The sequence below is a fragment of the Staurois parvus genome, unplaced genomic scaffold, assembly GCF_062004578.1.
Source record: "Staurois parvus isolate SC_StPar_1 unplaced genomic scaffold, SC_StPar_1.0 ptg000334l, whole genome shotgun sequence".
In the NCBI taxonomy this organism is placed as follows: Eukaryota; Metazoa; Chordata; class Amphibia; order Anura; family Ranidae; genus Staurois; species Staurois parvus.
Window position 1 is genome coordinate 778,157 of NW_028318130.1, and position 144,179 is coordinate 922,335.

General features: G+C 41.8%; 1 protein-coding gene across 3 annotated transcripts; it reads right to left on the reverse strand.

Annotated features, from left to right (window-relative positions):
* Positions 1 to 15,773: 15,773 nt before the first annotated feature.
* On the reverse strand, positions 15,774 to 99,753 carry AADAT (aminoadipate aminotransferase). Of its 3 annotated transcripts, none has more exons than XM_089684032.1 (14): positions 99,526 to 99,753; positions 85,508 to 85,576; positions 61,383 to 61,551; positions 55,816 to 55,948; positions 54,761 to 54,835; positions 49,736 to 49,945; positions 48,278 to 48,343; positions 44,760 to 44,842; positions 41,860 to 41,956; positions 29,937 to 29,998; positions 25,179 to 25,243; positions 24,494 to 24,600; positions 21,020 to 21,121; positions 15,774 to 18,160 (listed from the first exon to the last, which is right to left on the reverse strand). In XM_089684032.1, exons 1-14 carry the CDS (start codon positions 99,560 to 99,562, stop codon positions 18,116 to 18,118), a joined length of 1,320 nt encoding a protein of 439 aa, XP_089540158.1. In that variant the 5' UTR covers positions 99,563 to 99,753; the 3' UTR covers positions 15,774 to 18,115. The 3 variants fall into 3 exon arrangements, with proteins under 3 accessions (XP_089540158.1, XP_089540159.1, XP_089540160.1); XM_089684033.1 differs by lacking the exon at positions 99,526 to 99,753 and adding an exon at positions 99,209 to 99,331; XM_089684034.1 differs by lacking the exon at positions 99,526 to 99,753 and adding an exon at positions 98,891 to 99,196.
* Positions 99,754 to 144,179: the final 44,426 nt, after the last annotated feature.

Consider the following 144,179-nt stretch of genomic DNA (forward strand, 5'->3'; position numbering starts at 1 on the left):
TTTTATCAGTTAGTAGATCATTAGTGAGTTTTAGTAGGGCAGTTTCAATGGAGTGTAGTGAGCGAAAGCCAGACTGTAAAGGGTCAGGAAGGTTGTTAGTGAGGTAGGAGCTCAGGAGATTGTAGACTAAGCGTTCTAAGAGTTTGGAGGTGAACGGGAGCAGGGAGATGGGTCTTAAGTTGTTCAGGTTGGTGGGGTCCAGGAAGGGCTTTTTAAGTATGGGAGTGATGTGTGCATGCTTTAGAGGGGTGGGGAAGGCACCATTAGAGAGGGAGAGATTGAAGATGCATCCGGAGTGCATTATTGTAGTGTGAACTGGCCCTCAGGGCTAGGATGAGGGGGAGGTAGGAGCAGTAACTGTGAGTGAGTTCTGTTTTGACTTTATTAAATCTTTTTTTACTTTGAAATGTTTTACTTTCTTGTCTAGAAAAGACACATACTTAGTAAACTAGAAAGGGAATGGGGGGATGACTCAGTTCTGGTTCTGTTATAATGTATCACTTTCTAGCTGGTAACATTTATTATTTCAAGTGCCACAAAGTCATGTATGCAAGTGTTTCATCATATAATAACATTTATTATCTCAAGCTCCTATGTATCTTTCCACAAAACAGTAGGTAGAGCACTTGTCTGGTAATTGTAATCTCAAATATATATCCGTTCTTCTCTGGTAATTAGAGATGAGCGAATCGAACCAGGCGAAGTGGAATTCGTTTCGAATTTCAGGAAAAATTCGATTCGCGGCGAATCCGAATATTAGCATACTTCGGGTGCGCGAATCGGATTTTTCCAGATCAGCCGGCAAAAGTGTCGCTGCAGAGAGCTCCGCTATTTCTGACAGTTCTCTGACAGTTCCTTCACATGTACAGCGGTTGAAACATTGTATCTATTTGTTTCCATTTAGGATACAGATGTTTTTATTCGGAAATAGATACAATGTTTCAACCGCTGTAAATGTGAAGGAACTGTCAGAGAACTGTCAGAAATAGCGGAGCTCTCTGCAGATACACTTTTTGCTGTACTGGAATACTTCTTCTTTTCATTCTTCTTTTCATTCTTCTCATTCTTCTTTTCATTCTTCTTTTCATTCTTCTTCTCATTCTTCTTTTCATTCTTCTTTTCATTCTTCTTTTCATTCTTCTCATTCTTCTTTTCTTCTTCATGAAAAGAAGAATGAGAAGAAGAATGAAAAGAAGAATGAAAAGAAGAATGAGAAGAATGAAAAGAAGAAGAAGAATGAAAAGAAGAATGAGAAGAAGAATGAGAAGAATGAATACAGCCTGGCTCGGACGTGCATCTGCATGCACACAACTTGCTATATGCTATAGAGGCACTTGCAGGAAAGGAGGAGTGTACAGCATTGGGAAGAGTCTAGAAGAGGAGGTAAGAGACCACTGTGCAATATCATAACTAAAAATGATGTTACCTTTAAGGGTTAGGTTTAGGAATTAGGATGAATTAAAAGTAAATTTTTTTGTTAAAATAAAAGAGAGGGTATACTTTCCTGCTCAGCACAATGGTATTGCACAGTGGCCTCTTAACTCTAAAGCTTGGTACACACATTCAGTTTTTTACCTTTAACCCAGTGTGCTGAATGAAAAGAAACTGAGAGCTCGCTGTACTAAGCAATGTTAGTGCAGAGATCTCTCCCGCTGTTCTTTTGTGTCCTGACCAAGGACCTCCCCCTCGCCAGAACACCAGTCATTGGTTGCGAGCACTGATCAGATGCTGATTTTTCAGCATGTCCCTTCAACAAAAGCCAGTCCTTACACCAGCTTCTCTTGGAAGGACAGCTGTACACATGGTCTGAATGTCGGCCGGTTTCTGCTGAACCAGCCTGATACTCGGACTGTGTGTACCCAGCTTAACACCATTTGAATCCAAGTGCAAATATGATCCACAGTCTATGGGACTGATCTTTCATTTTATAGCACCTAAACCTCCTAAGCAAACACCAAACCCTTTAAACTACATTAGGAAGTGGGAACAAGACTTACAGCTGTCCATAGATCACAAACATTGGGATCAAATTTAGGGTACTACTAAGTCCTGTTCTTGCAGTGCAACTGCTATTGAAGCTAACTATAAAGTTCTACTTTGGTGGAAATATGGTACCAACTAGAATAAATTATTATGTACTGATGCTTCCCCGTTCTGTTTTCGCAGTTGATGGGGCATGGGCTCATTTATTCATATTTGGTGGACTTGCCTGGTGGCACAGCATCTATGAAGGCAGGTGTACAGCATCTTGAATATCCTTTTTTCAACATTTCCAATAAACCCACTTGAAGTCCTTGTTATTCAGAAACCTGTGGGGCTACCTACACATGCCTAAATTTCACCATGTTTGTGAACATGGATTTCTTATTACCTTCCATTTGATCATCACCTCTTTGAAATTGTAATGATCTCTACTGTCGCATAATATGAGATACAGATGGACACAGTAGCCCTCCCTGGCTGATTGCTCTTCCCCCCAATCCCCTTTTCTCACGCATTCTTCTTTACTTGTTCTCTCATATTTCTGCTCCCTAATAATTTATTGTCTGACTCATTCAGGTCAGATGCTACTCTTGTTGCCAATCATAATGTGATCCATAACAGTTGTTCTTTCTTATTGAAATGTAATTCCAACGCAATAATACCTTTTTGAATGTGTTAAATCCCATGAAAACAGCTGCTCACTATGTGTGAACAAATCCTAAAATGCAGCTCTAGTTTAGTTAAAAAATAAAAATAATTTTCCTTTTGTCGATCTATAAACAGTGCAAGGATTTTATCATATTTTCCTTTCTTTATTGTACATCATGGGACACAGAGCAGGCTATTCATGACTATGTGGGTTATATGCCACCTATAGGTGAATAGACACTGGCTGACCAATCAAAGAGGAGGTCCTCAACTATATAACCCCTCCTACATAGGAAGTACTTCATTTTTTCACCAGTGTCTGTAAGGTAGATGGTCACTGAAAGTGTTGCTTGTGCTCCTGGAGCATACCCAAGGTCTAGTACGGTTCCTTCGAGAATCATGGACTTTACTCAGATCCATTTGTAAAGCTGTGAGCCAAAATGGATGGTACCCGAGTCTCACTGGATAAGGAGAAGAATCCTCAGGGTTTTGTCTTTAATGCAGCCTTATGACGCTGGACCCCATTTGGATGGAACCCTGTGCAGTTTTAAATCTGAACAAGGTGCTTTCTAGCGGGGTGGCCCCACATTATGGGGACCGGTCCTTGAAGGTCTGTATGACAATGCCCGGCGTGATGAGTGAAGGTTGGTGCCTGTCGGAGGTCAGGGAGCTGCAGTGGGACTGGTAAGATGTCTCCTTTTTTCTCTCTATAAAAAAACAAAAAAAGGACAACAAAGCTTTAAATTAAATAGGGAGAACAACAGTGAGCGCTAGTCCTGAAAGCGGCTAAGCACTCTAAGCAACCAATATGTACTTAAAATGGAATAACATAAAAATAGTGCAGCGCTAAAGGTAGTGATAATAAGACAGATATAAGTCCACTAAAAGTCTTGGTCATAAGAACGTGTCCAGTGACAAATGAGGATTCAAAATTGGTGATCCGTGTGGAAACGGCTGAAAAACGCACTCACCAGAAGCAAGACACATAAACGCAGTGTGCATCTAGAGCTCATGGATCCTCAATCCAGAAGAGAATAAAGCTGGTCCAGTTACAGGAATGGTGGATCCCTCCTCTGTGGATGCAACAACAGATCCTCCTCTTCCCAATTAGGTGTAGGATTCCAAGATCAGGATTCGGCAAGCAAAAGCTCCTCAGGGGAGTTTTAGGGAAGGACACCCATAGTGTAGTAGGTTATAAAAACGCGTTACGTGCGCACGCACATCTTCAGAGGTATGGTTCCATACCTCTGAAGATGTGCGTGCGTGCGCACGTAACGCGTAAGGAGGAGCCTGGACGTCGAGACGCTACGCCGCCGGAGCCACGTGGAGGCCCGGCGGCCATTATTCAGAGTGTCAGGGTTAGTTTGTCTTGCTGACACATCTTTATGATACCTGCCTACTTTGAATTGGATACTATAATTTTTAATAAAGCTGCTTTTTATAACCTACTACACTATGGGTGTCCTTCCCTAAAACTCCCCTGAGGAGCTTTTGCTTGCAGAATCCTGATCTTGGAATCCTACACCTAATTGGGAAGAGGTGGATCTGTTGCTGCATCCACAGAGGAGGGATCCACCATTCCTGTAACTGGACCAGCTTTATTCTCTTCTGGATTGAGGATCCATGAGCTCTAGATGCACACTGCGTTTATGTGTCTTGCTTCTGGTGAGTGCGTTTTTCAGCCGTTTTCACACGGATCACCAATTTTGAATCCTCATTTGTCACTGGACACGTTCGTATGACCAAGACTTTTAGTGGACTTATATCTGTCTTATTATCACTACCTTTAGCGCTGCACTATTTTTATGTTAAAGCTTTAAATTAGGAGGAAAAAGGATAGGTGTTGTTTGGCTGGGTTTCCACCAGGGGGAATGCTCGTGGAATTTTTTCCCCAATGTTTGCCTGTGGTTCTGTTTAGAGCCACTAGAGGGAGCATCCTGGTCCCTAGGAGTACGGTCGCCCATATTTGTCAGGAGGCCTGGGCACACGTGGGCTGCTGCCGCTGAGGATTCTTGTGGCTGGGACACAGATCAGGCTATTTAGGGGGGCACGTGAGAATTCCCCTGAGGGGGAAGGATTGGCCAGTCAGTCAGGAGCTGCCCTTGGTGGCTCATAAGGTAAGCAATTTGCATTGAGTGTTTTTTTAAGCACACTGCTGCATCTTGCGATCTGTGTTTATTAGAGGGGGTGCGCAGGTTTTTACGCTATCTGAAGTAATGTCTTCCAGAAAGCGGAGTGGGGGAGGTACAGCAGGAGAGGGCATTAATGTGCCGCCACCAGGTCCTGAGGTACCTACCAAATGTTCGCTGTAATATTATCTCCTGAGAGGTCAGAAGTGATTGGGCAGTCTGAGCTATTGCGTTTATCTGGCAGGGCATGTCAAGGCATCTGCCTCAGCAAATATAACCAAGGATGATCTTGCTTCAGTCTTAGCTGGGTCAGAGGATAAGATCACTGGGATGATTGCATCAGTTTCTCTGGGGACTAAGGAGTGGGAAAGATCACTGTCACTAGAACCACTGATCCTGGAGCAGGAATGAGTGGAACATAAAGATGAGGAAGAACTGGAGGAAGGTCAGGCAGTAGAGTCTCTGTATGAGGAGTCACAGCCTCAGGAGAAGCTGGTGGTCTCTGCATCCCAGTCTCAGAGGTTATTAGTCCAGGACCTCAGATACGGTAGGATCTGGATTCAGGCTACCTCCGCTAGAAACCTCTGAGGTTGCTTATTCTTCTCTGGGCTCTTTGAAGCCTCCAGAGTACTCAGGCCTTTCCAGTGCATACTCTTCTGGAAAAAATTATGTATACTGACTGGAATCACCCAGACACGTTTTTTTTTCCACCTATGGAGGAAAAGTTTGATAAGAAATGGGGTATGCCTGTAGTGGATGCAGCATCTTTAACATGTCCTGTGGATAATATCCAGGTTTTCATGGATCCAGTGGATAAGAAGCCGGGATGGAGTCTCTCCTTAAGGCCTCCTTCTTCCTTCAGCCAGCAGTGGCAACTATTGGCGTGGATCAAATTAATTTTTTTCCCTCAACATTCTACAAACAATACCCCATAATGACAACATGAAAGAAGTTTGTTTTTGAAATCTTTGCAAGTTATTAAAAATAAGAAACGAAAAAAAAACCATGTATATAAGTATTCACAGCCTTTGCTGAATACTTTGTTGAAGCACCTTTAGCACCAATTACAGCCTCCAGTCGTTTTGAGTATGATGCTACAAGCTTGGCACACCTATTTTTGGGCAATTTCTCCCATTCTTCTTTGCAGTACCTCTCAAGCTCCATCAGGGTGGATGGGGAGCGTATGTGCAAAGCCATTTTCAGATCTCTCCAGAGATGTTCAATCAGGTTCAAGTCTACGCTCTTGCTGGGCCACTCCAGGACATTCACAGAGTTGGCCCGTAGCCACTCCTTTGTTATGTGGGCTGTGTGCTTAGGGTTGTTGTCCTATTGAAAGATGAACCATCGCCCCAGTCTAAGGTCCAGCACACTCTGAAATAGGTTTTCATCAATGATGTCTCTGTACATTGCTGCATTCATCTTTCCTTCAATCCTAACTAGTCTCCAAGTTCCTGCCACTGAAAAACATCCCCACAGCATGATGCTGCCACCACCATGCTTCACTGTAGGGATGGTATTGGCCAGGTGATGAGCAGTGCCTGGTTTCCTCCAGACATGATGCTTGGCATTCAGGCCAAAGAGTTCAATCTTTGTTTAATCAGACCAGAGAGTTTTGTTTCTCATGCTCTGAGAGTCCCTTAGGTGCCTTTTGGCAAACCCCAGGCGGGCTGCCATTTGCCTTTTATTAAAGAGTGGCTTCTGTCTGGCCACTTTACCATACAGGCCTGATTGATGGAGTGCTGCAGAGATGGTTGTTCTTCTGGAAGGTTCTCCTCTCTTCACAGACAAATGCTGTAGCTCTTTCAGAGTGACCATTGGGTGCTTGGTGACTTCCCTGGCTAAGGCCCTTCTCCCTCGATTGCTTATTTTGGCCAGGCGGCCCACTCAAGGAAGATTCCTGGTGGTTCCAAGCTTCTTCCATTTACGGATGATGGAGGCCACCGTGCTCATTGGGACCTTCAATGCTGATGGAGGCCACTGTGCTCATTGGGACCTTCAATGCTGCAGAAATTTTTTCTGTACCCTTCCCCAGATCTGTGCCTTGATACAATCCTGTCTTGGAGGACTACGGACAATTCCTTTGACGTCATGGCTTGGTTTGTGCTCTGACATGCACTGTTAACTGTGGGACCTTATACAGTGAGGAACAGAAGTATTTGAACACCCTGCGATTTTGCAAGTTCTCCCACTTAGAAATCATGGAGGGGTCTGAAATTCACATTGTAGGTGCATTCCCACTCAGAGACAGAATTAAAAAAAAAATTCAGGAAATCACATTGTATGATTTTTAAAGAATTTATTTGTCTTGCACTGCTGAACATAAGTATTTGAACACCTAAGAAACAGCAAGAATTCTGGCTCTCAAAGACCTGTTACTGTGCCTTTTAAAAAGTCCACCTCTACTCCACTCATTAATCTAACTTAATAGCACCTGTCTGAGCTCTTTAAAGACACCTGTCCACCCCACAGTCAGTCAGACACCAACTACTACCATGGGCAAGACCAAAGAGCTGTCAAAAGACACCAGAGACAAAATTGTGGACCTCCACAAGGCTGGAAAGGGCTACGGGGCAATTGCCAAGCAGCTTGGTGAAAATAGATTAACTGTTGGAGCAATTGTTAGAAAATTGAAGAGGCTAAAGATGACTGTCAGTCTCCCTCAGGCTGGGGCTCCATGCAAGATCTCACCTCGTGGGGTATCACTGATGATAATAAAGGTGAGGAATCAGCCCAGAACTACAAGAGAGGAGCTGGTCAATGACATGAAGAGAGCTGGGACCACAGTTTCAAAGGTCACTGTCGGTAGAACACTACGCCGTCATGGTTTCAAATCATGCATTGCACGGAAGGTTCCCCTGCTCAAGTCATCACATGTCCAGCCCCGTCTGAAGTTTGCCAATGACCATCTGGATGATCCAGAGGAGGCATGGGAGAAAGTCATGTGGTCATTTGGGGGGGGTTTGGTGTTATCCTGGCATGTCAGGGCCTTCGAAACTGTGATAGGTAGTGAGGAAGTGTAATGGGGAAGTTACGTACCTTCAGGCTTTCAAAGTGGTCATTGGATTTCAGGCTCCTGTATGTGGCTAGGCTCCCAAAAAGTCTCACACACGTGGTATCCGCATACTCAGTAGGAGTAGCAGAATGTATTTTGGGGTGTAATTCCACATATACCCATGGCTTGTGTGAGAAATAAATCATTTAAATGACAATTTTGTGGAAAAAAAAATAAATCTTCCATGGACTCAATATGCCTCTCAGCAGATAGCTTAGGGTGTCTACTTTCCGAAAAGGGGTCATTTGAGGGTGTTTGTGCTATCCTGGTATTTTAGTACCTCAAGAAATGTGATGGGCAGTCAGAAAGTAAAGGCTGTGTAAATTCCATTATCTATACCATGGTTTGTAGATGCTATAACTTTCACACAAAGCAATAAATATACACTTACTGGGATTTTTTTAACCAAAAACATGTAGCAGAATACATTTTGGCCTAAATTTATGACAAACTTTTAGTATTTTTGGATATTTTTTATGACCGAAATGAGAAAATATTTTTTTTTCTTAAAGTTTTCTGGTTATAGCGCCAAAAATAAAAAGCGCACACGTGATCACATACCATCAAAAGAAAGCTCTATTTGTGTGGAAAAAAGGACAAATTTAATTTATGTACCATATTGCATGACCATGCAATTGTCCGTTAAACTAGTGCAGCGCTGTATAGCAAAACAAATGGTGTAAATTGCAGTATCTATAACATAGTTTGTAGACGCTATAACTTTCACATAAAGCAATCAATATACACTTACTGGGATTTTTTTTTACCAAAAACATGTAGCAGAATACATTTTGGCCTAAATTTATAACTAACTTTGAGTTTACTATATATTTATTATAGCTGAAAGTAAAAAATATCGTTTTTCTTCAAAATTTTTGGTCTTTTTTTGTTTATAGCATGAAAAATAAAAAGCGCACAGGTGATCAAATACTACTGAAAGAAAGCTCTATTTGTGTGAAAAAAAGTACGTAAATTTTGTTTGGGTGCAGCATTGCATGACCATGCAATTATCAGTTGAATTAGTGCAGCGCCAAGTAGCAAAAAGAGGCCTGGTCAGGAAGGGGGGGGTAAATCCTCAGGAGGGCAAGTAGTTAATCCATTTTGGAATAAGGATGTAACATAACAAAATGTGGCAAAAATTAAGCGCTGTGAATACTTTCTGGATGCACTGTATATCCAAAAGATTTCAGTGGGAAAGAGTTCTCTTCTACCCGTTTAAAAGGAGATCCAAGCGCCCTTCTTTTAAAGTGTCAGGGACTTTGGCTGCTGGCCCCCCATTTACCAGGCAGTCGTTTCACCGCGCACAGGTCCCAGCCTCCAGAGGTAGAACTCAGAATCAAAACCCAAGGAGGCCCTGGGTGCAAAAGTCATCCAAGGCAGAGCCAAAGTCCGCCTCCTTATGAAGGGGTGCCTCCACTTGTTTGGATGGGGAGAAGGCTTTTAAATTTTGTTGCTGCTTGGAGGGCTCTAATCCAAGACAAGTGGGTCGTTTCCACGATTTCTCTGGGGTATAGACTAGAATTTTGGGTCTTTCCCCCTCCCCGGTTTCTAAAATCAAATGTGCCGAGGAATCCAGAGAAGAAAACTTTATTTACATGTCGTACATGCTGTAAGGGTCTTCTTGAAGGTGACAGCACAGGTCAGGAAGTCAGGTGCTCTATTCATGCTGCCAGAGGGGCCTAGTAAGGGGCAGGCAGCATCCAAGACGACTATTTCACGTTGGATGCGCCCATTGATCATTCAGTGGTTTGAAGGGTCAGGTCCCACTCTTTCAGGTGAAGGCACACTCTGCCAGGAGTGTGGGGGCATCTTGGCTAATCCGCCGTCAGGTGTCAGTAGCTCAGGTTTGCAAGGCCACTACATGGTCTTCAGTTCACACATTCACAAGGTTCTACCAGGTGGATGTCGGAGCAGCAGAGGATTCTGCCTTTGGCCGCAGTGTTTTATGGACGGCTGAGTAAATCCTGAGGGATTATGGACGATGGCTATCATGGTGTCACCCTCCCCTCAAATTTCTTTATTGCTTTGGGACATCCCACATCGATATGAATAGCCTGCTCTATGTCCCATGATGTACGATAAACAAAACTGGATTTTTTTTCATACTTACCTGTAAAATCCATTTCTTGGAGTACATCATGGGACACATAGGTCCCACCCCTCTTTCTGGAATTTCATTACTTGCTACAAAAACTGAAGTACTTCCTGTGTAGGAGGGATTATATAGGGGAGGACCTCCTCTCTGATTGGTAAACCAGTGTCCATTCACCTATAGGTGGCATATAACCCACATAGTCATGAATAGCCTGCTCTGTGTCCTGTGATGTACTCCAACAAATGGATTTTACAGGTAAGTGTGTAGAAAAAAAATCAATTTTTTTCTGTTCGGAAGAAATAGCTGTTTGTTTCACCATGTCTTTTCTGGGCTGATTCCCTAGTGAGAGGGTCTGTCCTTACTATAACAACCTGAGCAAATCTGTATGCGTTAATAAAAAAAAACAAACAAACTGCAAAGTCTGCAACCCTTTTGAGAAAGGCAAGCATTAGGGAGTAACTCCCAAAAATGAAAGTCCTATTGGATGAGATGCCTAAAATATGCCTTGTATCTCAATGCAGATTTTTGAGAAAACAAGTGACCCAATCACACAAGCAGGAAATTCCATTTCTGGGGACATTCATATACCAATGATGTAAAGAATGCCTCCATATTGCCTTACTGAAAATACGTGATATTTGCCAGTTTCAGAAAATACAGCTATTGCACAATGGATTGAAAAGGTAATTTGAAATAAAATTAAACAAAATGGCTTTTGTTGGAATTGTTATTCTATTTTTTTTTTTTTTTTTAACAAAGTCTTCCTTTAACCCTACCCCTGACTGTGGACCTGTGCCTAACTGTTAAATTTCAAATGAAGTCACAATCATAATACTGAAAATTTTGTAATGAAAACGCTGCCAATATTGGAAAGGACAACATATTGTGGCAAATTTCATGTGGTGCATCAAATCTAACCCAAATAATCTTTTCTCCATCTTTGGCTTCGTCGATGACCTGTAATGGGACGATACTTCCAATGACCACCACTGTAACAAGAAGTTCTTTCTACAGACCAAAAATGTATGGGTGACCTTCTACCAAGGAGTACCAAGGTAGATGGTCCATCTCCTACTGACAATCAATCTAAGGGGCACTTTTCACTGACCACCAATGGAAGGGTACTGTACTGCACTGAACAAATGTACAATGTATGAGGGCATTTTTTCCACTGAGCAGTAATGCAAGGAAGTCCTTTTACCTCTGACCACCTGTTTAAGGAGTCCATCTATAAATAACCTTTATTTGAAGGATGCAATTTTTTACTGACTACCAATGTAAGGGGGGGGGGGGGGGGGGGGGACGACAAGAGTGATTCTGTTTGTCCCATGCCACGTGAAGCTGGGTAGCAGTGGTCTTTAATAACAATGAGCATGAGGCATGTCCTTGAGGGACACTAGCATGAACCCCAGCACTCTCATGCAAAAGCAAAATGAGATGCTTGGACCCAAGGGTCTTCGTCTGAGAACAAGGGACAGGATCTTTTCTACAGGGAGAAATACTTGAGCCCAAGTCATGTCCAAGCTCAGATCCAAGTAGTCCAGATGTGGAATCAGACCCAACACAAACTTCTAGAATGATGATTCAGTCAAATCTCTGCAGGGTCTGTACTGTCTGTTTCATGATTGCTGTGAAAATCTGTAAGATCATCCAGATAGCCCACCACAATATGAACACTGTGGGAACAAAGAAGGGCCAAGACAGGGGCTAAAACCTTAGCTTAATGTCAAGCTGGAAGTGATGCTCACCATAAAATGCAGAAAACACTGGTGCGCAGGAATGATGGGAACATGTAGGTAGGTGTCCTGATGTCCAAGTAGGCCAAAAAGTCTTCTTACTGAAGGAAGGCTACAACCAATATGGCCAATTCCATGCAAAACTTCTGCACCCGATGAAAAATGTTCAGGCACTTCAGGTCAAAAAAGGACAGATACAACCCTTGGTCTTTGGTACAGTACAGAAGTTGGAGTAGAAACCCTGAAACATCTCCTGCATGGGTAAGGGACAAAAGCTGAAATATGAAACTTTTTTCTGTGGGGGGGGGGGGGGGGGGTAAACTTTATGGGTATGGTCAGTTACCATAAAGGGCTTCCTCTACAATAAAGTACATTGGAGAAGCCTTTGGAGGTTTCTAAAATCCCATACTATTGATAAGACAAGGAGGATGCTAGAAGCTCTTGCACCAAGCAGGAATGTACCTTGTCCACAAGGTCAGTAATACTTTCTGAGGTTGGGGGAGATAGTGGAGTCCTTCAACACTGAGGTGTTACTTTCCCTCATTCTTAATCCCAGATCCTTCCCCTTGTTCCTGAAGAAGGGTGCCAGCCAGAACTGGAGGCAGGGACTGACCTAGGAGAAGAGGCAGATTGGGGGGGGGGGGGTTGAGACGCATTTTGCTTCCCCTGTGACTTGATGCTTGCCCATAAAGTCCACCATAGGTGCAGAAAACTTCACATGCCTGATAAAGGGGTCCTGCAAGACTCCAAAACGTTACCTTGCTGCAACTATGTGATCATTCATTAAATCTTTTGGACCCAAATTGGTGATCCTTGGTGTGCTGGTGACATTCTTGCTTGCTGATTCTGTCTGTTTCCAGCCGAAGGTCACTGCAGCACCCACTTATACACAGCCATTTTTAACACATGAACGTGTGCGTTTGGATTGTACACTTGCAATCTTCCAGTAGGGACACTTGTTCTGGTGACCCTGGTTGACAATCTGGGATTGACTCACTTTGGAGGGATTTCCTCTCGCTTTCTATTCTGGCTATGGGACAGGAAGTGAAGGGAAATCTCTTCTATGTGACACAGCTGGCAAAAAATTAAAAATTTTAAATCCAAGCAAAGTGTTCAATCCCTATATCTATTCCAGAACTTTCCATGACGTAGACTATCTATTACAAACATCTGAAAAAAGTTTTGCCTTCAGTTACACTTCAGCACAGGGTGGATAAAAATCAATGATAAAAAAAAAAAAAAAAAAAAAAAAATCAGATTTTTTTTATTTAAATTGGATTTTTGTAAATAAAATGCTTTTTGAGGAAAATATATTACCATCCAAAGGTAATTCCATCATGAAATAAAGATTAGTTTTTTAATTATGTAGAATAAGGCTGTATATGTTTAATTTTTTTGGTAAATAAATTCCATTAATCCATTCACAATGTCATGCTCTTCCAGAGGTTTTTGTAAGATTATTGGGCAGTTTCTCTGCCTACAAGATAGTATCACAGATGCTTGGTTTACTTTTGCAGTTCTCAAAACTGAATTTGACTCAGCGGAGATCACATGCCTCTTCTTCACAGCAAAAATGTTATAACATGAACAGAGTTAAGAAAAAGACCTTAATCCTAACTTCTACAAACCTATGAATACAGAATCAACCCCTTCAGTGCTAAGTTTCAAGAAGTTCAGTGAATAGAAACAATATTTTTCTGATTGTTTGGAGTGGAATAGATCTGCACAAGAAGAAAGTGAAACTAAGTGTGAGGAGGAAGGGGCTGACAGTCTAAGTTTCTTAAAATATATACAGTCAGGTCCATAAATATTGGGACATCAACACAATTCTAACAATTTTGGCTCTATACACCACCTCAATGGATTTGAAATGAAACGAACAAGATGTGCTTTAACTGCAGACTGTCAGCTTTAATTTGAGGGTATTTACATCCAAATCAGGTGAACGATGTAGGAATTACAACAGTTTGCATATGTGCATCCTACTTGTTAAGGGACCAAAAGTAATGGGACAGAATAATAATCATAAATCAAAATTTCACTTTTTAATACTTGGTTGCAAATCCTTTGCAGTCAATTACAGCCTGAAGTCTGGAACGCATAGACATCACCAGACGCTGGGTTTCATCCCTGGTGATGCTCTGATAGGCCTCTACTGCAACTGTCTTCAGTTCCTGCTTGTTCTTGGGGCATTTTCCCTTCAGCTTTGTCTTCAGCAACTGAAATGCATGCTCAATCGGATTCAGGTCAAGTGATTGGCTTGGCCATTGCATAACATTCCACTTCTTTCCCTTAAAAAACTCTTTGGTTGCTTTTGTAGTATGCTTTGGGTCATTGTCCATCTGCACTGTGAAGCGGCGTCCAATGAGTTCTGAAGCATTTGGCTGATTATGAGCAGATAATATTCCCCGAAACACTTCAGAATTCATTCTGCTGCTTTTGTCAGCAGTCACATCACCAATAAATACAAGAGAACCAGTTCCATTGGCAGCCATACATGCCCACGCCATGACACTACCACCACCATGCTTCACTGATGAGGTGGTATGCTTAGGATCATGAGCAGTTCCGTTCCTTTTCCATACTCTTCTCTTCCCATCACTCTGGTACAAGTTGATCTTGGTCTCATCTGTCCATAGGATGTTGTTCCAGAACTGTGAAGGCTTATTTAGATGTCGTTTGGCAAACTCTAATCTGGCCTTCCTGTTTTTAGGCTCACCAATGATTTACATCTTGTGGTGAACCCTCTGTATTCATTCTGGTGAAGTCTTCTCTTGATTGTTGACTTTGACACACATACATCTACCTCCTGGAGAGTGTTCTTGATCTGGCCAACTGTTGTGAAGGGTGTTTTCTTCACCAGGGAAAGAATTCTTCGGTCATCCACCACAGTTGTTTTCCGTGGTCTTCCAGGTCTTTTGGTGTTGCTGAACTTACAGGTGCGTTCCTTCTTTTTACGAATGTTCCAAACAGTTGTTTTGTCCATGCCTAATGTTTTTGCTATCTCTCTGATGGGTTTGTTTTGTTTTTTCAGCCTAATGATGGCTTGCTTCACTGATAGTGACAGCTCTTTGGATCTTATCTTGAGAGTTGACAGCAACAGATTCCAAATGCAAATAGCACACTTGAAATGAACTCTGGACCTTTTATCTGCTCATTGTGATTGGGATAATGAGGGAATAACACACACCTGGCCATGGAACAGCTGAGAAGCCAATTGTCCCATTACTTTCGGTCCCTTAACAAGTGGGAGGCACATATGCAAACTGTTGTAATTCCTTCACCGTTCACCTGATTTGGATGTATATACCCTCAAATTAAAGCCGACAGTCTGCAGTTAAAGCACATCTTGTTCGTTTCATTTCAAATCCATTGTGGTGGTGTATAGAGCCAAAAATATTAGAATTGTGTTGACGTCCCAATATTTATGGACCTGACTGTATATTTTGTTTAGTCAAATTAGTTAACAAACATGGATGTTTGTTTAAGCAAATAACATATGCTGTAAAGTTATTGTTTCAGTTGAATAAATCTATTTAAATTGTTATTATTAAGGTAATGATTATTTTTCTCCTTCCTAAGTAGAACAGAAAAGTTGTCCAAATATGAATGATTAACCTATTAAACTGGGGATAAAAAAGCTAATATGAAAAGTTGTTATTCTAAAAATCTTCATCTACTTGCATATTAAAGTTATACCAGCAAGAATTAGTCTTTATGTAGAAAACTAGGATTTAAATCAAGCCTTACTGACTAGTTTTTTAAATCGTGATTTAAATCAGTTTGATTTAAATCAAATCCACCCTGCTTCAACATATGTCTATTTTTTCAGTAAATTAAATTCACATAGCAGTTGTGCAATAAAATTGCAGTTCTTGTAGACCTTTTTGTAAAACTTATTTTTCCTAAAAAAATGTAATTTGCCAGGGGTGCTAAACTTTTGCATAAAATTGCACTGTGTGGATTCACTTCAGTATGGGGTGCACATGCTATGGTTTTTATTAAGGTAAATGTAGTATGTCTAATCACTTCTTGTACTTTTCCAAAGCAACTGATGCCTCATTGTAAAGTCACTAGCTCTGAGAAAAGACACGTCAAAGAATTTATGCAAATACGGTCTACCAGGCCAATTAGGTTTGCCATTATAAGCTTTATTCCACTTTTCATAAATACAATTCATATTAATCAGTATTTAAACAATTGGGATATTTCAAAATCTGCTTTTTAATGTTTCATGTTTAGAAAAGAAGGAGCGAGCAGCCACTTTTGCCCTCTCCACCTGAAGTTGCTAGATACCTGATCTGTCATGTTGACCTTTAGCTTGAAAACTAGGGGTAGATTTACTAAAATTGGAGCACTCAGAATCTGGTACAGCTGTGCATGGTAGCCAGTCAGCTTCTACCTTCAGCTTGTTCAGTTAAGCTTTGACAATAAAACCTGGAAGCTGATTGGTTTCTATGCTGAGTTGCACCATATTTTGTTCTTTCCAGTTTTAGTAAATAATCCCCTATGAGTCAGTAAACTGGAACAGGTATGCAGAAAAGAACTTCTGCCTCTTCTTTGCCTCACTGACACAAAACAAGTGTGTTTATAAGGCAAAGTAATGAAACCTGAGGATCAGCATAACAGCTTAGCAACTAGCATTTTTTGAAGAAAATCGGCATGGAAGCCCCCCATATATCTCCTAAGGCAGGGTTATTTTAAAAAATTCTAACTATATAAAGAGGTAGGACAAACATTTTTTAAATGTGAAGGTACTGGTATCAAACCTCATTCACAGTGACGTGCATTAGCAGGCAAATCCAGGTGCTTATGGGCAGGTTTAGCTTTGCCTTAGGGGCATACATAGAACCCTGAAATCCAGATAATACATTTGCAAGACCTAGTAATACAAGCTGCAAGGCAGATCATGTATTTCATATAGGCTTATTACAGTCTCATGGGATGTTTTAAGACAACGCTTATAATGCCTGAAAACATTTAGGGGTGCATTAAAAAAAAAAAAAAAAAAAAAAAAAGGGGACAGCAAATGGCAAAAAACAAATGTTATTAGGCTACTTCTGATACTTCGTGTCATCTGGTACAGTATTTTCCATGGCCCCTAGTACTGGTGCCCCCTGCATAATCCATCCCGCCATGTATCTGGGCACTGCTTGCCCATCTGTGGGCCTGGGGAGCACCATGGCAGATGCCGGCGGGTGGAGGGTCCCATTTTCTCTGTGACCAGGAAGGCGACGTGTGATGTCACTTATGGGTCACCGCTGTCACTTTCTCGGTTCACACAGCCGAGAAGCAATGTATTACAATGTGGCCAGAGATGACATGCAGGGTGTTTTAGACCCTGCATGTCTCAAAAGAGAACCGGTCACCTAAAATTCATCACATAGGGGACACAAATTCCCCTATGGAAAAAAAAAGTTTTTTTTTTCTATTACAAAAAAATAAAAGTTACACCCAAGCACATGACATCTCCTCCCCAAAAAATGTTGAGCACCACATATATGCACGTTCAAACATAAATGCAGGCATTAGGGCGCCTAGGCATGAAAAAGGCGACTACGATACACATTACATATCGCTGAGCACACCGGTCTGAGAGCACTCATTCTAGTACAAGACCTCCTCCGTAACACTAAACTGATGACCTATAGGGGCTTTTGAAGCGTCTATAGAAAATATTTGGTACTGAAGTTTGTCGCCATTTCATAGCCACACACAAATTTAAGGTTCGGCACGCTGGGTATCTATTTACTTGGAGCAACATCGTCTTTTATATTTTAGTGTGTTTTTTTACTGAAATTTTGTGTTTCCTGCTTTCAGAAAATGTTTTGGGGACTTTGTGTAATCTTCAGGCCTACAATGATTTTTTTAAATATGTGTGCAAAAAATGCAAAAACAGCTCTGGCAGCAAAAGGGTTAAATCTATAAAATACATTCAACCAGCACAAGAGATGGCCTAATATACCCTCTGGTGTTGCCAGATTCTGCAAATGGCTGTTGAAGGTTCAGTTTACACCTTGGTGTCCAACTTGTAGCCCTTTGATACTTATTGTAAGCAGCATGAGAACTGCTCCCTAAATTCTGGTTCTGTATCATAGGACCTATTCCATAGGGAGAACCTTGGAACCTGTTGCCCCACTTTGAGTTTTGTCCTGCGATAATTACAAACTGCACGGAACCAAAATAACTGAAGAGAGGACCTGAACTTAGGCCTGTGGAGGAAAATGTTCACTAGAATGGCTTTTGCCATTTAACTGGTTTAGATTCTTTCTTCAACACATTTTTTATGGGCTATCCATTTCCTTCACTCTTTTTATGTATTGTTTTTATGTTCCATAGCAGATTTTGCTCTGTGAATTATCAAATGTAATGACAGTGATTTTAAGGGGGTGTAGACAGCACAAATAGTGGAACACTAATTTGTAAAAGGGCTATAGTGTAACATGTTCCTAGTTTCTGTTTCCAGCAGCATTCATTTTCTTTCTGCAATGATAAGCGATGCCAGTCTTTGCAGTCCCTGGACAAAAAAAGAAAAAAAAAAAAAAAAAGAAGAATGTCTATAATACAATGTCAAAAACAATTTTTAACAATATCCAACTCAGTGTTCCCTACATTTTGTGTATCAGCAGGTTACCCCTACCTAGTGCACAGTCAGTATCAGTTCCATTCTGCAAGTCCAAATCTTGTTACTGTGAAGAAATTAGTCTGGTTTTTGGTAAGCATGCGGTCATACATTAAACAATATGTAAACCCTCACCTTGTAAAACAACCCATTCGGATTAAAATAGAAATGAAAGGCAAACCATTTCTGTATACATATATAAAAATATTTGAAATACCTTTCCCCCCCTTTTTTTATAAGTGATCACATAATCTCTGTCGGCTGCATAAAAAGTTTAGGGAGGAGAAATAGCATTACACCGCACTTGGTGAATGGCTGTGCAGGGAGGGCGTGTCATCAGAAGTCTGATCTGATTATTTGATTAGCTCCCAACAGTCAGAAAACTGACCACGCTGTGCTCTCATGCCTAATGAGGTCAGTTTATAATAGGAAAACAGATGGACTGGCAGGGACACCAGGGATGTCACACAAAGGAAGCAACACAAAGAGAACAAGATACTTTTTCAAACAAGTACATGGTACTGCAGGCACATATCAGGAATATGAAATATTGGGTTTACATATTCTTTAAGCCCTATGTGAAGCATTTTTATTCTTACCGAAATGAGGCAATACTGCTTACCGCATTCTGTAGAGAGCACTAAATATTACCAAAGGACATTTGTCGTAAAAATGTATTTTGATGACTGTAGGGTGTTACTACATGTATCTATTGTATTCAATATATTAAAATTTAACTATTTTAGTTTTATATTGAGTGAGGAAGGGTAGACATTCCTGTAATTTTTTACGGCTATCCAGGGTTCCATTACAGAGATTTGCTCTGACTTCCTTACTGGTAAAAGGTTTTCCCCAGAACAGAAAGTTAGGAAAAGACTGCAACAGAGAAACAGACAGCAATAACAAGCGTACAGTAAATCAATTTGGATGCTGCGCTGCCACTCCTAAAACTGTGAAAAAATAGAGTGATAAGTGTATGAATCCCACTTTAAAAGATGCGTGGTTAAATAAGTGTATGGTGCTACAATACACCCCCCTCCTCCATGAATAAATGTGTAGTCACAACTCTAAAAATGAACCTAAACAACAATATTGTGTATCGTGCTACAATGCACCGCTCTCCTCAATGGGGATACCTATACAATACTCCGTGATGTATCGTGCTATAATGCACCTCCCTCCTCAATGAGGATGCCCGTACAGCACTCTTTGATAAATATAATACTTTGTGATAAACACCATAAATCATATAGTGAAAACACCTATAAAATGTGTAAATATTGAACAGACTGCAAAACACCTTCCCCTAATGCAGTGTTTCTCAACTCCAGTCCTCATGGACCCCCAACAGGTCATGTATTCAGGATTTCCATTATTTTGCACAGGTGATTTGATCAGTTTCACGGCCTTCGTAATTACCACAGCTGTTTCATTTGAGGGAAATCCTGAAAACATGACCTGTTGGGGGTCCATGAGGACTGGAGTTGAGAAACACTGCCCTAATGCAACACACTGAAGTTTTGTGATGAAAAATGTCCTTAGAAAAGGTCAATATACAACAATCCAATAAAGGTGTCAGTTCATTTTTATAAAGTCCCAGTACTACAAAATACCTTCCACATCTTAAATACAACGGTGACTTGGTGATATAGCTAGAGATCAGTGCAGGTAATTTGTGATTCATGCTCTTCACTATATGATTTATGGTTTTTATCACAAAGTATTATAGTCATCAAAGAGTGCTGTACAGGCATCCTGAGGAGAGAGGTGCATTATAGCATGATACATCACGGAGTATTACAGTATACAGGTATCCTCATTGAGGAGAAAGGTGCATTGTAGCACAATACAGAATACGGTTATTTAAGTTCATTTTTAGAGTTGTGAGTACAGTATCTCTGGGGGGGAATCTCTGTTGCTTACACTTCAGACTGTCATTGCTGTCCCTCTGAAAAGCAATCCATGGTTTACCACTTTTCAGAGGAATTTGACAAGCGGCTCAGAGGAGATACATTACCTCCTTGGAGCCTATTTTAACCTACAGACACCTACAGGAGGGGGCAGAGACAAAACCAGTCATCCTGCACAAGTACAGAGCAGAAATGAGCGGTCTTTATTACAGGAAGCTCCTGCAGTTTCTCACGGGATCACTACATAGATCTGGAAGAAATACACAAAGCACATCAAGATTCAAGAAAGAATACACATGCCTCATGTATTTAGACAACATTTGCTTATCCCAAAGTTCAGCTTTAATCATAAAAATTAAAGTAATTTTTTACAAGGCTGCTTGTTTTTTTTTCAAACAGTCATGAGCAGGGACGGACTAACCATTTGGAAACTTGGGCACTGCCCGAGGGCCCGGGGTCAGTAGGGGGCCTCATGAGATGCCCCTGGTACCTTTTTCATAGGCTTTTTTCAGTTTAGGCAAGGACACAGGGGCCCCATGATCCCCTATTGTCCAGGGGCCCCATGAGTTGTCAGTCTGCCTCTGGTCATGAGGTTATGTTGCCACTAGGTAAGCAGTATAAGATGATAAAGTTTTACCTCAGCAGCAGGATTTTGGAGGGTGCAGTATGATTTTGGGGGTGCATGAAACAAAGCTTTACAAAAACACAAAATAAACTATGCCCAATAAACTAGCTTGAGTTGAGCTCAGTACCTCCAGTCCTGCCCAGCTGCACCACAAACCGTCAAATCTGGGTACTACACTTTCTAATTGGGTATAAACATATACTGCAAAACTTTTCTTACCAGGTCCATTTGTTCTGGAGAAGACAAAGAGAAAGCAGCTCTGACATAAGAGCTGGGCTCTGAACTGTCAGCATTGAACGCGGAACCAGGAACTAGAAGAACCTGTGTATGACAAGACATTCAGCATTTCTGCACAGGTATGCTAAGCAATATATTACAAAGAAAGTTGAAGAGGAACGAGCAATTATAAAATACACATTATTCCGCTTATGAAGTATGATAGCAAATTCTTAGCAGACACTATATGGTTGGTCTAGCTAGATAGCTTTCTGTATTTGCAATTTAAATTTTATTATGGTTAAACATTCTCCTGAGCTTTCAATGCATAAGATTTCCTGTTTATTAATCCCAGCATTTCTAAGAGTATCTACAAAAAGAAATTCCACAGTTAATTTACTCAATAATCCCAGCAAACATGCCCATTCCAAAATTAGTACCGGTAATTCAAAACGTGCCTTGCCTGCTAGGCTCCCAGAGTGCCAAGAAGATCACATTGTATCCTCTTTCCTCATTCTTAACTCCACGCTCAGACCATGCTGAGTAGAGAAGTATATATTAACAAAAAGTCCTAAAGGAGACTCCTTTTCCACTAGTGCTGCCTTGCATACATGACACACAACAAACTAAATACTTTTCCTTAACCACTTGCCCTCCAGAGGATTTACCCCCCTTCCTGACCAGGCCATTTTTTTCGATATGGCCTTTAATGGAATTGCGCGGTCATGCAACGCTGCACCCAAATGAAATTTACGTCCTTTATCCCCCACAAATAGAGCTTTGTTTTGGTAGTATTTGATCCCCTCTGTGTTTAATTGTTTGCGCTATAAACAAAAAAGACTGACAATTTTTTAAAAAAAACTTTGCTATTAATCATGTCCAGTAAGAAAATATTAAAAATCTAAATGTATTCTGCTACATGTCTTTGCTAAAAAAAAAAAAATCCCAATACGTGTAAATTAATTGGTTTACGTGAAAGTTATAGCATTTACAAACGGTGGTATATATACACTGGAATTTTTTTTTTTTAAAAGTAATGTCGGCGATTAGCGACTTATAGAGGGACTGCGGCGGGCATTCTGACACTGGGGGGAACTGACTTGGTGTCACTGACATCCCCAGTGACACCAATACAATGATCAGTGCTAATAAAAAGCACTGACACTGTACTAATGGCACTGGGCAGGAAGGGGTTAACATGTGGGGCGATCAAAGGGTTAACTATGTGCGGTTTTACTGTGTGCGCTTTACACTGTAAGCACACTACTTTGTATGGCTCTGCTATGCAGAGCCATACAAAAGCAGTGTGCAGGAGCAGACAGGGGAGAGATCTGTATTGTTTACATACAGACCTCTCCCTCCTTATCACTGCCATACCTCATGCTAGCGTTCTGATCACTGTCATACTCCATACCAGCATCCTGATCACCTCCATACCCCATACCAGCGTCCTGATCACCCCCACACCCCATACCAGCGTCCTGATCACCCCCACACCCCATACCAGCATCCTGATCACTGCACATCCCATAGGAGCATTTTGATCACCGCCATACCCCATACCAGCGTTTTGACCACCCCCATACCCCGTACCAGCGTCCTGATCACCCCTATACCAGTGTCCTTATCACCGCCATACCTCATGCTAGCGTCCTGATCACTGTCATACTCCATACCAATGTCCTGATCATTGCCATACGTCATACCAGTGCCCAGCATTTTAGGGTATCAACTGATCAAGTTTCAGATATATATCTCATAGTTTGTAGACTCCAACATTAACACAGACTAAATAGTATACACTGTTTTGGGTTATTTTTACTCCAAAATGTAGCAGAATACATTCTGGCCTAAATTTATGAAGACAAATTATTTCTTTTCAAAATTTTAAAACAAAAACTAAGGAAAAAATTTTTTTTTCAAAATGTTTAGTATTTTTTCATTTATGTAGCAAAAATAAAAAACCTAGTGGTGATCAAATACCACCAAAAGAAATCTATATCTGTCTAAAAAAAAGATAAAAATTTCATATGTGCACAGTGTTGCATGAGTAATTGTCATTTAAAGTGTGATAATGCTGAAAGCTGAAATTGGCCTGGACTGAAAGTGTTTGGGCGTGAAGTGGTTAAATGATACCCAGCAATTTTTAATTCTCTTTAAAGTTATGCTGTGTTAAAGGGAACATGTAAGAAATACACTGCTCAAAAAAATTAAAGGAACACTTTTTAATCAGAATATAGCATCAAGCCAATTAAACTCCTGGGATTACTGATCTGGTCAGTTAAGTAGCAGAGAGGGTTGTTAATTTCATTAACACCAAAGCAGCTGAAACTGATTAACAACAGCTGCACTAGATGGGCAACAAAACATGAATGGTTTTACAGGTGGAGGCCTCTGACATTTTTTCCCTACTCATCTTCTCGGACTGTTTTTCACTAGTTTTGCATTTGGCTAGTGGCAGTGTCAATACTGGTAGCATGAGGCGATTTTGCGGGATTTTCTATCAATTTGAGAGATTTTTATATTCAGTTTAATGCACTTTTATTTTTGAGATATGATGTACACAGGTTTTTACAATTTTTTGACATTGCAAATGAGAGGAAAGTGCAGCACTATTTTCTGATTTAAAATATAAAGTAGATGTTGTGGCAATTTGGCTGCAAAAGCAGAAATATGCTTTAAAAATGTCAACATAGGCTGTATCATGGCTGTATCATGCTGCCATAATCAACATGGCATAAAGAGCTGAACAGCGGTGATTCGCATTGATGTGTTTTACATATGTCAGTAAGCTTTGTCACCATGCTTCCTGCGTACGAATGGAATCTCCCTATTTACTTTCATACCTTGGCATTATCGGCCAGTAAAAATGCATATCTCCTCATCATCTGTTTTGCAGGGCATATCCCATTGATGACACTGATACTGAAGAGTGCTGGTTGCTGGTAGTATTTAAAATGGGGGCGTTGGTGGGTGGATACTGGTAAGCTATTTGTGCTGGAATATGGATATTACTGTTGATATAGATACAAGGAAGTGAGCTGGGTGTATTGGAGTGCAGTTATCACTGGTAATACAGATTCTGGGGGTGCACTAATGTGGGCGTGACGGGTGTGCTCAACTGCAGTGGGGAAGGCTCCCTGCCAGCAGAATACAATAGCATAGCGGGAGTGATTTCCCCATCCACACATCGAATGTGTGGATTGGGGAAACAGAATTAGTCGAAGAAAAAATATTAAATGTATGGCCAGCCTAAGAGTGTCCTGTAGCTTCCAGGGAACAAAGCTACTAGCAAGAAAGCTTTGCATGTTGCTGTTCAGATCCCACTGGTCATTGAAAAGGGGAGGGAAAATGCAGGAAAGTAATGACTTAACGTGTGATATGTAAGCACTGTGCTGCAGGGACATATAGGATGAAAAGTGGTATTCCTAATGTGTTTTAAAGAATATGTAAAATATTCATGCGTTTAATATTTACCTGGTTACTTATTGCTTTTTGCATGATCATTTGATGAGTATCAGGCACTCCCTTGATCTTCATCCACAGGAACATGCCACCAGAAGGACTGTGCCACTCAGCTAAACCTATTAAAAAAGACAGAAAATAAATGGTCAGTGGGATATGGGTGCTACTTTAACTGTATCCCTACACAATCCCACATCCCCTAATGCTAGTTAAAACCAACATTTTGTATGAACAGAGATATTTCCCCTACTAAATACTAATCCTATTTGGAACACTGGCTATTGTATTGATCAGGTGGAAAGGTGTCTTTAAAGAGCTTAGACAGATGCTACTAAGTTAGATTAATGAGTGGAGTAGAGGTGGACTTTTTAAAAGGCACAGTAACAGGTCTTTGAGAGCCATAATTCTTGCTGTTTTTTAGGTGTTCAAAAACATATGTTCAGCAGTGCAAGACAAATTCTTTAAAAATCATACAATGTGATTTCCTGAACTTTTTTAAAAACATTCTGTCTCTCAGAGTGGGAATGCACCTACAATATGAATTTCAGACCCCTCCATGATTTCTAAGTGGGAGAACTTGCAAAATCGCAGGATGTTCAAATACTTCTGTTCCTCACTGTATTCATATATTTGAAACATACATTTTAAATTAAAATAATTTTAATGGACATCACATTAAATTTAGCAGTCCACCAACCTGTTAGCCACTTATCTGCAGAAATGAGCATGGCATCCCTCTGTGATTTGTAGAAATGTATTACCCTGAAAAACCCAGAAACAATAACACATGTAAATGATCCTTAATATTAAAATAAAGTTAGAGTTGTTTTCTCAGCACAGGTTCACTTCACAATTAAGGATAATGCATTAGTCACAATTTTGATTTTGCCACTGGAGGATTCTGCCTCCACCTACAAGTTTTCAAACTCCCTCCTCTTCCACTCCCCGCCACTAACAAACTATTGGCGATTTAGATGGTAAAAATATTACAGTGCCACCCCCTGATCAGTCACCCCCTAATGTGTTTGCCTTTCAGATTCCACCAGTCCCCTTCAGCCTGTTACACAGTATTGTCAGGGATCAGAGAGCAGGCAGACTAAGGAGATGCTTTTAGGCAGTCTGTCATTCTTTCTGGCAGGATATGTGGTAGGGTGTGAGCAGGCTGCCCAGCAGTATTTCTGTAGCTACTGCTTATTGCACCCTACCAACCTGCACTATCACTCAACCTTCCCTCCTACAAGGTCAGCCAACCCATCACTCAACCCCTGCTCCTATGTTGTCAATCAGCCCCTACTATCACACAACCCCAAATTCTGCAGTGTCAGCAAGCCACTCACTGCACTCTAAACCATACTCCATTGCCCCCCTCGCACACAGCGCCTGCAACCCTCTTCTCTCACCAACCAACACACTGTACCCACCTTGCCTCAGCACCCACTGAACTTGAAGCTATATTTCTCTCACAGCCTACTGGGCCTACAGTTCCCATTCTCTCACCATCCACTGTTCCTGTAGTCTACTTCTCACTGAACCTGCAGCCCCCTTCTCTTGGCATGCATTGTTTCTGCACCCCCTTTCTCTCAGCTCTCAATGCACTGCACCTGCAACTCTCTTCTCTCACCAACCACCACACTGTACCTACCTTGCCACAGCACTTAATGCACCTGCAGCAATATTTCTCTTACAACTCACTTTGCCTGCACTTCCCCATCTTTCAGCATCCACTGTGCCTGCAGTCCCCCTTCTCTCACTACCAGGGGCGGACTGACAACTCATGGGGCCCCAGGCAATAGGGGATCATGGGGTCCCTGTGTCCTTGCCCAAACTCAAAAAAACCTATGAAAAAGGTACCAGGGGCATCTCATGGGGCGCCCTACTGACCCCGGGCCTTCGGGCAGCGCCCGAGTTTCCAAATGGTCAGTCCGCCCCTGCTCACTACTCAATGATCCTGCTGCCTCCTCCTCTTGGCATGCATTGCTCCTGCACCCCCTTTTCTCAGCATTCATTGCAACTGCAGTCTCCCTTCTGTCAGCATTCACTGTCCCTGCAGCCCCCTTTTTCTCACCACCCACTGTCCCTGCAGCCCCCTTTGCTCCTGCACCTCCTTTCTATGCCCGTTGCATCCCCCCGTCTCTCAACACCCTCTGTTCTCTCACCACCATCCATGCCTGCATCCCTCCTTCTCTGACCACCATCCAAGCCTGCACCCCCCACTCATCACTCACCACTTTTGCATTCCCTCTTCCACCACTGCACCTTGAAACTGCATCCCATCCCTCTCTTACCAACCAGCTTTCACCAATGCATCTGTACAACCCCCCACCCAACTCTCAGCCGATGCTTGCACATACATACCCCCCCTCCAGTATCATGCCTGCACACTGCCCCCTACATGTGGCTACATGTAGACAGACCTGTCAATTAGGAGCATATGGTAGAGAGTATCTCTTGTGGATGGTAGGAAAAGAGAACAATTACAAAGATTTTCCAACCTGATGAAAAATCTCTGTACATTAGGGAATTGTTTACATGTGTGACTGTCATTGCCGCCCGTCTGAAAAGCTCATCCGCATTGAATTGCCTTTCAGCGGCATTAGAAAGGCAGCTTGAAGGCAATATGACACCTCCTTAACGCCCGAGTTCACCACTGTAAGGCAGCTGCATTGCAACCATGTGTACTACACATGGTTACAAAAAGGGTTGCAATATGGGCGCTTTCACTTGAATGGATTACTTTTTGCAGTGGTACTACCTGCCAAGCACAACTTGTTGTATACATTTTCCTGCATCATAACAGTGTGCACCAACGTGACTGCTGGCCATATTATCTTGTGACTTGGTGGTCAGGAGCGATAAAATTGTGGCTCAACTGCTTGTTTTTACTGCCTTCACCCAAGTGCCTAAACAAGGCATTAATCTTTTGTTCTCCAGACTCTTAACCTGACCACCCTTAAATAACAAAATTGGCTGTGGTTAATTCAATTTCTTCTTAAAGGATAAGTTCACCTTTCGTAACAGGTTATGTTACACCCATATTTAGGGTGTAACATGTTACGAAAGGACTGGCCCCTGATCCCCTGTTTTGACAGCTAGAGGGGGATCTTCTCCCCCCCTGCTAGCTGTCACAATTAAACAAAAAAACATCGCCGTGCGGGGCTTCACCCGCCCAGCCACGTCACTCATTCACCGTATTCTATGAATGGGAAAACTACAAGTTCCAACAGACTTTGCGGCTGTCAGCTTGTAGTTCTCAATGAAGTATCACGGCGCTGTTGAGCGCTGTGGTAGTTCAATTATTTTTTTCTGTCAGTGTGTATCTGCTTGTCCACATGAAGTATAAGCACACATATACACTGACAGATCTGCATGAGTCTTGCATGGAACCAGTGATTACCAGATGCTTTCCAGGCTCCCAAAACAAACAACAGTAAATGCGTATGTTTTTACCTACAAAAAAAAAAAGTGTATTTATTATTTTTTGTTAAAAAGGTGAACTTATCCTTTTAAAGTTAACACTAACTGAATGACATTTAGTTTTCTGAAACACTGTGCATCATAAACAATTGCCATCTGTTTTTATTAAGTATTGTTACCCGCCAGAGGGGGTGACACCAGCTGCGTGGTCCTGTGAAGGGGAGGGTGCCGCCCATACCGCTGCTGGCGCAATTGGAGAGGCGGAGATTTAATGTATGAAGCTGCTCTGCCTTCTCTAAGACGACCAGGAGAACATATGGGCTCTCTCAGAAAACAGGAACACACATCGTGGAAGCAGTAATTAGGTAAGAAGGTGCCTGAGGTTTTTGTCCTTTACTTCATATTTACGATTGAACACTATGGCTTTCATTAATGAAAAGGTAGATGTACTCTATTTGGAAGAAATGTATTTAAGCCACTGGTAATAGATATAATACATTTGTCTTCTCAGTGGCATAACATATTGGTCTTTACCAGGAGCTCCTACCTCACTACTGATCTCTGCATTACTACTGATCTCTGAACCGTGCGTCACTTTCTATTGAACTCTTCATTGCCTACTACTGATCTTTGCGTCACTTACTACTGAACCCTTGCACTCTGCATCCCTTGTATCTATGGCCAATATTTAATGCAATAAAATCCACACCCAACTTTTTCAGCCGCACATCTTACTGATCTTTGATCTCTGCCTCAATTACTACTGACCTGTGAACTCTGTCACTGAACCCCTGCACTCTTATTTTAACCATGGCCAATATTCAGTGCAAAAAAACCCACACCCAACTTTGTCACACTTTTTTCTTGCCTTATGATCTTGAACACAGGCCCCATCATTTTCACCCCTATATTTTAATGTGAAATATGGTACATGTTTCAGTGCAGTGTGCTGCATCTCACACCCTCCCCCCTCTGGCTGGTGTCGGGAAGGGGGGGCACACAGTATGGCACTGAATGACCTTGTTTCAGCACTGGGTGACACCATCAAGAAAGAAGTGATATCCAACCGCAATGGTGTCTCCCCTATCCGTGACAGCACACAGATCGACATGACCACATCTTCTACAGGGACTGGTTTTGGGTAAGCACTGTGCGCTGCCGATCCAAAATTTGCTAGTTGCTTGATAGTTGTTAACGGCGCTACTATTGGCATTATATGGGACAAATTATTGGGGGGGAGGGGGGGCGACACCATGTTTTACAGCACCAGGTGACACCATCCCTAGTGACGCCACTGGTTAAGCTCCTGCAGCCTCTTTGAAGAGAATATCTACGTATATGTACATCAGCAATGGCATTTCTCAGGGTGGGTTTCCTGATGGCGACAATAGACCATGTCATGGACAGTGCCATGTAAGGTGTTTTCAATTGGACATTTTGTATTTTCCATCTGAAGTCTGTGTGACAGGGTGACAATTCCTCCCACACCTAAAATTTTGTAAACAACATTCCTTGTATGCAGCCCTCACCCACCTTAATGGTATTTTACTCGCATACTACACAAGGTTACGTTCAATAGTACAAAAATGAAAAAATCTTACAATAAACATGTAGGAAAACATGTAGGTAAAAAAGAGAACTTTGCTTTTCATACAAGTTACATATTGTGCAGTCTATTATGACTTTACCAACAACTATAGTATGAGGATCTATCTAAACAATCCAAATCTATTCAGGTAGATCCTTGAATACTATAGCTTTTATTAATAAATTGGAAAAAGGACCAACTTAAAATGAACCTACTATTTCCATGTGAGGGTGAACATTTGACCTCACCATTAACTCTCCAAAATGTAGTGCTTGATGCCAGTACATTTTCGTACGATCTCGGTACAGTTCTATCTAAACTTACTAGATTGCATACTATAATGTAACCACATCTAAGGCAAATCCAAAGTAATTTAATACCGTCATTCAAAATTACTTGTTTAGGGGGAAAAGTCTAATTTTCTTGTTAACAAAAAAGTAAAAATTACAATACCTATCAATATGTTCCAGGAAGCCTTCTACACCCCATTTCTGAAGAAGCTGATATATCATAATCTGTAATTAGAGGGGATAAGTCATTGTTTTGAATAAAACTGCCTATACAACAGATATATTTACAATTATTAAATTACTTAGTGCATTTTTCAAATGTCATCAAAATAGGTTAATAGGTGATTTTATCTCATACAGTTAGGTCCATATACATTTGGCCACAGGCACAATTTTAGTTTCTTTCAGGCATTTACCAAAACGTATTCAAGCTATAGTTATATGATGGATATGGGCTGAAAGTGCACACTCTCAGGTTTAATTTGAGGGTATGTACATCCAAATTGGAGCAGAGGAAGATCAGGCACTCAGCAGTATAGATACTCCAGTAAAAAAGGGGAATTAGAAATATGTCATATAGGGTGAATGGTATGGTTCAACATGAACTTACAAATAACATGATGAAATCATATAAGCACACAAGTGGTAAATAAAGTCCTTAAAAAGTCTCTGAGTAATGGCTAGACGCAAGCGTGGTTAGTGGCAGCCGTCCTATAGAGCAGGGCCAGCTCTGTATGCAAAGATAAGGAAGAAGAGGAACAGGAGGTGCCAGACTAAGTGCAGTATATTGATCTAATGTTTAATTGATAAGTATAAAAACACTCACAAGAACAAAGATAAAATAGAGCTCATCTGTTTAGAGCATAGTCCTGTAGGGTACTGCCTGGCATGCCAGAGTGGCCTATAGAAGGAGCTAGAGGCTTCGAGTGCGTAGCCTGTTCTGTGTTCCTGAGATCTTCCTATTGACCCTCCGACTTCCGGTGACGTCACTTTCGCCGGTGCGGTCCACGCTGGTTTTGCAGTCATTTCCGGGTTACAAATGCCATGGATCGGCTCCAGTACATCCACACACCTCAGGGAGATTCCCTCTACTACACACACGGCTTCAGCTGTCACTCTGGCATGCCCGGCAGTTCCCTACAGGATGGAGGAGAGTGGTCATATGCTCTAAACAGATGAGCTATATTTTATCTTTGTTCTTGTGAGTGTTTTTATACCCATCAATTAAACGTTACATTAATATACTGCATTTAGTCTGGGCCTCCTGTTCCTCTTCTTCCTTACATCCAAATTGGAGGAAGGGTTTAGGAATTACAGCTCTTAAGAGTAGCCATCCCCCCTTTTTCAAGGGACCAAAAGTAACTGGACAAATGAATATACCGTAATCATAAATAAAATCTTCATTTTTAATATTTTGTTGAGAATATTTTACTGGCAATGACTGCCTGAAGTCTGGAACCCATGGACATTACCAAAGACTGGGCTTCTTCCTTTCTGATGCTTTGCCAGGCTCTAACTGCAGCTGTCTTTAGTTGTTCTTTGTTTGTGGGTCTGTCTGTAGTTTTGCTTTCAGCAAGTGAATTGCATGCTCAATTGGGTTGAAGTCAGGTGATTGACTTGGCCATTGCAGAATATTCCACTTTTCCTTTAAAAGCTCCTGGGTTGCTTTTGCAGTGTGTTTTGGATCATTGTCCATCTGTACTGTGAAGCACCGTCCAATTAACTTTGCTGCATTTGGCTGAATCTGGGCTGACAGTATATCTCTAAACACTGCAGAATTCATCTGGCTGCTTCTGTCACATCATCAATAAACACCAATGACCCAGTGCCACTGGAAGCCATGCATGCCCATGCCATCACACTGCCTCCACCATGTTTTACAGATGTTATGTGCTTTGGATCATGAGCTGTTCCAAGCCTTCTCCACACTTTTATATTCCAGACCTTTTACCTGCTTAATTGCTGAAGAAATAACAAAGGAGTAGCCCACACTTGGCCATGAAACAGCTTTGATTCAATTGTCCAATTACATTTGATCCCTTGAAAAAGGGGGGATGGCTGTAATTCCTAAAGCTTTCCTCCAATTTGGATGTACATACCCTCAAATTAAACCTGAGAGTGTGCACTTTCAGCCCATATCCAATATAGAACTATAGCTTGAATAGGTTTTGGTAAATACCTGATAAAACTAAAATTGTGCCTGTGTCCAAATATATATGGACCTAACTGTATATACACACACAGTATCTCACAGAAGTGAGTACACCCCTCACATTTTTGTAAATATTTTATTATAGCTTTTCATGTGACAAACACTGAAGAAATGACACTTTGCTACAATGTAAAGTAGTGGGTGTACAGCTTGTATAACAGTGTAAATTTTCTGTCCTCTCAAAATAACACAACACACAGCCTTTAATGTCTAAACCGCAAACCTAAACAAACGTGAGTACCCCCCTAAGTGAAAATGTCCAAATTGGACCCAAAGTGTCAATATTTTGTGTGGCCACCATTATTTTACAGCACTGCCTTAACGCTCTTGGGCATGGAGTTCACCAGAGCTTCACAGGTTGCCACTGGAGTCCTCTTCCACTCCTCCATGACAACATCACGGAGCTGGTGGATGTTATAGACCTTGCACTCCTCCACCTTCAGTTTGAGGATACCCCACAGGTGCTCAATATGGTTTAGGTCTGGAGACATGCTTGGCCAGTCCATCACCTTTACCCTCAGCTTCTTTAGCAAGGCAGTGGTCATCTTGGAGGTGTGTTTGGGGTCGTTATGTTGGAATACTGCCCTGCAGCCCGGTCTCCAAAGGGAGGGGATCATGCTCTGCTTCAGTATGTCACAGTACATGTTGGCATTCATGGTTACCTCAATGAACGGTAGCTCCCCAGTGCCGGCAACACTCATGCAGCCAAGACCATGATACTCCCACCACCATGCTTGACTGTAGGCAAGACACACTTGTCTTTGTACTCCTCACCTGGTTGCCGCCACACACGCTTGACACCATCTGAACCAAATAAGTTTATCTTGGTCTCATCAGACCACAGGACATGGTTCCAATAATCCATGTCCTTAGTCTGCTTGTCTTCAGCAAACTGTTTGCAGGCTTTATTGTGCATCATCTTTAGAAGAGGCTTCCTTCTGGGACGACAGCCATGCAGACCAATTTGATTCAGTGTGTGGAGTATGTTCTGAGCACTGACAGACTGACCCCCCACCCCTTCAACCTCTGCAGCAATGCTAGCAGCACTAATACGTCTATTTCCCAAAGACAACCTCTGGATATGACGCTGAGCACGTGCACTCAACTTCTTTGGTCGACCATGGCAAGTCCTGTTCTGAGTGGAACCTGTCCTATTAAACCTATGGTCTTGGCCACCGTGCTGCAGATCACTTTCAGGGTCTTGGCAATCTTCTTATAGCCCAGGCCATCTTTATGTAGAGCAACAATTCTTTTTTTCAGATCCTCAGAGAGTTCTTTGCCATGAGGTGCCATGTTGAACTTCCAGTGACCAGTATGAGAGAGATAACACCAAATTTAACACACCTGCTCCCCATTCACACCTGAGAACTTGTAACACTAAGGAGTCACATGACACCTGGGAGGGAAAAAAGCGAATTGGGCCCAATTTGGACATTTTCACTTAGGAGTGTACTCACTTTTGTTGCCAGCGGTTTAGACATTAATGGCTGTGTTGAGTTCTTTTGAGGAGACAGCAAATTTACACTGTTATACAAGCTGTACGCTCACTACTTTACTTTATTGTAGCAAAGTGTAATTTCTTCAGTGTTGTCACATGAAAAGATATAATAAAATATTTACAAAAATGTGAGGGGTGTACTCACTTCTGTGAGATACTGTGTGTGTGTATATATATATATATAATATATATTATTATTATACAGTATATAGCGCTAAAAGGTTTGCTCAGCGCTGTACATTATAGTGGGGGACAGAACATGAGACAATACAGTAACAAAACAAAACACGAGGGGTTCAAGGGCCCTGCTCGTTCGAGCTTACAATCTAGGAGGGAGGGGATAGTGGTACAGGAGGAAGTGGCTGTGGGGGATGGAGTGGTAGGAGGAGATCGGCTGTTAGGTGAGGGCGGGGTAGGCTTCCCTGAAGAGATGGGTTTTCAGGGTGCGCCTAAAGGTGAGGAGGGTAGGTGACAGTCTGATGGATTGGGGTACTGAGTTACAGAGGATGGGAGAAGACCTGGAGAAGTCCTGCAGTCAGGCGTAGGAGTTGGAGACCAGGGAGCTAGAAAGTAGGAGGTCTTGTGAGGAGTGAAGATTACGGGTAGGGTGGTATTTGGGTATCAGGTCGGTGAGGTAGTTTGGGGCAGCATTATGAATGGCTTTGTATGTCTGTGTTAGTAGTTTGAATTTAATGCATTGGGCAATCGGGAGCCAGTGGAGGGAATGACAGAGGGGGGTGGCAGAAGCAGAGCGGTTGGTAAGGTGGATGAGTCTGGCCACTGAGTTCAAGATAGACTGAAGCGGGGATAGTCTGCGATGAGGTAGGCCAGTGAGAAGGGAGTTGCAGTAGTCCAGACGTGAGATAATAAGGGAGTGAACGAGTTGTTTAGTAGTGTCTGGGGTTAGGAACGAACGTATTTTGGATATGTTGCGGAGGTGGAGCCTGCATGAGTTTGCCAATAATTGGACATGGGGTTGAAAGGACAGGTCTGAGTCTAGAGTGCCACCTAGGACTTTGGCTTGCGGGGTGGGACTGATGGTGGCGTTGTTGGTCATGATGGAGAGGGGGGGGGGGGGGGGGCACGGGCTGGGGGGAAAATCAGGAGCTCGGTTTTGGAAAAGTTCAATTTGAGGAAATGGAGTGACATCCAGTCTGATATGTCGTTCAGTAGGTGGGTGATATGGGCGGAAACTGAAGGGGTGAGGCGAGGGGTGGAGAGGTAAATTTGCGTGTCATCGGCGTAGAGGTGATAGTTGAAGCCGTGGGAGTGTATCAGTTTGCCGAGGGAGGAGGTGTAGATGGAGAAGAGAAGGGGCCTGAGGACAGAGCCTTGGGGGACCCCAACAGAGAGGGGGAGGTGGTAGCGTTATAGGTAACGCTGAAGGAGCATTGGGATAGATAGGAGGAGAGCCAGGAGAGAGCGGAGTCTCTGATGCTGAGGAAGTGTAGTTTATTGAGGAGAGGGTGGTCGACTTTGTCGAAGGCCGCGGAAAAGTCGAGGAGTAAGAGGACTGAGTAGTGGCCATTAGCTTTGGAGGTTAGCAGGTCATTAGTGATTTTGAGTAGGGTGGTTTCGGTGGAGTGTAGGGGACGGAAGCCAGACTGTAGTGGATCGAGGAGGTTGTTGTCAGTGAGGTTAGCGCTTAGGCGATTGTATACTAAGCGCTCAAGGAGCTTGGAAGTAAATGGCAGCAGGGAGATGGGTCTAAGGTTGTTCAGGTCGGTGGACTCCAAGGAGGGTTTTTTGAGTATGGGGGTGATGTGCGCGTGCTTTAGGGGTGAGGGGAATGCGCCAGTAGAGAGGGAGAGATTGAAGATGTGGGTGAGGGAGCGTAGGATGGAGGAGGAGGGTGACCGGAGGAGTTGTGTGGGGACAGGGTCAAGGGGGCAAGTGGTGAGGCGGGCTTCTGAGAAGACCTTAGTGACCTCCTCAGTGGTAGCAAGGCTGAAGGAGCAGAGTGTTGGGGAAATTATATTGTGCGGGACGTTAGGTGTGGTGAGGGGTAGGGCGGTTGCGAGGTCAGAGGAGGGGAGAGTTGATGGGGTTATAGTGGGAGGGAGGCTATGTGGGGAGGTAGGTTGAGCATTGGCGATGTCCTTACAGATTGCGTTGATCTTATTTTGGAAGTGATTGGCAATCTCGTGGGTGGTGAGTGAGGTACTGGGTGGGGAGAGAGTAGGGAGTTGAAAGTAGAGAAGGGTCGGCGAGGACAGGTGGAGAGGGTGTTGATGAGGGTTACAAAGTAGGCTTGTTTGGTGGCATGGAGGGAGGAGGAGTAGGTGAGGATGGTTTGACGTTTGGGGTGGGAGGCATTATAGAATGGGGAGATGGAGAACGTAATGAGGTTGTGGTCAGAGAGAGGGAAAGGGGTGTTTGTGAGGTTGTGGAGGGAGCAGAGATGGGAGAAAACGAGGTCCAGAGTGTTCCCATCGGTGTGGGTGGAGGACTGTGCGCACTGTGTGGGTGCAAAAGAAGAGGTTAAGTGGAGGAGCTGGCATGTTGCCGGGTTGTTGACATTGATATGGATATTGAAGTCTCCAAGGATGATGGTGGGTAGCTCAGAGGAGTGGAAGAAGGGCAGCCAGGCGGAAAAGTTGTCAAGGAAGCAGGATATGGGTCCAGGAGGCCGATAGATTACTGCAATCCTCAGAGGAGTGGGAGAGAAGAGTTGGATGCAATGGGCCTCGAAGGAGGAGAAGGACAGAGAGGGGGGGTTTGGGAGGACCTGGAAGGTGGTCAGCGGTGACAAGAGCACGCCGACCCCACCACCTCTACGACCGTTCGGTCTGGGTGAATGGGACCAGACGAGTCCTCCATAGGAGAGTTCCACAGGGGAGGCTAGGAGGTTGAGGGAGTGGGAGATAAAGAGGTCATGGATGGCGGTGAGCTTGTTGCAAACCGATAGGGCGTTCAGGAGTGCAACCGAGAGTGGAGGGATGGATGCAGGGAGGAAGGGGACAGGTATAAGGTTGAGGGAATTGCGGCAGTTCGTGGGGGTAGGAGGGTGCCTAGTGGCTGAGTGAGGTGGTGAAGGACCAGGGTTTGGGGAAATATCCCCAGAGGTTAGGAGAAGAAGAAGTGTGAGGAAAGTAATATGGGAGCGGGATGTACACGAGCATACATGCCTTCCAGTCCTGGTGTTTGGGTCAGCAGGAGAGTGAAGTATCAGCAGGAGGTGATGAGAGCAGTAGTAGGAAGATGGTAGCAGTGAGGGTGAGATGTACAAGTTTTGGGGTGGAGCGGAGGGGTAAAGAAATGAGATTTTGGGAACACAAGAAAGTAATATGAAAAGGAGGAGTAGATATTTAACCTAGGGGTCCTGCCAGTAATACACTTCCTGTCTTAGGTTGACAATACTCACTGCACTGTATTTATAGAGGAATAACATAGTGGGGAGGAGTTACGTAGTCCACAAGAAAGCTGGGGAAATGCTGACTGATCACAGTTAGAGAGCACAGGATTCTATTTGCTCACAAGACTTCTGGCAGGTTCAAAAGTTTTTTTTTTTTTACTTAAACAAATACTGTAAAAAAACACCTTTAGTTGAATTCAGTTTTGCAAAATTATAAAACTACTTGCATATTTACAGTAAACTAAAACATTTAAAGTGCTTTTAATGATTTATTTAACCGATCAAAAAATGGAGCAAATGATGTTTCATACATTGTAAAGTCTTCACATGTGTACTTCGAAAGACATTTAATTACTGGTTTTTATCCACATGTATTAAATGTGTTTTCATGAACAAAGCCTTTTTGATACTGTATTGCAATTCCTTTTTGTACCTGTGGTTTAACCACTTGCCTACCAGGCACTTATACCCCCTTATTTACCAGGCCAATTTTCAGCTTTCAGCGCTGCCGCACTTTGATTGACAATTGCGCGGTCATGCAACATTGTACCCATATGAAATTTTGATCATTTTTTTCTCACAAATAGAGCTTTCTTTTGGTGGTATTTAATCGCCACTGGGCGCTTTAATTTTTGCGCTATAAATAAAAAAGTGCAAAAAATTTGAAAAAAAAAAAAAGTTTGTTTCTATTATAAAATTTTTCAAACAGGCATTTTTTCTCCTTCACTGATGTGCGTTGATGAGGCAGCACTGATGGGCACTAATAGGCAGCACTAATGAGGTGGCACGGATAGGCGGCACTGATAGACAGCACTAATGAGGTGTCACGGATAGGCGGCACTAATATGCAGCACTGATAGGCGGCACTGATAGGTGACACTGATGATGGGTACTGATAGACGGCACTGACTGGCATCACTGCTGGGCACTGACTGGCACAACCCCTGGGCACTGACTGGTGGCACTGACTGGCAGCACTGCTGGGCTGCACTGGTGGGTGGGCACAGGTGGGTGGCACTGGTGGGCACAGGTGGGTGGCACTGCTGGGCACAGGTAGGTGGCACTTCTGGGCACAGGTAGGTGGCACTGCAGAGTGGCACAGGTGGGTGCACTGCTGGGCACAGGTGGGCGGAGCTAGTGGGCGCACTGCTGGGCACAGGTGGGCGGAACTTGCGGGTGGCACTGCTGGGCACCGATCATCAGGGCACTGATCATCAGTGCCCTGATGATCGGCGCCGAACCCCACTCTGACAACTGCCGGTTCTCGGCAGTACTTTCCTCACGATCTGACAGCGTGAGGAAAGTGCAGCCGAGAACCGGCACTTGCATTTCCCTCTGATCAGCGTGTCATTGGACACCGCTGATCACGTGGTAAAAGGCCGCTGTGATTGGCCTTTTACCACATCACGTGATCAGCTGTGTCCGTAGGACACAGCGATCACGGAGATCGCCGGGTGCGCGCCCCCTGGGGCGCGCAGGAGAGCGCGTTCTGGGAGGACGTCATATGACGTCCACTCAGAACTGGCCGGCCGCAGTGCAGCCGTCATTCGGCTATCTGCGGTCGGCAGGTAGTTAACCACTTGCCTATCAAGCACTTTTACCCCCTTTGTGCCCAGGCCAATTTTCAGCTTTCAGTGCTGTCGCACTTTGAATGACAATTGCGTGGTTATGCAACATGTGATCATGCAACACAAAAAAAAAAAAAGTTTCTTTGTTTCTGTTAAAAAATTTTGCAAACAGGTAATTTTTCTCCTTCACGGATGTGCATTGATGAGGCTGCACGGATAGGCTGCACTTATGAGGGAGCACTGATGATGCTGTACTGAAATGCAACAAGGTGCAACAAGTTGTACAGTATGTAATGATGCATTACTATTAATCAAAATCATCCCAAAACATATTAGTTTATAGCAGCCAGGACAGTGAAAGCTGATCGGTTACTATAAGTTCCATAGTTAAAGCAAAACTAAACCCCCCTCTATCCTCTTCAGTCAAGGAAGCTGCCATCTTAGCCTCTGTTTGATCTGCAACTTGCATTCTGCTACACACGTGATCAGTTATAACACCAGCCATTTGATGGTTTGACAGTTTGGTTGAGAGCACAAGCAAATGTGTCAATTAGCATTCCTTGGATGCTGGGAATTAGTTTTTTTTTTTTTTTTTTAACTTTAAATCGAGTTTAGTTCCACTCCACTTTGACAAACTTGTATTGTCCTAAGTGGATTTTTACAAGAAACTGACAAACAGTGGGTGCTTCCATAGGTAAGACCAAAAAAAAAAAAATATATCATCCATAGTGAAATTTTTAACAATTAGTGCAAAAGAAAAAAAAAAAGACATGGTATGTTGTTTTGACTTTAATTTAGTTACATTAAAATATAATTTTAACATTGTGTAAATCATGATATTACTTAATTTTGCCTCACTTGTAGGTTTTTTAATTAAACTAACTCCCTTTGGACCTTTCAAATACTAATCAGTGGCATAACTATTACTTTTATTTATATCCTAGGAGATTTCAGTTAAATTATTATATAGTTAATTACATTTAATTTAGCTGATTTTTTTTCCTGTTGATTGTTGTATTGCTTTCAGTTTGATACCCTTTATCTTCCCTCATAATACTTCCTACAACCATGTATCATTTTTAAAGAGAACATGAGTGAGCAGGCAAAACAGATTTCTTTTATTCCTAATGGAATTCATATTCTACTGTAGTCATAACAGAATGGCACAATCATAAAACAAAATATGGCAACAATAAATTAAATGGCCTGTTAAAAAGTTTCCACACCTTTAGTTGTTAATACTGCATATTTTCCCCTTTAGAATCAATGACAGCGTGGGGACTTTTATAATAGTTGCCTATGAGGCCCCAAATTCTTGCAGGTGGTATAGCTGCCCATTCATCTTGGCAAAATGCCTACAGGTCATGCAAGGTCTTTGGTTGTCTTGCATGAACTACATGTTTGAGATCTCCCCAGAGTGGCTCAATGATATTAAGGTCAGGAGACTGTGATGGCAATTCCAGACCCTTCACCTTTTTCTGCTGTATTCACTGGAGCGTAAATTTGGCCCTATTTTTAGGGTATTGTCATGCTGGAAAGTCCAAGAGCGCCCCATGCACAGCTTTCCTGCAGAAGAATGCAAATTATCTTCTTGCCGTCAATTTTCACAAGCTTCCCCATGCCTTTACGCCCCCCCAAAAAAAAAAATCAGTGAGCCACCACCATGCTCATGGTGTTGATGGTATTCTTGTGGCTATAGACCTTGTTGACCCCCACTTTAAACATAGCGCTTATAGTTGTGACTATAAAGCTCTATTTTGGTCCGTCACTCCAGATTACAGTGTGCCATTAGCTGTGAGGCGTGTCAAGGTGTTGTTGGGTACATTGTAACAGGGCTTTTTTTGTAGCATTGGTGTAGTAAAGGCTTCTTTCTGGCAACTTAACCATGCAGATCATTTTTGTTCAAGTATCATTGTATTGTGCTCCTTGAAATAACCACACTGTCTTTTTACAGTGCAGCCTGTATTTCTCCCAAGATTACCTGTGGGTTTTTCTTTGTACCCCAAACAATTCTTCTGGCAGTTGTGGCTGCAATCTTTCTTGGTTTGCCTGACCCTGGCATTAAGAGATCCCTGAATTTTTCACTTCTTAGGACTGAACAGTGCTAACTGGCATGTTCATAGCTTTGGATATATTTTTATATCCTTTTCTATCTTTATGAAGTTCCATTACCTTGTTACGCTGGTCTTTTGACACTTCTTTTCTGCTCCCCATGGCTCATTATCCAGCCTGCTCAATGCATCCACGTGAGAGCCAACACACTCATTGACTATTTATACACAGACACTAATTTCAATTTAAAAAGCCACATATGTGGGAAATTAACATTTAATTGACATTTTAACTTGTGCATCATGAATTTCCCTTTTCATTAAATAGGATTCAAATCAGGGCTGTGACTAAGCCTGTGCATGACTTTCCTTTTTCTCCTTTTTTGAGCCATTCCATGTTGGATTTATTAGTGTGCTTCAAATCATATGTTGAAAGTTCCATTTGCAGTTCAGCTTTACTTTTTGGACAGATGACCTTACATTTTTATCAGGCACACTTTGATATGATGCAGATTTCATAGCTGACTTGGTGACTGCAAGCAGTCCAGGCCCTGAAGCAATCACAAACTATAACATTTCCACCACCATGCTTCATCTCCTGAAATGCTGTTTTGGTTTGCACTAAACATGTCTACTGTTATTGTAGCCAAAAACAACTCTATCTTTGATTTATCAGTCCACAGTATGCGATTCCAGAATGCCTGGTGTTTGCCAAGATGTGCAAACTATAGTCTTGCCCAAATGTTTTTTGTTGGATTGCAAGTGCTTTCCCCTGGCCTAATTATTCCTTCATCCTATCCAACCATAAAAAAAAAAAAAAACAAATTCCACAGGAGAACACAGAGTGCTCAAAGTGCTTTGCTTCTTGCAGTTATGCTGTCAAAGTGCAATATTCCAGACAATGTATCAGAACCCACGTTGTAATCATTTGACTTACAGTATATATTGGGAATTTTTTAAAAATATAATTGTAAATCCTCTAACTATATTATCAAATAAGCCAAACTATATTAAGAAAAAAAAATGGCCAAATTAATAAAAAACGACATGCATTTCATCACAAATGTTAAATGTTTGTTAAAAAACAAGTTATACAATAAATAATAAATTAAATGTTACAAAATCTAGTTTGTTTGTCTCAGTTGCCTCTTAGCAATTTAGCAGATGCCAAAAATTAATAGAAAATAAAAAAAAGCCTCAGTCATGATAAAAGTATTAAAGATTGCATGATGCATTGTGTCACATTTCACATGCGGTTGTTTTATTTATTGATTGTAAGCGGTAACTGTTCAGGAAAGTGAATCCATCTACTGAATCATAATGAATGTTTTAGAACCCAGTTTGTCTGAACCTAAAAAGGCAATGAAATGCAGTCTTGCTTGCTGACATTTTAAGCAATTACCTGAGTGAAGGTACTTGTATGTAAGGTAGACACTTGCATGTGCAGTATTATCCTTTCTATAAGGGGTTTGGGACCTGTTAAAAAGCCAATCCTTAATCTGGGGAAGAAGTAACAGAGGATTATTGTTCTCATTTAGCAATAAAGACAACACAAGTAGCTATTAAGGCTCAACATATCTGATATGCATAAACCACATGCCTTCTATAGTTTGTCTAGTTGTAGCTAAAATCAGATTGTCTTAGTGTATCAGGGCACATGACACACACACACACACACACACACACACACACACACACACACACACACACTTCAAATTCAGAAAAGGAAAGGCAAAAAGAGTATCATTTCTGTGAGGCAAGTAAAGGTGCCCATTGCAGCGACAGTAAGGTGATCACAATCACAAGCTTGAAAGACAAAATGTACAATACGACCTGTGCCAAAAGAGGGCATAGAACATTCCGAAGTTATTAAAAATAAATAAATGAGGGATGATGGTGATGTATGGTTAAAAATTAAATTAACACATCCAGAACCAGACTTGCCATTAGGCACAGTGGCACAGGTAAAGAAGCGACATTTTGCTGTGCAGTCATTGACCACACATTTTTTCACCATCAACAGAATTTCATTAAGAATGCCATTGCTAAACTATCTTTCTGAAAAAGCTGACTGCCCGATTTTCATGCTGCCATCTCATTTTAGTACTTTAAAAGTTCTCACCCAGAACAAGTATGCAGATAAGGACCTCTGACTTTTCAGATCAGCAATGACAGCCCCCATATTTTTTTCATGATTAACTTATTTAGTATGGATGCGGGAATGTAATGGGTAGTTAGCCCTCAATCCCTGCCCACTTTATCTAATTAAATGATGGCGAATTACATGTTTGGGTGCATCTACCAAGGAAGCAGGACCAAGAACTGCTCAGTGCAGATCTATCTAATAAATGTAACTTCTGATGTGTTTCCCTAGTTCATGGCTCCCCTTACTTTGCTTTTCTTCACACATGCATTATTTTGTAACCCTACCTATTTTGGTCACATTTCAGACATTTAAAACTAAGACACAAATTCCTGAAAAAAAAAACATTCCCACAATTACAACTAATTCACATATATTAAAATCAATAGGCAAAGTTCAGTGGCTTTTCCATAATTATGCCTATGGAACAGAGCTTTATTAAGTACAATAAAATTTCCAATACCAGGATGTATTTATAATGTATTTCCACAGCTGCGCAAAGCTGTGGTTCTGCACAATGAAGGCAAGGTGGATTTATTTCTCAGACACACCCACAACTTACTAACATCAATTAAAGGATTATCTCAGGCCGTTCACACTTCGCATATCTGGAATTGTGCGTATCTTCCCGTAATTCTAGATATCAGCGCTAAAATCATGACAAAACATGCAACGCGTGTTTGGGTGCCATGAATTCTTTAAGGCATCCCAAATGCAGTTAGCAGACCTGTGTTTTGTCACGTGAAAAAAACATGCAATGCTTTACACCTGAAAAGGTGCAGGAGCTTGTCTGGTCCATTTATCTCACATAGGGCAGTCCCATGCCTGGTGAAAGAATATCTTCTTTCATAAAGCACATTTATACCAAAAACCAAAATGTTATACATTGCAGCTTACAGTCCTTAGATGTGGTAGCTGTATTAGGATCACCAGGTGAAAATTAAAGAAAAAAGACATAAAAAGAAAACTAACAGTGATACACTTTCTGTCCTAGGGTGACCATGCTCACTCACTGTTGTGTATCTATGGAGGAATAGAGGTGTTAGCCTAGGTTGCTCCCCTGATTTAGACTAGAATTACCTCTTCCATTCCTCATACCATAGTGAAGAGATGATCTGTAGTATACAGAAGATAGGCTAACAGCATTGCTTAAGATGTCAATTTAGCGCACAGGAAATTACAAGGACGCTGAATTTCTTGCAGGATCAACAGGTATTTTATGTACGTGCAGTAAATGTACTAAGCCTAAAAAAAAAAGAAAAAGTGTGTCTAGCCACATCTGACTGATATGCTGTGATATATTAATTTTGTGGTTTAGATATCCTTTAAAGACTGTCACCAGAAATAGATTTTCCAGTTTGAATGAGTGGAGCATGTTTTGATCTTCAGACTTTTACAGCTCCAAGTCTGGAATGGCCTTGAAACGCAGCCTTTTTGACAAACCTCCACTTCTCCAGAAATTCACTAGAGGGCATAGCAGGACTTAATATTGTGCTTCCTACGCTCCTATAAATTCTTTGGAGAGTTATGTGAAGAACCCGCTTAAGCAGGTGACAGCAAAAACTGTATAGGTGAGCATGGACAATCACAGCTAGCTGGGGTGGGTATTTATTTGCCAGGTTCCAGGGGAGTTTTAAAGAGCCAGTGGAAAACAGAACTGTTAATTTCCACGCAGTATGAAGAAAGAAAAAAAAAAATTAGGTAGAGTTTTACTTAGGAGCAAAATTTAAATGGCAAATATGACCTATTAGATTTAATAAGCAACACAATGGCAGATATATAAATATATATATATATAAAAGATAAAACAAATGAGAATGATGATGATGAAACTAAATTTAAATTTGGTTAGTTATCATCAGATGAAATTTTTCCCTTGAGCACATATACTAAAGCTGATGTAATGTCCCAACCAGTGTCACTGTAATTCTACATAGAAATATTTCTCTGTTCAAACTAATAAAACTACTTTGTCAGTCAAGGCTTTTGTACTAATAAAATACCTGAATTTCAGTACAGAAAAAAAAAAAAAAAGACATCCCAGAATCCTTATCTGTGAAGGCAGAGCACACGAAAACACAGAGGACATCTGTGAACTTAGCATTACACACACTGTCATAAATAACTCAAGGCAGGGACCAATGCGTCATCGATCTTACCCGGAAGAAAGGATTTTCGACATAGAGTCTGCTCTGATAACACGCCCATCAACATCCATTGAGAGAAAAGATGGTGCCCATGGCTATGGAGGGAAAAAGAAAAAAAGACTTTATACATGTGTCAAATCGACTCTGCTATAAAACCGAAGGCCTCATAGAATTTAACACGATGGGTTCAGATGATTTACGATAAGTATGGTAAAAGTCTTTTTTCATCAAAATTGGGAAAAGATTTGCCATTGTATATGTACGTCTTTGGGTTGAATTGGTTATACCAGGGTCATAGCTGCAGCTGCAGTCATGACCCCACTATTTTTTTTTCTGCCAGTGATGCCCTTTCCTTCTGCCGCTTTCCTGGGCTCTCCTGTCCCACCAGAGAGTCCAGGACTTAAGTTGGCAGTTCTGCAGGCGTACCATAGTGATGACTGAGAGCTGGAACTTTCTCAATCATCTCTATGGTCTAAGAAACCAGAGGCAAAGAGTATTTTGCCACTTCTGGTTTTAGTCTAATGTAAGCAGGCCGTTACCAGCCTGTAAAAGAATCTGATCAAACTGATCTCAGTTTGAACAGATGTTTTTAAGGGCAGAAAAGAGATCTAGGGTGTAATAGACTTGTGATAGCATGGGCAGTGACAGGTTCTCCTTACTGAGACACACACAAGGGATGTTAATCCATTGTGATAGCAATAAAAGTGATCACATTTTTTTTTAAAGAGACAGTGTAAAAAATGTTTTTGAATAAAACAAATAAAACAAAATATTTTAACCACTTCAATTCCGGACACTTTTACCCCCTTCCAGTCCAGGCCAATTTTCAGCTTTCAGCGCTATCACACTTTGAATGACAATTGCGCGGTCATGCAACACTGTACCCATATGAATATTTTAGCATTTTTTTGAGACTGATAAAGCTTTATTTTGGTGGTATTTTTTACCACTGGGATTTTACTTTTTTTGCTATATAAATGAAAAAGTCCAAAAATTTTGAAAAAAAGTTTCTTATAAAAGTTTGCAAATAAATAATATTACATCATAAATCTTGCCCAAAATTTATTCAGTTATCTTTTTAGTAAAAAAATAAAACCCAAATTAGTTTATAACCAAAAAGTATAATTTTTTAAAAGTTTTTTTACATTTTAATTTTTTTATATTATTTATGTGTTTTTTTACATACTGTCACCCTAACAGTACAGTGTCACCATGGTGACACTGTACTACTTGTGGGGGGTGATGAAGATTTTTTTTTTTTTTTACACTGATTGCTTTTACACCCATAAAGGCTATAAAAAGCAATCATTTCTCCTTCTCTCTTGCTGCATTCTTGCAGCCATTGAGAAATACTGTGTGAGCTGTGATTGGTTACAGCTTGTCACATGGTACAAGGCAGTTGTGAATAGCCTTGTACCATGTGACCTCATTCACAGATTTCACACGTAGTAAGCAATGATGTCAGAAGTGACATCTTGCTTACTACTCTGCATGTGATCACTGATTGGCCAATGATCAGTGATAACATGATCGGGACCTCGCACAGAGGTCGCGTACAACGATCGGTGTTCCAGTGTGTCCGGAGGACACAGCGGGCACCAGATCGCGGTGCTGCGAGCTCCAAGGGAGCGCACACAAGCAGGAGGCGGGGAGGCCATTTATAAATGGCCACCCGCCCCTGCACTGCCACCGCCCGGACGTTTATATGCGAAGGCCAGATGGGAAGTGGTTAAAGAACCCTCGTTTCCCTGCACATAGACAAATGTATACATAGGTTGTGAATCCATACATAAACGGTATTCGCACCACACATTTGAGGTATAGCGAGAGCAATAATTCCAGCACCAGACCTCCTGTGTAACTCTAAATTGGTAACCTGTAAAGGCTTTTAAAGCTTCGCCTACACAATTTTAAAGCCGGACTAGGTATCAATTTATTCGGTATAACATCATCTTTTATATTTTACTATATTTGGTATTATATTCTGTTTTGTTCAATAAAATTAACTAAAGTGTATTTTTAAAAAACAATTGTGTTTGAAACCCGCTGAAAAAATACAGCGCAACATAGAAAATTGCAACACCCACCATTTTATTCTCTAGGGCCTCTGCTTAAAATAAATAAATAAATAAATGTTTGCGGGTTCTAAGTAATTTTCTAGCAAAAAAAACAAAAAAATGCTGATTTTTACATGTGGGAGCGGAATGTCAGTTTTGGTCCAGCAGGCAAGTGGTTAAATGATCTAATCAAATTCTTGTTTATTTCATCTGCATATGACTGAATATTTTAACTTTAACTCTTTTTTGTGTGAACATTTTCAACTCCTTTAGAAAACCAGCCTTGTTAAAAAAGGATTTTATGTGGGATGACGTTAAGAATGGCTGTTTTAGTTTCAGGTAGATGGCCTCTTTCACATCTCTTGTGAACCAATTGTCTTCTATATCTAAAATGTGCGCCACACTGTTCTTGAAATAATGTTTCTTTCCCTTAGAGTAGGAAAACCAAAAGATGCCCATTGAAGTGCCCCCCATGCCATGCAATTGTTAAATTGTTATTTTGTCAAGTGGTTGGGGAATAAGAAAAAATGCTTGCTTTTTTTTGTTCCCCAACAGCTGATGCTTTTTTCTCTCTCTGACACTCTGGCATGTCCTCATATGCAATGCTGGACCACTGGTGTTGCATGGATTGTTACAACTCTGGAGAGGCCACAACCGGCTGAGCAGTGAAGACGCAGCTTCAGTTGTGTGGTAGGAAGGAAGACCGTAGAAGTATTTAAAGCAGAACTAAATTCTCCTACTGTCATCTTCAATTGCCAAGATGCTGCACATATGATCAGTTATGAGCAGTGGCGGACTGACCATTTGGAAACTCAGGCACTGCCCGAGGGCCCGGGGTCAGTAAGGGGCCCCATGAGATGCCCCTGGTACCTTTCATAGGCTTTTTTGGGTGTGGTTTGAGTGTGGGCGAGGATACAGGGGCCCCATGATCCTCTATTGCCCGGGGGCCCCATGAGTTGTCAGTCCGTCCCTGGTTATGAGACCAGCAGTTTGGTTAATTGAACAATCAAATGTGACAATTATGTTCTCGACACATGAATGGAATGCAACGGTTGAATCGATGGGTTTAGTTCTGCTTTAACATTTGCAGTTTAGAGGGGGGCCCACTGCAAGAATTACATTATTTCTTCCCTGGATGGAGGTATATGACAACTGCTGAGTTCTAACCTACAGTTAATGCCATGAGTTAATCAACATTTATCCTGTCATATGGATGAGTGGTGTAACATTACAATTACAGCTGAATGTGAGTTACCACTACATGCTATACCATGAGCTGGGTAAATGAGAACCTTCACAGAGTTGTTTCTTTCCATATATTTAGGACTGAACTTTAAATTGTTATCTGGAGTTGCAGATGCAGACTAAGTTAATGGTACAAGCTTATGCGATTGGCTGTAGAATACATAATAATAAAAAAAAAAAGAAAAAAAGAAGAAGGTACAATGTCAGCCAGTACAAAAAAAGCTCTACCTTGTTGAACTGGAGAAAATAATAGGGGTCATCCTCCACAATAATTAAATCATATTCCCGTGCAATCTGTTAAAACAGAAGATACATGTAACATATGCTGCCAATATCTACAAGAATTCTTTTTCTTATAAACCTAATGACAAGGTTGTTATTTGGTTATAACTAGTGCTGGTGATAAGGCCAATATGGGTTTCTGACTATGTCTAACTACAAGGTTAATATTTGTTTAGAATCATCTTCAATGACATGGCTTATATTTGTTGATAACTATCACTGATGACAAGTGAATACTTATAGGTGCAAGGTCTAATGGAAAGGAAATATAATTCTAAAATTATGCTCAAGGAATCGGTAATTAGTGATGGTGGTCAGATTACGCCTGCAAGTAAATTTTTTTGGAGTTAAACAAATGTAACATATAATAAAAGTGAATGCAAAGCCCCACCAATACTGTGTTAGAATAATGATTAACTGCTTTTTAACTACTTGTCTACCAAGGTACGCTTACAAATGCCATGGTAGACAAGTGGGTAAGTTGAGCTCAGGTTCTGTTGCAGATGTGAGCTTGGTACAGGCTTTAAAAAGCCAGCAAATTGCTTCTCAGTAAAGGTAACCGGGTGGCTTTAGATCTGCCTGATCACTTTTATGGGACTCTCAAAGAGGCGCCTTCCCCTGAGTACTTGTCACTTGCCCATGTTATCATATAGAGGGCTCGTTAGCCCCCTTGTGATTGCAATAAGATTTAAAAAAAAAAGTGTGAAAAAAAAATTACAATGAAATAAAGAAAAATAAAGAAAATGTAATGCATCCTGGTCACTCCTGCCCACATACAATATAAAAAGTGCAGTGTAGGGCTGGCATGTGTATGTAAGCATCAACTGCACCACACATGCGAGGCATCGTTGCAAACATTGGTGCAAAAGCAATAATTCCAGGATCATAACTGACAGTTACCTAAATTGAAGACCTGTAAAGGCTTTTAAATCAGCGCCTATGGAAAATTTGGGGTACCATAGGTTTTTTTATTCCATGGGCATATGAAATTTTTGTACTTCACATGTTTGGTATCTATTTACTTGGTGCAACCCATCTTTTACATTTTATTTAAATTGGGTATAATATTCTGTTGGTTTACACTAAAATTCATTTTATTGTATTATTTCCTGAAAATATGTGTTTGATAGATAACCAAGCAAATATCGGGCAACATAAAAATGTAAAACTACCACCATTTTATTCTCTGTGGTCTCTGCTTTCAGAAAACACATACTTTTTGGGGGGGGGCGGAGATAACTAATTTCTGGCAAAAAAATGCAGATTTTAACATGCGAAAAATGAAAAATTTACCCTGGTAGGTATGTGGCTAAATGTGTTACATAACTACTATTAGCCTGACATAAGCCGTAGTAAATCTGAATTTGTTAATATAATGGTTAAAATCATTCCATTTTACATTACCTGGTAGATTTCTATTTTGCGCTCTTCAGTTAGTGAGGCACCGGTAGGATTACCTCCATTTGGTATGGTATATAGAACTTTTGGGCTATTCTTTTCAGGATTAGTAGCGTCCTCTGGTCGCCATCTAGAGAGAATATCCTTAAGAGCCGTAGGAATAATACCATGTTGATCAGTGGGGACACCAATGACATTGCAACCCAAAGGTTTTATCTGTAAATAAAAGCTAATCAGCTGCATGATATTACATAACTCTTGTTTCCTCAAAATAATATCCTTCTGCTCCAAGTTTTAGCTATTGCTTAAAAAATGGTAGATGTGTGTATAAATGGGATCAGGTGTGCCTAGATGGGCTCTAGTTAATTTTGCACCCCTCTCCCAAGATGGTGAAGAACTCGGTGTCCGTTTTTCTCGAGAATGATCACACAGAGTAATACTTAAATTACATCATGGTTCTGCAACAGTTGGGGGTCTATTTCTCAATTCTCCAGCTCTGGAATATGTGAAGGCACTTATGCACCATCATGTACAATGCAGAAGGTTATCGGGATGAAATGTTGCCAATAGTTCTGCTTTGTACGTGATTTTAGGAAGAGGGGTGACATTAAGACCTGTCACAGGCCAGGAAGAATAGTGGCTTTGAGGAAAAGATCCTTACAACCTGAAACAATGGTGAGGAAAACCACAGAATCGAGGAATAATATACAGGATGTATTACTCTGTTAGATCATCCTCTAGAAAATAAGTGCTATATACATCAGCTGATGGGGGCTGGGTGTACAATGGTTACTATTTTATTACTGCACGACACAAAAGGTAAACATCTTCATTTTTAAATTTCATTGGACTCAGATGGAAACAAATACCACTTTTCTGAAAATAGGGATCCTTGTTTTGGTGTCTTAGCTTTCAGAATCTTAAATTTTTGTATAGTCAGATTGGATGTGCTCAGTGATAAACACATTATTATTATACAGGATTTATATAGCGCCAACAGTTTGCTCAGCGCTTTACATTATAACAGGAGACAATACAGTAACAATACAGTTCAATACAAGAGGGATTTGAGGGCCCTGCTCCTTGGAGCTTACAATCTAGGAGGGAGGGGTTAGTGGTACAAAAGGTAGTAACTGTGGGGGATGGAGTGGTTGGAAGAGCAGAAGATTCAAGTATTAGCTGAGGGCAGGATAGGCTTCCCTGAACAGATAGGTTTTCAGAGATTGCCTAAAAGTGAGCAGAGTAGGCGATAGTCTGATAAATTGGGGTAGAGAATTCCAGAGGATGGGGGAAACCCTGAGGAAGTCCTGGAGACGAGCATGGGAGGAGGAGACAAGGGAGCTAGAGAGTAGGAGGTCTTACGAGGAGCGGAGAGTATGGTTTGGGTGATATTTAGAGACAAGATCGGTGATGTAATTTGGGGCAGTGTTATAAATGGCTTTATACGTCATTGTTAGTGTTTTGAATTTTATCCGTTGGGCAACGGGAAGCCAGTGGAGGGATTGGCAGAGAGGGGTGGCAGATACAGAACGGTTAGTAAGATGGATGGGAATGGCAGCAGCATTCATGATAGACCAAACAGGGGATAGCCTGCGATGAGGTAGGACAATGAGGAGGGAATTGCAATAGTCAAGGCGAGTGAATAAGTTGCTTAGTGGTTTCCGAGGCTAGGAAAAGTCGTATGTTGGAGATGTTGCGGAGGTGAAGTCTACACGATTTTGTCAGTGTTTGGATCTGGGGCTGAAAGGACAGATGGGAGTCTAGGATTACACCTAGTACCCTGGCATGAGGGGAGGGACTGATGATTGTGTTATCAATCTTGTTGAAGAAGTCAGCGGAGGGGGCACGGGCTGGGGGGAATACTAAGAGCTCAATTTTGGAAAGATTGAGTTTGAGGAAGTGGAGTGACATCCATGCCGATATGTCACTTAGTAGGCTAGTAATGCGAGTGGATACTGAAGGGGTGAGGTGAGGGGTAGAAAGATAGATTTGTGTGTCAACAGCATAGAGATGGTAATTGAAGCCGTAGGAGTTTATCAATTGACTAAGGGAGCAGGTAGTAGCAAGGTCAAAAGAGGAAAGTGTTGAGAGAGGTTTAGTATAAGGAATGCTAAGTGGGGTGGATGTCTGTGCAGTGGCGATGTCCCTACGAATTGCGTCAATCTTGTTTTTGAAGTGATTTGCAATCTCGTGAGCAGTGAGTGAGGTACTGGGTGGAGGCGGAGAAAGTAGAGAGTTAAAAGTAGAGAAGAGACGGCAAGGACTGGAAGAGGAGGTATTAATAAGAGTGACAAAGTAGGCTTGTTTGGCAGCATGAAGGGAGGAAGTGTATGTTAAGAAAGCAGATTTATATCGGGTGAATGCTTGGTGCGATTTGATTTTACGCCACAATTGCTCCAGCGCACGACTGCGTCGTTTAAGAATTCTGGTGTGGTCAGTCTGCCAAGGTTGTAACAGTCGGGGCCTGATGCTTCGTGTTAGGGGAGCAAGTGAGTCTAATGCGGATGAAAGTGAACTTTTATAGACAGCAATGGCCAGGCAAGGGCAGGACAGGGGAGAGATTCTGTCATAGAGTTGGTCAGTTGCAGAGTGGAAGGGGGCAGGGTTCATGTTGCGGAGGTTTCTGCTGGTAATTGTTTGCTGCTTGGAGGGATAGGTGTTTGAAGACGAGGAGACTGTGAAAGTGAGGAGATTGTGATCAGAGAGAGGAAAGGGGGTGTTTGTGAGGTTGTAGGGAATACAAAGATGAGAGAAGACAAGGTCTAATGTATTCCCATCAGAGTGAATGGAGGACTGTATAAACTGTGCCAATGCAAAAGATGAGGTTATGTTGAAGAGTTGGGATGTAGCCGGGTTATTGACATTAATAGGGATGTTAAAATCTCCAAGAATGATAGTGGGTAGTTCAGAGGAGAGAAAGTAGGGTAGCCAGGCGGAAAAGTCATCAAGAAAGCGGGACACGGGTCCAGGAGGCCGAGAGATCATTGCAATCCTCAGAGAAATGGGAGAGAACAGCCAGATGCAGTGGGTCTCGAAAGAAGAGAAGGATAGAGAGGGAGGGTTAGGGAGGACTTGAAAGGTGCTCAGTGGCGATAGACGCAAACCGACCCCACCACCTTTCCGACCACTGGGTCTGGGTGATTGGGTCCAGATGAGGCCTCTATAGAAAAGTGCTGCGGGGGAGGCAGAATCTGCTGCTTGGAGCCAGGTTTCTGTAATTGCTAGTAGGTTAAGGGAGCGGGAGACAAAGAGGTCATGGACAGAGGTGAGATGGTTACAGACAAAGCGGGCATTCCAGAGTGCACATGAAAAAGGGAGGGTGGTTTTTGGGAGCACGGGGACAGATATTAGATGGAGGGGATTGCGGCTATTTCCGGAAGAAAGAGGATGCCTTGTGTGTGGGTGAAGTAGTGGAGGACCAGGGTTTGGGGAGATATCCCCAGAGGTTAGGAGAAGAAGGGTGAGGAAAGTGGCATGGGAGTGGGATGTACACGAGTGCACATAGCAGTGAAAGCTTGTATATCATAAAGAGCGAAAATCAGTGCACTGAAATTGTGGTATGGAGAAAAAAGTAATCTTTTCTTTGGCGTGCAAGAGGGACAAAATGGTCAGTATATGAGAAAATGGAGAGGCAGATGGTGAAACTACAATTAAATACTTTGATCACAAAATGCAAAGGCAGGGCTCATTGGAAAAGATTTAAAACCAAATGAAGAATGGAATGTGAAGAGTAAGCTGGACAGAAACAGTGATACAAAAGTAGTTAATCTGAATCTGTAAGAGCTCAAGTAAATTTCAACTAAAGAAAACTATGCAAAAATAGTATTCTATGCATTGATGTTTTAGGGATCAATCCCTAAACCCCTGGACATAGGCAGAGAATAAGCCACTGCAGTTTTGGCAGTTTTTGTGCCTGTGGCTATGAGAAGTCATTAAAAACTGTATACAGAGGTTTTACACTCAAAGATTATCACTTTAAGTCATCTGCATCTAATGCTACAAACTTTTAAACAAGGTTTAAAAGCACTGAGAAAAGTGTTTCCATTCCAGAACAGGTACACTTGTGCAATGGTGCTTATTATCAGAGTAAATTTCAGTGTTATTATTATTATAATACAGGATTTATATAGCGCCAACAGTTTGCTCAGAGCTTTACAATATAATGGGAGACAATACAGCAACAATACAGTTTAATACAAGGAGGGATAGGAGGGCCCTGCTCCTTGGAGCTTACAATCTAGGAGGGAGGGGCTAGTGGTACAAAAGGTAGTAACTGTGGGGGATGGACTGATTGGAAGAATAGAAGATTCCATTATTAGCTGAAGGCAGGATAGGCTTCCCTGAAGAGATAGGTTTTCAGAGATCGCCTAAAAGTGAGCAGAGTAGGCGATAGTCTGATAAATTGGGGTACAGAGTTCCAGAGGATGGGGGAAGCTCTGGAGAAGTCCTGGAGATGAACATGGGAGGAGGAGACAAGGGAGCTAGACAGTAGGAGGTCTTGCGAGGAGTGGTTCAGGTGAGAATGATGCATGTACCAGAGGGGACACTTGTGGTGCAAAGTAGTGGAATGTGGTGCATGTGTGGCAGGGGACAGAGACACCAGAGGGGACACTGGTGAAGCTAAACAGATTGTGGAGCTGGGGGGGGGGAGGGTGGCAAAGGCACCACATGGGACAAGCAGTGCTGATTGTCGCAGAGGAATGCAGTTTGCAGGTGAAAGACAGCGTGCAGTTGGCGGGGACAAAGGTACATTTGCAAGGAGTGCCAGGAAGATGAACTGCCAGGAAGGGATGTATGAGGGAATTGCTGAGGTTCCAAGGAAAGATGTGTGTGTGACGAGAGTTGTGAAAACTGAGACACGTTATTATATGCGTCTCTAGTTTCTGTTTAAGCCTAGGGTTACTTTTAGTGCATTATGGATTGGTCAGAACATTTCCTTTATCCTTGACTGAAAAAAAAAAAAAGAAATAGAAGTTTATTTGATAATAAATTCTAGACATAAAAAAAAACAAAAAAAACACGACTACTTACAGCAGCTAGAGTTCCTGAATAGGTCGGTGTATCCAATAAGACATTGTCTCCAGGGTTCACAAGCATTTCAAATACCTGGAAATATTTGCTTATTAGCATTAAAACATGGTAAGTCAAAAGTTCAGGGACAACTTTATCTTAATTCTCTCTAAAGCTGATCTATACCTTTTGATATACTTTTGGACCACTCTGGCACTATGTCCCTCACTAACATGTGAGACTGCTAGATGTGCGGCATAAACTGTATGTAGCTGCAGCGTGTTCGTGGTGCGCACCAAGACTTCCAGTCTCATACCTGGAGCACAGTAGAGTCTATTGCAGCAGCGCCCAGCCAATAAGAGAATGCAATGTATTCTGTCAATGAATACAAAGCTTCCTCTCATTGGCTAAGTCAGAGGTTGTGACAGCCCACCTCTCTGACTCAGCCAATCAGAGAAAGCTTTGTATTCATTGATAAAATTAATCTTACTGTTAGGTTTTAAATAATAATTTTTATGTACAATATGCACAGTATGTATATTTACACATATGCATACAGTGAAAATAAGAAAACTAATTAAAAGACCTTCCTGTCAAATTTGCCAATTCCAGTAAAGTTCTTCATGGTTTATGGGGGATGGACTCTGATATTAATTAATGGTTATTTTATCGTAAAGAAAACTAAATCAGGAATGGTTTATGTTGTTGTAATGTGTGTAACCTTACCTGTCAGGTAGTTGTGTGTGCTAATACATAAATATATTTTTCCAACACAGTAATACTGGGCACTCACAGAATCTTACACAGAGTATAAGTGCATAAGTGTGTTATATGACAGTTATTGAATTCGTCTAGGACAGAGCACAGGAGACTACTTTCTCAAAGAATGGATATATTGTGGCAGGAAGTGGCCGCGGGATGGTATGTATGTATGTATTTATTTGAGGTAGGGTAAAATGGTTTACTATAGGTGGGGAGGGCAAAACAGATAAGTGCCCTCATCCTTTTTAGAAACAGTAATCAAACAAGAACATTAAAAGCATTCTCTAGAACACGTTTTAGATTCAGCAGCTTACTTTGGACAGGCCCTCCTGACTTCCAGAAGTGACGCACAGCTCCATCTGACCTTTCTCAGGGCTGTAACTAAGTGTAGGCGGGTTGTGTATTTTCTTCTGTAAATCTTTCAACCAGGAGATTAATTCGGGAATTCTATATAACAAATATATCATTAAGACTTACATTCAATTTATTTTATGCAAATATGAATATACAGGGTGCAGCAACATAACTTCCTTTTTTGAAATGCGTGCCATTCAGGCTGTAGCGGCCATAGCGGGGCGGGAGTGGTCTCAGGCGACAGGCATAGTTCTAAAGTTTTTGTTCTCTTCCAGGTCAGTCATCCTCATGCGTTGGAACAGTGAGCAGCGTGCGTTTGCCGTAGAGGCCTACTTTTCAAACGCATTTTCTGTGATCGCAACCCAACGTGCCTTCCGACATCGCTTCAATGTAGCGATCCCCGCAGCGTTCTGCGCGCAAACATGCGTCTGCCCTTGGACTTTCGGATCGTTCAGTGAGGCGAATTCTTCACAATGACCTTCATTACCATCCGTACAAGTTGGCGATTGTGCAGGAACTCTCCAAACGCGACTTCAATTCTCGGAGGAACGCATGTGAGGCAGTACTCGAAAACGTCCCTGAGGACACAATTGTTTTTTACAGTGATGAAGCCCATTTTCACTTGACTGGATGCTTCAGCAAACAGAACATGTGCTACTGGCCCGACACCAATCCTCGAGAATTGCATCAAAGGCCTTTGCATTCATCTAAAGTCACAGTGTGGTGTGCAATTGCCTCAGCTGGGGTTATTGGTCCCTGGTTCTTTGAAGAAAATGAGGTCACAGTGACAGTGAATTCAGACCGGTATGTGAACATGTTGGAGGAATTTTTTTTTCGAGGACTTGATGAATTGGACTTAGGGGACATTTGGTTCCAACAGGACAGAGCAACGGCTCACACTTCAAGAGCATCAATGGCTGTTTTAAGGGAACACTTCCCGGAGCGCCTCATCTCAATAAGGGGCGATTTGGAGTGGCCAGCCCGCTCCCCGATTTGGCCCCTTGCGACTTTTTTTTGTGGGGTATTTTGAAATCCCGCGTTTATGTAAACCGTCCAAGGACCCTACAAGACCTGAAGGCCAACATCCGCGCAGAAATTGCCAACATACCCGCTGCTATGCTGGTAAGGGTCATGAAAAACGCCAGAAATCGGCTTATTCAGTGTATGGACAATGGGGGGCGTCACCTACCTGATATGATTTTCAAAACTGTGTAAAACAGAACTTTAAATATGTACCTACATTATTAAAGACAATAAAAACAATTCTGATTCATAAAATGGGTTTTATTGCGTTTTGAAAAAAGAAAGTTATGTTCCGCACCCTGTATTATACAAGCAATCCAGATTATTTTTATTAGCTAGCTAATGCCTTAAGTGTGTTTTCAGCTTATTTACATTGTTAAAGATGCATGTAAAATGCAAAAGAAAAAATATAAAATTAAATATACAATACATACAATATTAGGACCTTCAACACCTTTCTAATACAGAGTAAAGAGGGGAAAACCCTCCGATATTCTGGCTCATCAAAAACTGTGCAGTTGATCTGAAATCTGATTGCCTAACGGAGTCTGTTTGAAAAGAGTATTATCACATGTACCTTCAGCAGTACAAGCTCTGGGCCTGTGATACACGTTATGTAAAGTCACTGAAATGAGCACTGCATTTTGGGCACTGACATTTGAAGAATCTAAGTTCATTGACTTAATACTGTGCTGAGATTAGCATCTAAATGCATTGCTCTAGTAGCTTCAGGAGACATGATTTGCAACCAGAACCTGCATTTTACAGCTGACATATTAGCTCCTGATGTTCAACCCTACCCTCTCTTCCCATTGAGTATTATTAAAGTAGATCTTCTTTTACAGTTTACAGTTACTTTAACCACTTGACCTCCCGAAGATTTACCCCCCTTAATGACCAGTCCATTTTTTTGCTATTCGTCACTGTGCTTTTTCAACTGGTAATTGCATGGCCATGCAATGTTGTACCAAAGCAAAATTTGTGTCCTTTTTTTCACACAAACAGAGCTTTCTTTTGGTGGTATTTCATCCCTGTTGGGTTTTTTATTTTTGTGATATAAAATGAAAAAAGACCAAAATTTGTAGAAACCCCCCCCCCCCCCCCGAAATTTTCTACTTTCTGGTATAAAAAATATCCAATAAACTCGAAGTTAGGCATAAATTTAGGCCAAAATGTATTCTGTTGCATGTTATATTCATTGTTTTGTGTGAAAGTTGTAGCATCTACAAACTATGGTCTATGCGATGGGAGTGACGTTGGGTGGGGGGCCCATGGAACACAGCCCCCTTTGGAGAGGTGGGGAAACCCCTGTCTCAACTCCCCATATCCCTATTATGTGTAAGTCACCTTGTGCCTGTTAGGGGTACAGGGTGGAATGTTCTAATATTGGGGTGTGGGGTTTGTTCATTGTTCACTGCCATGCGGCTGCATCCTATTGTTCTATTGTGTGTCTTGCTTGGGATCAAACTATTATGGGATATATGTGTTTTTGCATTGGCTTGGTGGGAGGTGTTTCCAGCAGCCCTCCTGATGGGACTGTCTGTTGGGATGGGTCTCTGGTTGCTAGATTTGGTTTGCCACGCCCTGTGTCCATATGCAGGAAGGTGGGTTGTTCCCTTGAATGTTTTATATCTTGTATCTGTGTTATAATAAAGCAGTGCACTTCCTGTTTTAATACAAGTCTGGTGCTGTTTCGTCTTGTATGGTCAGCGGTGGTGTCCGTGGATCTGTGTTCGGACAGGGAAGCGGGAGGCTAACGGAAATACGCTAGTGCAGTCGGGGTCCGGTTCCGTTACAGTCTACATATTGGATTTTGTGCAGCTTTTAATTTCTGACTGCCTATCACATTTCTTGAGGTGCTAAAATGCCAGGGCAGTACAAACACATCCAAATGACCTATTTTTGGAAAGTAGACACCCTAAGATATTTGCTAAGAGTCCATGGAAGATTTTTATTTTTCACAAGTTTAAAAAAAATGTCATTTTTTTAAACACAAAGTTATCACTTAAATGATATATTGCCCACACATGCCATGGGTATATGTTGAATTACACCCCAAAACACATTCTGCTACTTCTCCCAAGTATGGGGATACCACGTGTGAGACTTTTTAACAGCCTAGTCGCATACAGGAGCCTGAAATCCAATGACCACTTTGAAAGCCTGAAAGTGCGTGTAACTTCCTCATTTCACTTACTGTCTACCTATCACAGTTTCAGAGGCCCTGGAATGTCAGGATAGCATAACTCCCCACCCCCAAAGACCCCTTTTTGGAAAGAAGGAAATTTCCAAGGAATTTAATAAGGGCATGGTGAGTATTTTGCAGATCTCATTTTTTGTCACAAAGTTTTGAAAGAAAAAAAAAATACATTTTTGTTTTCTTTCTTCAATTTCCAAAAACTTGTGGTAACAAATGAGATGTGCAAAATACTCACCATGCCTCTTAACAAATACCTTGGAGTGTCTACTTTCCAGAAAGGGGTCATTTGGTGGGGGCGTTGTACTATTTTGGCATTTCACAGCTTCCCAAACTGTGATAAAATTGTATGTATAGTCTGTGGCCCTCTCACAGAGCTTATGCAATTTGACCCCATATCTGGCATGCTTGTTGGGGAGGTACTGTTTGAATGCAAGGCAGCCAGTAAAGCAGATGTTTTTCTAGGGGTATACAAATCTGCAAATTTCTCCCTGAGGTGGTTTATGAGGGGCCTAATTTTGTAGAGCCAGTCATGTTCAGGGTCCCCCCGGGGACAACAGAATGTGTTATTACTAAAATGCATGAAGCGCATTGTCTCATATCTACGTCTGGCCATGGCAGCAGAGAACATGGGCATATGATGAATTGGGTCTGTGAACCAATATGAAAGCAACTTATTCTTTTCTGTAAAGCCCATGTTGAGGATTAGGACCAAAAAAGTTTTACATTTGGAAAACATAATCGGTTTCCATGCACGTGGTTTGGGAAGAGTTTAATTTGGGTTGGCGGTGATATATTGTTGTGCGTATAAATTGCTTTGGCCCACAATCAAATTATACAAGTCTTCTGTGATAAACAGCTCCATAAAATCAAGGGGAGTAATTAAACTTGCGGTTTCTACTTGAATTCTGGGTTGGGCAGTAAACAAGGGAAGTACAGGTGCTGTAAAATCTGTGGGCTGCCAATCAGGATTTGCAAGCATGCCTGGAAGGACACTAAGGGCTCCATGGACCTTTGTGCGAATTCTTGGTGGCTGTGGGACACAACTTGTGCTAGTCACCTCACAAGCTTGTACTGCACTTATAGGACTCGCCATGTCACCAAGTGATACTGCAGTGCTGGTATAAAAAAGACCAGGATAAACTAGACCGCTGGTGCTCACCAGTTCACCAAAAGGTGGTGCGGCACTATTAGTGGCACTCTGCTGCAAATCATGCATTCTTAATACTTCAGCTTCATAGGGTCGGGTACGCCTGATGTTAAAAAGGGACCTCTTCTCCAGCGTTCGAGCTACCTGTTGAGGTGCTGCTGCTTTCTACAGGTTTGTAGTTTGGGGCAGATTCTGTCAGAGAGGCTTCCCCATCACTCTCATATGACATTCTCAGAATCCTGTACGCCTCTTCACTAGTATACCTTTTTTTGGGACATTTTGGGCTGTAAATGTACAGGTACCTAGTGCGACTCACGGGAAAAAGAGCACCTAGCTATCAGGGACCGCTTGAACCGCTACCAAATAAAATTATTCTGCTAGTGCAATGTATTGCAGATGACAGTGATCAGAAATTACACTGTTGGGGGGGGGGGGGGGGGGGAGTGAGAGCGTTGAGACCAAAACGCAAGTGCTGGCTGAGAACGGGGCTGATCCTGCTAACACTAAGTTTTTGGGGACACTGATACTATGGGGGCACTAGTATAGTTTTGTTCATGATCAATATATTGATCCATACAAAAACACAATACTAGTAATGACGGTGATCAGCGACCTACAGTGTGAGTGAGATAGTGTGCGGGCAATGTAAAGTTAGCTGACCCTGGCTGGGAGGGGCGCTAACTGACCCTAACTATCTGATGTCGCTAGTGGCACTAATACAATGATCAGTGAAAAATACTGTACACTGACACTGGCAGAGTGACAGGGGGCAATCAAAGTTAATGTAGCAAAAAAGGGGTTAAAATGTCTCTAAGGTATGTGGGTGCAGTGCGCTGCTCATGCGTGGTGTCTATTTTCACTGCATGGAACAAAATGGTTCCAGGGAGAGAGGTTTCAGCTAAAATGTTCCAGTCTCTATCTTCTGCAGCAAATCTCTACTTTCCAACCAAACCTGTAACATGTCCATCTCTAACCATCATTTTCTCTAGTATATCTGCAGTTTCTGACATTCCTCCCTAGCTTAACTGGCCCTTTGGTGATGTGAAGGGCAGCAGTAAGTTTACATTGTATCCATAATTTTATAAGTTACTTTCATTGCTGTAGTGTGCTGTATGTCAAAGAAACAAATACTGTAAGATGCAACTAAGTTATCTTACCCAGGTGTTGAAGAGTACTGTAGAGCTTTCTTCATCAAACTATCCCCAATCTCGAAGGCTGTCCCATCATCCAATGTTATGCTGGCAGCTTTGAATGGAAATGTATTTGGATTTGGAATCCCCCCAGCTAAAGATATCATTGAAGGTGGAGACCTCATTAACAGCTCAGCTAAAAATAAAAAGATAAATATTGTTATTATAGGGAAAAAAAAAAATCATTGAACAAGTCTTTTAAGGTTGGTTAGCACCACTAATTTGACCACTATTATTAAAGCAATAAAAGGCAAGACCTGCTACTTACATCAGGCCCCCTTCCACATACTGCCTCATTAAAGTGTAAAAATAAACATTTGGGGAAAAAGTAAGATACTTGGCATGACCTCTAAATTCCTGCACTGGTGACATTGTGATCAATCTGGTAAAATCTTGGGAATGCGGAGTATCCCAAATCTCATAGGATGACAATCCTGCACAGTGTAGGAGTGTCTTCTCATGAGATTTGAAAAGCTCATTGCTCCCAACATCTCATCAGAAGGATTGTGATGTCATCTTTCCTAAGTATTGTACGCAGAAGCCAGGGATAGACCCTGTAGAGTCATAACTCTCCCTTACACCCTTTAAAATACATTTTGCCTTTACTTCCACTTTAGAGAGAGTGAAGATTCTAGGAACAGGTGGTGGGTCACTATCTCAGGAAAGGATTTATTCCATTTTATTAAAAGATGCTTTATAGATTTTTTTATTTTTTTTTTTAAAAGACAGGATGTTTATTGTAAAAGGGAAATGAAAGTACATTACAGCTGAAACAGAATGCGACTGTTTGACATTGTAGACATAGTACAATACAAATGTACACTAGCAGCAAGTTGAACAACATCCAATATAAAACAAGAGGGAAGAAAGAAAAACCCCTAAACCACACAGTAGTTACGAAGCAATAACCTAACAGAACCGCATTGGAGTCAATTCAACGGCGAGACCCAGGGTGTAGGGAACCCATCAAAAATAGAGAACTGAAAAATTAAGGGAAAGAAGAGAAAGGAAAGGGGGAGCAAGGGGAAGGTTAGGGGGGGAAAATCAGAAAGGACACGATGAAGGGAGGAAAAAGGAGGGAGGGGAGGGAGAGGGAGACAGAGAAAATAAGGAGATGCTACCATAACCCCCCCCACTTAAAGATTACACCAGAGGGCAGTGGGCCAAATGTTCCCATTGTAGACTCTTAGAGAGATGTCCAGGGGAGCCATACCTTATCATATTTCCAGGGACAGCCCCTATTAATGTAGGTAAGCTTGTACATTGGAAGGGCCACATCTATGGCTGTTTCCCAGGACAATGTCACAGGAGGATACCCGGAGTTTTACTTTAATAGAATCACTTTTTTGGAATAAAAAAAGGAGATAAGATATCAACAATTTCAAGTGGTGGGACTGTTGTACAATATCATGAAGCTCCAGCAACACCAAGGCAGGTGAAAGGGGCAGGGATCCCAGGTGTAGCTGGCAATGAGGGCAAATAGAATCGCGCTCAGGTTATATCCAAGAAAGCCTCAAGGGGGTGTAATAAACCCTATGTAAAAACTTGACCTGTCTAAGTTTGTCCCTGGAGGAAATAACCAACTTGGGACGTTGTTCCAAAGCCTCCTCCCAGTCCTCCTCATCCAAAGAAGGGATATCCCTCTTCCATGTGGCCGATAACTTCTCAATCTTGGGGGAATTAACACCAAAGCGATGTTCCATACAGGACAGACAATGGTTTTTTTTTTAACTCGCCCTGAGTCAGCAGCTCCTCAATGGGGTCCTCCCGGAGGATAGGAGGTCACGGGAACGGAGCCCTGGCATCATGTCTCAGTTGGAAGTACCAAAGAGCATCCCTGTAGGAGATGGGATTTCTGGGATAACTGCGAGAATGGTAGTAATAGCCCATTGGGCAAAACATCAGCAAGGGTCCTAATACCATATGTCACCCAGAGGTGCGGGTCTGGAAGGGATCAGAAGTGAGAGAGCGCAGGCTTCCAGCAAAGAGGTTGAGCTTAGAAAATATGGTCAGGTTGCAAAAAAAAATAAAAAATCTCTGTCTAGCCAATGCCCATATTCGTAACGTAGCTTGTATTGGCCCTGGAATAGTATCATAAGCTCTATGTCCCCAGTAAGGAATGTTATGAATATCAGGTACGGATCCTAAGCAGGCTGCTTCTAAATAGATAGCAGCATTGGACCTAAAGCCCCCCAAACCACCAATACACCTACACCAGCATTGCCACCCAATAGTATGTTTGAAAGTTCAGGCGGGCCATATCCCCCATAGTGGCAGGGAGTTGCAATGTAGATTTTGCAAGGCGGAGAAGGGCACCTCTCCATATAAAAGGGGGTTACACAGGAATCTATCTCCTTAAAAAAGGATCCAGGGATCCAAATTGGGAAAATACGAAAGATATAGTTGAAATTGGGTAGATAATCATCTTCAATAAATTGGTTCACATCCTATCAGAATTCTTCTACCCAGGAAAGTGAAGTGGGTCTAGCCCTGACACGGGCATTGTCATCATGTGCAAAAAGTAGAGATTTAGCCCAATTGATACGTATACCTTAAAAAGTCGTAGATACCAAATAGCTCCAGAGTGGCAGTGAGCGACAGAACCATGTCATGTAAATATAAAAGGGCATCATCTTCGTATAGGGACAACTTCTCCTCCAGAGCTCATACCTTCAAGCCCTGAACTGACTTGGGTTCCCTGACCAAAATAGCCAGGGATTCCAGGGAAAGGGCAAGGGCAAAGAGGCCATCCCTGGCGGGTCCCCTGTTGTAGGGTAAGGGGATCAGTGAGCCAATCATTAGTGCGGACCCTCGCCTTGGGGGCTCCATAGAGAAGCTGGACCCAACAGAGATACTTTGGTCCAAACCACAGCAAAACCTTGCTTTATTTATATTTGAGAGAAACTAGAGTATCTTGTGTAGTAATCTCTATGATCATATCACCAACATTTTTATGGGACACTTTTGTAGCCCAAAATATTTAGGCAGCGTACACACTCTTGCCACATTCCCCCCCCGACCCCAAACATACAAATAATCAAGGATTGAAGTGCAGCAATGATCATTTAAGCCCACTGGGGCTTTTTTATCTCCATATTCTTTTATATAAGTGTTTATAGACAACCACTGAAAAAATCTAATCTACTGGCTCTTTCCACAACTTTCTGGATTCCCTGCATGCTTTGCAGTGTTTCCTCTGCCGTTTACCTTTAATAACTAAGGACTACATAACCCATGGTACATTGCTGTCTATGAACAGTGACTCCTGTACTGACTCCGCCTCTTGAAACTCCTCTTTTCAGCACCTCTGTAGAAGACAGGCTCTGTAAATTCCTTGACAAAGCAGGGCCTACTCACAGGAAATAGTGTCACAGAATTCAAGGGCATAAATGTGTGAGGATCTTCAAAGGACATTTACAAATTTCAAGAACTTTCAGAATAATAGAAGTTGGCTAGAAAGAATTGAAAGATGATGTAGAAATAAATATATGAATTTACATTTTGACCATAGATAGGTTTAAGAACTTGCCTCTGCCATCATATAGCTACCATGGATGGTGAATGTTCAACAAATTGCTGCCACATCTCATAATTTAATTTCTGATCGTATCTAGACAAATATTTGATACTCTGACTGCACCAAAAAGCCATTTGTGAAACTGTAAGATAGATCCATTTTTTTATGTGGTCCCACTATAAACCAGGCTTGTGGGTGTCCAGTTGGCCATTATCCTTGAATGAAAGACAGTGTGGGCAGAAGAGGGAGAGGGCCGTGCTTGTATGTGACGAGTAATATGATACTGAATATGCGAGATGACATATTAATAGTTAGTGAGGAGTGTTTGTGGCTGAAGCTTCAAAGGGATGAAAAAGAAAGGTAAATTGCTTGTGGATGTATGCTATAAACTCCCTAATGTTAAAAAGGAGGAGATCCATCTCCTTTCAAAGTTAGAGATGGAAGGTATGCAGGGAAATATTATAATCATGGGGGACTTCAACTATCCAGATATCGACTGGGCAGATGGAACTGCACACTCAACTAAGGCTCATCATTTCTTTAACCTCTTCATGCCGAGCATACGAAAACATGCGGACTCTAGGTGGCTGGGCCTTGATGCCAAGCGGCCGCATATTTGCGTACCATTTTTAAACAAATGTGCTGAGAGCACGCGCCCTGTGCGCTCCCAGCACCTGTCGGCGTCCCATGGAAAGGTACCGAACTCTCCTTGCGATCAGGACCTTTCCAATCATGTGATAGCCAAGTCACATGACCCTAAACCTCACCTTGCCTCCCAGCGTCAGAAACCCCTTAAAGAGCCTGGATGCATCAGCACGAAGGGGTTAATGTAATGCAGGATAAGATGTGTGAAATGGTGGAAGCCACAAGTAGAAATAATGCCCTTCTGGACCTACTAATTACAAACAATACAGAGCTAATTGCAAAGGGAGACATAAGAGATAATTTAAGTAACAGTTATTACGTATTAATACATTTGCCATAAATGATAAGAAAAGGACACATAAGGGTAGGACAAGAGAACTACATTTCAAAAGAGCCAACTACACTAAATGGGATCAAATTCTTGCAACAAATAACACTGAAGATAAGTGGGATTGCTTTAAATCACATATTAAACAGTTTTTGTCAGTGCAACTCTGGTTCAGCCACATCTTATGTGGTGCAGTTTTGGCCACCAATCCTCAGGAAGGATGTGCTGGAACTAGAGAGCCCAGATAATGGCAACAAAGCTAACAATGGGGCTAGAGAACCTTAGTTATCAGGAATAACTACAAACATTAAACTTATTCTCCCTGGAAAAGAGATGTTTAAGGTAATATGATTGCAAATCTTTGAAAGGTAACTTGGGTATTGGGAGGAAACTAATCTAAGGTGTCTAAAAAAAAAAAAAAAAAAATGAAGAAGAAGACGACACATGCCCGCACGATAAAGCTGGACAAAAAGTGGTTCATTTTTTTTTTTTAGGGTTCTGTGTGCAAGAGGCCTTAGAGGAAAACCGTACAAGTTCTCCTTTAACCACTTGACGACCATGCTATAGCCGAAAGATGGCTACAGCACGGTCATCTAGTTCTGGGAGGGCGTCCCCCAGGGTGTGCATCGGGCGTGCTCTGTGGATGCTGTGTCCTTTGGACACAGCTGATTAGAGGTCGGGGTAAAACGGACAATCACAATACCATGTGATCAGCTGATCAGTCCAAAACACAGCTGATCACATGTAAAAACACACCTGCTGGTTATTGGCAGTCCTTTTTTCACACACTGCGTCTGTAGGAGGAAAGGAAAGCCAATAACCGGCAAGGCTGTCAGTACATGGTTTACATTGATAAATAGGGCTGATCATCAGTGCAGCCTCATCTGCACCCATCAGTGCAGCCTCACCTGTGCCCATCAGTGAAGAAGAAAAATTACTTATTTGCAAAATTTTGTAACAGAAACTAAGAATGTATTTTTTCATTTTTTCATTTGTGTGGCAAAAATACAAATACCCAGTGGTGATTAAAGTGGTTGTAAAGGCTCAAGGTTTTTTACCTTCATGCATTCTATGTATGATGGTAAAAAAACCTTCTCTGTGCAGCATCTCCCCAGCCCCCCCCCCCCCCCCCCAATACTCACCTAAGCCCCCTCTCGGTCCAGGGATGTTCACTGGAGTCTCAGCTATCCCGAGACTCCCTCTCCTCATTGGTTGCTGTCAACCACAGCCAGTGAGCCAATGAGAAGAGGGAGGGGGAAGGGCCAAACAGGAGGGAAAGGTCAGGAGCGCCGGCGAGGGACCCAAGAATAGGAGGATTCGGGCTGCTCTGTGCAAAACCAGTGCACACAGCAGGTAAGTATAGATGTTTGGGTTTTTTTAATTTAAGCCTTTAGAATCACTTTAAATACCACCAAAGGAAAGCTCTGTCTAAAAAAAAAAAAAAATTATAAAAATGTAATTTGGGTACAGTGTTTCATGACCGCGCAATTGTCATTCAAAGTGCGACAGCACTAAAAGCTAAAAATTGGCCATGGCAGGAAGGGGGTGACATTGCCCAGTGTTGAAGTGGTTAAAGACCAACTTGTATCAAAAGGTACTGTTGTCCTTAAATTCACACCTTGTGGATTACTGCTAAAGTCAACTATGTAATAGCATAGGTTTCAAGATAGACAATATAGTACAATGGCTGTGTTGCAGAAAGCACAATGTGTATACTTTATGTAATGAGAACATATGGTTAGCATCTCAAATATATAAAATTCACAATCACATTTGCAATTAGAATTTAAAAACACTAAATACCAAGAACATAAGAAGACAATGTTGTCCTTGACAAGGGGGGGCATTTGGCTTCTTTTGGCCAATTATAAAATCGGACTGTTCATGCTATCTTGTTATAAGAAAATAAGACAGAACTCTGTGCTGTAGCCGAGTGTCTTGCGGGGAGCCTGGAAAAGTCATGTTTTCGGGATTTATATAATCTTCCTGCCTCCTATCTTATACCTTTTGAGATCGCTGATCCACCCTGCACCTCTCCCTGTCAAGTTTTTTTTTTTATGTCAATTCTTATTTATTATAAAATTGTAAAATTCTTTTCTAGAGTTGCAATATAGTAAAGTGTTCCTGTTACAGTCATCACAGTTAAAAATAGGCAAGCAAAAGAGAAAAATATATATATTTAGCATTCCCAGGAAATAAGAAAATGAGAAAAGTAGCCACCCTAGGTAAAATTAGAGATATCAAATTCACAATGGGAAAATGTTGGTGACGTACCTAGGGGGGCGGACTGGATCTGGGGGCAGGGAGGCAATTGCCCCCCAGGCCGCTTTGACAGCCTGCAAAAAGGCTACACTGCTTCCGCTGCAGCATCCATGGCACTATTTTTCAGCTGTTTACTGCTCAGCTTCAGGCAGCGGAGGGGATAGTTTCTGCTTTTCCTGAGAGTGTGATTCTAGCTCCAGTCGCTGGCAACCTGGCTGGTGGCTGTAGTTAGAGCAGTGAAAGCTAGCTTGCCCAGGAGTTGTGCTGTATCTGCTTGGTTGATTGCCCCGTTGTCCTTTCACCACGGTCTTCCTATCTCCTCCCTCACTCCGCCAGTCTGCCTCCCATTTGTGTCTGCCCAACCCCACCCACACTCCAGCTCCCTGCATGCAATGCATGTCTATGAGAGACCAACCTGAGGGGGGAGGCATAATTGGTGAGTGAGCTTTCCACCCCATGAACAACCCTCTCTCCCCTCACCCCTTTTTGCTTTGCCCCTTCTTCCCCCCTTAACTCTCATTTCTTTCTTTTCGCTCTCTTTCCCCTGTGCAGACCGGTGGGAGGGGTTATTGTGCAGGCTGGGAGGCAGGGGTTATTGTGCAGACTGGGGCTGGGGAAGACTGTGCCATTGGGGGTGGGGTGACAGATTGTGCAGACTAGGGCTGGGGTTATTGTGTAGACTGGGGCGCGGGGGGGGGGGCAAAATTGTCTAGACTGGGGGGGGATTGTGCAGACTGGAGGGGATTGTGTAGACCTGGTGGGGGTTGTGCAGTTTGGGCAGGACTGTGCAAACTGCGAGGGACTATGCAGACTGGGTGTAGGAGAATTTTGCATACTGTATAGTCAGTATAAACAGAATATGTAATGGAAGAGTTTTGTTTTTAACAAAAATGATTGTGCTGAGGTTTCCACATATCTGCGAGACTCTTACTTGTGGCACAGAAATCTGAGCATATTTTATGGGTACAAGGCGGCTTTTGGTTTAGTTAACCACATCACTTTAAACTCCTCCCACTGTCAATGCAATTTAGCCACCCTCCCCCTTTACCAGCATGGATAGAGTATGCAGTGCCTGAGCAGAGGCCGGCTTCATGCCCCATTGGAGGCTCTCCGCTCACCTCAGCTCCCCCCTGCAGCTTCCAGCTGCCCCCTGCCAGCCAGTTCAGGAACCCAGAGTCTGTGCAGGAGGCACTGTACAGCCCGACTTGCCCAATGAACTGATAGTGCCTGGGGCAGCTTAGGCCTGGGATGGGTCAGAAGGAGGCAGGGAAGAGGGGTATTGAGTTGCTAGAGCATGGGCCTCCAGGTTGTACTTGCCCCCTGGACCAAAATTTGCCAGTCAGCCCCTGGGTACCTAGCTACTACACAAATGCAAAAATCATCTCAAGACCTATCCATCAGGTCACAGAAATAACATGGAGTTGTAAATTAACAACACAATGGGCAGTAGCCTGTGATTCCATCCTGGTAACACATCCAAAAGCTGTACTTGTGCTGCAGAAATCAACAATACAATGAAATTAATAAAATAGGTAAAAATAAAGAGAAAAAAAGGAAAGGAAGGAGAGGTAAATGTAAGAGAGATATTATTATTATTATACAGTATTTATAAAGCGCCGATAGTTCACTCAGCGCTGTACATTACAAAGGGGGACAGAACATGTGACAGAACAATACCAATACAATGCAACACATGAGGGGATCGAGGGCCCTGCTCTTTCGAGCTTACAATCTAGAAGGGATGGGATAGTGGTACAGGAGGAGATAGCTGTGGGGGATGGAGTGGTAGGAAGAGTGGAGGAGGTCGGTCAAGTTAGCAGGGGGTAGGCTTCCCTGAAGAGATGAGTTTTCAGGGTGCGCCTAAAGGAGAGGAGAGTAGGTGATAATCTGATGGGTTGGGGAAGGGAGTTCCAGAGGATGGGTGGACCAGGAGACCAGGGAACTAGACAGAAGGAGGTCTTGTGAGGAGCGGAGTGTGCGTCCTGGGCAGTACTTGGATAGTAGGTCGGTGATGTAGTTCAGGGCAGTATGGTGGACGGCTTTGTACGTCAGTGTTAGGATTTTAAATTTGATCCGTTGCGCAATCGGAAGCCAGTGGAGGGATTGGCAGAGGGGGGTGGCGGAAACGGAGCGGTTGGAAAGGTGAATGAGTCTGGCAGCCGTATTCAGGATCGACTGAAGCGGGGATAGCCAGTGGCGAGGCAGGCCAGTGAGGGAGTTGCAGTAGTCGAGTCGTGATATGATGAGGGAGTGGATGAGCTGTTTAGTGGTTTCTGGGGTTAGGAACGTGCGGATTTTGGCGATGTTGCGGAGGTGGAGTCTGCACGAGTTTATTAAAGATTGGACTTGGGGCTGGAAGGATAGGTTGGAGTCCAGAATGACACCAAGTACTCTGGCCTGCAGGGCGGGTTTGATATTGGCGTTGTTGGATGTGATGGAGAAGTCAATGGGGGGTGGGGTACGGGCTGGGGGGAAGACAAGAAGCTCGGTTTTGGAGAGATTCAGTTTAAGGAAGTGGAGCGACATCCAATCTGATATGTCGCTCAGTAGGTGTGTGATTCGGGCAGAGACCGAGGGGGTGAGGTGGGGGGTTGAGAGATAGATTTGTGTGTCGTCGGCATAGAGGTGGTAGTTGAAGCCATGAGAGTGTATGAGTTGGCCAAGGGAGGAGGTGTAGATGGAGAAGAGAAGGGGCCCAAGGACAGAGCCTTGAGGGACCCCAACAGAGAGGGGGAGTGAGGGGGAGGTGGTAGCATTATAGGTAACGCTGAAAGAGCGTTGTGACAGGTAGGATGAGAGCCAGGAGAGAGCAGAATCTCTGAGGCCGAGGGAGTGTAGTATTTTGAGGAGGAGGGGGTGGTCAACTGTGTCGAAGGCCGCACAGAGGTCAAGGAGTAGGAGCACTGAATAGTGGCCATTAGCTTTGGCGGTTAGAAGGTCGTTGGAGAGTTTGAGTAAGGCGGTTTCGGTGGAGTGTAGGGGACGGAAGCCAGACTGTAGGGGATCGAGGAGGTTGTTGTCGTTGAGGTGAGAGCATAGGCGGGTGTAGACGAGGCGCACGAGGAGTTTAGATGTAAGTGGGAGCAGGGAGATGGGTCTGAGGTTGTTCGGGTCATTGGGGTCCAGGGAGGGCTTTCTAAGTATGGGGGTGATGTGTGCATGCTTCAGTGGGGAGGGGAAGGTGCCGGAGGAGAGGGAGAGATTAAAGATGTGGGTGAGGAAGTGTAGGATGGAGGGAGAGGGAGGTCGTAGGAATTGTGAGGGGATAGGGTCGAGGGGGCAGGTGGTGAGGCAGGCATCAGAGAGTATCTTGGAGACTTCCTCAATGGATATAGAAGAGAAGGTTAATGGGAAGCTGCAGGGGAACGTGAGGAAGGATGGGACAATGGCCACGGTACATATTATTATACAGTATTTATATAGCACCAAAAAGTTTGCTCAGCGCTGTATTGGGCATAGACCCTGTATAGCAATTTGACCTCACATGAAACACACAGTCTATGCTTTTTAGCTTGTGGAACTAAGAGGAGGTATCTGGTGGAGCCAAGACTGGTGTTCCTTGAAGAAAAAAGAAAAAAAAAAACCCCACGCTACTCTGCGTTTTGGAGCTGACAAGCATTAGGTTTGTTGGCTAGGACTGCTTGGCATGGCTAGGTTTTGTTGTGAAGACTTGAAATATCTATTTTTGGGGCACTGTACAGCACCTGTATGTAGCTCTACCCTCTTGAGGGCTGCTAAGTATTTTTTGGGTTCCCTGTCTGTCCTGAGCCTGCTTTGGACATACAGCCCCTTCTGTCACCACCATGAATCTTTGACAAGGAGGACTCGCTGGCTTTGAACCATAAAGTAAAACACATACACACTTTAAAGTGCGAAAATATTCTGGTTATATTGAGGTCAGATTATAAAGAGTGCATGCACAACAAGAATGATAGTAAATATCAAACACTCAATAGAGTCTGCATTACTGAACTGCAGAACACTGCCATCTCGTGTTTAAATTACCATCCGGTAACCAGTATTAATGCAGGGTGTTACATACTCTCCCCGCTTAAATTATTTGGCTCCAAAAGAAATAAAAAACAAACCAACAGTGTTTGAAACAACATATATACAATTGACTTCGATATACAGTGGATATAAAAAGTCTACACACCCCTGTTAAAATGTCAGGTTTCTGTGATGTAAAAAAATGACAAAGATAAATCATTTCAGAACCTTTTCCACCTTTAATGTGACCTATAAACTGTACTACTTATTTGAAAAACAAGCTGAAATCTTAGGGGGGGGGGGGGGGGGAAGTAAACATAAAAAACTAAAATAATGTGGTTGCATAAGTGTGCACACCCTCTTATAACCAGGGGTGTAGCTGTGTTCAGAATTAAGCTATCAGATTCAAAATCATATTAAATAGGAGTCAGTACACAACTGCCATCATTTAAAGTGCCTTTGATTAACCCCAAATAAAGTTCAGCTATTCCAGTAGGTCTTTCCTGACATTTTCTTAGTTGCATCCTACAGCAAAACCATGGTCCGCAGAGAGCTTCCAAAGCATCAGAGGGATCTTATTGTTAAAAAGGTATCAATCAGGCGAAGAGTACAAAAGAATTTCCAAGGCATTAGATATACCATGGAACACTGTTAAGACAGTCATCATCAGGTGGAGAAAATATGGCGCAACAGTGACATTAAAAAGAATTGGATGTCCCTCCAAAATTGATAAAGAGATGAGAAGAAAACTGGTCTGGGAGGCTGCCAAGAGGCCTACAGCAACATTAAAGGAGCTGCTCGAATATCCGGCAAGTACTAGCTGTGTGGTGCATGCGGCAACAATCTCCCGTATTCTTCAAATGTCTGGGCTATGGGGTAGAGTGGCAAGACGGAACCTTTTCTTAAGAAAAACATCCAAGCCTGGCAAAACTTTGCAAAAACACATCTGAAGTCTCCCAAAATCATGTGGGAAAATGTGTTATGGTCTGATGAAACCAAGGTTGAACTTTTTGGCCATAATTTTAAAAAATATGTTTGGCGCAACAACAACACGGCACATCGCCAAAAGAACACCATACCCACCGTGAAGCATGGTGGTGGCAGCATTGTGCTTTGAGGCTGTTTTTTCTTCAGCTGGAACTGGGGCCTTAGTCAAGGTAGAGGGAATTATGAACAGTTACAAATACCAGACAATATTGGCATAAAGCCTTCAGGCCTCTGCTAGAAAGCTGAACATGAAGAGGAACTTCATCTTTCAGCATGACAACCCAAAGCATACCTCCAAATCAACAAAGGAATGGCTTCACCAAGTTTTGAAATGGCCCAGCCAGAGCCCAGACCTGAATCTGATCAAAAATCTGTGGGGTGATCTGAAGAGGGCTGTGCACAGGAGATGCCCTCACAATCTGACAAATTTGGAGAGTTTTTGCAAGGAAGAGTGTGCAAATATTGCCAAGTCAAGATGTGTTATGCTAATAGACTCATACCCAAAGAGAGTGAGTGCTGTAATAAAATAAAAAAGGTGCTTCAACAAAGTATTAGTTTAAGGGTGTGCACACTTATGCAACCATATTTTAGTTTTTTATTTTTACTTCCCTCCACCTAAAAGATTTCAGTTGGTTGTTCAACTGAGTTGAACAGTTTATAGGTTACATTAAAAAGGTAAAAAAAAGTTCTGAAATGATTTATCTTTGTCTCATTTTTTTACATCACAGAAACCTGACATTTTAACAGGGGTGTGTAGACTTTTTATATCCACTGTAATTTAATCAGGAGAGACAATAATATGCAAGTGTTCATTATGGAGCAAATTTAGCAAAAAGGACTCCCACCAAAGGTTAGGAGACTCTAGCTGATATTGAGGAAGGGTCATTCTAAAAACTTCCTCCTTGATGGTGTCAGCAAGAGGGCTTGCAGACTCTAGGATACACTTCACTGTACTATGCACAGGAGTTTTGAGAGTTCTTTGGCTAGCATGGAGTGCTTCTTCTGAGCTCTCACCCAGAGTGTCATAAGTCAGTCTTTTGGGTAGCTTTATCTTTCTGTTCTCTTATGGTTCAGTTTGAGAGTTTACTTCATCTTCTGACTCTGTGGCACTCTCTGCCTGCTCCACCACAATCTCAGGGTCTCCACTAGCCACAGGCTCCATTAAACTCTTCTTTTCGAGACATCCTGAAAAATCTGAATCAGGCTGAGGAAGGGTAGAGTCACTAGCACTTAAGTCTAACTGATGGGTTGGCTTAGCAAATTTTGCAATGTCTGGCTCAGGAAGGGTAGGGACTTTGGTGGTTTGAGTCTGATGGAGGAACTGACAGATTTGAAGTGGAGGATGGTGCCAGAATACGGTCTCTGATGGCGGATAGGATTGGCCACCAATTGAACCCCACCTCAACTCTTTTTCTCTCTTCCTCTTTCCCCTCCTCTTCTGAAACTTGAGCAGGATGGGGAAGGTCAGGGTTGATGAGTCCCATTAGCAGGAGGGCCATCTGTTGCAGTTGGAACCTGCACAGCATCAGATAAGGGCAGCAGTTGGGTTTGGTGCCATGATTTTATCAGGCCTTTCCTCCCTTCTGGATGGGTTTGATAGACTGTCAAATCTGGTAACTTTCGACAGATGACACAGGGCTGGGACTTCCAGTGGACTGTAATTTTGTGCTCGCTGATGGGATCACAAGGCCTCCCTGGGGCCTTTGACAGAGGGGCCCTACCAGGCCCGCTGGCTGCTCCTTCAATATTCTGCAGTCCTATGAGTGTTGGCAAACCCATCGATGAAACGGCGATAAAATGAACAGAACCCCAGGAATGATCTCAATTCAGTGACATTGTTGGGTTGGGGCCAGGTGGTAACAGCTTCAATCTTGCTGGGGTCTGTGGCCACTCCCTCAGCTGAGACTACATGCCCCAGGTAGTTGACTGAGTTCCAGTAAAACTGCCATTTCCCTAGTGACAATTTAAAACCCTCGTCATAAAGCCGTTGAAATACCTTTTCCAGCCACCATTCATGCTCTTCCAAACACGATCATCCAGGTATACTAGAACCTCAATCAAATTCCAATCCCCCACTGTGCACTCCATCAGTCTCTGGAAAGTCGCAGACACCCCTGACAAGCCCTGAGGCATGCGGTCGAATTCAAAGAATCCCAGAGGGTAGATGAAAGCAGTCTTTTCTCTGTCTTCGGGATCCATTGGGTTCTGTAGTACCCACTCCTCAGATCCAAGACACTAGATCATTTGGCTCCCTACAGACACTGCAACGTATCCTCAATTCTAGGGGGTGGTGTATTGATCTGGAATGGTTCATTTGTTTAGGGTCCTGTAATCAATACACATTCACAAAGTGTAATTCTTCTTCCACACTACTACAATGGGGGAAGCATAAGGACACCTCAATTCCCAAATGATTCTGGCTCTTTTTTGCTCCACCAATTGCTCTCTAAAATCCTCCAGATCCCCTAAAGAGACCCGTCGAGCTCGTTGTCAAAACGAGTTATCTTCGCTAAGCCGGATTCGATGCTGGGCACTCTTAGAGCACCCAATGTCAATCGCTTTTAGAAAACATCTTCTGCCAACTCTAAAATCTATCCTTTGCGCTCTGTTTCCACTCTTCTGACAAATTGGAGTCTTGAAGACCAAAACTTCCTGCAGTGAGGTAATCGGATAAATTAGGTGCATTGGCTGCTGTAGCAACGTTCACTTGTTCCAACAGTACTCTGGGTTTCAGGGTGATGGGAGCGATCATGTTATTGCAGACTCTAACAATAACATTACCCTTATTGCGCTGCAGAGCTATCATGGTGATCACTTCTTGGACTGTTTCCACTCAGTCTGTCCCACTTTTACAGTCCGTATCGAGAACAATGAAGGACCCTGGCTGATCCCAGGTCAATCTAACTCTGGCTTTCATAAGGCTCACCCTTCTAGACTCTTCCCACGTACTCTTGAGGAGCCCTCAGCTCTCTGACAACTCGCTGATAGACTTGAAGTAGCTGCGGGTGGATGCTCTCGATGGGCATGGCATTCAGCTCAGCCAATGGAGTTAGCCTGCGAACCAAGTTGGTGTTGGTTCTGATGAATAGGGAGCACTGCCCTACTCCAGGAAGCTGTGGGAAAACGACCGCAAGGGTGTCAAAGGTTTCGCCTCTTTCCATTAGGGTTGGGGGGTTAAAGACCAGGCTATCATATAGACACTTCTGAGTCCCAATTCAACAAAGCTTTCACGTATTCTCCCACTACTTGACTAGGGACTACAGGTGATGGACCTACCAGCTCATCTGGAAGTCTATCCTGAGCAAGGATTTGCACTTTGGATCAGGGCTCTCCCTGGTTGAGTTGTTCACTTCTTTGGAAGCCCTTTTCCTGGGCTTATAGAGTGGTTTGCTTCAATGCCCGTCTCTGAGAACCAGTCAATGGAGTTGGGAGGTGAACTGGCTCTAGGGGACAATTAGTAGGATATGTCTGAGTGGCTTTGGTCTCCAGAGTCTAAGTCCCTTGGGAAATGGAGCTCACGTTTTTTTTTTTAGGTCCTCAGTTGGCTCTTCCATTGAGGCCCCCTGAAGTTTCCCACAAACTTCAAGGCTGTACTACTTGAGCTGTAAGGACTGCAGCTGACTCATTTTGTGGTCATTGGGCCCAAAAGTGTCCCAGTTCTCCACAATGGAAGCATCTTCAGGTAGACCCAGTACCAGATTCGCCTTTATCTGTAGCCATTGTTGCACTGTCTACCCCATTTCCGACATGGTCTTCTGCATAGCAACGTGAGACTCCATGACTTGTCCTATTGTCTTTTGAACCTCACAAAAGGACTGCTGAATCATGGCTTGAGCCTGGGCTAACTGTGGCAAAGTCTGTACTATATTATCTACTGGAACCATAGTCTGCACTTCCGGTGTTTCTTCCCCAGCTGAGATAGTTTGATTGACACAAGAGGAGGCTCTGGGCCCTGTTCCTCTCTGAACTTCAGCTTTCTGGGCTTTGGCTACAATCAAGGCCTCTTCTTCCCATATAGTCTTTAAAAGTTTAGAATTTTGGCACCTTCAATTCTCACTCCTCCCTGTACAACCACTTGATGCAAAATCTTATCCAACCTTTAGATGAACAGCCTTTTCCCTTAACGTTGATAAATGTGCAAGTATGTCAGCTCTGCAGTTCTCGACTCTCCCGAACACTTGCAAGGCTTCAATGCATTTGTGTGGTGCAACCCAGCTTGTCTCAATTTAAGTTCTGCACAATGTCAGAAGCAGAAGTGCGTGAGCTCTCCACCACACTCTGCCTCTTTACAGCACTGGCTACTTCCCATTTTTACTTGGCCTGTAGAGCTTGATCAATCCAAGTATCAAAATAATCTTCCCCAAGGGGGTGGGTGCTTTGCCCGAGAAGAACCTTAATCTCGACTAGTCATAACTAGTGATAGAAGTGGAGTTTTTCCATAGAGTCTCTATGAACTTTACTAGTTCAGCCAAGCTGGTGGCAGGTATTCCCCCAGCAACGTCAGCCGAGGTGGAGGGCTCTGGGTCAGATGCTCTCCTTCTAGGACTCTCTGGGCCAGCATCAGAGAAGCCAGGTCGCAATAGCTGCAGCATCACTGTTTTGGATAGATACACATGGACACCTTAAAAAAATTAAAGGAACACTTTGAAAACACATCAGATCTCAATGGGGAAAAATATCATGCTGGATTATCTATACTGATATGGACTGGGTAATGTGTTAGGAACGTAAGGATGCCCCATCATTTGATGGAAATAAAAATGATCAACTTACAGGACTGAATCCAAAGACACCTAGAAAATCAAAGCGAAAAAAATTATGCAGCAGGCTAGTCCATTTTGCTGAAATTTCATTGCAGCAACTCAAAATGATACTCAGTAGTTTGCATGGCCCGCCACATGCTTGCATGCTTGACAATGTCAGGGCATGCTCCTAATGTGACAAAGGATGGTGTCCTGGGGTATTTCCTCCCAGATTTGGACCAGGGCATCACTGAGCTCCTGGACAATCTGAGGTGCAACCTGGCGGCATCGGATGGACTGAAACATGATATCCTCCTAGACTGTAAGCTCCAAGGAGCAGGGCCCTCCTTTCCCTCTTGCATTGAACTGTATTGTTGCTGTATTGTCTCCCGTTATATTGTAAAGCGCTGAGCAAACTGTTGGCGCTATATAAATCCTGTATAATAATAATAATATCCCAGAGGTGTTCTATTGGATTTAGGTCAGGAGAGCGTGGGGGCCATGTTGTGCGTCCCTCCATTGATATGCCTCCCCAGACCATCAATGACCCACCACCAAAACGGTCATGCTGAATGATGTTACAGGCAGCACAACATTCTCCACGGCTTCTCCAGACCCTTTCATGTCTGTCACATGTGCTCAGGGTGAACCTGCTCTCATCTCTGAAAAGCACAAGGCACCAGTGGCAGACCTGACAATTCTGGTGATCAATGGCAAATGCCAATCGAGCTCTATAGTGCGGGGCAGTGAGCACAGGGCCCACTAGAGGACGTCGGGCCCTCAGGCCACCCTCATGAAGTCTGTTTCTGATTGTTTGGTCAGAGATATTCACACCAGTGGCCTGCTGGAGGTAGTTTTGTAGGGCTCTGGCAGTGATCATCCTGTTCCTCCTTGCACAAAGGAGCAGATATCAGTCCTGCTGATGGGTTAAGGACCTTCTACGGCCCTGTCCAGCTCTCCTAGATGAACTGCCCGTCTCCTGGAATCCCCTCCATGCTCTTGAAACTGCTGGGAGACACAGCAAACCTCCTGGCAATGGCACATATTAATGTGCCATCCTGGAGGAGTTATACTACCTGTGCAACCGCTGTAGGTTCCAGGTATTGCCTCATGCTACACTGACCCAAGCCAAATGCAAAACTAATGAAAAACAATCAGAAAAGATGAGTAGGGAGAAAAAAAAATGTCAGTGGCCTCCACCTGTAAAACCATTCCTGTTTTTATGGGGGGGGGTCATCTCATTGTTGCCCATCTAGTGCACCTGTTAATTTCATTAACACCAAAGCAGCTGAAACTGATTAACAACCCCCTCTGCTACTTTAATGACCAGATCAATATCACTGGAGTTTAACTGACTTGATGCTATACTCAAGCATAAAAAAGTGTTCCTTTCATTTTTTTTGAGCAGTGTATTTCTGTTATCTAATGGGAGAGGGGCCCCCTTCTTACATTTCAGCAACACCAGCACATGGGATGTGTCTGGACTGCCTCTCATATGCAAGATGTTCACTCTCTGATCAGGAATCTGGGAAATCAGCAGTTGTTCAACCTACCCTTCAGTCCAGTCACTCCCTGGAAGGCTCAAGACTATACACATATCTGGTCTCCCATTTTTTTCCAGACACCATAAAGTGATTTCAAATGGTTCCATGCTTTCTTCCTGAGACTCACAAACTCTCTGGACAGGGATATCCCCACCACATGTAGCGCTACCCTCAACGGCCGCTGAGTATTTTTTGGGTTTCTTGTCTGTCCTGAGCCTGCTTTGGAAGTAGAGCCCCTGCTGACACCACTGTGAATCTTTGACCAGGAGGACTCCCTGGCTTTGAGCCATAAAGTAAACTAACAGTTTATAGTGAGCAAATATTTTCGTTATATTGAGGTCAGAATATAAAGAGTGCAAGCATAATGAAAAAGACAGTAGATGTGCATAAACGAACAGTTAAACATGCTAAAATGTCTAACAAAGTAATATGACACAGTATCACTAAACAAACCCAAATGTCCTGTAGGATCAGAATTTGAAACATCATTTTCAGCCTCTGAGATATCTCTCCCCAAGTGAGCTGGAGTGCATCAAGATGTCAGGCTAACTTACATTTGGGTTCTCAGTCACTGGTAACTGGGTTCAACTCTGGAGATGAATACTTTTGTTATGAGCAATAGTGTCACGTTTTTGTATCTCTAAGTAAAGGTGTCCAATTTTCTGCGTGCTTGACAGGGCCCTAGTAGGTGCACATTAAGGTTCAAATCCTTCCTTATGTAAGATCAAGATTTCCTTAAGATGTCATAGTTACAAAAAGATTGTTTCTTGGAGTGATGTTGAAACTGGGTAAGGTCTCTTTAGCACAGAGGATGAAGGCAAGAAGTAGCTAAAATTGTAGAAAGGGGCGGAAGCAAGCTTCAGCAGAGGTTGAACCCCTAAAGATGGTGGACTAGTCTGGTGAAGCAGGTTTCTTTGGAATTGGAAGAGGCTTGAAATGAGATACTAAGTAGTAGGCCAGAATACAGAGTGAGCCTCAGTGTAATATGCTAAGGTGTACTTCATCATGCAATTGAAATTTAACACAGTCACTTGCAACTGGTTATGATCTGGGTATGGAACTCTCTCACACGGCCTGTAGCCTTTGCAGAGTAAGAGGAAGTCTCTCAGTTGGGAAGACCCCTGTGTACTTTGGTCCCTCTGTTAAGGAGTGATGCCAATGACAGCACTACGATCCATCTACCCACGAGATTTGACTGTCCTGCTCGTCAACGATACCATTGGTCTGCAGACCTAATTTCCTCCTCCACTCAACAGCCCAATCTGGCCCACATTTCTGGAGTCCCACACGGCCTTCTCCTCACAAACACACCCATCCTCTGCCTCTCACCATCTACTTCCAGTAAAGTTCCCAGGCTTCTCAATATATATGCTCCTGCTCCTTTGCCAGCTCTTCTGGGAGATGTAGTCTGTTCACTCCTTGTCTGACCGTAGAAGTCTTGCTACCAGCACACAAATTCAACAAGGCTTTTCTTCAATAGAGTATGCATAACTGAACCGCAGAACACTGCCATCTTGCGTTTAATTAACATCATGCAACCAGTATTAATGCAAGGTGTTACATGAATATATAAAAATAGCACAAATAAACGCACCACTGTTCTGCCAAGAAAAGATTGGACTGGTCTTTTGCCTTACAGGTTGCTCACCTCAGGAAACATTGCTTCGGTTTCAGCTTACATTACTTATTGTCATTTAGGAAGTCATATACTTTCATGTCAAGTGGAAAGCAAAAATTGGAAGTAGAACGGAGTTTAGCACAATCTGAAGTACAGCTAAACAAAATTAAATAATTGCTTAAAATAAATGACCAATGTCCATTAATCAAAGAAAAGAAAATCATTGAAATACTACATGCAATAACCATATCCAAACTTCATGCTCACTGTAAAAGATAAACAACCTATATAAAATCTAACATATTGCAAAAGCCATTAAATACATTGACAGTAGGGTAAAACATGCCAACGTACAAATTACACAATTCATTTCTCAGGAGCAAATCAATCAGCCATTATGCTCACACAGCAAACAACTGTGACAAACATAGCAAATGAGCTTGTCAGCATTTATAGGGGTACTTTTACTGGACCGGAGGTCATGCATTTACCCTGGTAATATATTACCTCTTCCCACATACTAAACATTACATACAGTAACAGATTAAAAGTCTAGGTCAAATATACACATCTACACATTCACTATTATACTTTTTTCACATGACTATGGTAACATAGTCCATTTCTACCTAGTGCTACTTTTTGTTGACTTGCAAAAATGGGGGGGGTAGAAAAAAAACCTATTCCTACAGTGTGTATAGATATCAAAATGATGAACCAATTAAAGATCAACACCCTTTTAATCCTGTTTATGTAATCAATAGGAAAACCTTTAGATATAGCATGTTAAAGTGGTAGTAAAGCCACTTTGTTAATTTTTATCTACAGGTAAGCTTATAATAAAGCTTACCTGTAGTTAAAATGAATATCCCCTAAATGTTCACCATTTGGAATTTTTTTCAGAGCCGGCGCATGCGCTCTGAAGGACTGACATACCCATACCTGAGACTTGCACAAGCGCTGGAGTGACATCAATGCGGCTCTGTCATTCAAGCCGCCCGAGACCGCGAACCCGGAAGAAGGACTGTGTGAAGATGGTTTTCCTTCAGGTAAAGGACCACTTTTTATAAAAGATGAATGTGTGGAGATGGTTTCTCCTCTCAAGTTTGACGAATATACATCTCAGGGTCCCACCCCCCTGAGATGGTCAGTGATTTCAAGGGAGCAGTGAAAGAGGTGCATGCTACACCGACCTGTCTAGGTAAGGACAGTCTGAGGCACGAGCCTCTGAGTATGAGAGACAGTCCATGAGAACTCTGCAGAAAGGATGCAGAGCTGAGATACAGTGGTTAGTGCACAAGCATTGGATGTGTTTGATGGGCCAACACTGCTAAGCTGTGCTGAAAAGCTGCATGAAAGAGCCATGAGGCTGAATAATGTTATGTTTGATTGATGGTGAGAACCCCTGCGTGGGAAGACTTTTTGTGAACTTTTTCCTCTGTTTTCAATAAAAGTGGGTAGAAAAAAACCCTAAAATATATCTCTGGCGTGGAGAAAATGTACTGTTTGGGCGCTACAAATGAGCTATTAAACCCCCAAATCAACACTATTATAAAACGTAACATGGTCTTTAAATGTAAATGCTGTTAAAAAATCTCCACAGTGCTTACACTCCCTAAGATTACACAGGAAAAGTGGCCTAGAGAAAAAAGTATTAATGCTCTTCAGAAAAAATACACACCATGCAAAAAATTGTTGGCTGAAAAAAAAAGTATGGGGGTTTGCGTCAGAAACTTTATAGTCTCTCATTGCAGGTAAGTTAACTAGAAAGTGATAGCGACTATTGGCATCACAATCAGGGAATTAGCATTCTCAAGGGCTGAAGAGAATCTGTAAAATTAATATAAGGCATGAGTATGTCATTTGTATTACATGAAAGGAAACCTGTGAAAAAATATAATCTATAAAAATGCATTTAAGTACATACACTTCCATATATCTGTAAGCCAGCTCCAATAACCTGTAGAGCACCCCAGGACTACTAAAACCACTGAAAAAGAAAAAGTGGATGGCTGCACACTCCAGTGGGACAGTTCAAAATCCAAAGACTGTATTACAACAAGAAGCCGATAAAAGACATTACAGCACAAGGATACACAGTAGATCTGTTGATGCGTTTCATGCTACAGAGTGCTTACCTATACAGTGTGTTTAGGAGTAAGCACTCTGTAGGATGAAATACGTCAACAGATCTCCTAGGAATCCTTGTGCTGCTATGTCTAGTATTGGCTTCTTGCACTAAAGACTTTCAGTGTCCCACTGGAGTGTGCAGCTATCCTTTTTCTTTTTGAGTTTTCACGGTTGCATGCCTGGCGGACACCTTGATGTGAGCACCTGTGAAAGGACATTGTGGACCTTCCTGAAGCAGTGCTTTATCAATATTGGACTAAAAACCTACTGTCTATGTTTGCCAGGTCTTAGCTCCTCCTCTTCTGTGTCTCGCTATCTGCCATTTACTATGACAGAAACAGAGAAGAGTGATGGCAGAAAAACCAAGTGGTCTATTGTGAGGGCCCCATTTTTTCTTTTTCTTTATTGTTTGAATATAGATCTATGTATATACCAAGCATGTTTTATGATGGGCTACCTAAATGACTAAAGGTGAAATATGGGAGGTGGCAAACCAGAGGTGGCTACCATGACAGGTGGTGCCGTTTACAAATGAGAGGTCCTCTGTTTTCTGATTCCTAGTGTAACCGGGAAAAGAGAATAAGCAAGTGCTTACACTTAACATATGCTGCCATTAGAAAAGCTCACTGTCCATGGGGTTGCTTTATCCATGGTTGCTAGAGTTAGGCTTTGAACATACCTATGGGCAAAATTATATATTATTTTAAAATTATATATTATATATATATATTATATATTCATTTCCACAGAGTTTCAATTATTCCTATAGTACTCCTATTAATATGAACAATCTTGAATTTTGTAAACTTGCTTTGTGAAGATCCCCACACATTCCCTGAATTCTGTGACATGTATTTACTATGCCCTGTAGGTGGGCACTACACTGTGTCAAACATTTTACAGAGCCTGCCTTCTGAACTACAGAGGTGCTCAGAGGAGGAGTTTCAGGAGATGGCGTTAGTACAGGAACCACTGCTTGTAGGTAGAAAAGTACCATGAGACATGCAGTATAGTTCTTAGAATTTAAAAGTAAACAGCAGAGGAGAAGCTGCAAAGCATGCAGGGAATCCAGGAAAGGGACGGCCAGCAATCCAAACATGAAAGGAGATCTTTCAAGTAGGCTGATACTGGATTGTCAATAACGAACACTTGAATTGTTATTACAATGTTGATGTTATTAAAGTGTATGCCCTGATCATAGAGCATCTCTAATTATCATTCCAAAATAAAAAGGGTTATTATATATCCATATAATATTCGATGTTTACTAAAACTGTAGCATTTTTACACTAAATTTTCTTCAGTCAGTTGTGGATGTCACTGATTTTCAACATTTCTAATTTGAGTGCTTGCTTTTTTTCCTAAAAGGATAAGTTCACCTTTCTCCCCTAAATATAGATGTAGCATGTAGCATGGAGGCATACATGACATCAGGAATCGACTTACATTTGCATTCTTGTCACAATCCTTGTGTGTACCTTCTGTTAAATTTTGCTTGTTTTCAAAAACAGTGCTGCTGTGCATCCCTATGCTCCACAGAGCCTTCTCATCACTCCCTGCAGTCAGCACTGTGCTAAGACTACGTTTCCCATCTGCCACCTCAGCAGATGAGTCTTCAGAGCACGAGCACGTTCCCTCCTAGCAATCAGACTCTGCTCTCAGCTGTCTTCTTCCCTCCATCCCTCCCAAACCCCTGCAAAGTAACAGACCAGAGAAAAACTTCTCCAGTCTGTTCTCGTTTTGTCGCTGTGTCGCAATAGTAAAGGCAGGTTGTGGAAGAAATACATTTTCTTCCAAACCGAGTCAAATTAGAGTATAAGCATACATATTTATGTCAAACTCACACATAAAATATGTATACAGTATTCATGAGAAAATGTGTAAATATATATATATATATATATATATATAAATAATTTTTTTTCTCTTTTAATATAAGCTGAAAGATTTCTGGCAGCTTGTGGGTTAATATTCTACCCCCAGCATCTTCAGACAGGAATCAAGGAGGTTTGTCACTTATCAAACATGAAAGAAACAGAGCGAGCAGAAGAGCAGGAATGTCCACAATTGATAACTTTAATGTAGACAAATCACAGAGAGCTGTTACATTGTAACAAATGATGGTCAATGATTATCTGTGCTGATACAGTGTCAGAGAACACATCTGGACATGCAGAATCCACTCACACTGACAGCTTGCATTCTGCCTAGTTAGTACATCCAGCGAGGTTTTCTCCAGCACATCCTACTCAGCAGTAACAAGCAGAAATTTGGACCAGCATTATATTTATCCCAGAAGGGACATTCTCTGCTGCTTCACAGAACTTACTCAGAGCTCGTATAGGTGAGGGTTGTCTTGCTGCACTCACTGCTGTAAGAAACCGTGCGTAGTTCATGTCTGTGGATAAACAAAAGATATTTGGTAAAACATATTACACCTGGTTTTATTTAAAGAAAATGTTATATCTTGATTTTTTCACTAATATATCTCATGACAAACTGAATGACCTATTTTACTTATACTATAGTATAAAAACAAAAGAAAAAAACAACAACAGCAAGCCTTGCACAATCATGTAATATTTTACTGATTTTTATAAGCAGGATCTTGTTGGCAGAGAAATCCTGAGTAAAATGTTCAGTGAAAGAGCTTGTGTATGAATATGTAAACACGCATGCATGTATACATGTCTAAAATTCTTCATCGTCTTTTAGTGGCCAGTGTTGCAATCTATGTGTGTATATGCATGTATCCACTTGTGTTAAATGACTGCACTCAAATGTAAAATTTTCATTTTTATTTTACAGCTCTCATCGCATCGTTTTATTACTGATCTTTACACAACTGTGTGCATTGTTCCATGGACAACAATGCACCTGGGTTCAGATCAGTAACAAGTGTGGCATGTACAAGAGGCCTAAATGTGAATGTGTCCTGATAGAAATAGTGGCCATAAACTCAATAAAAGTGGTACACAAGAGTAAGTATCTGTATTTTCAGTCATGTAACTCTAATTTGTAAATCTTTTTGGACCCTACTGAAAAGTTTTATTTTTTACATAATCTATATTTCTTTTATAAAAACGCAGGGCATGAAAAGAGACAAATATGGTTACATATCTTAATACTATTTTATATATTGTGACAATGGCACACATGCAGGGGCCCTTAACATATATAAGAAAGTATCTTATTGTACCCATAGACATGAATACAGTCCCTTGTGATAGTACCATTAAGTAATACGTAAAACACTAGACAATAATGGGAATCTGAGGGGGGGGGGGGTGGTTTGTGGTGGCTGTAGGAGCAACTGTCATTGTTTTTAAAATTGGTGTCTTTATTCTCGTATGTTAGCTTTGTGCATTCAGTCTAATTCACATAATGAAAAAAAATGCTGAGCCTTGAGGAAGAGAGCTTTTCCCGCTATCCAATACTTGGGTATTAAAGGTTTTGGCTGAACATATTCCTTTAAACTGGAGGCACAATATGTAATCATATACATTATTGTGTAATAAACAGTATTCCTTTAATATTTTATAAGATCTGTTTGTTATGTTAGAAGTACTGTGGGCTATTAGACTACTATATTTATTTATTCACTCCTATTATTGTATCCATTACATTATCACACAGCATGCAGAGGGTTTAATGGCTTTATTAATCTAATAGAATCCTTTGTCACGCAATTAATGCTTACCCTGCAATTAACATGATAGAAAGATAACTCAAGAATATGGAACTATTGAAATGTGCTGCAATAGTATATTACACAGTATATTAATACAGTGATAAAAAATATACACTGACACTGTACTAATGACATTGGCTGGGAAGGGGTTAAATATGTATGAGGATCAAGGGGTTACCTATGTGTAATGTTTACTGTGTGTGCTGTTTCCACTAGGTAATGTGCTGCTTGCAGGGAAAGAGAATCCAGCACATTGCCACTGACAAGACACAGCTCTGCCTTAGGCCTCTTTCACACGGGTGTTCCATATGCCGTTTTTCATCTGTCCGTTTACGATTGAAAAACAGACACCCATGTATTTCTGTGGACTAGTGGATGTAAACAGATGATCATCCATTTACATCCACTAATGTCCGCATCCATTAACATCCATTTTTTTGAATGGAAGAAACCCCTATTTTTCTTCAGTAAAAGAAAAAAGGCAACAGACAAAATAATGGATGTAAACTGACATACAGTCCGTTTTTGCATCTGTTTTTCACTGGTAAAGGATGTAAAAAAACTGGTGAGAAACTGGTGAAAAAAAAAAACATGTGAACTGATAAAAAACATCAAAGTCTTGATCTGTTTAGCTCCAATTTTGAAAAAAAAACAAAAACAAAACGCGACTGCACAGTTGAAAAGAAAAACAGGGCGCCCATGAGAAAGGACCCTTACATAGGCAGAGCGGTGTTCTGTCAGTCTACTAGACCAGTGGTCTCCAAACTGTGGCCCAGGGGCTGCATTGCTTTCCTTTACCCGGCCCTTGGGGCACTTTTCCTTACCCTGAAACAAGACACTATTCCTCCCACGGACACCAAAAATGGGGCATAACTCCTGCTACTGACATCAACAATGGGCACTATACCTCCCACTGACACAAACCATGGAGCACTATTCCTCTTACGGACACCAACAGCAGGGCACTATTCCTCTCACTAACATCAACGATGGGGAATTTTTTCTCCTACTGACACCAAGGACAGATCACCATTTCTCCCACTGACACCAGCTATGGGGAGCTATTTCTCCCACTAATACCAAAGATGCATTGTTGTCACTCACTGACGCCAGGCAAATTTCTACTCCCAATGGCCAGTCCGGCCCCTGTAAAGTCAGAAGGCCAGTAAACTGGCCCTTTGTTCAGAAAGTTTGTAGACCCCTGTCCAAGACAATCGGTGGGTGCCAGCACTCACCCGTTGGCCAGCATCTGGTGATCTGCTTCTGCTGTGACCAATTACAGCAGAAGCAGACCACTGGTGCTGCGCATGCACACCCGCAACCAGGAACTGCAGAATTACATTTATATACATGAGTCTGCACAGCATGGCCACCCTGTAGCAGTATATCTGCTATTGGGTGGTTGGCAAATGATTAATTCAATTTGTCTTTGATCTTCTGAAAAAAAATACTTACTTGTTTTGATCACACATAGCAAATTCTAGGTTTTTAACTGTGACATCTCTCCATCGCTCTCTCTCATATATATATATATATATATATATATATATATATATATATATATATATATATATATATATATATATATATATATATATATATATAGTGAGCTGGGGATAGGTAGCAGATAAAAAATCTCCCTAGGGTGAGCACACTTTTAGGTACAAGACCCAGTCCAGTGAGGTAGTGACAATCAGTGGGGGCATTTATTAGTGCTATTTGCAGGTGTTCCAGAAAAAATAAACAAAGCAAAAACTACAAAGCAAAATTCTAGCAGTGCCCCGGCAATCACTACAGAAATACAAATTCTGGCTAACAGGGTGAGCAAGCCTAATGCTTGTCAGTCTCCATATATGCGGTGTCACTGCTTCCACCACCCTTGCAGCGATTTCAGACAGGACTTGTCTGTTCTCCAGGAATGACAGCACTGACTGCAGGTTCCAGGTGAGTCTAAACTACCCCAGAGGAGAGGAGTAAAACCTGAACAGGACTCCCTCTGAGACACTGCTACAAGTGCCTTGAAAAAGTATTTATACCCCTTGAAATTTTCCACATTTTGTCATGTTACAACCAAAAACGTAAAAGTATTTTATTAGGATTTTATGTGATAGACCAACACAAAGTGGAACATAATTGTGACGTGGAAGGAAAATGATAAATGCTTTTCAAAATTTTTTACAAATAAATATCTGAAAAGTGTGACGTGCATTTGTGTTCAAAGCCAATACTTTGTAGAACCACCTTTTGCTGCAATTATAGCTGCAAGTCTTTTTGGGGATGTCTCTACCAGCTTTGCACATCTAGAGAGGGACATTTTTGCCCATTCATCTTTGCAAAATAGCTCAAACTGTGTCAGATTGGATGGAGAGCGTCTGAACAGCAATTTACAAGTCTTGCCACAGATTCTCAATTGGATTTAGGTCTGGACTTTGACTGGGCCATTCTAACACATGAATTGATCAAGGGGTGTCAAACTAGTGGCCCTCTAGCTGTTGCCAAACTACAAGTCGAAGAAGGCATTGCAAGACTGACAGTTACAAGTATGACTCCCAAAGGCAGAGGCATGATGGGACTTGTAGTTTCACAACAGCTGCAGGGGCAGCAGTTTGACGCCCCTGATCTGAACCATTCCATTGTAGCTCTGGCTGTATGTTTAGGGTCGTTGTGCTGCTGGAAGGTGAACCTCCACTCCAGTCTTTTGCAGACTCTAACATGTTTTCTATTATTATTGGCCTGTATTTAGCTCCATCCATCTTCCCATCAACTCTGACCAGCTTCCCTGCCCCTGCTAAAGAAAAGCATCCCCACAACATAATGCTGCCACCACCATGTTTCACAATGGAGATAGTGTGTTCAGGGTGATGTGCAGTGTTAGTTTTCCGCCACACATAGCGTTTTGCTTTTAGGCCAAAAAGTTAAATTTTGGTCCCATATGACCAGAGCACCTTCTTCCACATGTTTGCTGTGTTCCCCACATGGCTTCTTGCAAACTGCAAATGGGACTTCTTATAGCTTTCTTTCAACAATGACTTTCTTATTCCCACTCTTCCATAAAGGCCAGATTTGTGGAGTGCACAACTAATAGATTATCCCACCTGTGCTGTGGATCTCTGCAGCTCATCCAGAGTCGCCATGGGCCTCTTGGCTGCTTCTCTGATTAAAGCTCTATTTGCCCGGCCTGTCAGTTTAGGTGGACGGCCATGTCTTGGTTGGTTTGCAGTGGTGCCATACTTTTTCCATTTTTGGATGATGGATTAAACAGTGCTCCATGAGATGTTCAAAGCTTGGAATATTTTTTTTATAATCTAACCCTGCTTTCAACTTCTCCACAACTGTATCCCTGACCTGTCTGGTGTGTTCCGTGGCCTTCATGATGCTGTTTGTTCACTAATGTTCTCTAACAAACCACTGAGGGCTTCACAGAATAGCTGTATTTATACTGCGATTAAATTACACGAAGGTAATTATTTACTAATTAGGTGACTTCTGAAGGCAATTGGTTCCACTAGATTTTAGATAGGGGTATCAGAGTAAAGGGGGCTGAATACAAATGCACGTCACACTTTTCAGATATTTAATTGCAAAAAAATGTGAAAACCATTTATCATTTTCCTTCCACTTCACAATTATGTGCCACTTTGTGTTGGTCTATCACATAAAATCTGAAAAAAAAAAAAATACATTTACATTTTTGGTTGTAACATGACAAAAAGTGGAGAATTTCAAGGGGCATGAATACTTTTTCAAGGCACTGTATATGCTATCATGGGCGCTGGATACTCAGCAATCTACTGGAAGCAGTTTAGACATAATTAAGCCACAAAACACATAAATCTTAAGAACCTTCTGCAGTGCCAGTCTGCATTATGGATGAAAGATCTGTATTAGGAGGTGCACTTCCACCCCTCCCTATCCATATCTATTTTAGTATGATACAATAGTATAATAGGAAACAATATGGTTAAATATTTCCTATTAGTAACCACTACAATGAAGAGTGACAGGGAGTGGGGAAGCAAATTGCATCTGTTATTTCCTACTTCTATTTCCTATTTTTCCAGCCTGGGCATGCGTTAACAATGTCAAAGTGCTCACTTAAAGTGGACCTCTCAGTAACAGAGAAGGCGTGTGGATAGCTGTGACTGTTGAGCCTGCACAGTGCAATGACATGCTGTCAGCCTGCCGACTGTTTGCACAGTTAGCGTGACTCTGTGTCTAGCCAGGATCACCGCAGGTAATCACTGGCTGTGTGAACAGGCATGAATATATGTGGCCAACGACAAGTCTGTTATTGCAGTGTTTGGGACTGGTGGCCGCAGCTATCCATGAGCAGCTGTCAATCACAGCTGCAGGAAACCGTGGATTCTTGCTGGTGGGATTCGCAGCATAGCCAAATACTTGTGCATTTGGACCCTAAGATGAATCATTTGCTAGATTAACTGCTTCCCAATCACCCTATAGCAGAAATACTGCTACAGGGCAGCATGGGTGTGCAAATACATGTATATATAAGTAATTTTACATTTCTGGGTAGGGGGCATGCTGAGCCGATATTCGTGACCGCAGCTGTCAATCACTGGGTCCTGGCCAGTGCTTACTGGCCGGTGCCTGGTGATTACTGAGAATCTCCGATGGGGAGGAGAACTGTTTTGTTCCTAAGTTCTCCTCCCTGTCAACTCAGACACACTGCTTTGGGTGGCCGTGCACAGCACAGCCATCCAAAGCAGTGTGCTTACAGTAAAGCACACTGACACAGCCCCCTAGTAAAACACTCCCTGCACACAGTTAACTTATTGATCACCCCTCATGTTAACCCCTTCCTGCTGAGTGCCATTAGTACAGTGTCAGTGCTTTTTTTAGCACTGATCACTGTATTGGTGTCACTGGGGATTATTATTATTATACAAGATTTATATAGCGCCAACAGTTTGCTCAGAGCTTTACAATATAATGGGAGACAATACAGCAACAATACAGTTCAATACAAGAGGGAAAGGAGGGCCCTGCTCCTTGGAGCTTACAATCTAGGATGTCAGTTCCCCCCAGTGCCAGAATGTCCACTGCAGTCCTGCAGCCTCAATATAAGTAGCTGATCTATTACTACTTTTATTACTAGTAAAAAAAAAAAATAAATAAATTCACCATTTGCAAACGCTACAACTTTCAAGTAAACCAACTAATATACACGTATTGGGATTTTTTTTTTTTTTAGCAAAGACACGTAGCAGAATACATTTTGGCCGAAATTTATGATAAAATTTGATTTTTAAAATTTTTTCACCATGGGAAAAAAAGGACGTAAATTTAATTTAGTTGCAGCGTTGCATAACCGTGCAATCGCCAGTTAGAGTAACGCAGTGCCGTAACGCAAAAAATGGCCTGGTCAGGAAGGGGGGTAAATCCTCAGGAGAGCAAGTGGTTAAGAAGGAAATAAGGCCTGCCTATAATGAAAAGCTTCAGTGCTGCGTATGCTGCCAATCTGAAAAATCCTCAGCATACGATATTCCTAGGAGTGGTCCCCAGCCTCTGTACTTTGTGGTTCTAGCTGCTGATCCTCTACTTCACTACAGAACGCTGTAATGAGGTAGCAGCTGATGGGTGGAATCACAGCACACAACAGGGGCCTATGCCACATCTGGAAATATATGTGCATTATAAATGGGTAGCTGCACATTACAGAAATATTTGCATATTCTTTACCGATTCACAAAAATTTGTAAATTAAACCTCTTATGTGTTTCACTCCAGCAGGTGCTGACTCATAGTGCCTGAAGGTGTAAAAATAGGAAAAGGTTTCATTCCTGTCATCTGATGTTCTGCCAAATTGTATAAGTTATTAGAGAATCTCCAAGTATTTCTCCTGGGTGCTGTCATCCATATACACTGAACAAATGCTGATCACCCAGATTCTTGATCAGAAAGTAGGCATCTTGCATATGAGAGGCAGTCCAGAAGCATCGCATGTGCTGGTGTTGATGGAATGGAAGAAAGGGGTCCCTCTCCCATTAGATGACAGAAATACACTGCTCAAAAAAGTTAAAGGAACACTTTTTAATCAGAGTATAGCATCAAGTCAATTAAACTTCTGGGATATTGATCTGGTCAGTTAAGTAGCAGAGGGGGTTGTTAATCAGTTTCAACTGCTTTGGTGTTATTGAAATTAACAAGAGGTTCACTAGATGGGCCACAATGAGATAATTTTCCAAAACAGAAATGGTTTTACAGGTGGAGGCCAATGACATTTTTTCCCTACTCATCTTTTCTGACTGTTTTTCACTAGTTTTGCATTTGGCTTGGGTCAGTGTCACTACTGGTAGCATGAGGTGATGCCTGGACCCTACAGAGGTTGCATAGGCAGTCCAAATCCTCCAGAATGGCACATCAATACGTGCCATTGCCAGAAGGTTTGCTGTGTCCCCCAGCACAGTCTCAAGAGCATGGAGGGGATTCCAGAAGACAGGCGGTTAATCTAGGAGAGCTGGACAGGGCCGTAGAAGGTCTTTAACCCATCAGCAGGACTGGCATCTGCTCCTTTGTACAAGGAGGAACCCTTGCACAAAAAACCCTACAAAATTACCTCCAGCAGGCCACTGGTCTCTGACCGGACAATCAAATTGTCTTCATGAGGGTGGCCTGAGGGCCCAACGTCCCCTAGTGGGCCCTGTGCTCACTGCCCGGCACCATAGAGCTCGACTGGCCTTTGCCACTGAACACCAGAATGGACAGGTCCGCCAACTGTGCCCTGTGCTTTTCACAGATGAGTGCAGGTTCACCCTGAGCACATGTGACAGATGTGAAAGGGTCTGGAGAAGCCGTGGAGAATGTTGTGCTGCCTGTACATCATTCAGCATGACCGATTTGGTGGTGGGTCATAGATGGTCTGGGGAAGCATATCCATGGAGGGACGCCCAGACCTCTACAGGCTAGACAATGGCATCCTGACTGCCATTAGGTATCGAGATGAAATCCTTGGACCCATTGTCAGACCCTATGCTAGTGCAGTGGGTCCTGGGTTCCTCCTGGTGCATGACAATGCCCGGCCTCATGTGGTGAGAGTATGCAGGCAGTTTCTGGAGGAAGAAGGAACTGATACTATTGAGTGGCCCCCATGCTTGCCTGACCTAAATTCAATAGAACACCTCTGGGATATCCTGTTTCGGTCCATCCAACGTTGCCAGGTTGCATCTCAGACTGTCCAGGAGCTCAGTGATGCCCTGGTCCAGATTTGGATGGAAATACAACAGGACACCATCTGTCATCTCATTAGGGGATGCCCCAACATTGTCAGGCATGCATACAAGCACACGGGGTCCATACAAACTACTGAGTACCATTTTGAGTTGCTGCAATGAAATTTCAGCAAAATGGACTAGCCTGCTGCTTCATTTTTTCACTTTGATTTTCAGAGTGTCTTTGAATTCAGTCCTTTGTAGGTTGATCATTTTCATTTTCATCAAACGATGGAGCATCTTTACGTTCCTAACACATTACCCAGTCCATATCAGTATAGATATCCAGCATGATATTTTCCCCCATTGAGATCTGATGTGTTTTCAAAGTGTTCCTTTAATTTGTTTGAGCAGTGTATTAAGCCCCTTAGGCATGGTTCACACCAATGCATTTTTTAGTACTTTTTGCAGAAACACACTACAGTCCACTTAACATTGTTTCCTATGGGACACGTTCACAACTATGCTTATTTGAGCAACCGCGTTTTTGCAAAGTGTCAGGGACTTTTTTAAACGCAAAAATCAGCATTTTTGCTACAATAGAGTTCAATGGACATGCTGCTGTAGTCATTTTGTATATTTATTCTGCCCAGTATCAAAAACATTTCCCCTTCAACAAAAAACAGCAACAAAAAAAAAAAAAACGCTGAAAAAAAAAACACCACGAAATGCAGTAAAAATGCAGCAAAAACACATATGTAAAAATGCAAAGCAAAATGCAAAAATGGATCAAAAGTAAACTGCACTGGTGTGAACCTATCTCTGTACATCTGGAAATGTGCTGAATGCTGAACAATGAAGACAGCAAAGATAAATGAAGGGATGGGTAGTTATTAAAGCTGAACTCTAGACATCTAAAAAAGACAAATACAGGCAGTTCTGTATCCAGAGCTAAAAGCATGCTAATTGGATGAGAAAGTGACAGATTCCTGTGAAGGTTTCCTGCACTGAATTCCTTTTGATCTGCAGTGGGTGTCAGTGTGAAGTTAACAATACCCCAAACGCAGGTGGCAAACAGGTTGTACCAGATCACATAGAACAAAAGTACCATGTGATCCAGTTGCAGTATGTTTCCAAACGTAGTGCATGCACTACTTTTGATGCAGTGTGATTGTAGCCCATTAAAAATGAATGACCTGAAATTGCACTGTACAGAACTGCATATGAATCATACAGGAACTGCACAGCATTCTTGTGCGATTCGCATGTCGTTCCTAGTGTGAATGAGCCTTTAATCTAGCAACAGAGCCACTTCATAAAGAAGACAGTACAGGAGCAGAGTATTCTGTACCTCTTGAAGGGTGTCATACTGCATAGTATGATCTTATGGATCTGGAGATGTTCATCTCAGGCTTTCTGAACCATAATACTCATTTACATAGATCAGCCATGACATTACGGATCAGCCATGACTACTAGCAGGCAAAATGAAATAACATTGATTATCTTGTTAGGATGGCACCTGAAAGTAGGTAGGATATATTAGGCACCAAGTGAATATGTTATCCCTGAGGTTGATGTGTAGAAAGGAGAAAAACAAGCAAGTGTAAGGACTTGAGTGACTCTGACAAGGGCCCAACTGTAATAGCTAGTTCAGAGCAACTCCAAAACTGTAGGTCTTGTGGCATGTTCCCGGTCTGCAGTGGTAAGGACCGAACAAAAGTGGTCCCAGAAAAGAAAACTGGTGAACTGGCCACAAGGAGCACATCAGAAGTCTATCACAAGAGCAATAGAAGATGGTGACTTTGGCTGAAGAATCATGTTTTCTTATACATAATGTGGATGGCTGGATGTGTGTGTGTGTCAATTTCCTGGGGAAGAAATGGCACCAAGATGCAGTATGGGAAAAAGGCAAGCTGGTGCGAGCAGTGAGATACTTTGGGCAATATATGAGAAACCTTGAGTCCTGTGATTCATGTGGATGTTACCTTGGAGCCCATGCCTTGCTGGGTCAGATTTGTTTTGTCAAAAAAAGAGGGACCCACCCAATATTAAGTGGGTGGTCATAATGTTATGGCTGATCAGTGTTGTTCATGTGGGTAACTATACCATTGTGTTCTGGCAACAAGTTTAAAGAAGAACTTCGGGATAGGCAAAAAAATAACCCATTAGTACACCCCCTACACAAAACACTAAACAGTTAATAAAATTTTGAAAATCATTATTTAGGAGAAAAGTCTGAATTTTCATCTCTGTAATAAAAAAAAACAGCATTTGCTCTGCCAATGAGGAGGTATAACAGTAGGGATTACATCATATCTTCTCCTCTCTCTGCGTAATAAAAGGAAACTACAGTTCCCATCAACCACAGGGAATTGTAGTGAATGAGGGCGGGTACACTAGGCCTGTACATTCTGAATGTGTCTGAGAGTCCAGGTCCACCCACCACTGCAGGTGGGGCTGATTTACATCACTGCTTCCTGGAGAAAGAACTACAGAAGGGATGTGTCAAGACCAGTGGCTGGGGGAATAGGAGGCATAGCAGTGACTGGTCTTACAAACAGGAAACCAAAGAGAACTAACAGTTTGATTTGAAAAGGAATATGCTATTTCAGAACAACTACTGAGTGAACCAGAAGATGGATGACATATTGAAGGTAGGAAATTAGCAACAAAGACAAAGGTTTTACCTGGAGTTCTGCTTTAAAGAATATGCAAACCCAACAGTTCATATCCCTGATATGTGCCTGTGGTACCATGTACTTGTATATAAAAAAAATATCCTGCCCTCTTTGTATTGCTTCCTTTGTGTGAAATCCTTGGGGTTCCTGACAGTTCCCCTGCTCTCCTATTAAAAACTGACCACAATAAGCATTAGAGCACAGTATGGTCAGTTCTATAGCTGTGTTAGGAACTCAGCCTGCTCTCCTCCAATGATCAGACTTCTGGTGACACCCCCCTGCACAGCCATTCACTGGGAAGATCACATTGCTGCTGCTTCTCTTCCCCCAGCTCTTATGCAGCTGAGAACAGAGGGTATGGGATCACTTATAAAAAGGGGAATAAAATGTAATTATAATGTTTTTTCATATCTATACACAAATATTTTTCTTTTCATTTCTATTTTAAACTGAATGGACAGTTTTACACTGTGAAGGTGCACATATACTTTAAAGAATTAGTAAACCGCAAAAAAAAAGAAAATCTAAAAAAATCTTCCTGCAAGTTTTGAGCATGTGCACATTATGAAAGACTTAAAGTGATGTTCCACCCAAAAGCGGAAGCTCTTCTTGTTTACCTCCTTCCTCCCTCCAGTGACATATTTGGCACTTTTTGGCAGGCAGTGAATACCTGGTTTTGACAGGTACTCGCTCCCACTTCAGACTCAGTTCGCCGTGGCAAAGTGAGCCGGAAGTTCGGCCCTCCTCCTCCCTCCCGAAGTCTTCTGGGACACTTCACAGGTCCCAGAACACTGCTGGACCAATCAGGATGTGCAGCAAGCTGTCACAGCCTGGTGCCCACAGTTGAGATGTCGGGGAGAGGGAAAGAAGGGATGGTGAGCACATCATTGGACACTGGCACAGGTGAGCGTGTTTATTAAAAGTCGGCAGCTACAGTTTCTGCAGCTGCTGACTTTCAATAAACACAAAAATGACAAACTCCGTTTTAAATGAAACTGAAGCCCTCCAGGAGAGTGCCGTTATGGCTCCCAGAGGCTTCCATCTTCACGTGGTCTTCCTTCTGGCTTTGCACCGAACCACAATGTCAGGAGTTTCGGCCGCAGCACAGCTCTCTCAAAAGACGGCACGCTGTCCATTGAGAGCGTAGTGTGCATGCGATGGTGACATAACCGATGATTCTTGAGTAAATATCTCCTGAACGGTGCACATTTAGGGGATATTTATAGTACCTATTGGTAAACCTTATTAACCGATTCCTGACAACCCTATAGCAGAACTACAGCTACAGGGCGGCAGGGCTGGGCAAAATCACGTATATATACGTGATTTTGTATTTCCAGGTAGGGGGTGCGCACGTGCCCTACTCGCACCACCATTGGTGGCTACAGCTGTTCATCATTGGGTCCCGGCCGGAGATTCCCCGCCAGCACCTGGCGATCACCAAGTATCACTGATGGGAGAAAGGTCTGCATGTAAACAATACAGATCTCTCACCTGTCAGCTCAATCAGAGCAATACAAAACAGCATGCCTACCTAGTAAAACAAAGCACACAGTTAACCCTGTAATTGCCCCACATGTTAACCCCTTATTGCCCAAAGCCATTAGTACAGTGTCAGTGCTTTTTATTAGCACTGACCACTGTATTAATGTCACTGGGGATGTCAGTGACAGTTAGTTAGTTGCGCCCCCCCCAGTGTCAGAATGCCCGCTGCAGTCCCACTATAAGTCGCTGATTGCCGCCATTACTAGTATTAAAAAAAATATAAAAATTCCAGTATATATATTGCCATTTGTAGATACTATAACTTTCACATAAACCAATTAATTTACACGTATTGGGATTTTTTTTTAGCAAAGACATGTATCAGAATACATTTTGGCCTAAATTTATGGCGAAATTTGATTTTTAAAATTTTTTTGCTGGATGTGTTGTCGGTCTTTTTTTGTTTATAGCGCAAAAAATAAAAACCACAGAGGTGATCAAATACCACCAAAAGAAAGCTCCATTTGTGGGGAAAAAAAGAACATACATTTTATTTGGGTGCAGGGTTGCATGACCGTGCAATTGTCAGTTAAAGTAATGCAGCGCGGTATCACAAACAATGGCCTGGTCAGGAAGAGGGGGGGGGGGGGGTAAATCCTCTGGAGGGCAAGTGGATAAGGGCTTACCAGGTAGGTAAGAGATCCAAGATTGGATTTACTTCCACTTGAATCCAGACACTTCCATCTTGTAGCATATCATTACCATGCATGGTGGAAGGTTAGAAGAGGGGAGATCACATACATCGTTATACAAGGATTCTGGGTCATGGCACAATGTCAGCCACGTGTGCGCTCTCTGTCCTGCCATAGGGGAATCCTAGGTGATGACCTTTCGGCCCCCAGAGCTGACAATCACGTGTCTCCTGCACAGCCAGCGCGGATTCCTCCTATTTGTACAAAGCGGAACATAAACATCCGTCCTACACAGCAAAATACACAATGTACCTTCTGCCTTGCTGTCCTATGAAAGCCCTACGGCTAGGCACCCCCAATCTATCTCCGAGGCTCCGCACTGTTCAGCAAGCCGACGGACTGGCCCTGCACTTTGCAACTAGTATTCCCGTCCGTATCTAATGGACTGTGCCCGACACAAGCTGTCATGCTGCCATCTAGTGACCGTCCTTCTAACTACAGTTGTAGAAAGAAAGGTGACGGTCCTGCCGGTGGGTCGGCTTGTGCTAGGCTCAGTCAAATCAGTCGGTACTCATAGTGTGTTCAGTACAACCATACTATAAGGGGAATAAAAGAAGCAAACGACGTACCTGCGGCCTGGCAGGACCGTACAGGACAGTGTGACATGGTGTTCTTCACTCACAATGACAGAGCTGCGGCCGTTTCTCAGTTGTGTCCTCCAATGAAGAGTGTAGGAATGAATGAAGCAAGTCTTATGTAATGTTGTCTCTCGCCCTTTGATCCGGGCACGTGGGTTCGTTATTGTGTTACCTCTGGATGTGAACTTTAGGAGCACGGAGCACAGGTCAGTCCGTGATAACGAGGCTTTTACCGCTTCTGCGGCGACATCTACTGGCCGACAGGGTTCGGTGCAGGCCCTGTAGTACAGCGAAGTCCATATTACCGTTAGCTGAGATTGTCTTTCTTTTTGTTAACAGGTGTTCAGGAGGGGGAGGAGCAATATTCAGGCATGGAAAGCTATTAGGTACAATCATGAATAGAGGCAAGGCTTTTCTACAATAAGGTACACTATTATTATACAGGATTTATATTATTATACAGGATTTATATAGCGCCAACAGTTTGCTCAGCACTTTACAATATAAAGGGAGACAATACAGCAACAATACAGTTCAATACAAGAGGGTTTGGGGGGGGGGGGGGGGGGGGGGCTGCTTCGGATACATCTCGTTCTGGGAATGCAGCAGGAATAAGTAAAACCCTGATCCTGGAAAATCTATGGGGACTGTGGAAAGCACACCTGACCACTTTGAATATAGTGATGTTGATGATGCTAGGGTGACAACTAGTGAAAATGTATCTCTTTCCCTAGCAGTCTCTGTGGGTGAACTGGAGGTGTCCCCAGAGACCCTTGGGATGCACAGTGTGCTGGAGCTAGAGTTCTCTTGGGACTTCTTTGGAACTGCCCAGTTACATGACCCTGCTCTTGCAAAAGCTTGGCAAAATGTGAAGGTAAACCATGGGAGTCTGCTAGCTCCAGTCTCAAGAATGCGTTCCCTCATATTACAGTTCATCACGACCTGATGTATCAGGTTGACAATATTTAGGTTAAAGTTGTGGAACAACTCATGGTGCCATGCCCTTATGTAGTAGCACGGACTTGAGGAAAACAAGTGGTTTATTAAGAACAGCACTGTTTTGACCCAGCCGGGCTCACGCCTGCAAAGCCGAGTGATTTGTATCTACTTCTTCCAAGCGTATATACCAATGATTACATCACATTGCATACATTCCTTCTTTCACTTTCTATACACTCAAAAGGCTTTCTAAACTCTGGAAAATATAACCTTGAAATAGCAGCTACAGTTATGGGTACTAGCTACAAGCTGGTACACATTACTTTACAGGAAATAACAGAGGGGGAGAGTTAGCTGAAAACTGTGCTTTGCAAACAGAGGCTGCTAGAAGTGTTAGAGTTTAAAGGTGAACTCTACAATATCTGGGTGCTACCACACTTATAGGAGGACAGTGTTGAATTTGGCCCATACAAATCCCCTTAGAGGGGGGAGGGTTATCTGGTATGTGAAAAGACCAAGGAATGTATTTTACAGCATTTCTTTTGTCCTGGAATACATGCAAAAAAAAAAAAATACATGTAGAAAAAACACTCTGAGTCTTGTCCAGAGTGTCAACAGTCAGTCCCTATGCCCCATTACCGTAGCCCACTGATTTAATTACCTTTTGATTGAGGTTCCTTTTGACAGGATTGCAATGGATCTGGAATGGCCAGTAGTTAAGTCTGCTAGAGGCCATCAGTACATCCTAGTGGTTATGAACTATATTAGCCGTTATCCCAAAACCTTTTCTTTAAGAAAAACTTCCTTCAAGACCATTGCCAAAAAGTGTTTTCAGATGTTTACCCACACAGGGATCCAAACAGAAATTCTAACAGATCAAGGGCCTTCCTTTATGTTGAAGATAATAAGAGTTGTGAAAATTGTTGAGCATTAAACACTTGAATTTTTGTAAGGGAGGCATTCCTGAAGGATGCTAGATATTGCAAAAGAAGCCTCGGAGACTGAAATCATCTGTCACAGAGCATATCTCGGCTATGCAAGACAGAATTACTTCAGTAATGCCCTTTGCCCGAGAACACATGCATCTAGCACAGAAAGCATAGAGTCAAGTGTACATTAGTTCAGTGAAGCTTCCAACTTTCCACCCAAGGAATCATGTACTTGTTTTAGTTCTCACAATGGAGTAAGTTCCTAGCTAAGTAACAAGGACCCTATGAAATGCTGGAAGAGGTTGGGGAGATAAACTATAAGGTGTACCAACCAGACAAGCAGAAAAAGAAACCGACCTACAGTATCACGTAAATGTAACCAAAGCCTGTAAAGATAGAGAAACCCTTGTAGTTTTGGGTAATAGGCCCTCAAAGACAGAGGAAGGCATAAGGGAGGTTCTGAGTCCATGTTTGTAATGCAACAAGAAGAGGTGAGAGAGTTTTTACAGTGAAATAAAGATTTCTTCTTGGAATTGCCAGGCCGCAGAAATATCATTAAACATGACATTGTCACCAAACCCAGGTTTGAAGTTGGCCTAAGCCTTGTCGTATTCTAGAAGCCTACAGACGATTAGTAGCCACAGAGATACAGAAAATATTAGATCTTGGGGTTAAAGGAAAGTATAAAAGTGAATGATGTAGCGTGGTTTGCAAGCCAGATGGTTCCTTAAGATTTTGTAATGACATCATAAATTGAATGACATGCCAAAATTTGATATTTACCCCATGCCCTGAGTTGAAGAACTGATTGAGAGGCTGGGTCCAGCCACGTATATAAGCAATCTTGATCTCACTATAGGATGCTGGCAGGTCCCCTGAAAGATGAAGCAAAAGAAAATACAGCCTTTGTGACCCCAGAGGGTTTATGGCAGTATGTCCAGATGCCCTTTGGGCTGAATGGGGCTCCTGTTGCTTTTTTTCAGATATTGAAATTCTCAACCCACTTCAGCACTGTGCAGTGGCCTATCTAGAAGATATAGTTACAGTTGCAAGAAAAAGTATGTGAACCCCTTGGGATTACGCAGAGTTTTGCATGAATTGGGCATAAAATGTGCTCTGAACGTCATCTAAGTCACAACAATAGAAGAACACAGTCTGCTAAACATAATACTACACAAACATTAGATGTTGCCATGGTTTAATTGCACATAACATGTAAACATTCACAGTGCAGGGAGGAAAAAGTATGTGAGGCCCTAGCTTAATGACTTCTCTCAGAGCTAATTGGAGCCAGGAGTGAGCCAACCTTGACTCCAATCAGTGTGATGATATTGGATGTGTTGCTGACAGCTTCCTGCCCTTAAAAAACACACACCTGTTTTGGGTTTACTGGTTTCAAGAATCACTGTCTGATGTGAACCATGCCTCGCAGAAAAGAGCTCTCAGAAGATCTACGATCAAGAATTGTTGACTTGCATGAAGCTGGAAAGGGTTACAAAAGTATCTCCAAAAGCCTTGATGTTCATGTGTCCACGGTAAGACAGACTGTCCACAAATGGAGAAAGTTTAGCACTGTTGCTACTCTCCCTAGCGTGGTCGTCCTGTAAAAATGACTGCAAGAGCACAGTGCAGAATGCTGCATGAGGTAAAGAAAAATCCTAGAGTGTCAGCTAAAGACCTACAAAAATCTCTGGCACATGCTAACATTTTTGTTGACACATTTACAATAAGGAAAACATTAAACAAGAATGGAGTACATGGGAGGACACCACGGAGGAAGCCATTGCTGTCCAAAAAGAATATTGCAGCACGTTTGAAGTTTGCAAAAGAGCACCTGGATGTTCCACAGCACTACTGGCAAAATATACTGTGGACAGATGAAACCAAGATTGAGTTGTTTGGGAAGAACACACAACACTATGTGTGGAGAAAAAAAGGCACAGCACACCAACATCAAAACCTCATCCCCACTGTAAAACATGGCGGAGGGAACATCATGGTTTGGGGCTGCTTTGCTGCCTCAGGGCCTGGACGGATTGTTGTCATTGATGGGAAAATGAATTCCAGAGTTTATCAAGACATTTTGCAGGAAAACATACGACCATCTGTCCACCAACTGAAGCTCCGCAGAGGATGGGTGATGCAACAGGACAATGACCCAAAGCATACAAGTAATTCAACAAAACAATGGCTGCAACAGCACAGAATACACCTTCTGGAGTGGCCCAGTCAGAGTCCTGACCTCAACCCGATTGAAATGCTGTGGCATGACCTTAAGAGAGCGATTCACACCAGACATCCCAAGAATATTGCTACACTGAAACAGTTTTGTGAAGAGGAGTGGTCCAAAATTACTCCAGATCGTTGTGCAGGTCTGATCTGCAACTACAGGAAACGTTTGGTTGAGGTTATTGCTGCCAAAGGAGGGTCAACCAATTATTAAGTCCAAAGGTTCACATACTTTTTCCTCCCTGCACTGTGAATGTTTACATGTTATGTGCAATTAAACCATGGCAACATCTAATGTTTGTGTAGTATTATGTTCAGCAGACTGTGTTCTTCTATTGTAGTGACTTAGATGATGTTTAGAGCACATTTTATGCCCAATTCATGCAAAACTCCGCGTAATCCCAAGGGGTTCACATACTTTTTCTTGCAACTGTATGTGGAGCACAGACTGGTAAAGTCAACTACCTAAAGTGCAGGCTGTACTAAATTCCATTCAAAAAGCAGGCTTAATAGAAAACCCAAAGATGTGTGTCATAAGATTAGAAGAGGCCCAATATCTAGAATATACACCACTGAGCAGGGCTCAATCAAACCTCAAATCCATAAGGTAGAAGCCATCAGGGACTGGTCTGCTCCTGTCACCAAGAAACAAATGAGAACCTTTCTGGGCATGGTTGGGTATTATCCAAAATTTTCCATAGTGGCAGCACCTTTAACTGACCTGACCAAGGGCAAGAGCAAGAGCTTTTCAGTAGGGATTAAGTAAAATCCAAAGGCTGAAGAGGCTTTTCAAAGTTTGTAATAGGCCCTGTGTAGACAGCCAACGCTGGTAGCCCCAGTCTTCAACAAAGAATTTGTAGTCCAGGCAGATGCCTCAAATGTAGGACTGGGGGTTGCTTTGTTCTACGTGGTAGGTGGAAAAGAAGCTGACCCCAGCAAAGAGGAACAATAGTATTATGGAGGGAGAGTGGCCATTAAGTGGGCCTTAAAGGCTCTATGGTACTACTTGCTGGGGTGCTGCTCCCGACTCATAATAGACTAAGGACTGCAATTCAAGGATTTTTATATCACAATATTGTACAAGAAGATTACCTACTGGTTCCTGGCCCTCAGAAGGTACTTAGAAAAATGTGTATGTGCTCTTTAGAACCCACTGTCTGGTAGCTGATGTTTGGAGAGGCGTGTACAGGGGCGGACTGACAACTCATGGGGCCCCCGGGCAATAGGGGATCATCGGGCCCCTGTGTCCTTGCCCAAACTCAAAAAAGCCTATGAAAAAGGTACCAGGGGCATCTCATGGGGCCCCCTACTGACCCCGTGCCCTCGGGCAGTGCCCGAGTTTCCAAATGTTCAGTCCGCCCCTGGGCATGTGTGAAGTGTAGCTACTGCATAGATTTTTGTATTTTATAAAATAAACTGGTAGCAGTGAAAGTTCTGTAGCAGCAAATGTGTATTAAGCACTGGCCACACCTTGTTCCCCACCTTGAATACAATTTGTCTTTTTCCTGGGAGGATGAATGTTGTTGGGGAAAAGTTGCATATGGACTGTGATGGAACATGTCTGCAAGTCTGAGCAGACTCAGTTTGGTCTCATTGCTAGCCAGGAGACTCAATACCTTTTGATGGATTTAGACTGCGAGTGTTACCTCTGCAAGGGAGCATCTTGGTTTTTTCAAGTTTATCAGCAATGCTGATAAATAAATGTGGGCAGGAAGCCCTTAAATATACTTTGGTGTTTGGATTACCTTTCTGCAAGTTCCCCCTTGAAGTTTGTTCACCAGCTAGTACAGTCCACTCCAGATATTGTCAGTTAAGGGCTTGTTGGACTACATTTATTTAAAAGAAAGTTCAGAGAAAGTTCCAGAAAACACAACCAGTGGGGTTCCCTTGCAGGAGGTTTCACTATTAACACAAAATAAAATATCCTCTTTAGCAAAGAAATAGATATGCAGCCCCCTGGCTTATACATACAGCATTGCTGCTTAGGCCTTCCACTTCAGGCCCTTGTCTGTCTCCTACAGAACATTTTCTCACCAACACTCTCTGCATATCTATCAGCCTCTTGCTGCTCTGGCCCTCAGTTTAGGGTCTCTGTCTTTTCCAGTGCAGACATGCAACCCTCTGGCTGCTCCTATGCACACACGTGGACTTCTCGAGAGAGTAGTGCCCAGAATCATGGTCAGGACTCTGCAAAAAGTCCAGCACACACCTGACCAGTTAGTATGCTGGTGGTTCAAAAAACATGGACCCAGGATTTGAGATTTCATCTCACCCAGAATACAACAAAATCTCTGGGCTCCAGGTCCCAAAACATATTTTTCTAATAATGAGGAAAATGAAAAGTCAGCTTTCTCAGAAAAAGGCAAACCTCCTGGAGAGTGCAGAATCTGGTGCAGCTCTGCACAGAAACCAATCAGCTTTCAGGTTTTTTTTGTTGTTAAAGCTTAAATTGAAAAGCTGAAGTTAGAAGCTGATCAGCTACCATGCACAGCTTTTGCGCTCTTCAGTTTTAGTAAATTAACCCCGTACAGTCTTTGATAAAACAACAAAAACAAAAAAAACAAAATGTCCCACTTTCATTGTTATTCATGTCATCCAGCAATGCAGATGCCATGCATTGCAAGTCAGAGACTATGAACGATGCACACTGACCCTCCAACCACTGACGCGTCCAATCCCAATGACTGATCACCCACAAATGATAGCTAAGATGGATGACAGCAATGTATAAACAAATATGGAATAAAAAATATAAAGAACTCTATTCATATTAGTAGCTGTGATATAAATAACCTCTAATATCAATGGTGTACTCAAAGAATTTTGCAATCAAAAATAAAAAAGTGAACAATCCTTATTATCTGATAAACAATCAAAAAACATTTTATAATTAAAAAATATAGTCCATTACATAAATAGTCCATGCAATAACTTTGTGGACATGACCATATTTGGTCAATGAGGTTATGGGGATTCCAGTTTGGCCATTGATCAACTATGATTATGTCCATATTTGAAAGCGGAAGATTCAAACTGACTTTCATCTGCTTGGCTGCTTTTAAAAGGCCAATTACATTAATTGCTCTCCAGAGTTTATTGAGCAAAATAAACCTTGAAAAGAGTAAAAACATTTTGACTTTACATACAATTTTTAAGTCAGGGCATCAACAACCCTGATCATAGTCTTCAATACATATTGGTTGCATTATGTGCACTAATGGCATCCATTTTAGCACATGTGGTTTCTGAAATGTTTACAGACGCCTGGCTTCAGTTTAAACATCAGTCATGTTTATTATTATCCTGCCGTATAGATGCAGTAGGTAAGAACACTACACTTTTTAATGTATGCAGGTCAAAAATAGTAATGTGACTGTGTTGATTAGGCTTCTGTTTTGGGAAGAAGAAAAAACCCATTATTACAGGGTATTTCTGCAGTAGTGCACACTACCACAGTCCACCATTACCACTACCAATGTGTTACAGGGTTATCAGTGCGAGGTATGACAAAGGTGCATGGAGAAAAGCATTAGTTTGTGTTAGAGAGTTACCATTACTAACGTATATGATACCAAACAGAGAAAGTGAATGTCAGAACAAACAAAAAAACTGAACAAAGATAGCATAAACCAAGTGTAACTAATCTGTGTCAAGAGGAGAACAGAAAACATATGTGCTCACTTGAACATTTTATGTTTAATGTGAGCTTGTTGGGTTTTAGTCTCATGAAGTCACACTATTAATCATTAGAGTTCCCCATAGCGGTAGCCTAGTAATAGCATTTCTGTGAAGCTTACTAATTTACTTGCTACACATGCACTAAAAGTGGTTCTAAAGGCTCAATGGTTTTTACCTTCATGCATTGTATGCATGAAGGTGAAAAACCTTCTGTGTGTAGCAGCCCCCCCCCCCAGTCCCTCCTGACACTTACCTGAGCCCCATGCTTACGCAGCAATGTCCACAAGAGCCTTGGTTCTCCAGGGACTCTCACTCCTGATTGGCTGTGGCAACAGCAGGAGCCATTGGCTACTGCTGCTGTCAATCACAGCCAGTGAGCCAATACGAAGAGGGAGGGGACAGGGCTGAATGAATTAGAATAGGGACACACCACCCCACTTTTTCCTATTAGAGATGGGACCACCAGATTAATGTTTGACATGTATGTAAGTGTTCAAGTGTTTAATACAATAGTTGTTTATATGAACAAATTATATCTGCCAGAGGTCAATTAAACTAAATGGGCAATTTGATCAATATACTGTATAACCATTTTGTATGAAAAAGATGTTTGTTGCTGTTGATAAAAAAATTATATGGTCAACAGTAGTCATCTACACACAGGCTGCCAATAAATGAATGTAGGGCTGTCTTATGGGAAAACCCAGCATGCTATTCAGACTGGGTGGCTATACTATGCATTTAATTTTTAATAAAATATAATTTTTCTCAATTAAAAAATGTTAAATATTTGATGCAATTGTAAACTTTATCCACTTGCCCTCCAGAGGATTTACCTCCCTTCCTGACCAGGCCATTTTTTGCGATACAGTGCTGCATTATTTTAACTGACAATTGAGCGGTAATGAAATGCTGTACATAAATGAAATTTATGTCCTTTTTTTCCCACAAATAGAGCTTTCTTTTGGTGGTACTTGATCACCTCTGTGGTTTTTATTTTTTGCGCTATAACCAAAAAAATACCAACAATTTTGGAAAAAAACCCAATATTTTTGACTTTTTGCTATAAAACATATCCAATAAAAAATATATTAAAAATCAAATTTCTTCATAAATTTAGGCCAAAATGTATTCTGCCAGATGTCTTTGCTAAAAAAAAAATCCAGACACATGTAAATTAATTTGTTTACGTAACAGTTATAGCATCCACAAATGACGGTATATACTGTCACTGACATCCACAGTGACACTAATACAGTGATCAGTGCTAATGAAAAGCACTAACACTGTACTAATGGCACTGGGCAGGAAGGGGTTAACACCTGGGGAGATCAAAGGGTTAACTGTGTGCTGTGTGTGTGTTTTACATTATGTGATGTGTTGTGTTTTACTACGGAGACATGCTGCTTTGTAAATAAAGAAAGAAATACAAAGCAGTATGTTCTTGCTGACAGGAGAGAGAGACCTGTGTTGTTTATACACAGGTCTCTCCTCTGTTAGCTTTACCCAACAATCGCCGAGTGTCGGCCAGGAATCGCCGGCCGGGACCCAGTGATTGACATGTCTAGCCACCAATAGCGGCATGGGTAGGGCTGCATGCGCTCCCTATTCGGAAATGCAAATCACGTATATATACGTATACAAATATATACGTGATTTTGCGCAGCCCTGTCTCCTTGTAGCAGTACTTCTGCGGGCAAGCGGTTAAAAGGAAAATTGATTTGTTTTATTTTTACTGAGCTCATGCTTTAAGTTTTAAAATATTTGTGAACCTTAAATTTGATAGTTGGGGATTTGCTTCCTTTGACCCCAAATAGGAACATGGTAAGCCTTTTCTATTTCTGGAAATGTAGTGAGATACATTCAATTACCTGGTGATCCTGCTAGTCCCATTCACCCTGTGTCCTCCTAACCACGCCAGGCACGATTGCAAATCTGTCTTAGCCCTAGTTCACACTGAATGCAACTATGAAATGACGCTATTTCCATGGAAATTGTGAGATTTCAAAGTAATTCTGTGTTATCCACCCACACAAGACTGAACAACTGCATTTAGAACAGAAATTTAGTTTGTGCTTAAAGAAGTATCACCAAAAATGCAAAATATTTATTGAATCCCCAGTGTACCATGTGCATGTAGTTTTTAGCGCCGTTGATATGTAGTTATAAGTGATAGTGCACACAGAGCAGAAGGAGCAAGACAGACAGTGCACACAGAAAAGAGCCTGCACAAGCACCGCCCCCAGGGACCAACGTAATGATAGTTACTTGAAGAGAACAGAGCACAACCAGGGTGGTTACTATTCTGAGGACAGAGACTGGATTACTTGCTGGTGACTTGTTTGTTGTGAATGACAGTAGAATCTGGAGATGAGCACAATCATTCCCAACAACACAAACCATCTGCTAATACCAGTTTCTCTCCCTATTGTATCAAGTGGCTAGGTCTGTGCACTGTTTTATATTAGAATGTATACATACATAATTGTTTCCCAAGGGAAAGTGAATTTTTGATAGCAATAACATACAGAGTCCCCTCTAGTGGCTAATGCAAAATGAGAAACAATCAGGGGCGGACTGACCATTTGGAAACTCGGGCACTGCCCGAGGGCCCGGGGTCAGTAGGGGGCCCCATGAGATGCCCTGGTACCTTTTTCATAGGCTTTTTTGAGTTTGGGAAAGGACACAGGGGCCCCATGATCCCATATTGCCTGGGGGCCCCATGAGTTGTCAGTCCGCCCCTGGAAATAATTGAACTTTTAACTCTTTTATCAGTTATAACCCTTTGTATAACCCTATTAGAGTGTAAGCTTTTATGAACAGTGCCCTCTTAACCGTCTTGTATTTTATTGTATTGTAGCTGTACTGTCTTCCTTTAGATTGTAAAGCACTGTGCAAACTGTTGGCGCTATATAAATCAATAATAATAATAATGTTTTATATAAACATACAGTATATATATATGTTTTATATAAACATTTAAGTGAATGTGAACTAGTGATGATCGTCAACGCCTGCCAGCATCATACTGTATATCCCAGCCGCTGCCACTCAAGCTGTTTAGGGCTGGGCAGGGAACATGTCCAGAGAGATCTGAGCACATTGTAGCTCTCAAACAGAAGGCAGGGCATGTCAGCAGCAGTCTGATCACAGGAGTACAGGAACCGAAACCTGTAGCCCCCATTCACAGAGATGAACTGACCACACTAAGACCTGGTTCACACAGGTGCAACTTCAGATGCGACATGCAATTTATAAATTGCACCTGAACTTGCAGTGTACTTATATGGCACTGTCTTAATCAGTGCGATCTGAAGTAGCGTGATTTCAAAAGTAGTTCCTGCACTGCTTTTTTCTGATTTAATTGCGACTTGCATTGACTTCTGTTAACTAAAGTTGCAAGCTATAGAGAAATCTGAGGTACACACAGGTGCGACTATATATATATTACAGGATTTATGTAGCACCAACAGTTTGCACAGCGCTTCACAGCACAACTGTACAGTTACAATACAATTCAACACACAATGAATCAGAGTGCCCTGCTCGTTAGAGCTTACTAAAGCTTACTCAAAAAACACACACAAACGCACATGCACACGCACGCACACAAAAAATATATAACATGAGTCCTTTCTACATTTTACCGCTAGATGGCAGTGTAACACTCCAAGATATGGCCGTTGAAGCTGTTGCCCAATGCCTTGCCTAATCTTACTGTTGCTGAAGTGAAGGAAGAATATATTTTCTTAAGGCAAAACTGTCATTTTTAGTAGCGGTTGTGGTGACAGCTGTGAAAACTGCATGTGACTTGCCATCGGAATTAGTTAAACTATTGACTGTAAGCATCTGCTAACCTTTGCTAACACAGGCTTTGCAAATGCCTCACTACTAAGTGGTTAATATAATTTTTTTGGCTTGTTTTATAGTGCATGCTGTATATATTTATGTGATGTAAATATAATAAACCGCACTGATTTCCTGAAAGAGAAGGATCATTTTAAAGTAAAAGATCATGTTCACTTGAATTTGTAGATGGGCAAAATTCCTCTCAAATAGACAGGTAAAGCCCTAAGGAGAAATCTCAGAAATGGGGTAAGACAAGGTGAATTCTCAGAGTGGTCCTCAATTTACCTAACAACAGTTAGGAGATCAATAGGACCCCCTAGAAAAGAAGTTTAAAAGAGAACCAACAGCGGTGTAAATAAGATTAACAGCTTTATTGAGATCACAATAGGTAATAAGGCCAGTAGGCCAAAAATCCTCCATTCACCATTAAAATAAGATAATGTTATCAAGTTAAAATCAAACCCGGGCCACACACATATTCATACACAAAGCGTTTGTCAACTACCATCCGTCTTAAATGAGCACAACGAATGAGTCCAGAGCCTCAAATAACGGGTTAAGTGGTCCTCAATTTACCTACCTGTGGCTTTGACAGCCTTCTGAGCTGCTGGATTTTTGGGTCTCCCTGCTGCTCCCTGAACTCTGCAGCTTACCACCACACCAGGAGTGATAAAGTGAGCTTTGTTCGAGATAGCATATAACATAGCATATTCATAATTCATGTGTCAACCAGCAGAAATGAAACTAGCCATTTTTTGCTTTTCTGCCCAGAAACGGGGCCTTATGCCAAAGTATGTGCCCTTATCAGATGTTAGTTTGGCTTACAGAATACCACGCTGAAGTTATCACCTAGTTTCATAAACAAGAACATAATATCAGGCAGAGGAAGAGAAGAATAGACAGAAAAGCTTAATGGGTACCTCTATCAGATAGAATAAGCCCTGTAAGGGAAGTTCTGTTTAAACTTTTTCAACCATAACAGAGGTAACCCAATATCAAACCTGATACAAACAATGCTAAAACTGAACTCACGGCTTATCATCAGGCGTCCTCTGAGCCAGACTGAAGGGCTTGGATGTCTGGCTTGTCTTAGTTTGGTTGCTGGTCCGGTCCCCGAGATGGGAGGGCTGATTCACTCCCCTTTTCTACCTTTCCCGCCTTTTTCTTTTATTGATCCTTTCTTGTCTGGTCCTTCCTTGTTCACACCTCTCTTCCTTTACCCCTTTCTTCCTGGTTTCCCTCTTTCCCTTTTTCCCCTGTCCTCTTCCCTTGTTTTTCGTGAGGTCAGTTTTTTTTGTTGATTTCCCAATCGACAGGGAATCCCTTGTTGAAATAATTTTACCTAGTTGGTTGCCTGAGATCCCTGGTGGGTTCTCTATTCCAAATGTCTGAGATCTTTGGATGGCCGGTTGTCCATGTGGCCTGTGTTGTTGGTACCTGTATTTAGACCATTGACATACCAGCTGGTCGGGGCCACACAGTACCATGCACTTGACTTTATTTTTTTCATGTCTATCTCGGTTTTTACCATGCTGCTGTCTGTTTACTTGATTATTGGTTATGTTCACCTATATACTGCCATTTGCTATATAACTTTTCTGTACTGCATATTGTGTGTATTTTGGCTACTTTGCAAAAATATTATAAATAAAGAAATTACAAAAAAAACCTAACCTCACGAAAATCATCAAAAAATAACCTTGCAGTGGGGCTTCCCCTTTGCCGCAAGAGTTGGCTCCTTGTTTATGCCTAGGACAGGGGTCTGCAACCTTTAAGACATAAAGAGCCACTTGGACCCGTTTCCGAAGGGAAAAAAAGACTGGGAGCCGCAAAACCATTGCAACATTTAAAACAAATCCGACACTGCATATATTGCAAAAAGCGCTCTGGTCATGAAGGGGGTTTAAGGGCCCAGTAAGCAAAGGGTTAATCAGGGCTACAGTGTATCGTCATAATCACAATCATAGCCTTAGGTCAGTGGTGGGCAACCTTTTTTTTCAACTGAGCCAAATCTCGCCAAAACCACAATTGAAATTTATTTTGAGAGCCACATATTTAAAACTGAAAATACATCCCCCATATAGTAATTCATCCCCCATAGTAATTCATCCTCCATATAGTAATTCATCCCCCATAGTAATTCATCCCCCATAGTAATTCATCCCCCATAGTAATTAATCCCCCATATAGTAATTCATCCCCCATATAGTAATTCATCCCCCATAGTAATTCATCCCCCATAGTAATGCATCCCCCATAGTAATTCATCCCCCATATAGTAATTCATCCCCCCTATAGTAATTCATCCCCCATAGTAATTCATCCCCCATATAGTAATTCATCCCCCATAGTAATTCATCCCCCATAGTAATTCATCCCCCATATAGTAATTCATCCCCCCTATAGTAATTCATCCCCTATAGTAATTCATCCCCCATATAGTAATTCATCCCCCATATAGTAATTCATCCCCCATAGTAATTCATCCCCCATATAGTAATTCACCCCCCATACAGGAATTCATCCCCCATAGTAATTCATCCCCCACATAGTAATTCATCCCCCATAGTAATTCATCCCCCATATAGTAATTCATCCCCCATAGTAATTCATCCCCCATATAGTAATTCATCCCCCATAGTAATTCATCCCCCATATAGTAATTCATCCCCCATAGTAATTCATCCCCGATATAGTAATTCATCCCCCATATAGTAATTCATCCCCCATAGTAATTCATCCCCCATATAGTAATTCATACCCCATAGTAATTCACCCCCCACATAGTAATTCATCCCCCATAGTAATTAATCCCCCATATAGTAATTCATCCCCCATAGTAATTCATCCCCCATATAGTAATTCATCCCCCATAGTAATTCATCCCCCATATAGTAATTCATCCCCCCTATAGTAATTCATTCCCCATATTGTGTCAATTCACTTACCTTTGCTCCGCGCGTTCCTCTCGCCGTGTTTTCCGCGCCGCTCCGGTCTTCAGGGCGGACTGTGAGAGGAGAGGAGTTCGTCACGCTGCCCCGCCTACATCCTGACAGCCAATGTTTGCCACGCTCCGCGGGCCGGATTAAAAGGTCCGCCGGGCCGTAGTTTGCCCATTGCTGGGCTAGCTGAAGAGTCCTGACTTTTGGGGCGGCCACCCGAGAGGAGGGAGGGGAGCGGGCGCCCGGCACACAGAAGAGTCGCATTAAAATGTGTAAAGAGCCGCGGCTTGCCGACCACTGAGCTACGGCAACCCTATTGCCTGTCACCTGGTGGGCAGTGTGCTCCGGAGCCGCAGCAAAGGTGAAAAAGAGCCGCATGCGGCTCTGGAGCCGCGGTTTGCCGACACCCGGCCTAGGATATCATGAAAAAGGACTTTTACTTACCTCATCCCTTACTCCCATGGCAGTCGGTGTTCAGTTATTCTCCCTGATGCGCATGGTTGTGGGCGGTCCCTCTGCATCCTCCCAAACAATGATGTACTTGATTATTTCAGACTGCGAACACTGGAGCCCCTTAGAGAAGAGAATGTGGCACTAGTCTAATAGCATGGGGGCATGGGAGAAGCCTGTGGGGGAGAAGGATTGGATAAAAGCCCTTGTTATTGGTACTCTAGGCATATATAAGCATTTCATCCTGGAGGAAGACCCACTGCCGGGTACTTCTTTGTTAGCTCAGTGATAGGATCAATTCCTGTCTGTAGCCCGTCCCGTCCTCGCTTATTTCACAACCTGATCCGGGAGAAATAAAGCTCCAGAAACAGAAGTGTAAAAGCAGTATTTCTAAAAGTTTAATACAAAGCAAGAGATGTTATACAGAAACACAACAGGCTCATCTTAATCAGGATAACCAATGAAACATTACACTCTTATCAGTATAGTTACGTGAGAAGCAGAAACTGCAAATGGCTGATGGGTGCCATATCCATTTACATCCATCCATTTACAGAGAAATGAGAGTACTGTTTAGAAACAAAACTAATTGCCTACATTTAAGCTGCTACATATCTGAAATGGAGGGATTATACAAAGTGGATGCCAGTTTAAAGATATATCTCCTTATACCCAGAGTACAGCTTTAGGACAGAGTTTATGACTTCCGTTTACTGGTATTGCCTGTGAACAGCCTTGCCAAATGCACTAAAGCCTGTTTTCCCCCTGTAAAGCCTGCATCACTGCACCACAACTGGATGCATTACACGCGGTTGCAGAATGGTTGCAGTGCAGCCCCATTTACCTGAATGGGTTGCGTTGGGCAGTGGCAATGCCGAAGATCGTGGCTGGGGGTTGCAGTTTTTGCTGCAGGTGCAACACAAGGAATTGTGGCTGTAGCATATGTACAACCCCAAACATTCCCAGCTCACATACCAGCCAGCCTGCAATAAACTTAATTGCTAGGTGTCCAGTGAGTCTCTATACCTTTAAAATGTTACTAAACCCACAATATGCATATTATACACACTGTGGAACCTAAGGGGTTAATCGTCTGCATTGTGTAAAGAAGGCTGTTTGATCCTGTCATCTCTGCCCCTCCTCTTGTTCAAATGTCCACGCTGATAAGACAGACTGAACCCGTAGCCCTTCTGCACATGCTCAGTTTAGTGTGTAATTCTAGAGAGGTTGTTTTTTTTCTTGGGAGTGTGCATGTGATCAGCACAGGGCTAATCAACATAGTCTAGACAGAGGTCAGGGTTTCTGCATCCTCCTAGAGCAGAAGGAAAACTCCTCCCACAAGCTTTAACATGTGCTGTGCGGGACACTGATAGAAGTCACAAGACTGCTCTAACTGCTGACGAGAAAAGGTATTTAGCAGTTTATATTTACTAAAATAATTGCATGTCCATGTTCTGTGTACTGTGGAAGACCAGACAGAGTGAATGGAGGGTCCTGGGTTTAGTAACACTTTAAGGAGGGGTGGGCTCCCTACAGGCATGCCTTTAATCTATCCATTTTTATATACAGTTGTTTTCAAAATAATGGCAGTGTGTTGAAAAAAGTGAATAAAGCTCAAAATCCTTCTAATAGCTTTTATTTCCATACACACAAATGCATTGGGAACACTACACATTCTATTCCAAATCAAAACATGAAGAAAAATATATCAAATTTGTGTTTTTCATCTAACAAAATTGAAGAAAAGTGAATATTAGACTGTTCAAAACAATAGCAGTGTTTGTATTCTTCTTTACAAACTCAAACATTCACTATATAAACTGAAAAATGTTTGAAGATTTTGCTTTCCTTTGAATCACTTAATTAATATTTAGTTGTATAAGCACTGTTTCTGAGAACTGCTGTACATCTGTGTTGCATGGAGTCAACCAACTTCTGACACCTGTGAACAGGTATTCCAGCCCAGGATGATTGGACTACATTCTACAGTTCTTCTCTATTTCTTGGTTTTGCCTCAGAAACTGCATTTTTGATGTCACCCCACAAGTTTTCTATTGGATTAAGATCCGGGGATTGGGCTGGCCACTCCATAACGTCATTCTTGTTGGTCTGGAACCAAGATGTTGCACGTTTACTGGTGTGTTTGGGGTCATTGTCTTGTTGGGACACCCATTTCAAGGGCATTTCCTCTTCAGCATAAGGCAGCATGACCTCTTCAAGTATTCTGATGTATTCAAACTGATCCATGATCCCTGGTATGCGATAAATAGACCCAACATCGTAGTATGAAAAACATCCCCATATCATGATGCTTGCGCAACCATGCTTCACTGTCTTCACAGTGTACTGTGGCTTGAATTCAGTGTTTGGGGGTCATCTGACAAACTGTCTCCGGCCACTAGACCCAAAAAGAACAATCTTACTTTCATCAGTCCACAAAATGTTGCTCCATTTCTCTTTAGGCCAGTCAATGTGCTCTTTGGCAAATTGTAACCTCAGCAGATGTCTTTTTTTCAACAGTGGGACTTTGCGGGGGCTTCTTGCAGATAGCTTGGCTTCACATAGGCGTCTTCTAATTGTAACAGTACTCACAGGTAACTTTAGACCTTCTTTGATCTTCCTGGAGCTGATTGTTGGCTGAGTCCTTGCCATTTTGGCTATTCTTCTATCCATTCGAATGGTAGTTTTTCGCTTTCTTCCACGTCTTTCAGGTTTTGGTTGCCATTTTACAGCATTTGCGATCATTTTAGCTGAGCAGCCTATCATTTTCTGCACTTCTTTATATGTTTTCCCTTCTCCAATCAACTTTTTAATCAAGGTACGCTGTTCTTCTGAACAATGTCTGGAATGACCCATTTTCCTCAGAATTTCAGAGAGAAATGCACTGTAACCAGCATGTACAACATTTGCTGCCTTCCTTCCTTAAATAAGGGCAATAATTGCCACCTGTTTTTCAAAGAATGAATGACCTCACTAATAGAACTCCACACTGCTAATATTTTGAACATGCCCCTTTCAATTAGTGATTCAATTACACAGAATCAGCAGCATGCAGTGATTGATCAGGTTAGTGATGTCTGACTGCTATTATTTTGAACACAACTGTATGTGCTCCAACTTTGGAGACTGCAGTACATTAGGGTGCCGTGACGTGGCTTTTGCAGCTTTCGCATATTTATTTGCAAATGTGTACAGAAGAAACCCCTTATCTTAACGTGAACTTTTAGAGTTAATTCGGCTTGTTGCAGGCTGGCTGGTAAGTGAGCTGGGAATGCTTTGCCCTTCCATGTGCTTCTTGCTGCAAAGGCCATTTATAGGTTGGGGTGGTTACCATTTGTTTGTACATATGTTCAACCCCTTCCTCCCTCTGTGTTAGATGAAGAAAGGCATTTTGGGGTGGTCGGAGTGTAAACGAGGACTTGAAGAGAACATCAGGGGATGCAAATGAGCAGTATGGCGTATCTACTATTTGCAGGCACTATTAACTACTGGCCAGTAGGACAACAGGTATAAAGTCTGCCGGTAGTTGGGCCCTTAAAGTAATGTTGGAGCTCTCACTCTCTCAAGGGTATTTGCAATCAACAGGTTGTGAAAGGAATGATCCCAAAGCATCCTGGGCAGATTCTACTGTTGGCAACAGAGTTCAGCAACTGCAAACACAGAAGGCACAACACCAGGCTCCTAGCTCCCACTAGGTGCAACTTCATGGTTGCAGATTTTCTGCAGGACCTGTGTAGTGACTTGTCAAGTCAAGTGAGAGCAATGACAAATAAAATGCTTTAAGGTGGATTCACACTCTATGTGCTTTGATGTCATGCACATGGGTGGGGTGAGGGGGAATAAAAATTCAAATGCTTAGTAAGGAGGGTTGGATTAAAATTTTGATCCACAGCCATAGACAATCCAACCAGAGGTCTCAGCTAAAAAATGTTGGCAAACTTCTGTTTTTAAATTTAAGTAATTAAATCATTACTAGGCACTGGGATTTAGAGTGAAAATGCTAATATAAAGTATGCGACAACAGCTATAATATTTACATTAAAAGTGTACCTTTTTTATAGTGATAGTGTGCATTTTACTAACTCTTCCATAAGTTTAACCTAAATTCCCGAATTTGAGAAAGCACTAGATGACCCCATTGTATTACACTTAGTTATTGAAAAGAGGAAGAGAGATTCCCTTGCTAGGGAACTACATTTATACATTTTCTTGTTGATGAAGCAGCAATTGGATGGAGCACCAAAATCAATACTATATTAGGCTTATACATTGAAATTTACAAGGCTGTTTCCAAACAATCAGTAAATGGAAAGTGCTATTTGAATAGGGCTACTGCCATTTCACATTAAAATGAGCAAGAGTTTTTGCATCCGTACATCCGTTCTACATTTTTTGCATGTGTGCTGAGGATGTAAGCTATGTGTTTTTTGGTGTAATAATATTTATCTACAAATATTTCTCAATGCAGTTTTAAAAATGGTGCTTTCTGATATTTTGTTATATGCATATTTTACTTGTTTTCGTTATATACTGCTTTTATTTTAACCTCTTTCCTACTGCGCTATAGCCAAAAGATGGCTACAGCGTGGTTGTCTAGGTCTGGGGCGATGTCCATGGGCATCATTTCAGAACACGCCCCCTGCGCGCCCCCAGCGGCGCGCTCCTGGCGCTGCCGGTGATACAGTAAACAGTCAATCGCAGCCTTTTATCACGTGATCAGCTGTGTTCAATGACACAGCAGATCACCGGGTAAATACAGTTGCCAGTTATCGGATGCACTTTCCTCATGCTGTCACAGCATGAGGAAAGTACTGCCGAAAACCGCGAATTGTCAGAGAAGTGTTCAGCACTGATGATCAGTGCCCTGATGATCAGTACCCAGCAGTGCCGCCCACCTGTACCTATCAGTGCCACCCACCTGTGCCCATCAGTGCTACCCACCTGTGCCCTTCAGTGCCACCCACCTGTCCCATTAGTGCCACCCACCTGTGCTCTGCAGTGCCACCCACCTGTGCCCAGCAGCGTCACCCATCAGTGCTGCCCATCAATGCCCAGCAATGCCACCCATCAGTGCTGCCTCTCAGTGCCACCCATCAGTGCAGCATATCAGTGCCACCTATCAGTGCCTCCTATCAGTGCCACCTCATCAGTGCCCATCAGTGCTGCCTATCAGTGCCCATCAGTGCTGCCTATCAGTGTAGCTTCATCAACGCACATCAGTGAAGGAGAATAATTACATGTTTGCAAGATTTTATAATAGAAACAAAGAAAAACTTTTTTCAAATTTTTTTCCTCTTTTTTTGTTTATAGCACAAAAATGGGTACAGTGTTGCATGACCGTGCAATTGTCATTCAAAGTGCGACAGCGCTGAAAGCTGAAAATTGGCCTTGGCAGGAAGGGGGTATAAGTGCTCGGTAGGAAAGTGGTTAAGAGCAGACCCTTAAAATACACAAGTATCATATTTTTTCTGGTTCAGAACCCTCAGGAAGTAAGTTACCCTTGTCTTCTATGGTTTACTATCAGTACAGGATTTATACTTTTTGTCCACCTAGGTCAGCAGCCCTATTTTCCTGGGCTGAAAGAAGGAAGAGGGGGCATTCTGCAGAGAGACTGAGGCTGAGACAGACCTGCTGCACCTGGGGAGAGAGAAGAGGTGACATCTTGCTGAGGAACAGAGGCTGTGAGCGGACGGTGGCACCCGAAAGCAGTAGAGAGAGAGCGACAGCTATAGCAGTGGAGTGAACCCTGGATGCTGAAGAGTCTGCTGTTTAGCTAAGGAGCTGGACGCTGAGGACACTGACAGAAAGGGACCCTTTGCTAGTAAATGGAAGGAGACCTCTTGCTGGCACAGAGCTGGTGAGAGGCTGTTGGCCAGTCCTGCGCTACACCTTGTGAAATGTGGGATGTCTAGCTCAGTGGTGGAGAGCATTCTTAATGAGTTCACAACAATCTGAACTGTGGTTATGGCCACTTTTATTTAAATGAAGCATAGTCTTTACAGCAGGTTGCCCAAGCATGGGTTTTCCACCAGTAACAAAAATAACAAAAATGCTAAGCCACCTTGCTCACACTTCAGCAGCACCACTGTTCTTCTAACTGGTCCCTCAGACTGTATCCCCAGCTATTCTGTTTCTCTGGGTACTCATTAGACAGGTGTGATTCAGTTTGTTCCAAAGTGAAATTTGGATTAAATTTTCTTTATTCTGAGATTCAAATGTATCTAAATTTCCGAATTACAATAGCAACAAATTTAAACAAATCCAAAATATCAAAATTAAATTACGTCCAAAATAACGAATTATCCAAATTCGAATTTTAATCAAATTTGAAATGTAAACATGTTGACTGTTGCTGATTTCCTTCAAAGACTGTGTGTATTAATGTACCTAAAAGAATTCTTGTTGTTTTAAAGCCAAAGGGTATTCAAATATTGATTGATATTGATTTAGATTTTTCTTCACAGTGCATTTTTCAAATTGATAAAAATAAACAAGTAAAATATATATCTTTGAAAGCATTCATGCTTTGTTTCTTCACACCTGCCTACAAGTTTTGCACAGTACTGTGCAAAGAGATATCAAAATGTTGAAGTCAGATATTGCTTTTATAACTTAGAACACTTCACATATTCCAAATAAACCTTATTATTAATACAAAGAATATTAACATGTCAAAATCAAATAGTCACTTTATCTGGTGAATGAATAATTTTAGCATCATTTGTGTCCACGTCAACATATATATATACCTTATAACATCGGACCCTTACATTTTTTTATGTCACTTTCAATACTTCTATTAAAGTGTTACTGAACTCAGAACAGTAAAATCAGTCTGTACTGTGGAACCTAAAGGGTTAATCCTCTGCATTGTGTAAAAAGGCTGTTTGATCCTGTCTTTTCTAATTATCCCCTTCTTCTACTATCCCCTTCGGGAGGGTGCATGTGATCAGCACAGGGCCAATCAGCACTGTCCAGACAGTGTGTCAGGGGTTATGCAGCCCCATAGGACAGTCAGAGGAAAATGAAAACTCCTCCTACAAGCTTTAACCAGTGCCCAGTCAGACACTGATAGAAGTCACAAGACTGCTATATACTGCTGATGAGAAAAGGTATTTAGCAGTTTATATTTACTAAAATAATTTCATTTACATGTTCTGTGGTAGACTAGATATAGTGAATTTAGGGTCATGGGTTTAGTAACACTTCAAAGGTATAAGATGGTGTGATTTTCTTTTCTGCAGCCTCGGGCTGCAGGAAAAAAAATCACTTAATTTCCCCCATCAACATTGACTCCTGCAGAGCTAATGTTGTTCTCCCAGCGTGGAGGGGGAAGGAAGATGTCTCTGCCGGAAGAACACCCTGTGATTATTGCTAGCTGCTACAGCCACTGGCAAAATTATGAAAAATCAGAAATGCTGGTTGTACCAAAGTCAATCAACGCCCCCCCCAGCCCTATTGTGGTGGCAGTAGATGGTGTGCACAAGTGAAGGCATAACATGCTTTTAATGACTATGCTCGATATAATTGTTATGTATGTGTGTCTTAAATTCCTACAGAAGAATTTACTGGTATTTCATGAATAGCATCAAGGTGTTTGGGGTCCAGCACATATTGATACTCTAGTAGTTCCACAATTTGTATACTGTATGTGATAATGATAACTTAACTTATTAACTTACAGTATTACCTATAATTTTATATAACATATGTAGGGTCCATAATGGAGGCTTTCATATTGCGAAAACCTCTTTTTATCTGAAAAACTCACAAATATTTAAACAGTATATGAACAAGTTGTACCAATCTAAAATTTGGATATTCATTTTGAATTTGAACAGATATTTTTGATTGGATTTGAATACTTCAGAAAATTCTAATCTATTCAAAAACAAATAAACCAAATGGATTACAAAAACAAATTATTCGAATGCAATGAAACAAAATTGATAACTTAACAAATCCATCTGAAATTAAACATTAAATTAAAGAGTGTTGTACTCTTCCTTAGGGTCAATCCTCATCATGCAGTGGCAGGTCCTTGCACTGTCAAAATCTTTATAACAGAGGGACAGAGTTGTCTACCAGAAACACTGTCTTATTGTCTGCATCAGCTCTTAAAGGGCCACTATCCAGAGCACTGCAACATAATGTTTTGGGCCCCAACGAACTGGCCACCTGGAGTGGAGTAGTCTATTACTGATGGATGAACTGGTATATCTTCCCTTTAGTTAGGCTTACCAAGTATAGGGTGCAGAAGGGGTTGTATATTATACCTATCATTGTTGAAGCATGTTTCTGCTTTACTTTTCACTATTTTTTAACCATTTGCTGTATTATTCTGGGTGCCTATACACATTATGTCATTGCTGTGCATATTCAGAAATCTGCAAGAAATATTCCTCACCCACCAGGTGTGTCAGAGTGTGGTGCTATTCATTGAGTTGTGAGCACAGAAATAGGGGACGCAATGCATCAAGCGGCCCCTTTGGGAGTAAGTGCAACATCAGCATGCTAGGGGTTGGAAATAGGAGTAGCTGGAGACATGGTGGAGTTCTGTGTGGGTCAGGATAGCTGTGAAGCTGAAGATGTACATAGATGCACGCAGAAGGAAGGTGTGGGTGTTGGTATATTGACTGACAGGCACTTTAAGCCTAAAAGCAGCAGTGGCCAGGATAAACAGGAAACTATGTGCCACACCTTGCAGCAATGGCACCTTACACCAGGGCCAATGTGACCTTATGAGAAATCCAGCCCTTTTTGCTAAATCAATAAACATTTACAATAAAGCACACAGTACCATCCTGCCTGGTGCCTTCACTCTTTTCTACCTGTGCAGTTCTTTTTCTGACAGCACTCTGGGGGAGTTGTGGCCACCCAACTTTTATTTTTTTTTACAGAGCACTTAAATGCCTTAGGTATTAACACTACAGAGCTACTTTTTCTGTGTGACAACTACTGTTCACAACAGAAGAAGGCTTCTTCTCCGCTCCAATCATATGACACAACATAAGAGAAGAGTTTCCTCACTCTGAATTGCCACAGTATCAAGTAAGTTGAGGGAGAGATCTGTTCTTAAGGGGGGTGTCTGCACTGGAGGGATGGGGGAGTCTGTACTGATAGAAGGGGGGTCTGTGCTACAGGTTAGACTGTGAAACAGGGCTCTACTAGGGAGAGGGATCTGTACTTGAAGTTAGGCTGGGAACGGGGTCTGTACCGGGGGAGAGGTCTATACTGGGGGCTGTAGTGGAGGACAGATCTATACTGGGGAGAGATGTCTGTACAGGTGATAAGACTTGAAGTTTGTACAGGGGAGTCTGTACTAGAGAGAGGACGGTACTGGGGAGAGGGATCTGTCCTGGGGGTTAGGCTGAAGGGGGTAGGACTTACTCACTTAGGAGCTCTGCATTCTCTTTGTTACTGACCCCTGAGCCCTGTATTTTCTGCATTACTCAATTGTGAACCCTGCATTCTCTGTGTTACACATTTCTGAGTTCTGCATTCTCTGCGTTACTCACCCCTGAGCCTTGCAATCTCTATGTTACTCACTTCAGAGCTCTGCAATCTCTGTGTTACTGACCACTGAGCCCTGCATTCTCTGTGTTACTCACCCCTGAGCCTTGCATTCTCTGTGTTACTCACTTCAGAGCTCTGCAATCTCTGTGTTACTGACCACTGAGCCCTGCATTCTCTGTGTTACTCACCCCTGAGCCCTGCAATCTCTGTGTTACTGACCACTGAGCCCTGCATTCTTTGTGTTACTCACCCCTGAGCCTTGCAATCTCTGTGTTACTCACTTCAGAGCTCTGCATTCTCTGTCTTACTGACCACTGATTCCTGAATTACTCACGTGTGAGCCCTGCATTCTGTACATTACTCACACCTGAGATCAGTGTTCTCTGCGTTACTCACTTCTGAGCCCTGGCTTATCTGCATTGCTCACTCCTATACTCTGCATTCTCTACATTACTCACTCCTATACCAGGCATGCTCTACACTACTCACTTCTAAACCCTGTATTCTCTGTTACTCACTTCTAAAAACCCGGCTCAGACTCTACTCCACAGTTATAAAATAAAACTAGGATAACAAATACTAAGTCACAGAAACAGACCAATGCCATTACATACCCATTAACAAAAAGCTACATATATACTTTTATTACAGATAGAAAAACACACAAGGAACACAAACAAAACTGCAAGTCAAATTCTGTAATACCATATTGGTCCCATCATAGTTGTATATGGACACCAAGGCCACTTTTTACTACATTTCAGGAAACATAAAGGATCCTGAAAATCAGGTGATCCACCTTACACTATGCAATTTGTGAGTGATGATTTTGCTACAGGGCTAGACACTGGAAAATCTCATCCACAAAAGAAGCCATACACTCAATATGAATACAACAGTGTGAGGGACCTACAGGCATGGTGCTTCTCTGTTTCCATGATTTAGCATTTGTGATCCTATTTTTTGGACAGCTGTGGAGTAGAGTCTGAGCCAGATTTGTTTTACTAGATTTTTTTGGATATTATTTACTTGGTGCATACCAGCAATCTCTCCACAAACATGTACAAGTAAACATAGATGTAAAGAGCATTTTGTAGATTATTTTGCAGTTGGTGGACTTTGAAAGCCTTCTATATTAGTTTTTGCTTTATATGACATACTCCTGACTACTTAATTGCAAAATGACTTGAGGGAAAATACTGCCATCATCTTTTAAGTGACACAACTACCACGTTTAATACATTGCCCGAAGTCATAAACACACATCCTAAATTCACTAGAGTGAAAGAAAAACTCCCAAATACTAACAACTCTATTAATGACCACCACAAGTAACAATCGACTACAATGCTTGTGAATTAAGGACAACCCCCAAAATTATGATACACCATGAACAGTTTGGCATGTGTGAGGAGCAATAAATCCTAACATACTGTATTATGACATACTGACAGTAGGTATGGTTTGACTAAAGTGTACTGACATTGTAGAGAGCAATGTATTCCCTGTTCTTAAATGCTTGTATGTATTGAAGTTGACCTGCTATGACAGAATTACATGTTCTCAAAGTTGCTATTTCTTATGTAGAGGAACTTTCAACATACTATTTAACAAAGAGGCACACATTTCTTGTGATATCAGTATTAGCAGTATCTACTCAGCATGAAAAGACTTAAATATTTTTGTATAAATGCTAATGCATTTAAGTATTGCCTAATTTGCTCATCTGTCAGTAAAAACCAGTTTCCTAAAATAAACCTGTCACAAAGCAGAGTCATTTTAATTGAATACATGATGAAAAATTCAGTGAAAAGTTGCATGTGAGATTAGTTCTTTGATCAACAGATATAGCCAGCAAATGATATATACTTTTCCTGTTTGAGTTGAGCTCGATCCCTCATCATCCACTTTCCCATACTCTCTATTGGTTAGTAAGGCTGTCCTTCACTAGGGTAACCAATGGATAGATTGACAGACAGATAGGGGTGGGACCAAGCTCAGCCTTTTGAAGAAATATCAATACTTACATAGTATTTCAGATGTTTAAATCTACACTCACTGGCCACTTTATTAGTTACACCTTGCTGGTGCCAAGAAAATATCCCCCACATCATTACACCACCAGCCTGAACCGTTGATACAAGGCATGATGGATCCATGCTTTCATATTGATTATGCCAAATTCTGACCCTACCTTTTCAATGTTGAGACTCATCAGACCAGGCAACATTTTTCCAATCTTCTATTGTTCAATTTTTGTTAGCCTGTGCGAATTGTAGCCTCTATTTCCTGTTCTTAGCTGTGCTTGGCACCTGGTGTGGTCTTCTGCTGCTGTAGCCCATTTGCTTCAAGGATCGACGTGTTGTACATTCAGAGATGAGATGGGGACATCAACAATGCATTTTCGTCCACACAACTGCCTCTCACTGAATATTTACTCTTTTTCAGACCATTCTCTGTAAACCCTAGAGATGGTTGTGTGTGAAAATCCCAGACGATCAGCAGTTTCTGAAATACTCAGACCAGCTCGCCTGGCACCAACAACCATACTACGTTCAGAGTCACTTAAATCCCCTTTCTTCCCCATTCTGATGCTCGATTTGAACTTCAGCAAGTTGTCTTCACCACATCTAGATGCCTAAATGCATTGAATTGCTTCCATGATATTAGCTGATTAGCAATTTGTGTTACCAAGCAATTACACAGGTGTACCCAATACAGTGGCCAGTGAGTGTGAATAACAAAGATATTGACTGCTACATATACATTAATAGATAATATCAGCTAAAAACCAGAAACTTCAGAAAGAACCTGACCTGTTTCAAAAGGTAACAACAGTGCTAAAGTGCCTGGTAATGCAATGGTATTACACTATACCAGAAATGCCACCTTCCATAGTGTCTCTTATGTACAGTAGGAGAATCCAGGCATGTTCCTTCAACACCTCCTATAGTCTGTCTCCCCGTTCTATTTCTTAAACCTGACATTTAGCTAAAAATATTTCTAAGTGCTTTCTAGCCATAGTCATAAGTACAGACCTGTCCCCCTTACCCTCCTGCTGCGGCTGATTTGACAACAACATTGATTCAAAGTTGCAGCTTGTCTCAACTGTGAACACAATCCCAGGACAAGCAATGGCAAGAGGAATGCACAGGGAAGAGGGGATCTGTCTGCATTGCTCTTGCCATTGCTTGTCTCAGGAAAGTGTTCACAGCCAAGACAAGCTGCTGCATTGAATCAACCATCTCCTTTATAGTTGCTGTCATTGAGGTTAATCCCTCCGTATCTCTCCTTAGAGAGATGTGAGCATGGTGAATGGAGGAGTATAAAGCCAAGTAAACACATACTGAAAGTTGGCTGGTTCAGTAGGAACCAGCTGAATTTTGGGAACTTGTGTACCACTGTGTACATTTGTTCAACAGCTATGTTCTGTCAGTGGGTCATGCTGGGTATCCAGCATTCAATCAGCGCTTGGAGCCAATAAATGCAATTGCTGATCTCTGTATTCTGACTTTTGGGGTGAGTCAGGATACAGTAGAACAGCATCTCTGCATCTACATGCACTTGTGTTGATGGGGGATCTGTCATTTTTTTTAAATTCATCTCACTGGTTGAACAAAAAACTGTACACCAATCTCCCCCAAAAGATGTGTTCTTGGTATTTTATGTTTTTTTAAGTGGTCGGTACTCATAAGCACACTTCGTGGAATAGATGTAGCCTTGTATTCGGCGGCAAAATTGCAGTTTGATTTCCCCACATAAAATACATGATATGTGCAATACAAGTACACCTCTCCAGCGATCTAGCAATCAATGTTTTGATGTTTTTATACCCTTCTTGTATCCAGTGACATCGATTACATCTCCCATATTTGTATGGTCCTCTACATACAGTATGCAGGGATTTCATTTTTCCTTATAGTGTACAACTTGGTCCTACTAATTGATGTACACCATCTGTATACTACAGGGCGATCCTGGACATATTTATTGACAGTCTTGTTACTATATAGATTATTCCAGAAACTTTCCATACCAGATTGTACCTGTTGGTGATTTGACTTTTAATGAGTAATCAGTTTCACTGTATTTGCAGATACAGGGACTTTTTTATTATGTTTCCCTAGATTAATTCTTTGCCTTATGATATGAACTTTTTAGCAATTTCCCTCTGTATCCATGCATAAGCAACCTCAGCATGAGCACTTTTGTCTCTTTTTCAAAGTCATTGATGCAATTTCTCCAGAGCCTCAGTTACAGGCTGTAAAGTATTCTGCGAATTAAGGGACGTGGATGAATGCTCTGTGCATGAAGGATTGTATAACAAAGTCTACGTATTTATTTTCTAGATGCTCATCACATATTCTATGATCTGTTAAAGAAATAATCTCCATTAATCTCCTGATGAATAGAAAACTGCCAAACCTCAGACAGATGTACATCTGGTTGAGGAAATGTAAAAGGACAATTTGGATGGCTCTGCCCATTGTTCTGAAATGGGGAATAATCCATTTATTTTTTGTGTATATGATAGAAGAAGATATGTGAATACCTTCCTTTTTAAGAAAGCTTTACTGTGTTGCACTATGAAAACTCCTACAATACACTGAAATAACCTAAATGGATATGAACACAAACTAATCTAGAGCCCAAAGGGAAGCAGAGTGTGAGTGGTGTAGATATAAAACATAACATAGAAGGTAGGGAACAGGGTTGCCCATGCTATTATATTATGCTATTATTACAGGTCTACATTGGGACTTTTTTTTATCTTAGACACATTGTCGGATGAATTTATGTAACATATCATCTCAGCTCTTTTGTTTCTATATGTATGCTGTAATATTCAGTTAGATTTCTATGTTAGTATTTTACCCTCTTTGTAAATATATCAGACTTTGCTTCTTTGAGTCTGAGTCTGAGTTTTTATTACTATATTTAATATTATTAGTATAATATTACTGTCAATATTGTCAGAGCTTAGATGTACTAGCTAATTATAGGGACCAATATGGTACATATTTTTAATTTAGTTAGGGGAAAATCCAAAAACCACCACCTATTTATTTCAAAGTAAAAGCAATTCCTTAATGCAGTGCAAAACATCTAAAATGCATATCAAAATACAAAATTGTAACATACCTTAAACCACGTGTTATGGTGTAACGGAGCCCTTAAATATATCTGAGTCCTCATCTATAGATTACATATGGGATTTCCAATTTTTGTTACTGACAGGATCTTTACGAATGACCTTTCTCGAGTGGTCATAATGCATGCCAGCTACTAAGAATCAATACATATTACTCATTATATTTTACTACATATATTCCAATTTCCTGTGGTGATTTAAAATTTGGCCTTGATTTTTATTTCACCTTTAATACACAAGTGTACTCTACTGCAACCTAATGAACTGAATACATCAGATGAGATATATTGCAATCCATGTTAATCTATTACAAGGAAATGTATATCAGGATATTGAAAAGTTTGCAAAAAGTAATAGAAACCTGATAATGGAGACATACACTGTTTCCTGAGAAAAGGTCTCCAATTTCTTTACATTAACAAAAGGAAAAAAATAATCTCTCAGGATAAAAATAGAAAAAGGATTTTATTAAGTCAAATTTTCATTATAGAGGAGCTACGTAGCTAGGTTCTGGGTCAGCTACCACTAATTATCCCTTAAACACCCATAAAGGAAAATTGCAAGCATGATTGACTGTATTTAATAGAAAAGAATCAACACAGTCATGTAACAGATTAAATGAATGCCCAGTAGTATAATGTAAATTAGTACAATGGGCATTTCTGTATTAAATAATGTATAATAGCAGCAAAAATGCTGGGTAAAATATGCAGGAGGCCTTAAACCAAATAAAGATTGAGCTGTTTAGGGATTAAAGTGGATCTGCTATTTTCTAACGCACATAATGCTACAGAAAATAAGGCAAGAATACTATTTTTTAAGGATTTCTGTTTTGCAGTATCAAAAAACAGTAAGCCAACCAATAAAATGGCGTAAAATATATACAAATTATGTAATCATAACTATAAAAGGAGTGAGAGTGGAAAAAGAAAACAATGAGCACTTTTGTTTTAAAAATTTCTCATTTTCAAAATGTTGATTATTTTGTATTTTTTAAAATGTAACCTGGCCAGCACCTATCCTTTGTAGGCTCCATAGTTTGTAGCATACATAATGTATCCTTAGTCAGAAATCAATCCTTGAGCTTTGGTTTTGTTGTTTTATTTAGTGGATTTGAACTGGGATAGGGTTAGGGGTGTAGAGGATGCCCAAGGGTAGTGATGAACTGAGGACAACCCCCTGGAAATATTTACAAGCTTTTTCTACAGCACAGTCTGTGTTGGAGAGCTAGCCAGCATCTCCTTAGTGTACTACCCCAGACCCTAGATGAACTTCTCCTCTTCACCCAGCAACCTGAAGGTATCCCTGAACAGGGGTCTGGTTCCTGTCACTTTAAAAGATGAACAGTCACTGGTAGGTGGCTAATCTGTTTTCCCACCAGGGTGCTTCTTCCCTTATCCACCCAGGGGGTGCAGGTGTACTTACTCAGATCCTCTCCTGTACAGCTGGTGGGTTGGTGGCTGCTATCAGGCCTATCAACTGGGCTGCTCCTTCCCTGCCATACAGGTGGTTCTCTCTCAGGGGTTGGTGAGCTCTGAGCTTTCCTCAGGAAGTAGAGCCCAGGATGTGCCTGTGCTATTTGATGCACAGGCACATCCTGGGCTCTACGTCCTGATCCTATAGACAGAGTTTGCTGCTGGACGGCTGGATGTTTCACCTGGATTTTATTACATCACATGATGAGTCTTTTTAACTATTTATCTTGTAAGTGCAATATATCTATTGTTTATTAATAAATTATCAATACTGCACTTAGAGGCGCCTTCCTCTCTTTTTTATGTCACTCCTCAGATCCACCCACTGCTTCTATGGCCTTCCTCCAAAGCCCTAGAGCAGGGGGAAATTCCAGAGGGGCTGGCCTGCAGAGCTTCCCAGCTCCTGACCACAATTTGACCTTCTGGCTATTACACTTAGGCTGCTACTCAGCATTCCTTACTGACAAACAAGACTCTAGATCCCCCTAGCTAAACTAGGAGGGTGCTACAATAATATCATGGCAATGTTAGCAAATAAGCTATGAGCAACATTGGTGTTCTGAGGAACCTGGTAGCAGGGACAAATGCTGGAAACTTGATCACAAGTCTTGTATCTGTTCTATTTACAGTTTACTGTTTTCTGTGGCCCGTTCTTTCTTCACAATAGCCTCTTATCGACAGTATTAATTTAATGTTGGCCTTATACACATAGGGGTCTATTTATAAAAAAATTGTTGGATGAATATCATGTGCCTTCACTTAGCTGTCAAGAATAATTACTCTAATTTGCTGATCAGGTTTTTTTCATGTGATTGAGGTATTTCAGGAAATACTGTATTATGGCCACTAGATGGAGCTGATGATCATAGGAAATAAATGTATAAGGAAAATTACGGTTATTATTTGTAATGGCTGGGCGAATACTTGTGACAGTCATCTAGCAAATTGTTTATGAATAGACCCCCATATATTTTTTTTCATTTAGTCTGCAGACTGAATGATGAAAATCTAACAGCTTTCTCTATCCATGCTATGCTGAATGGATAGAAAAGAGGGAAAAGATAGTCATGGGGAGCTCCCCGGATGCCCAGACTGCATGGGGAGCAGTGTCAAGATAGTTGTCACACTTTTTCCATATAGGGTACCACTTATATGTAGACAATTTTTATACAAGCGTGCCACTATTTAGACATTTGTACAATCTTGGAATTGGCTCATGTGGCACCATGTGACCTAATCGCTGGGGCTTCCCCCAAAAGCTTGTAAATACTTTAGTCTGCTTGAAAAATGATGAATCGCTCACAGTGAAGTGGAAGGACAAACGGGATGTTTTCGTCCTGTCTTCCATTCATGCAGACATGACCATCCAAATTTCCATGGCAGCTGGTGTTGTTGAGAAGCCCCTCTGTGTACACTACTATAATCTTAACATGGGAGGGGTGGACTTCAATGACCAGATGATGAAGCCGTACTTAGTTTCCCAAAAAGCCGGACGCTATTACTAAAAAAGTGTCTGTGTATTTATTTCAATTGGCTCTGTACAACACCTTTGTGCTTTTACAAAGCACCTGGATGAAGTGGATCCTTCTAAAATTTCAGGAAGAGATCATCAAGGCCCTTTTGTATCCAGAAGGTGCTGTGGCCTAAACCCCAACCCAGATGCAGTGAGCCAGCTGCATGAGAGGCATTTTCCTGTTACCATTCCTGGTACCCCAACCCAAAAGTCACCCCAAAACATATGTCATGTCTGTAACAGACACCAAATTAGGTGTGACAGCCGCTTTTTGTGTCCTTCCTGTCCTGGCCAACCTGCTCTCTACCTCAAGGACTGCTTCCATCGCTACCACACACAAGTGGAGTATTAGCATAGAGTACAGCATGGCACAGTCTAGAGCACATATTTACACAGGATCTCAAAAGATCTTAGGTAGTGAGGAAACTGGCTACCGCATTTTAGGTGACCCTAAAATTTGGAATGTTTAAGTTTTAACATTTAAAAAAAAAAAAAAAAAAAGTAAATAAATAAATAAATAAAAAAGCCAACAATAGTTATTTTATTGAGTTACTGTTTTATTGTTAACCATTGCCTGGGGCCTGGGGTGGCCAGTGGGTGGATCACTCCTATGCTTCGGCATATATTTTTTTCATATGTTTTGGCAAAGATTTCAATAAAAAAGTTGTTGTTTTATTGAGTTACTGTTCTATTGGTACTGTTTTATTGTTAACAGTCACTGTGTTCTTTGCTGGAACACCAGTCAGCTGCAGCACCGATCTGTTTATTCTGACAGCAACAGGGTATGCTCTCAGAATATACGTCAGTGCATGCAGCACTGCTGGATGAGATTTTTCATCCACAGTTGAAAAAAAGAACATATATGCCCAAGCATGGGGGCCTGGGGTGGTCAGTGGGTGGGTCCTATGCTTCGGCATATGTTTTTTAAATTTTTTTTGGCAGAGACTTCTTCATCCACATCGATCAATGTGAATAGAGGTATCTGTTAGGCTCTTTTTTTTTTTCGTTCAGCCCAAGGGCTGAATGAAAAAAAGAAAGTAATTTCATGTATGCCCAACATTAGAAGTCGGTGGATGCAGGGTGGTTTATTCTAATTGTGGGCATACCACACACTTTTTCTGGCAGAGATTTATTCTCTTTGTTCATTCAGCCCACAGGCTGCATACAAAAAAAAGAACATAACATATATGACCAACAAGGACCAGCGACGTATTGGTACATCACTGGACTTTGAGTGGTTATACCAGAATGATGCCTGCAGCTGCAGGCATCATCCTTGTATTGTTTTTTTCAGCCGGTTGTCAGCTCTCATGTAAAAGCAATCCTAGCAGCTAATTAGCTGCAGGATTGCTTTTACAAACAGCGGGAGGGGTTTCCCCCCTCTGCTGCCTTCCACGGCTGTCCCAACTCATTGGGGAACCTGAGAATGCAGCCAGCATTTACGCCAGCTGACCATAGAGCTGACTGGAGATTGGAATGGCTCCAACCATCTCTATAGTCTAAGAAACCGTAAGCTATGAGCATTTCATTTGCTGGATATAAACAACGCTATTTTTAAATAGGGAAAGCATCTGATCACACCGATCTTGGTGAGGTTAGATAATTTAAGGTCAGAGGAGATATATAGAGTCTAATAGACCCAGATTTTTCAGAAAAGAATACCTGTCACTGCCTATTGCTTTCACAGGGCATATTTACTTTCCTTGTGATAACAATAAAAGTGATAAAAAAAATGAAAGGGACAGTGTAAAAGAAAAAAGAAAAAAAATTAAAGCACTCTCGTTCTCCTGTGCTAGCGTTGGCCCAGTGTCGGTATGTCACCAGCAGTTGCACCATGCATGTGAGGTATCGTCAGATCAAGGGCAGTAATTCTAGTGCTAGACCACATGTGTAAATCTAAAGTGGTAGCTTTGTACAGGCTTTTAAAGCATCACCTATGGATATTAAAAATGTATGTAGTTTGTCGCCATTGGTGTGCTCAATTTTAAAGCATGTCATGTTTAATATCTAGTTTTTCATTTAGTCTGCAGACTGAATGCTTTAAAAAAATATATAATGTTTGGGGGTTACATAGTTACATAGTTAGTCTGGCTGAAAAAAGACAAAACTCCATCCAGTTCAACCAGTAAAAAAAAAAAAAAGTATAATCCTATACCCACAGTTGATCCAGAGGAAGGCAAAAAAAAACCAGCAAAGCATGATCCAATTTTCTCCTGCAGGGAAAAAAATTCCTTCCTGATCCCCCGAAAACAATTGGATATTCCCTGGATCAACTTTACCTAAACGTTAGTATCCAGTTATAATCTGTGTATCTAAGAAGGATTCCAGGCCTTTTTTAAAGCAAGCTACTAAGCTGGCCAGAACCAACTCTTGAGGGAGTCTATTCCACATTTTCACAGCTCTCACTGTGAAGAAACCTCTCCGTATTTGGAGATTACATTTCTTATCCTCCAGACGTAAAGAGTGCCCCCTTGTCCTCTGTGATGACCTCAGGGTGAATAGCTCTACACCTAGTTCACTATATGAACCACTGATGTATTTATACATGTTGATCATATCCCCCCTTAATCTCTTCTTCTCAAGAGAGAATAAATTAATTTCCTCTAATCTTTCCACATAGCTGATCTCCTCCATGCCTCTTATCAGTTTGGTTGCCCTTCTCTGTACTTTCTCCAGTTCCCCAATGTTCTTTTTTGTGAATTGGTGCCCAAAACTGAACTGCATATTCCAGATGAGGTCTTAGTAATGATTTGTATAGGGATAAAATGATATCTCTATCTCTGAAGTCTATACCTCTTTTAATACAAGAGAGGATTTTGCTCGCTTATAAACCACAGCTTGGCATTGCATGCCATTATTAAGCTTGTGATCTACCAGAACTCCCAGATCCTTCTCCACCATTGATTCCCCCAGTTGTACTCCCCCTAGTATATATGATGCATGCAAATTCTTAGCCCCCAAATGCATAACCTTACATTTATCTACATTAAACCTCATTTACCACAAATTACAAAAGTAATTTTCTAACAAAATATACAGATTTTTTCATGTGAACAAAAAGTGTCAGGTATTTAAGCTGTAAGAAGAGTGAGTGATGTGTGGCATAAGCTTCTAATGCGCGGCATAAAATGTCAAGATAAAAAAAACCCCTCCCAAATGACCCCTTTTTGGAAAGTAGACACCCAAAACTATATCCTGCGAGGCATGTTGAGTCAATAGAAAAAATGATTTTTTTACCAGTTTTTGAAAAATAAAATTTTTTTGTTACACAAAGTTGTCATTTAAATGGTATATTGCTCACACATGCCATGGGTATATGTGGAATTACTCCCCAGAATACATTCTGCTACTTCCCCCAAGTATGGGGGGGTACCACATGTGAAAGACTTTTTGCCAGTGTAATCGCGTACAGGACCCCAAAATCCGATAAGCACCTTCAGACCTTTAAAGGATTTTATTTCCTCATTACACTTCCTGACTACCTATCACAGTTTAGGAGGCCCTGAAATGCCAGAATAGTTCAACCCCCCAAATGACCCCTTTTTTAGTTATTATTATTGCAGATCTTGTTTGTTGGCACAAGTTTTGGAAAACGAAAAAAGAAAATGAAAATTTTTTCTTTCTTTTGTTTTTTTTTCTCACAACTTTGTGACAAAAAATTGGTACTAAGGGGCCAAAAGTGTGCCAAGAAAATATCCTCCACATCATTACACCACCACCACCAGCCTGAACCGTTGATACAAGGCAGGATGGATCCACTCTTTCAAGTTATTTACTCCGAAATTCTGACCCTACCATCTGAATGTCGCAGCTGAAATTGAGACTCATTAGAGAAGGCAACGTTTTTCCAATCTTCTATTGTCCAATTTTGGTGAGCCTGTGTGAATTGTAGCCTCCATATTTTGTTCTTAGCTGACAGGATTGTACCCTGTGTGGTCTTTTGCTGCTGTAGCCCATCTGCTTGAAGGTTCAACATGTTGTGCGTTCAGAGATGGTATTCTGCATACCTTGGTTGTAATGAGTGGTTATTTGAGTTACTGTTGCCTTTCTATCATCTTGAACCAGTCTGCTGATCCTCCTCTGACCTCTGACATCAACAAGGTATTTTTGTCTACACAACTGCCGCTCACTAGATATTTTCTCTTTTTCGGACCATTCTCTGTAAACCCTAGAGATAGTTGTGCCTGAAAATCCCAGTGGATCAGCAGTTTTTTAAATACTCAGACCAGCCCTTCTGGCACTAACAACCATGTCATGTTCAAAGTAACTTAAATCTCCTTTTTTTCTCCATTCTGATGCTTGGCTTGAAATTCAGTAAGTCGTCTTGACTTCATGCCTAGATTCCTAAATGTATTGAGTTGCTGCCATGTGATTGGCTGATTAGCAATTTGTGTTACCAAGCAGTTGAACAGGTGTAACTAATAAAGAGGCCGGTGAGTGTAGGTTTACATGCATGAGGGGGTAATCCATAAGCATTGTGTCACATGATGTAATTTATGACACAGAAGACACCCTCATGTTTTTAATGGGGAACCAGGCTAGCTGGGGGAACTGAGAAGGGTCTCTCTATACTCAAGTAATGTTACTTCTATGTGCATGTGACTGGAGAGAAAAATACAAAGTAATCCTGTAATGGCTCACTGATTCATTCATTCTTCAATTCTTGTTTACATGTTTAAACATTATGAACACTTATATTATAAAACATATGAGCTAAAAATAAGTAAAAAATCTGAGATCATTTTAAAACGAGGCATGACTATGAAATGTCAGAAAACAAAAGTTTCATTAGTTTTTGAATTATGTAAATAATTTCAAGGGTTAAGGCTAGGGATGAGCTGCTGGTTTGGTTGAAACCCATTTTTGGACAAGATTTTACTTGTTCAGAGTTTTGGTGATTGGCTGAACTAAATGGGTTTTTGGCTGAGCCGAACCTCTGGCTGCAGCAGGAGGTGAAACATTTAGCAGAGGTATTATTACTGCTGTCAAATGTGAGAATAAAAGTGGGATCACTATGTGATTATATGGTCACTATGTCGCCAAAGCATAAAGCTCTGCTTCCTATACTAGTTAAAAAAAATATAAAAATAATTTAAAAAATGCTTTTAAAAATATTTAAGATTTTTTTTAGTTTTTTTTTTCACATACTATCACCAGTCAGTATCCCTGATCACTGCAATACCAGTCATATGCTGACGCTGCACTGTGCTGATGACAGTATGTGAACAAAACAAAATTGTGAAAAAAAACTCATTTTATTTAATTTCTTCATTTTCCAAAAAATTGGGACAAAAAGTTACAACTTAAAAAAACTCACAATGACAATACCTCAGGCTGTTCATTTTCCAAAAAGGGGTAATTTGTACTGTCCCGGCATTTTAGGGCCTCAAGAAATTATACAGACCCTCAGTACATCAGGACTGATCAATTTTCAAATATACTTTATATACCATAGTTTGTAGACGCTTTTTCTTTCACACAAACCAATTAATATACAACTATTTTTGTTTTTTACTAACGACATGTAGCAGAATACGTTTTGGCTTAAAGTTATGAAGTTGTTTTTTTAATTTGTTAATTGGATATGTTTTATAACAGAAATATAATTTTTTTGGTCTTTTTTCATTTATATAATAATAAATAAATAAAAAAAAAGAAACAGTGGTGACCAAATACCACCAAAAGAAAGCTCTATTTGTACAGTGAGTAACGTGTTACATGACCACGCAATTGCCAGGTAAAGTAGAGCAGTGCTAAATAGCAAAAAATTGCCTGGTCATGTAAGGGTTAAAATCTTCCAGGGCTTAATTGATTATAAGATGCACAGAGAAGTTAGGACAGGTAGGAGACCGAAGAGAGACAAAGGGCAAGGAGGTGAAAGAGAAGAGAGGAGAAAAGAGAATATATAAAGGAATTGGGGAGGGTGGGGGACTGGACAGGAAGGGGGAAGGGCATGAGGGAGGATTTCACATATCAGTTAAAAATGTTATGTGAACAAGATGTCCATCAGAAAGCAATTGCTTACAGGACCAATGCGGTATATCACTCAAAGGCATAGTAAAAATATGAAATTTATTATATACAAAATTGCATAAAAATTTTTCATGAATCAAAATAAACAATCCAAAACCACACATCCATCACCTCACCCCAGGCAACGTTGTCTGCCACAATAATGATAAAATAAAATGACTTGAAAGTTTGGCCATAAACCAGAGAGTGTGAGAAACCAGATAGCGACTGTAATACTAGTCATCTGTCTGGCTATCACTCGGGTCCCTATGGCCTAGCTCTCTAGTGTGCAGATGTGTGGAGTAATGAGGTAAATACATGTTGAAAGGCATCAATAAGTTATGACACAGCCCCAGTGTGCCTATGGATGTAACAGGTGCAGCTACCTGATGAATAATATTGGACTGTATAAGAACCAGCAGGATGGATCCACGACGTGGTTTATCCAGTAATCAATTCAAGCTAGTGACACAGACAGGGCATCACACATCAGTGACGTTACGAATGGCCATGATCCCATGGTAGCAGCTTGTCCATGATGGTAGGAGTATATACGTAAGGTGCAGCCTAGAACTGAGTAGAGACTTATACTACGGCTTGTGGCAACAGTAAACAGCTACAATAAAGGAGACAACTACAACTTCACCAGGCAGTGGCAGAGGAGATCAATGAGATGGGATTTCCACCAATGGCATGGCTATCATCATAGTAGGAGATAGTTTTCTGTTAAGTAAAGTACTGCGTTTGACATACGGTGAACTGGTGAGTAAGTAAATCATTTACATTCACGGAAAGTTACTCATCTTGGTCCCGCTGATTTAGGGGCTGGAGGCAGCTGTTGAACTGTCTATTCTTTACTATCATTCCCTCTGCCTTGACACTTTTGCCGTTACTGCTTTGCCTGGACTTCTGTGCTACCCTGTCTGTGTCACTAGCTGACTCTCAGTTTCATAACACCTACCTGCTTTGGACTATCTCTCCTGTCTGCATATCATTAATTGACTGCCAGTCAGCAAATTAGGAACATTTTGGCCTGCATATAAGTTGGATCTGCAGAACTTTATGTTTGAATTGACTACTGGATTAACAACATTGTGGATCCATCCTGCCGGTTCTATACACTCCAGTACTATTCATCAGGTAGCTGCACCTATTATATCCATAGGCACACTGGGGCTGTGTCATAACTTATTGATGTCTTTTAACATGTATTTACCCCATTACTCCACACATCTGCACATTGGAGAGCTAGCCCATAGGGACCCGAGTGATAGCCAGACAGATGACTAGTATTACAGTCGCTATCTGGTTTCTCACACCCTATGGTTTATGGCCAAACTTTCACGTCATTTTATTTTATCATTAGGGGGGCAGACAACATTGTTTGGGGTGAGTTGATGGTAATGTGGTTTTGGATTGTTTATTTTGATTCTTGAAAATTTTTTATGTAATTGTGTGTATAATAAATGTCATATTTTTGCTAATGCCTTTTAGTAATATACCGCATTGGTCCTGTAAGTAATTCCTTTCTGGTGGACATCCTGTTCACATAACCTTTTTATTTTATATTGTTGTTTGGTTACAAGGACTGCATTCATGTGATTTGAGCGGATATCTTTGCTACCCTAGTCCTCCATTTTTCTTATTACTAGGATTTCACATTTCGCCAGCAGTCTGTACAATAAGAGCCCAGGTTAGGCAGTAATTTTTGGGTGACGATATGTGGTCCAGGGGCTTCAGATTTTGCAAAACTTGGTAATTGGTGATGATACTGGATGGCTATTACTCATTGTGACATTCAGCTCCCATTCAGATTCGGTACCTGAACTTTAGTAATGTTTGGCAATTCTGCCCCAAGCTGAGCCTAGGTACGTCTGCCTCGTGCTTATTTTACTAGTAACAAGAATTCCACATACTTTGTCAAGAATTAGAATTCTAAAATATGCCATCTTGTGCTTCTCATAGCACAGAAACATTTAGTGAGAAACCCATTGATGTTACACCATGCACAGACTATATACATTAAAGTGGTTCTAAAGGCTATAGGTTTTTTACCTTCATGCATCCTATGTAAGAAGGTAAAAAACCTTTAGTGTGCCACTCTACCCCGCAGCCTCCTCTAGTAATTGCCTGAGCCTGAACATGATCCAGTGCTGTGCACGAGAGAAGCTGCTCTCCTGGGTCTCTCCCTCTTCATTGGCTGGGACACAGCAGCCATTGGCTCCTGCTGCTGTCAATCAAAGCCAGTGAGAAGGGAGCAGGGGGTGAGGCCAAGCCTTGTTCGGTGTGTCTCATAGACACACAGAGGTGGTTCGGGAGCCAGCATGCACGAGCGTCCCCAGAGCAAGCAGCTTGCTTTGGGGGCACTCAGCAGGGGGGAGGGGCCAGGAGCTCCGGCAGGGAACCCAAGAAGAGGAGGATCAGGGTTGCTCTGTGCAGAACTATTGCACAGAGCAGGTAAGTACACCATGTCTGATATATTTTTTTTTAAGTGGACCTTCAGTATCACTTTAAGTCACGAGCACAAGTAAATGGTGTCAGGATTAAGACCAGCGCCCCTCAGATAGATGAAATGTGAGCCCCAAGCTCTGGAACAAATACATTTTTCTGACTCCATTTCAAAGAGCTTTAAAAATGTTTACGTGAGCTTCTACAAATAAAATAAAAGCAAACAGTAAACAGAGGCTTGTTAATAGAAATTTATGAAGAAAGGAAATGCCTGAAGTCAGTAAAGTGCTTCTAACTGTTTTTAAAAGGCAGCTTCTTTCCCCAGCAGGATTACTGTGTCAGGAAGATGCATGGCGGGGCCTTCAGCTGTCTGCTGGGGAATGTCATGGAGGATAAGCACTTAGCAAACTGTTCAACTCTTTATAAATAAGAGCTTTGTTTTTTGAAAACATCTTTAACATTGTGGGACCCTAGAAAATCTACAGACGTAACCCAACTGCATAGGCTGAACTAAGGGTAAACCTATTTCAATCATTGTGACCGTGCGGTTTCTTTCAAAGTTCTATTGTTGGCGTTCTATAATGCAATATCAAAGCAGATTTGAAAAGAAAAAACAAAGCAATATAATCTAAACTATTCACTCAGTGTTTTCAAGCTATAAAAGATCTAGGTACAATCAGATCACACCTGTTCTCCTAGCTGTTATTTCTTCTCTCTGGTTTTTTGCTGTGGAATGACTTAAAGTGGTGTTAAACCCCAAAATAAAATGTTACATTTTGCAGCTTGCCAATCCTTAAATGTAGTTGTTGCATTCATTTTCTTTTTTAAGGCTTTTCTCCTTTTCTTTTCAGCTGGTAATCCGGCCAGTAAGACTTCATTGTTATTTTCAACTTCCTTTAACAGACCAAACTCTCCAAAGAAACTGTTGGGATTGAGACAAACCATTTATCACTGAGAAGGGTGCTTACAATGGTCAGCTTTTAATCATTTAGGTAAAGCCTTTATTCTAAAAGGAAACACACTGTTGCTGTAACTGCTTAACGCAATATTAAAGGTTCATTTTATTTTTAACCACTTCAATACCGGGCACTTATACCCCCTTCCTGCCCAGGCCAATTTTCAGCTTTCAGCACTGTCGCACTTTGAATGACAATTGCGCGGTCATGCAACACTGTACCCATATGAAATTTTTATCATTTTTTCACACAAATAGAGCTTTTTTTGGTGGTGTTTAATCACGCTGAGTTTTTTATTTTTTGCTAAATAAAACAAAAACTCCTGAAACTATTGAAAAAAAATGCACCTTTCTTCATTTCTGTTATAAAATTTTGCAAATAAATAAAATTTCTTCATAAATTTAGATCAAAATGTATTCTGCTACATTTCTTTGGTGAAAATAATAATAGTAATTGAATTTGTATTTTTTTTCAAATGTTTCTATAATTTTCTTTTTTGGCTTTTTTTTACTATTTTATTTTTCAGCACACTGTGACCAAAGCAATACAATGTTACCATAGTAACATTGAACTACTCTGGACAAGTTATCAGGATTTTTTTTTAATACACTATGATTGCTAATACCAATGTATTTCATTGATATTTGCAATCATTGTTACTGAATGAAACTGATTCATTCAGTCTTTTGTTGTGATTAGCTGTGATTGGGCCAAGATGATCACATGATACAGATGGGCTGTGATTGGCCCTGTCTGTATCATGTGACTGCCTTGACCAGTCACAGCTAGCAACATAATTGTATACAATGGATGGCATGACAGGAAGCCATCCATTGCCGATGTAGTGATATGTCATTGGGGGTGCTGGTTTCTTTCAATGTAATAATATCGCCTTATGGGCAAGAATAAGCATATATTCAGTAGTGTTCTATGTGCTACTGTGTTTGTTAGGCCCTCCACCAAACCCAATAGGCACACCGTAATAAACAGCCAAACCAGAAGAGTCATAGGCCCTGATTCACTATTGGGCGTGGGCGCATATTTATGGGCTTAAGCCCAATTTTCATGGGCGTCCGTCCATTTTTGACCCTGCAACCTAATTCACTATTGAGCAGAGCCCATAAGCAGACGCCCAATCTAATTCACAAAAAGACACACGCCCGGAATCAGACTCACAAAAGCAGACTTGCTAAGAAGCACGTCTAACACCATGAAAAATCACTGTAGAGACATGTTCACTTAGAAATTTGCTTTGCCAAATATCAGGACTTCACTTTAAACAATATCTGCTATTTCCAAAAAAATTAAGAATGTGTTAAAAAACGTTTTTCTCAAGGAAATCGACACAGTAAAAATCTAGATGCCCGTGCAGTGTCTTTGGCAGATAGAACTGAGCATGTGCAGAACACATTTTAGTCCTCTGCCATGGGCGTTTGCTTTTTAGCCACTGACTAATAGTGAATCTGATTGTGGATTCCTCTGACAGCCGGCACTCGGTCGCGACTACTGTGTTTAATAAACAGCATTAAGCATATCTTCATGTAATCTAATTAGATTTCCTTCGTTTTAGTGATTATATTTTTGTTTCTTATCCTTTATAATTATTTCTGTTATGATTTTACTTATTTTGAAGGTCTAGATAAAATTTATTTTGAAAGCTGAATGTAAAAATAAAGGTCCGCAATAAAAAAAAATAAAATAAAAATAACAGCGTGGGTCCCCCCTCTCATCCATACCAAGCCCTTCGGGTCTGGTATGGATATCAAGGGGGAACTCCATGCTGAAATTTAAAAAAAAAACAGCGTGGGTCCCCCTCAATATCCATACCAGACCTTTATCCGAGCATGCAGCCCGGCAGGTCAGGAAAGGGGGGGGGGGACGAGCGAGCGCCCCCCCCCCCCTCCTGAACCATACCAGGCCACATGCCCTCAACATGGGGGGGGTGCTTTGGGGCAGGGGGGCTCCCCCCCCAAAGCACCTTGTCCCCATGTTGATGAGGACAAGGGCCTCTTCCCCACAACCCTGGCCGGTGGTTGTGGGGGTCTGCGGGCGGGGGGCTTATCAGAATCTGGAAGCCCCCTTTAACAAGGGGGCCCCCAGATCCCGCCCCCCCCCCCCTACGTGAATGATTCTGCGGTACACGGTCCGCAGACTCATTCACAAAAAAACTAAGTGTGGTGTAAAAAAAACACAGTACAGGGTCTTTGACAAGTCCTTTATTAAAACAATGTCCCCCGAAGTAGATCCAACGTCAATCACGGCGGCGGCGGCGGCGGCAGGGACCCGAAAAAAGAAAAATGGGGCGGGGCCAGCCAGGCACATCATCCCCGCCCCTTACCTATTTGAGAAATGTCACCCTGTCTCTCCACTGAGGCTAACTAGCTGAATGCAGGAGACAGTCTGACATTTCTTATATAGGTATGGGGCGGGGCCAGCCGGGAACAGCAAGCATGTGACATGGGGCGGGTCACTCAGATGATGTCCCCGGCTGGCCCCGCCCCATACCTATATAAGAACTGTCAGCTAGCCTCTTCTTCACTAGGCTGGAAGCCTCCGA

Excerpts from the sequence above, each read along its gene's own strand:
- AADAT (XM_089684032.1), bottom strand. The coding sequence starts at position 99,562 with ATGTCACACTGTCCTGTACGGTCCTGCCAGGCCGCAG. Across the intron at positions 54,836-55,815 it reads GTCAGGAGGGCCTGTCCAAA|GTATTTGAAATGCTTGTGAA; the intron begins GTAAGCTGCTGA and ends AAATATTTCCAG. Across the intron at positions 41,957-44,759 it reads TCGAAAATCCTTTCTTCCGG|ATTAAGGATTGGCTTTTTAA; the intron begins GTAAGATCGATG and ends CTTCTTCCCCAG.